The sequence below is a fragment of the Bos indicus x Bos taurus genome, chromosome 8 (assembly GCF_003369695.1).
Source record: "Bos indicus x Bos taurus breed Angus x Brahman F1 hybrid chromosome 8, Bos_hybrid_MaternalHap_v2.0, whole genome shotgun sequence".
NCBI classification, from domain to species: domain Eukaryota; kingdom Metazoa; phylum Chordata; class Mammalia; order Artiodactyla; family Bovidae; genus Bos; species Bos indicus x Bos taurus.
This window is the reverse complement of record NC_040083.1, coordinates 7305786-7427681: the sequence shown is the minus strand read 5'-3', so window position 1 is coordinate 7427681 and position 121896 is coordinate 7305786. Positions and strand designations below refer to the sequence as shown.

The 121896-nt window shown below is 47.0% G+C and overlaps 3 protein-coding genes across 10 annotated transcripts; 1 reads left to right on the top strand and 2 right to left on the bottom strand.

Moving 5' to 3' along the window:
• Window positions 1-242: 242 nt before the first annotated feature.
• On the top strand, window positions 243-26738 carry FDFT1 (farnesyl-diphosphate farnesyltransferase 1). 5 transcript variants are annotated; one of them, XM_027548973.1, is made up of 8 exons: window positions 243-554; window positions 12608-12705; window positions 13718-13901; window positions 17922-18050; window positions 18838-19029; window positions 21000-21176; window positions 22496-22648; window positions 25848-26738. In XM_027548973.1, the coding sequence occupies exons 1-8, from the start codon at window positions 456-458 to the stop codon at window positions 26067-26069; spliced, it is 1254 nt and encodes a 417-aa protein (XP_027404774.1). In that variant the 5' UTR covers window positions 243-455; the 3' UTR covers window positions 26070-26738. The 5 variants fall into 5 exon arrangements, with proteins under 5 accessions (XP_027404774.1, XP_027404776.1, XP_027404777.1 ...); XM_027548976.1 differs by lacking the exon at window positions 13718-13901 and having other exon boundaries at window positions 424-554; window positions 25848-26464; XM_027548972.1 differs by lacking the exon at window positions 243-554 and having other exon boundaries at window positions 12263-12705; window positions 25848-26464.
• A 3966-nt stretch (window positions 26739-30704) lies between these two features.
• Window positions 30705-51660, bottom strand: CTSB (cathepsin B). 4 transcript variants are annotated; one of them, XM_027548978.1, is made up of 10 exons: window positions 51526-51660; window positions 39144-39294; window positions 38404-38489; window positions 37402-37516; window positions 35486-35604; window positions 34615-34700; window positions 34176-34319; window positions 33658-33774; window positions 32418-32546; window positions 30705-31819 (listed from the first exon to the last, which is right to left on the bottom strand). In XM_027548978.1, exons 2-10 carry the CDS (start codon window positions 39267-39269, stop codon window positions 31734-31736), a joined length of 1008 nt encoding a protein of 335 aa, XP_027404779.1. In that variant the 5' UTR covers window positions 39270-39294; window positions 51526-51660; the 3' UTR covers window positions 30705-31733. The 4 variants fall into 4 exon arrangements, with proteins under 4 accessions (XP_027404779.1, XP_027404781.1, XP_027404780.1 ...); XM_027548980.1 differs by lacking the exon at window positions 51526-51660 and adding an exon at window positions 44232-44285; XM_027548979.1 differs by lacking the exon at window positions 51526-51660 and adding an exon at window positions 40414-40585.
• Window positions 51661-116888: 65228 nt separating this feature from the next.
• On the bottom strand, window positions 116889-117571 carry DEFB136 (defensin beta 136). Its single transcript, XM_027550837.1, has 2 exons — window positions 117517-117571; window positions 116889-117061 (listed from the first exon to the last, which is right to left on the bottom strand). Exons 1-2 carry the CDS (start codon window positions 117569-117571, stop codon window positions 116889-116891), a joined length of 228 nt encoding a protein of 75 aa, XP_027406638.1.
• Between the last annotated feature and the right edge of the window lie 4325 nt (window positions 117572-121896).

Below are 121896 nucleotides of genomic sequence, written 5' to 3'. Positions count from 1 at the left end.
CCCTGAGCTCCGCCTCGGGGTTTCGCAAAGCGAGGGTTCACTGCCCCAGATCCGCCCAAGGCAAACAGAGGAAAACAAAGGCCCGCCTCCATTACGAGCACCAATCCCGCTCTCCCGCCCGCCCCTTTTTCACCCTCCATTTAGCCTCTAGGATGTGGTCCTCACGCCAGACTCATGCCTCCGCCGATTGGCCAGCGTCTTCCTGGTGCGAGCGGCCCTAGCCAATCGACACCCGTCAGTCCACCCCGCGCGCTCACCGGGAGCGGCGCGAGAGCTGGAGGCCCGTTGAAGTTGGTGGGGAAATGGGCGTGGCGCCGCCGCGTTGGGTCCGCCTCCGCCCCGCCCCGCCGTCTAGCCGCACCTCCTCAGCCTAATCCTTCCTTGAGTACGGGAAGGGGCCAGGCTGAGGTTTCGACGAGGTGAGCTCAGGGATCCGGCTGTCCGCTGCCGCCAGCATGGAGTTCGTGAAGTGCTTGGGGCACCCTGAGGAGTTCTACAACCTTCTGCGCTTCCAGATGGGGGGCCGACGGAAGGTGATACCCAAAATGGACCAGGTGGGCTGAGCATCCCTGCATCCCCGCGGAATGGGGAGGCTGCGCGCGACCGCTGACTTCTGGGTCTGACCGGCAGGGCCCATAATCGAGCTCAGAGGTTGCGGCCAGCGAGTGCCAGACCCCTCGAGCTCCCTCCTTCCCTCCGGGGAACAGACCCCTATCACGTCAGGCGGCCCCACCTGCCAAGTTTGGTTCACCTTCCGTTACCCCAATATTTGGCCCGGCTGCCCTTGTGTCCCAGGCATTCCCCTAACCCCCAAGTTGTCTTGCTGCTTAAAATGTTTCTATTTGTTCAAGACATTGGTTTTCAAGTAGTTGGCTTCACATTTCGTTCTGTCCCTGAGATTGATTTTTTAATGTCTTGTAATACGTGGGTTACACAACCACATGGGTAGATTAAATGGGAGAGGTGTGAAAGAATTTTGTGAACATAATGAACTATGCAGATATCGTCAGGAATACCTTTTCTGGAATGAAACCTTACTCATTCTTACAGTTTTCAGTTACACCACCTCCATACGCTTCTCCCCACCTCTTTCCTGCAGTCTGAGCAGTCCCTTCGTCCTTTGTGCTCCCTGAGTTTTTTAGAACACTTATCTACTCTTGCAAGTTCTAATTATTTGTCTGTCTGTCGATTAGCTACACAGTTGGCTCTTTGAAGGCCAGACTTGGGTTTGTTTGTATTTCATCTGCCTCACTCCTGTACCCTTTGTTCAGTGAATTTGCAATGAATAAATATGGTATTTATTCCAACAAGAAACTCATTAAGTGATTTTTAAATGAATAGACACATTCAACTAAAGTAGTGGGGTTATATCAAAAGTTATAAATTCTTTTCCCCAATGGAAACATCACAAATACTGTCCTTTGTTTGAATATACTCTAAACACTATAATTTTCCATCAGAAAAATTTTCCCTTTGTGATGTAACTCAGAATCCTTCTCCTTCACAGTCTAGCTTCTGTGACTGCTACCTCTCTTGACCTCTCAGCAGACATTTATAAAACATATGTTCTGTTTTAGGCTTTATGCTGGGTTCAGAAGGGCAGGATAACATGTGTAGACAAATTAGACACCCAAAGAGCTCATTCTCTTGTCCGGTCGATAAAATGTTATAAAATTGTTCATAGAAATTAGGCAGGCACCATAATGAGATGCCTTTTCATGTTACCTCTGACCCTCCCTCAACCATTTTCTCTAGCACTGTTTAATCTTGTATCAGCCCCATAGTCTTGTATCCTGGTTATTTGTGGATGGGTTTTATGTTCCCAGAGTCCCTTTCAGAGTTAAGAGTCTGTTTGATTCCAGATTTTAAGCTGTTTGAAAACAGGAGCCTTGTTTGATGTATCTTGATGCAGTGCCCTCAAGAAACCTCTAGTTTTATAAACAAAAGAAACTTAAGTAACTATGGCAGAATATACATGCGGTAAGGAAATTTACTGAAGGAAAAAGTCACCTCTGCCTGGGATAGGGGATTAGTTTTTAAAGGGATGCCTAAAGGAAATATAGCCTTAAATTGCTCCTATGCCTTGGTTGATAGATATTTGTTTACTTAGGAGATTCTGGCTAAGAGTGCTTAGGTGGTCCTTTCCTGAAATTATTTGGAAATATTTATTTTATTGTATATTTGTGTGTTTTGAGGGGGTAGAAAAATTCTGTTCCCTATTATCAGATGCTGCCAGGGATCTGTGACCCAAAACAGAAAAATAGCCACTGCTTTTACAATCCAAGATGTACAGTTTCCTGGACACTTCCTGGGACAGGTGATTCACTACCTCTGGAGACTGGCCCCCTCCAGACAGTTCTGGTTTTTACGAAGTGTTTCTTAACAGTGAGTTGAAGTTTTACTCTTTGTTCACCCTTTGGAGTCAAGAGAGTCTAATCCTTGTTTTGTAATATGCCACTTGAAGTATTTTAAGACAAGTCTCATTCTCTTCAAGAACAATGATATACAAGCCAAATGTTCTGTGTTCTGCTTGTAGTTATTCATTATATGTTACTTTTTCCAGATCATTAACCAACCTGGTCTCTCTTACTTTAAAGTCTAGTATTCAAAACTGAACAATATTCCTTAGGTGTGATCTGGTTATTTCAGAACTTTAAATTCCTTTCTTATGGATACTGTATTTCTAATTAACATAACTCATAATTGCTTTAATTTTAAAAAATGCACTTTATTTATAAAATGTTTTATTTATTTTTTTAGGCTGTGCTTTGCAGCCTGTGGGATCTTCGTTCCCCAACCAGGGAGCAGACCCATGTCCCCTGCATTAGGAGCCTGAAGTCTTAACCACTGGACTTCCAGGGAAGTCCCTAAAATATTTTAAGTGAAGACAAAAATACTGAAAATACTGTAACAAACCGTTTTTGATTCCATCATGCTGACAGTCATTAAGGTGATGAGCAACAGAGTCACATTAAGCAGAGGGTGGTCCAGATTCAGCGGAAAGCTGAGCACACTTTGTGTGATGGACACAGACAGGAAACTGTGTACCCTCAGTTCATCCCTGATGGAGAACAGGTGTACAAAGGTTAACCTAGAGAACTTCCCTGGTGGTCCAGTGGCTAAGACTGTGCACTTCCAGTGCAGGGGGTGAGAGTTTGATCCCTGGTCGGGGAACTGGGACCCCAGGCACCCGTGCAGTTTGGCCAAAAAGAAAAAAGTTAACCTAGGAAATGCCAAGTCATCTTAAGTTCATTGAGGTTTCAGGAAATTTTAGCGAAGTAGAACCATTTTACAGCAAAAAGTTTTCAGAAAACACAGAATAAGTGCTTTGTAATGTGTAGGGCCTTGAAGAAATATTAGATTTAGATTAGTGGTGAGGATCATCCGTGTGTAAAGCCAGTATGAGCCAAGTCATTTGGTAGGACTGTGCACAGTGTGTGGGGCTGAGGATTCCAAGTTAGAAGTACATTGTAAAGGGACTTCCTTGGTGGTCCAATGGCTAAGACTCCTTGCTCCCAATGCAGGGTCCCAGGTTCCAACCCTGGACAAGGAGCTAGATCCCACATGCTGTAATTAAGGTCAAAGATCCCATGTACTGCAGCTAAGACCAGGCACAGCTAAGTAAATAAATAAACACTTTAAAAAATAAATAGATAAAGGGATTTTGAAAAAAAAGTACATTGTAAAGAAACTGTACTCCATATAAATTAACTTTAAAAAAAAGAAGTACAAAGTGCAGTGGTGCATGTGGGAATCCTGGAGCTGAGCTATATTCATGGTAGCAGGCAGTGGTCAAATGCACCCATGACATGATGAAAGCAGTATTTTGGGAACAGTAATTTGGCAGGTGAATGGATTAGGGATTATACTGTGAGTTAAACTAATCAAGTTAATAATAGACAGCATTTGAGTTCTTCTATGTGCTAGACTTGAAGTCTATTATCAGTTAGCTTTCACTGGGTTGCCACCCCAAAACTGTGTAGCCTAATTCTGGAGTCTGGTTGCACAACAGTATGACTGTACTTAACACTGCTGAAGTGCCTGCTTACAAATGGTCAAGATGGGCAATTTCATGTGTATTTCACCATGGCTTGCCTGATGGCTTAAGGGTAAAGACTCCACCTGCTGGTGTGGGAGACACAGGTTAGATCCCTGGGTCTAGACCATCCCCTGGAGAAGGAAATGGTTAACCCACTCCAGTGTTCTTGCCTGACAGATCCCATGGACAGAGGAGCCTGCTGGATGACAGTCCATGGAGTCACAAAAGAGTTAGACACGACTTAGTGACTAAACAACAATATATTTCACCATAATTAAAAAAACCAAACTCAGTGACTTAAAATAACACCTGTTATTTAGTTCACAGTTCTCTGGGAGAGCTGGGGGTTCTGGTCTGGGCCAGCTTGGGGTTGATTCCTACTGAGTTTGCTCAGTTGGCCAGTTGGCATGTGGCTGGACCATGTGTGATTTACAGGCTATAGGCTGGGGGCTCTCTACTCTTGACTGGAATTGTGCAAACCGTAGTGTGCACACACTCTTGAGCTTTATGCTTAACTCACAGTTCCTACTGTCTTATTGGCCAAAAAAAGGGGAGCCCACATGCAAAGAGGTGGAGAAAGACTCCATCTTCTGATGGAAAGAGCAACAAACTTTATGGCCATTTTGTAATTTACCACACTTAGTTGATCTTGACAACAACCCTAAAGACATAAGAGCTATTGGTACTACCATTTTACAGGTTATAAAACTGTGACATAAAGTGGTTGAAATATGAAGCTCTTAAATGGTGGTTCCAGGATGCTGACCCGGGCCTGTTTGAAGACCTTCCTGCTTCCACTCTGAAGGTCACCCTGGGATAAAGAGCACAGGCTTCTACTGGCCCCAGACAGCGGATCATATCCCAGCGCTGTCGTGTGTGCTCCAGACACATCACAGGCATGCAACAGTTGCTGGTTTCTTCCCTTTCCACTTCTTTCCAATTCTGCTGTATAGTCCCGCCCTCCCTTACTCCCTTCCTTCTTTCCTTCCTTCCTGTATTCATCTAACAGACATGGGACCACTGGTTGCATGCTTGATATTGTTCTAGGAGCTTGAGATTAAACGGTGAACAAAATAGGTGAAGACCTTGCTTTTACAAACCTTACATTCTTGTAGAAGAGACAGAATGAAGAAAAAAAAAAGATACACAGTATTTCATGTGGAGAGAAGCACTACAAAGAAAAAATGATAGCAGGACAAGGGAGCTGAATGTTGGAAGTCAGGGGACATCATTTATAAGGTGGTCATTTGGGTCCAGACACTTATCTTTGCATCTTTTACATTTTTTGAAAAGTGAGACCTGGACTATTCCCTCTTCTAGCTCTAAGGTTTGATGAGCACAGAGTACAATATTTTACCATGCTCAGTGACTCAGTTGTGTCCGACTCTTTGCGGCCCCATAAACTGTAGCCCACCAGGCTTCTCTGTTCATGGAATTTTCCAGGCAAGAATACTGGAGTGGGTTGCCATTTGCTTCTCCAGGGATAATTTTGTTAGTTTTAGGTTTTCTGAGCCAGTTTTAATCTGAGGCATTTTTTAAAATGGCTGAGTATACCTCTAATTAGAGAAAACAGTCGGACTGTAAAGAAGGCTGAGCGCCGAAGAATTGATGCTTTTGAACTGTGGTGTTGGAGAAGACTCTTGAGAGTCCCTTGGACTGCAAGGAGATCCAACAAGTCCATTCTAAAGGAGATCAGCCCTGGGATTTCTTTGGAAGGAATGATGCTAAAGCTGAAACTCCAGTACTTTGGCCACCTCATGCGCAGAGTTGACTCATTGGAAAAGACTCTGATGCTGGGAGGGATTGTGGGCAAGAGGAGAAGGGGACGACAGAGGATGAGATGGCTGGATGGCATCACTGACTCGATGGACATGAGTCTGAGTGAACTCCGGGAGTTGGTGATGGACAGGAAGGCCTGGCGTGCTGCGATTCATGGGGTCGCAAAGAGTCGGACACGACTGAGCGACTGATCTGATCTGAGGAACACCTATGGGACAACGAAAAACCAAACTGAGGTGGGCAGTCTCCAGAGGTAGTGAATTACCTGTCCTTGGAGGTGTTCCAGAAACTGTGTATCTTGGATTGTAAAGCAGTGGCTGTTTTTCTGTTGGGTCACAGATCCCTGGCTGCATCTGATAATAGGGAGCAGAATTTTTCTCCCCTCTCAAACACAAATATATAATAACGTGTGTGTGTGCGTAGTTACTCAGTCGTGCAACCCCATGGACGTTAGCCTGCCAGGCTCCTCTGTCCATGGGGATTCTCCAGGCAAGTATACTGGAGTGGGTTGCCATGCCCCCCTCCAGATCCCTTCCCAACCCAGGGATCTAACCCAGGTCTCCTGAATTGCAGGCAGATTCTTTACCGTCTGAGTCACCAGTTCAGTTCAGTTCGGTCACTCAATTGTGTCCGACTCCTTGCGACCCCATGAATCGCAGCACGCCAGGCCTCCCTGTCCATCACCAACTCCCGGAGTTCACTCAAACTCATGTCATCCAGCCATCTAATCCTCTGTCATCCCCTTTTCCTCCTGCCTCCAATCCCTCCCAGCATCAGAGTCTTTTCCAATGAGTCAACTCTTCACATGAGGTGGCCAAAGTACTGGAGTTTTGACTTTAGCATCATTCCTTCCAAAGAACACCCAGGGCTGATCTCCTTTAGAATGGATCACCTTGCAGTCCAAAGGACTCTCAAGAGTCTTCTCCAACACCACTGTTCAAAAGCATCAATTCTTCCGTGCTCAGCTTTCTTCACAGTCTAACTCTCACATCCATACATGACCACTGGAAAAACCGTAGCCTTGACTAGATGGACCTTTGTTGGCACAGTAATGTCTCTGCTTTTCAATATGCTATCTAGGTTGGTCATAACTTTTCTTCCAAGGAGTAAGCGTCTTTTAATTTCATGGCTGCAGTCACCATCTGCAGTGATTTTGGAGCCCCAAAAGATAAAGTCTGACACTGTTCCCATCTATTTCCCTGAAGTGATGGGACCAGATGCCATGATCTTTGTTTTCTGAATGTTGAGCTTTAAGCCAACTTTTTCACTCTCCACTTTCACTTTCATCAAGAGGCTTTTTAGTTCCTCTTCACTTTCTGCCATGAGGGTAGTGTCATCTGCATAGCTGAGGTTATTGATATTTCTCCCGGCAATCTTGATTCCAGCTTGTGCTTCTTCCAGCCCAGCGTTTCTCATGATGTACTCTGCATAGAAGTTAAATAAGCAGGGTGACAATATACAGCCTCGACGTACTCCTTTTCCTATTTGGAACCAGTCTGTTGTTCCATGTCCAGTTCTAACTGTTGCTTCCTGACCTGCATACAGGTTTCTCAAGAGGCAGGTCAGGTGGTCTGGTATTCCCGTCTCTTGAATTTTCCACAGTTTATTGTGATCCACACAGTCAAAGGCTTTGGCATAGTCAAGAAAGCAGAAATAGATGTTTTTCTGGAACTCTCTTGCTTTTTCAATGATCCACCGGATGTTGGCAATTTGATCTCTGGTTCCTCTGCCTTTTCTAAAACCAGCTTGAACATCTGGAAGTTCACGGTCCATGAATCAAGGCAAATTGGAAGTGGTCAAACAGGAGATGGCAAGAGTGAACGTCGACATTCTAGGAATCAGTGAACTAAAATGGGCTGGAATGGGTGAATTTAAATCAGATGACCATTATATCTACTACTGCAGGCAGGAATCCCTTAGAAGAAATGGAGTAGCCATCATGGTCAACAAAAGAGTCCGAAATGCGGAACTTGGATGCAATCTCAAAAATGACAGAATGATCTCTGTTCGTTTCCAAGGCAAACCATTCAGTATCACAGAAATCCAAGTCTATGCCCCAACCAGTAACGCTGAAGAAGCTGAAGTTGAACAGTTCTATGAAGACCTGCAAGACCCTTTAGAACTAACACCCAAAAAAGATGTCCTTTTCATTATAGGGGACTAGAATGCAAAAGTAGGGAGTCAAGAAAGACCTGGAGTAACAGGCAAATTTGGCATTGGAATACGGATTGAAGCAGGGCAAAGGCTAATAGAGTTTTGCCAAGAGAACGCACTGGTCATAGCAAACACCCTCTTCCAACAACACAAGAGAAGACTCTACACGTGGACATCACCAGATGGTCAACACCAAAATCCGATTGATTATATTCTTTGCAGCCAAAGATGGAGAAGCTCTGTACAGTCAGCAAAAACAAGACCAGGAGCTGACTGTGGCTCATATCATGAGCTCCTTATTGCCAAATTCAGACTTAAATCGAAGAAAGTAGGGAAACACTAGACCATTCAGGTATGACCTAAATCAAATCCCTTATGATTATACAGTGGAAGTGAGAAATAGATTTAAGGGACTAGATCTGATAGAGTGCCTGATGAACTATGGACTGAGGTTCGTGACGTTGTACAGGAGACAGGGATCAAGACCATCCCCATGGAAAAGAAATGCAAAAAAAAAAAGGGCAAAATGAGTCACCTGGGAGGCTCATTAATACTGGAGTGGGTAGCCTGTCCCTTCTCCAGCGGATCTTCCCGACCCAGGAATCGAACCAGGGTCTCCTGCATTGCAGGCAGATTCTTTACCAACTAAGCTATCAGGGAAGTCCATAAAATTAATAACAAAATATTTGCAAATGATTTCAGAAAAGGGCCACTTAAGACTTCTTCACTAAACATTATCTTAGTTTCTCTCTTAAGTAACAAAGACTCTAGAGAAAAAGATTTATACTTAGCAGACATGGAGGGTTGAGATTATTTCAATCATAGAAAGATTTCGCTGTAGGAGTGCAGGGTTCCCTAAACTTGATTTATCCTGAATTTTTAGAAGCATATCAATAAATCTGCAGGCATACTGCCAGCTGCAAGCTGTGTGACATCACTTAGCACAAAATGGAAAAAGTGTTTTCTAATCATGAAGCTCTGGTTTCCATCAAGTCTAAATCCTATTATTTGGACTAACATCTTCTCTGTTAAATCAAATCCTGACTCTTACTTGTGGTTGCTTAACTTTCAGCAACAGTTTCTTCATCCATAAAATAGAGATAGTGGCTTACAATCGCTCAGTCACAGGTTCCTAACTCCAAAATGGTCTAAAACAGGTTTTTAATAAGTCTGGCTCCAAGTCATTTGGCGGTATAATGTGCTTTGATTTAAAGTCATCCCACTTAGGGTAATTATTCACAGTTGAAAAAGTGTTGATAATCCCAGTTACAGGGAGCCACTCCACAAAGACAGGATATGTATGCGTTTTATTGCTGTCTTCTAAAACACTACAGATTCTGAGTTCTGCTACACATCTGGCCTTGAAGTCCTTGGGTGGATTGCAGATCTGTATGATACCTTCTTTAAAGGATTATGTAAGGATCAAGGCTATTGTTTGTATTGTGCTTGGCATACAGTTGCTGCCCAGTAAGTCGTAGTTACTACATTTGTTATTTCCTAACTTCAGTTCTCAAGTTTGTGGGGTTTTCCCTCCCTTCTGAGGAAACCTGTGTTGTATGAAGTCTGAACGGAAGGCTGTGGGGAAGGTTGGTCACTGTCTACTTGTGGAATTGCTTTTCAGCTGGAGCCCCAGTCCTGGGAGGACAATCCTGTACTTCTCACCACTGCACGCTCTTCCCCTCAATACCCTTCATCCCTCTTCTCTCACTGGAGAGTTCTTGGGAGCATGCTCATCTCAGCAAAGGAAAACAACAGGAGACTCAAGGGACAGGCTGCAGTAGCTTTAGCTTCCCACTCCCTCCCCAATCTCCCTTAGCTCCTGGGAAGCAAGCAGTGGAAATGTTTGTAATAGTGATGTTTTCTATAGTGTGTTTTTTAGTTGTATCTTCCCTGTATCTTCTTGGTAATTTGAGGAAATTGTTACAGATGTATTGAAACAAATAGGTGCCAAGAAAAAGACTGATGGCAGAAGGAGATAAGTGATTTAGTGACCTGGGTCTCTTTTAAGATTGTAGAGGGCATTTTTGGAAAGGAGGGGCATGTTCTTAAAGATTGTTACTCTTCAGAAGGAGTGCAATCTAGCTTTGACATCAGCCCCCAAACCCTTAGGTGTAGCTGAGGATGAAAACATTTGGCAGAGCAGGGAAAGGAATCAAGTTGTATGTGAAGAGCTGGCTCAGAGCTCAGAAAAGAGCTGTTCCTTTTATTTATTGTGAAGTCTTTCCACATTTTGAGAGAGGAGTTGATGAATTGCTCTTAAAATACTCTCTGAACTGATTAATTTATTCATTAGTCCTTCACTGAGTATTTTTATATGCCAGACTGTATGTCCAAAATGATATTACTAATATATGGTGCTTAGTAAATATTAATTTTTACTAATAATTTTAACTTGAATTTCACAATAAAATGAAATTCTTATGGTTAAAAAAAAGCTTTATTCTCTTGACAAAAGAATATGTATCTATGTAAATTTAGGAAATATACACAAATGAAAAGAACATGGTTCACCTGGACCCCAGCAAGGTCCCAAGTTTCACTGTTAACATTCCAAAGTGACTATGGGATTTACTTTTATACATATACATATATATGTATATATATATACACACACACATATTCTTTTAAACCATCCCCTTGTTAGATATTGCAAATTATTTCCTGTTTCTCTCTTAAAAAGAGAGTGCAGGGAGACTGGTTGGGGGGTGGTATATGGGAACTCAATTCTCTCTGAACCTAAAACTGCTCTAAAATATAAAGTCTCCATAAAAATAAATACAAAAGAGCAATTCTTTCTGATATGGTTGTGTATTAAAATACGGATTTTTTTTTAAGAAACAGTTTTTGTTTTCCTTAGGGAAGAGTAAATATAAAGTTCATAAGGATTGTTATGGTTCATTGATTTGAAAGGGAAAGATGATTAGAAATCTTTATAAAAGGAATAATTAGATTTCCAGAGGATAATAGAGGTGTGTGTGTGTGTGTGTGTGTGTGTGTGTGTGTGCTCAGTCATGTCCAACTCTTTGCGACCCCTTGAAATAGTACCCTGCCAGCCTCCTCTGTCCATGGAGTTTTCCAGTATACTGGAATATAATATATATTATATAATATATAATAATATACTATATTATATATTATATATAAATAATATATAATTATATATAATATACTGGAATATAACAGCATAATACTGGAGTGGGTTGTCATTTCCTCCTCCAGGGAATCTTCCCGACCCAGGAATTAAACCCGTTTCTTTTGTCTCCTGCATTAGCAGGCAAGAGTTTTTACCACTAAGCCACCTGGGAAACCCCTAATAGAGGTTTGCTGTTGCTGTTAAGTCGCTTCAGTCGTGTCCGACTCTGTGCGACCCCATAGACGGCAGCCCACCAGGCTCCCCCGTCCCTGGGATTCTCTAGGCAAGAACACTGGAGTGGGTTGCCATCTCCTTCACCAATGCATGAAAGTGCAAGTGAAGTCGCTTAGTCGTGTCTGACTCTTAGCGACCCCATGGACTGCAGCCTACCAGGCTCCTCCATCCATGGGATTTTCCAGGAGTGGGGTGCCATTGCCTTCTCCGCTAATAGAGGTTTAACAGGTGTTAAAATAAAACCAGAACAGGACAGTAGTTAAAGAGGTCAGAAAAGATTTTATTCAGAAAAGCGTTTGCAGTAAAGGAAGAGACTTCAGTATAGAACTGGGCTCAGTTCCACACAGTGTAGGGGCGGGTGGATGAAAAATTACTAAGAGGAAACCTATGGGGTAAAGAGCATTCTACTTGAACTACCTATCGATTTTTACTGGAGGCAGGCCGGGGCGCTAGGATAAGTGGGGGAAGAGGAACCTGGCCAGAAAGTGAGGGTGATCATATATGGGTTATGGGGGATTCTGGCTAAACCAATTTAACCGCGTTCTTGGTAGAGCTGAGCGATGCAAAGATAGCACAGAAGTACAAAGGTTGAGGATTCAGAGGACCCTGGCTAAAGTTTGGCCGAGGGGAGATTCCGTTGCAGGAGAAAGAGCAAACTTCTCAAAAGAGGACTGGGTTCCCTTAAGCAGCCTATGGGTTCTGGGGAGAAGGGGAACTCAGAGGCAGGCGCAGAATGGCAGAGTTTTGAGCCTGCGGCCGCGGGGCGGGACGGGGCTAGCACCTGGGCGGGGCTTACATCTGGGCGGGCGGCGGGCCGGGTTGTGGGGTGAGAGGGGCTGGCCGCGGGGTGGGCGGGGCCCGCAGGGGGCGGGCGGCGGGCGCCTGTTCTGTGCTCAGGAGCCCCAAGCCTATTGCGGGTGAGGGAGAGCCCGTCCCGCCCAGCGGTGGGCGCCTCCTCTCTCGGCTCGGGTCTATGGAGGAAAAACTGCGCTGGCCCTGCGATTCCCATGGCCGCAGTCGCCTGCAGCACCAAGGCCATGTCCCTCTTCAAGAGGACTTTGGTGCTGAGTCCCGGCGCGGCACCCAGGGGGGCGGGCACCCCCTCGCGCGGCTGCCCTTTGCCTCCCGCCGCCTGGCCGTCCAAGGACCGGCCGCGGGGAGAGGGCGTGTGCTGCCGGCTGCGGAGCCCCGCGGCAGCCGGCCGCTCGCCCCAGCCCCACTCCAGCACCTCCGCGTCTCCCACCGCCGTGTGTCTCCTCTGCCCGCAGGACTCGCTCAGCAGCAGCTTGAAAACATGCTACAAGTACCTGAATCAGACCAGTCGCAGTTTCGCAGCTGTTATCCAGGCGCTGGATGGGGAAATGCGGTGAGTGGCAGAGGCTGCAGTTTTTGACTTGGGGGAGGAAAGCTTTGCCAGAGGCCTGCAGAGTCATTCGAAGCTACTTTTTGACACAGTTCCTCGCGTTGCAGTCTCGGTGGTGCTTGTGGCTTTGCCAGAACGTGCCCCAGTGGGTGAAGGAAATGTTGGCGGTTGAAACGCGCCTGTGTTTACTTTGGGCCTTCCAGGCACCTGGCCATCTCATCGTGTCCCTGCCCAGTTCTTTGAGGGGGTGGTGGGGGGGGGGGTGTTTATTAACTTTTTTTAGTCCTGGCCGCTGGACCTGTCTCTGAGCGGTTCATGTATTTTCCTTGGCTTCCCTTAGGCTACCTTGCATTTCTAGTGTATTGGGTTAATTCTTCTGAAGTTGCCTCTGTGCAGATTATATACATGACTTAGACCAGTTGCCTGTAAGTATAGTATTTGGGCTTCCCAGGTGGCGCTAGTGATAAAGAATCCATCTGCCAAGAAACTCAGGTTCAGTCCCTGGGTGGGGAAGATCCCCTGGAGAAGGAAATGGCAACCCACTCCAGTATTCTTGCCTGGAAAATTCCATGCGCATAGCAGCCTGGAGTCCATGAGGCTGCAGAGAGTCAGACACTACTGAGCCAGCCAGCCATACATGATAGTATTTAGACTGAGATGTTATTATATCTTTTGACTTTATTTTATCTGCAAAATAATAGTTCTGTCTACCCATTTGGTCTTTCTACAGTTCTTCACTAGTTAAATGTAACTCATTCTGGGAGTAGTAGTGACATCCAGCTGGTAACATTTTTTTATTTTTTTAATAAATTACAGAACTCCATTGTTCCCATCTAAGAAAGGAAAGCTAAGAAGTTGCCTTAAGTAGGAAAAGCTTTGGGTATCCTTTCATTGGTCTGTAGAGTTAAGAGTGTAGGAGGGTTTTCGAAATGGCCTGGCAAAAATGAAATGTGATTTTGAAACAGTATCTTTGAGTGTTTGTTCACATGTATTAGTGGTTATTCCTTTCTTACAGCCATGCAGTATGCATATTTTATCTGGTTCTCCGAGCTTTGGACACACTGGAAGATGACATGACTATCAGTATAGAAAGAAAAGTGCCACTGCTACACAACTTCCACTCATACCTTTATGAGCCTGACTGGCGGTTCACGGAGAGCAAGGAAAAGGACCGACAAGTCCTGGAGGACTTCCCAACGGTAGTAGGACTAGTGGGGTGCAGTCGCGTGCATGATTGGTGGGGTGGCTGTCAGCCAGCTTGTGTGCCTGGTTGTCATTGTTTAGTTCCTAAGTTGCTTTTGCGACTCTGTGGACTGTAGCCCCCCAGGCTCCTCTGTCCATAGCATTCTCCAGGCAAGAATACTGGAGTGGATTGCCATTTCCTGCTCAGGGAATCTTCCCAAACCAGGGATCAAACTTGTGTCACCTGCATTGGCAGGTGTATTCTTTACTACTGAGCTGTGAGCCTGCAGGGAACTGCAAAACCAGCAGTCTCAGGACAGCATAGCATAACGTGGCGAAGGTGCATCAAGCCAGACTTTCTGGATTGGCGGCCCCACACTCGTGCTCACTAACTGGTGCTGCCTGTGATTCCATTCTTTGATCTATAAAATAGATTAAAAGTCCCTGTCTCCTAGTGTGGTTTCGAGGATGGAAAGAATTACCAATAGGTGGAGCTCTTGCTGCTGCTGCTAAGTCACTTCAGTCATGTCCGACTCTGTGCGACCCCATACATGGCAGCCCACCAGGCTCCCCCGTCCCTGGGATTCTCCAGGCAAGAACACTGGAATGGGTTGCCATTTCCTTCTCCAATGCATGAAAGGGAAAAGTGAAAGTGAAGTCGCTCAGTCATGTCCGACTCTTAGCGACCCCATGGACTGCAGCGCACCAGGCTCCTCCATCCATGGGATTTTCCAGGCAAGAGTACTGGAGTGGGGTGCCATTGCCTTTTCCGGGTGGAGCTCTTAGACAGATGTTATTTGCTGTTATGATTACCAGGATGTTGTTGGTAAGTCCAGCCTTTCTTCCTGTGGAAAGAGCTCTCAAATGCCAGTGTCCTGAAAGACGCTTTGTCCAGTTTGTGCACCCAAGAATGCAGCTGGCCACAGTCACCCCGCTGGCCTCTGGAGCACCCTAAGTCTGGTGGCAAACGGTGCAGCTCACAGTGGGTGGCAGTTGTGTAGTAGGGAGTGGGCTCTTTGCACCTGGACTGAGTGAGGACTGAAGCAGGATGACCTCTGTCATCCGCAGCTGTGTGAGCTTGGATGCGCTCATTAACTTCCTCATGCCTGAGTTTCTGCCTTTATAAAGTGAGAGCTGTGAGGCCTGAATGAGTTTATACATGTAAAGTACTTAGAGTAGTGTCTGGTACATACTGAGTGTTCTGTAAATATTAGGTATGTAGTCCATTCTGTTGGAGTAAAGTGGGTTCTAACTAAAATCTTGAGCTTTAGAAAATTTCACAGATTTCTTTTATGCATGTGCCTAGATCCTACTTTTCTAGGATTTTATCTTAGAAAAGTCATATCTTTATCATATCTTATCACATAAATAAGCGATTCTTCCATACCTTATAAATAAAGGTTTGATTTGGCCACATCTCAATGTTCCCTAGGGGCTTCCCAAGTGGCTCAGTGGTAGAGAATCCACCTACCAATGCAAGAGATGCAGGGTTTGATCCCTGGGTCCAGAAGATCCCCTGGAGAAAGAAATGGCAACCCACTTCAGTATTCTTGTTTGGGAAATCTTCCAGACAGAAGAGTCTGGTAGGCTACAGTCCATGGGGTCGCAAAGACTCAGACATGACTGAGTGACTGAGCATGAGCACCAGAGGCTTTCTAGAACAATCATTGTATGTGATGGGTTAAATTAGAGTACATCTTTTTCACCTGGTGCTAGTGGAGACTTGTAGTTTTAGAGATCTACCTCCAATCATAGCTTGAGGAATAACAAAGGGTTACTTTTAAATGATACTAGCAGTAATAGCATTCATTTATTGAGCTATGAGTTATGAAATGCATTTCATTATCGATTCATCATCTTCTTTATTTTGTATTAATGGAGTTTAACATGTAATGTCTATGATACACTGTTCCCCATGTTTTGTATAGATGAAGAAACTGAAGCACAGTTTTAGTTTTAAGCCCCTTGCCTGAAATTACCTGTGAAGTTAAGTGGCAGGACCAGGATTCAAATCCAGAAAGCCTGCCTCCAGAACCCTCCTACTCAATTCCTGGTACGCTTTACTGTCCCTTTAAAACATGGTTAAAAGGAAAATTACGTGATTTGAGATAGTAGCATTAAAACATATACATTACCATATATAAAATAGATGGCCAGTGAATTCCCACACAGGGAATTTGCTGTGTGATGCAGGGAACCCAAAGCCAGTGCTCTGTGACAACCTAGAGGGGTGGGATGGGGAGGGAGGGTCAAGAGGGAGGGGGCATAGGTTTACCTATGGCTGATTCATGTTGATGTATGGCAGAAACCATTACAATATTGTGAAGTAATTATCCTCCAATTAAAAGTAAAATAAAGTTTTAAAGAAAGTAAAAGTTTACATATAGGTGAAGCGTTTTGATCATAGCTCCCAAGGTTTATTATTAGGGAGGTTTCTGTCTACATGCCCCTGTCACCCTTGTTGGGAATCTGACCTTTCTGCATGATACCAGTGGACTCTCTTCCGTGTCTTCTCTTCTCATACTTAGCATCACTAGAGAGTGGCCCGGGGACCAAAAAGCGTACTGTAGGTGGGAAACAGAATTACTTGGAGGCACAAGAGAAAGCACCTCCTGGGTGACCTTGCTGAGCAGAGGTCCCTCCCTCAGATTTCTGGGGAAATGGAGAGCTCTTCACTGTCACTCTTTCCTAGACATTTGTTTTCGTGTTCTGTACAACGACGTAGTAAGTACCAAAAAGCTGAAATTGGTTCACATTCAGCAGTGAAGTGTTTACCTTGGAGGGTTTGTTTTCAAGCCTAAGCTGCCCCTCCCCCAGCTGGCTGGCCTTGCCCCTTTTATAAATAGAACTGACCCAGCCCCGTTAGCTGTTGAAAGACCAGGTCCTCTCGAGATTCAGGGATTCAGATGACCTTTGGTAGAGTCGCTGATTTGCTTCAGTCCACGTGGGAATTGCCTTTGGGCTTTGTCTTGGAACAGCTGTTCTGGAAAGAGCAGTTCTGAAGAGATGGGATTGATTTTACGGATTTTAGGGGTTTAACAGTCAATGTTTATCAGAATAATCCTTAATATCTTAGGCTTCTGAGTTCTTTCAGTGCCCTGCAACCAGCTGAGTTTCCCTCAGGTCCTTACATTTAGGTGTTTCCTGAGGGAGTTTTTCTAACCTTTCTGTAAATGTAGACCAAGTCTACATGAGACCAAGATCTCACCCTTCAGATCCTTAGCAAAGTCTGTTCACTACTTTTCGTATTTTGTGGATAGTATATTATTTGAAAAGTTTCATGGTATTTAATATTTTATTTTGACAACCTACAAACACTTCTTTGAACTTAAGTAAGATACTTATGCAGTAGCGATGAATTTTAAAAGCATCAATAATACTTTTTGACATTAAAGCTTGGGCTATGGGGAAAAAAAAAAAACATTGGATAGCCTGCCTCAGATTGAACTAAACTGAGTTGTTTAAGAAATTAGAAAGTATAGCCTTTATAATGGGTAAGACACTATAGCTTCATGTCATGAATTCAGAAACTGATGATGGAAAATGGTAGTCTGGTCTCCTCAGTGGAATATAAGCTCTTAGGGCAGGTCACCTGCCAGCTGTGCACCCCAGTACCCACAGGAGTGCTTGTTGCATAGGGAGCACCCAAGACTGCACAAATGAATCTTCATTATAATGAGGCTTGTCTGAAAAGGAAGTGTTCTTCCTAAAATTCTTACACTTAGGTTCAGTTTTATGTTGAAGCATCTCATTTCTCATTAATTGGGAAGGTGACCATATAATAAGACTTTACATCTTGAGTTTGGAGACTAGCATTTTTATACCCTTCTATTTTAACATGTGTGAAATTTGCTGAGCTTATTCTTCAGTATGTAGAAACATAGTATAACATAGATTTAGGCTTACTGCTGGATCATTTGGGGGTCTTCACTAACAAGTTCTGTTACAGCTCTGCTTTACGATCCGTAGGTACCATCTTGTTTCCCAGTTTTAACACATGTTTCATATTTTCTGTTTTTTTACGACCTCCATTTCAGATCTCCCTGGAGTTTCGAAATCTGGCTGAGAAATATCAGACAGTGATTGTTGACGTTTGCCAGAAGATGGGCTTTGGGATGGCGGAGTTTCTGGATAAGCGCGTGACGTCTGAACGGGAGTGGGACAAGGTTAGTGTCTCTGTGGAGCATTGTCGGTGTGGTGGCACCGATGAGCTGGCAACACCCACCGTGATGTTTAGGATGAAGAAGAAGTGGTGTTTTTACAACCCAGTGGTAATGTCTCCTCATAAACACTTAACAGTCTTATGTTACCACTGGGTTGTTTCTGAGGACTTAATACACAGAGCTTAAAACACATCCTCATTATGTTAAAAAAACAAAGTACTACCATGACGTTCTTTTACATAATGAAGATTTGGAGACACTGCAAGATCTTAAAATGTCTTCAAGATTAAACTCTACTTAGTATTCTAGTTTCTGTTAGAATATTCCTTATTCCCTCAGGGCCTTTACTCCCAGTTTCAGATATCAGAAAGTTTACTGTACTCGGTTGTTTTTCCAATAACCTTTTATTCTACAAGCAGTGCATGTGCGTTGTACATATATATGTACAATATATATCTTTATATATATATAATATAAATATAATATATATAGTGTATATATATATATATAGTAAAAAAAGAGAAGAAGAAGAAATATCACATGAGCTAGAGATCACAGATCTCTGATGAGCCAGAGATCATTTTTGTTAAGTCTTTCGTATTCATTCTTCTTGGAATGTTTTTTACTGCTTACCTGTACATGGTATATAATGTGTGTGTGTGTGTGTGTTTAAAGCAAAATGAGATCTTTTACACTTTCTTTGGAACCTGGTTTTTCGCAGCTAATGATTTCTAGTGTTTCCCTTTTAGTAAAAGTTTCATTATTAAGCACTCTAAACATTTTCTTACAGTACTGTCACTATGTTGCTGGGCTAGTGGGAATTGGCCTCTCCCGTCTCTTCTCTGCCTCGGAGTTAGAAGACCCCTTAATTGGCGAAGACACAGAGCGAGCCAACTCTATGGGCCTTTTCCTGCAGAAAACAAACATCATCCGTGATTATCTGGAAGACCAGCGAGAAGGGAGAGAGTTTTGGCCTCAAGAGGTAACAGCTTCAGGGGGTTTGGGCAGAATTTTGAACGCTCTCTGACAACAAACCATTGAATCCTGTTGGTTGCAAGTGACAGAAACACAAATCAAGGCCCCTTAGACAGCACAGGAGAACGTGCAGACTAGGTTAGGGTTTAGTTTGCTTCAGGGAGACTGGCTGCATCCGTCTAGGAGTTCAGGCTGTGTCCCCTTTTTCTTGGACAGGCTTTCTCCAGTGGTGGGTATAACGTCCCGTGACTCACTCAGAGGCTTGGTTCCTGTGTCATAGTTTTTGGATTTTTCCAGATTCTCACCAAAGGGGAAAAAAAAAAAGATGAGACACTCAAGCTTTACCCAAAACCCAGCTCATGGATAACATGTCTAAAAGCACAAGCGACAGAACATCCCCAGGAGCTCCAGACCACGAATGGGTGCAGGCAGCACACCAGCTCCACAGACGAGAGCTCAGAGTCTGCAGGACAAAGCCAGAGCAGCTACAGGGAGATCAGATCAAACAGGGGTTCCTTGTCAGACTGCGTGTGAGTCCACGAGGGCCGCGCTGAAGCCTAGAGCGGCTGGGGTGGACGGGCCCCCTTGAACTGGGCGTGGACACTGACCGGCCAGGGTTCTCTTCCTGGACTGGGCCACATTGAGGAGTGAAATAAAAACTGAGCAGCTGGACCTAAGAGAGACCTAAGTGACATCAGCCAGATACAACGCGTGGACTTTGTTTGTTTAAGGTCCTTATTGGAGGAAACTCAGTGGGAAAAAATCAGACAGTGGGACAGTATGGCTGCTAACTGGATAATCTGTATTAAACATTTACCTTTAGTTAACTTTTAGTTGTGATAAGATATATGTGCAAGAAAGGTTCCTGGTCTTTTAGAAATTCATAATATTAAATGATAACATATCAGTATAAAATGATAAATACAGTGATTATTGGGATTTTAAAATAATTTGGGGGCTGGGGCAGTAGAAGCCAAGCGTCAGTAACTGTTGAAGCTGGCGGATGGTTACATAGGTGCTCATTAACCTTTTTCTCCAGGTTCTGCAGGACAGTTGAGTACCATCAATCTGAGTGAGTTTAGGTGCATGTTAAGCATGGAGAACAAATTTGATTTTCCATTAAATCTCTTAGTCCTTTTAGGCCCAGTCATTTCTTTTGGGGAGTGTATAAAGTTCTGCTGCTGCTGCTGCTGCTAAGTCGCTTCAGTCGTGTCCGACTCTGTGCGACCCCATAGACGGCAGCCCACCAGACTCCCCCGTCCCTGGGATTCTCCAGGCAAGAACACTGGAATGGGTTGTATAAAGTTATAATAAGTGTTATTCTTTAGGAAGTTTAAGAATACCTAAGACTAAAAGTAAGTTATTTGCTAGCTTCAGAGAACCCTCTAAGTAATATCATTAAAGATCATCAAACCAATCCCGTTGTTCAAGTTGAGGCTGTTATTTCACTTTCAAGTTACTAAGATCAAGGAGGGTAACGTTCTTATAATAGACACTCAGCTCGTTTCCCCCGGATAACTTGTTCAGCCGTATTCTTATCAGAATTGGGAACATAAGGTTAATCATTAATTATTTTGAGGCCTGGACACCTTGCGAATGTTTAACGTTTATCTTACAATGCCGTTGTAGCTGATTTTGTTATAGCTGGTTATTTTTTCAGAAGTAGACAATTGCCTTGCGAAAATCAGGAGGCCTTTTCGGCCTGAGGTCATCAAAGTATTGCTCCATCTGTGCTGAACTAATTGTCCCAAAGGGACACTTTCCCAAACACTTAACTTACTCTTGGTTGTGGTTAGAGTGTAGTTATAATAGCCATTGCATGGTGGTTAAAACAGATTCAGTCTTGATGAAAGGTGAGGCAGCGGCAAGACACACTTTGTATATCATAGTTCTTATTTGCAAAGGTCCTTTCATGTGGCTCGCGCATTGCTCCCTTATGCATATGCTGACTTGTCTTTAATCTGCTTATCTGTCCAGACTTGGAGCAAGTACGTGAAGAAGCTGGGTGACTTTGCTAAGCCAGAGAACATTGACTTGGCTGTGCAGTGTCTGAATGAACTCATCACCAACACACTGCACCACATCCCCGACGTCATCACCTACCTGTCACGACTTAGAAACCAGAGTATTTTTAACTTCTGTGCTATTCCACAGGTACTGAGCGAGGAGCCTGAGGAGAGGGTGGGATGCTGGGGGTGGGGATGATGGAAGGCATTTACTATTTTGGTCTATTTAGGAATGGAGAGTTCCTTAAAAGATGACTCTAGTGTATTTTCTTTCTTTGCCCCACAACCACCACACTCAGCTCAGCCTTGAGGTTAATTAAGTCTGTGCTTTTCCAAAAAATTCTAGAACGTATTTTCCCATTAGCTACTCTAAACTAGTTACTTTGATTCCTATCCTCACTATTTAAATCGAGGGCTTCAACTCCAGATTTTATGAGTTCTGGGTGAAACACAGGTGAAGCTGTTATTAAAAAGTCATAATTAAGCACTTAACTTTTGCTGTCCTTTTCCTAGATCTTGGGATAACAGAACATGAAACCTGAGCCTCTGAAACCTAGGAACTTAATTTTTAAATCCCTTTACCAATTATTTCAGTTTTTAACTCGAAGTGAAGAAAGTTACAGGATTTAGCTGATTTGGTAACTTGGTTTGGTCTTATTCTAATGACCAGTCTTGCCCAGCTGATGGAACTAAAACCTCCGTGCTGGACTTATATATGCCATGTGCTTAGTTGTGTCCAACTCTTTGCGACCCTATGGACTGTAGCCCACCGCACTTCTCTGTCCATGGGATTTTCCAGGCAAGAATAACAGAATGGTTGTCATTCCCTTCTCCAGGGGACTTCCCAACCCAGGGATTGAACCTGGGTTTCCTGCATTACAGGTAGATTCTTTACCACTGTGCCACCTGGGAAACCATATGCTGGAATTAGGTTTCCATCTATCCTAGAAATAATTTACCTTTTAAGCATGGGAGACCATACCCTCTCACACCCTATTTTTGTCCCCCACAACCCCCTGTACTTTTTTTTTTTAAATGTATAATGATTATGTTCATTGTAGGAAAAATAGGGAGAAAAAACAAAATAGTGAAAGTTTTTCAGATACTATTTTGGAATATATGTTTTTCAGATATAATAACTCATTGCCTTAGCATGGAAAATGTTACATTGGATTGTGTGGGGTTTTTTTTCAAATAAAAAGGAACTTTTGTGACTAAATTATAGAATTATTCAGGACTGCAAAGGGCGCTTGATTCTGTGTGTTGCTGAGAAAGGGAGGCATGGGAGCTGGGGTCGTCTTGGCGTGCTTTCCTTATGGGTGTTTTCTCTTGGCTAGCTGTATCTTAGCCCTTTGGCGCTCTCTGCCCATGTTCTCTTCCCATCTCATGATGACTGGTTACAGTGCAGTTTCTCACATGTTTTTATGAAATGAGATGAACGTGTTTTCTGTCTCTCATTATCCATAGGTCATGGCCATTGCTACTTTGGCTGCCTGTTACAATAATCAGCAGGTGTTCAAGGGGGTGGTGAAGATTCGAAAAGGGCAAGCGGTCACCCTGATGATGGATGCCACCAACATGCCAGCTGTAAAAGCCATAATACACCAGTACATGGAAGAGGTGGGCTTTATTTAATAATGTTACTATTTAAACATTCTTTCATATTGGGATATTAGATGATCTCAACAACTCGCAGTGTTATGGCATAAAGACATGGGTTGGTGTCCTTTATTCCAGAAGAATATGCACAGGGAGCCGACTGTTGGGAGCTTCCTGGTGCCCTAGTCAGAGGGGATAAAGGAAGCCAGGTCTTACGATGGCGCTCCCAGGAGAATCATATTTTTGAGTTGGAAGGTGAAGTTAGAGGCCAACCAGGCTTCTCCTTTTATGGCTGATGCATGTGAAGCCAGGTCTGTGGCTGATGACATAGCATCTGAGGGCATCCAGGATCGCAGGCCACACTTCCTGACACCCTGTCCAGTACTTCATATTATGGCAAGGGCCTCAGTGGAGAATCCATCGTGGGGAATTTTGATAAAGGGAAACCAAGAGGCTGCAACTATTTCTAAATTTTGTAATGTTGATCTCATTTCCTTTGCCAAAATGCATCCCATAAAACAGAGCATGCCTGTTCTAGAACTTTTTCTTAGAGGTTGGGGCTCTCTACTTGCCAGGCCCTGAGCAATTACTTCTCAAGTGAGATGATTTAGCTTCCTCCTCTTCCGAGGACATTTAGTAGCGTCTGGAGACATTTTTGATTTTCACAGAGGGTGTGGGTGGCTACCGCCTTCCGCTGCATAGAAACCCGAGAGGCTTAGGTTTGTTCTTACTGAAGACTGAATTACTGCAGAAGCAGATGAAAACATAAGACCTCCCTCCCCACAGGTCACCACTGTCCCTAGTTTTCTGATCCTTCCAGTCCCTGGGTTATGTTTTGACAGGGATAAGATTTGTAAGAGCAGTTTTATCTAAAAATTCTATAATACAATGACTTCCTCTGATTTCCATTGCATATTGCACATTTTTCTTGTATTTCTTTCCTGTCTTCCATCTGCCAAGTTTTAGATCTCTGCATTTCTGTGTGAGGCACTCATAGAAGGTATACAGAGCAGGTTTTTTAAAAAACCCCAAATTCTTTTACTGACTAGATGAACATGTCCAGCTATTGACCAAAAAATAGCTATTGATGAGACTTGGGACATTGGGGTTCACTGTTCAGCCAGCACTTACTTGGGACTTTCTCTGTACCTGGCATAGCAGCCAAAAGGTGGGTACTATTAATATCAAGGAAATTTGAGGCCCTAACACCATGGCTGGGGCCATAATTTGGACCCAGGTTTGGCTGACTTCAGAGCCACTGTTCACCACAATTCTAAAGGCTTGAATTACCCTTTCTAAATAGTGACATTTTAGGTACTGTTCCCATTTTCTATAAATTAGAAACATGCTATGTAGTTTATAGTTCAGAGAATAGTTTTATAATTTTATTCTGATCATTGATTTTAGAAAACCATGTTTTTAAAATGTAGGCAGTTCCATTGCTGTATTAGAATTCATATTTTATTAGGTATTTTCCATCACTACTGGAATTAAAGCCTAGTTGGGATTCACAGTTTGACTTAGGGCAGAGCAGGGCAGGCCACACACAGCTGGCTGACCCCCTGATTTCATAAATGACTTTACATTAGGACACAGCCCCATCCATTTGTTTCTGTTATCGTCCATGGCTCCCAGGGCTCTTGAGCAGCAGGGCTGAGCAGCTATAACAGACAGGGCCCACAACGCTGAAAATACTTTTTTAGGCCCTTTAAGAAAAGTTTGCAGGGACGTCCCTGGTGGTCCAGTGGCTTAGACTCTGTGCTCCCCTTGCAGGGGGCCCAGATTTGATCCCTGGTCAGGGAACTAGATCCCACATGTTGACCTATTGACTTGCCACAACTAAGACCTGTTGCAATCAAATAAATAAATATAAAAAAGATAAATTATTTTATTTAAAATTACTCTAGTGAAACTTAAGGTATTTTAGAGGAAATATTAATAGCCATAAGTTTATTTGACTTAAACTGAAAATTTCCGAGTCTCAAGGAATGGAATGTGAAATGGTTTTAATGTCAGCCTTAAGGACATTTTGTTAATAAAGTTTCAAGTGAAGACTTTTAGTATGAAGTCCACAAGTTGTTGGGCATTTTGCTGGTGGCCAGAGGTTAGCTCGCATCCTGTCTCTCCCCAAGACGGAAAGACATTTACCCCTGGGCTCCCTGATTGCACATGTGCAGGGAATTCAAGGCTCTCACAAGTCTGAAGTGTGAAGGACGAGGTGGAGCGAAGCCCAGATCCCCTGAGCAGGGCAGCTGCTCCTCAGGGCCTCGTCCTCTGGAGCCGCCTCCACTGGAAGGCAGTCTGGGTACCTGGCAGCTGGTGAGAAGCTCCACCAGCTATTTTGGGACAAAAACAAATGCTCAGGCAAACAGCCAGAAACTTCTACTTCCTTCTCTGCTAAAGATGATTCTTGGCAAGGACCAACTTTTTCTAGCAGGTGGAGCTTCCTGTTTGGCTGTGGTCCGTGCTCCTCAAACCCTGTGGATCCTCTCGACTCAGGGCGTAGTCCTGTGCCCCGCATCTGTGTCTTCCACAAGCGGGTTAGCGTTTCTGTTCTTGAGGCAGAATGCGTCTATCGCAGGATGCCCAGGTGGCGCCTGTGAGCACGGTTTGAAGAGCAGGCAGGGGATTGGACGTCTGAACTCTTTGTGTCCCCACCACCATGCTTGTGCTCTTTCCCTCCTGCCCTCCTCCCTGGCTACTCCTCCCCAGCAAGGGTGATGGGTGAGAAGGGAGCCGAGGAGGCCCTTGGCCAGACCTGGGTGGTTTGGGGTGGGTGTTCTAGAAAAACTAAAGCTGATGCTTGGGCAGGAGGGGGTACTCAGGCTGAGGACAGAACATGGGAGCAGCATTCCCAGGCAGAGGGAATGGTGTGAATGAACAAGGAGGGGAACAGGAGCGGATCGCAATATCATTTCCTTCCACCACGTCACTCTGCTTCAGCCTCAACAAAGAATGTGGATGCCACTGGCTCTTTGAGGTGCTGGGATAGAGCCCACTGGGACGGCCCTGCTGCTCCGGGATGGGCTAGGGGATCACCCAGGCTAGGCTGATATCCTGCCTTAGTAGTGGGGTTGTTACTTTTGTATTCTATGAGCCTCAGTTTTCTCACTGATCAAATGGGCATAAAATGCCTAGCTGTTGCAGATTGTCGTAAGAAGTGAGCACAGATATTTATAAGGTTTTTAGGATTTACTGTGTTTTCCTCTTTCTTCAACAGATTTATCACAGAATTCCCAACTCTGACCCCTGTTCCACTAAAACACAGCAGATCATCTCCACCATCAGGACACAGAATCTCCCCAACTGTCAGCTGGTCTCGCGGAGCCACTACTCGCCCATCTACCTGTCGTTCGTCATGCTCCTGGCGGCCCTGAGCTGGCAGTACCTGAGCACCCTGTCCCAGGTCACAGAGGACTACGTTCAGACCGGGGAGCACTGACTGGCTCGGTCTGGAGACTGAACGCCCCTCCTCCCAAGCCCCTATCTGGGAAACAGACTGACCTTCTCTTCAGGGATGGATGTGGGCTCCTTCTCTTTTTTCCCCTCCTGTTTTAATCCCTCAAAGAGTACTGTGGGCCTGGACCTTTAGAAACTGTGACCTGTGGTGGAGAAAAAGATAGGATTAAAGGGAAAGGACAGCTCAGCCACCTGTACTCACCTGTGCGGGGTGACTGACGCCGAACGTTCACGGCTGCCATCAGGGAAGGGGCTGCATCCGGGGCTGCAGAGGAGATCATAGTGTGAATACAGGCTAGAGTTACAATTAAATGTATTTAATGCAAAACAACTTTTGAATACCTATCACAGTAGAAAGTGAAGTGAATTTTCTTTCCATTCGCTTCTTGTTTTTTTTCCATCATTTTGTCTCTTCCAGTGGACTTGAATGTAGCAGGTGTGAATATTTGTAGAGTTCTAGGAAATATTCCTAAGAATGCAGACTGCCTGCTGCACATGAAGCCTAGGAGGCAACTTCTGGTGAAGTTGGCATCATTTCCTTGTTTATAGGGAGTTTAGGTTTCAGGATTGCCGTTGGTCCCTTCGTAGCAGGTGAGTTTCCAGTCAAAGCTAACGTTTTTGAGATTTTTATAATAAAGAATTGAATTATTCAGCGTTTGTCAAGGGTAGTTCACTTGAAGCCTGGACAGGCGTGGCAGGTGTGGAACTCCAGGTATGGAGTTGGTGGTTGAGGGACGGTGGCAGGCTGCTGCCCCCAGAAAGCTGGAACCACCCGGCTGCCCAGCCCCACACTGTCCCTGCCAGAAAGGGAGCAAGGGCGTCCCTTCCCCAGGCCTGCTGTGCTTCTGGCCAGTTCTATTAGCTGTGTTCAGACATTTTATTGAATTCAGAGGTTATTTTCAGCTTTGGGCTTTTTTTGTTTCTCAAGAAAGGCAGATGTTTTTCTGGTGACTGGCTTGAACGCCGAGTGGCACTTAGCCCCATCCCGCAGCACAATGGTCTGTCTCCCTTTTCCCCGAGGCATTGCTGAAGTTTGGGCCATGCCCACCCAGTGACTCCTGAGTCTCAGCACAGAGCCCAAGAATCCCTGTTGGAGGGCATGATAGAACTTTCCAGAAGCCGGGCTCTTGGTATATACAGTGCACAGTCCTATTTAGCTTCTGCTCTTTATGTAGTGAGTCACCGAAAGAGGTTTGTTCCAGCAAAAACTGGGTTTGCACTGCCCCACTCATACCCACACTGATTCTGGTCGTGTGGCTGCTGCTGGCCGTCTGATAATAGACTGATGGTTAGTTTGATAATAGACTTGGGGTTCGTGGAGGCTTCAGGTCCTCAGTTCATTTGAGACCAAAACCAGCCACCACACTGACCCAAAGTTACTTGCCACTTGGGAGCACGGCTCTAAGCCAGACTCAACAATTTTCCAAATATTTATAATTTAAGCACCAAAACTTAGTCTCAATATTCCAAGGTAGGTTGTTAAGATTTGTATGTTGAAACCTATTAGTTCTGCTAAAGTTCACGTAGGACGCGGGACAAGCTGGTGGCAACAACCTTGGTCTGAGGATGCACTGGAAGATTCCTCACTCAGCCGTGGGCTGTGGGGCTTTCTGAACCTCTGGGTGGTGTGGGTCCCTCCCAGCTGTAAAGCTGTTGGGGATCTTGGCCCTGGTACACACTCCTAAGCTCTTTGGAAGAACATTTGCCTTCTAAATGTTTCTCTACTATTGATATAATTCAATACAGGATGTCCAGTTAAACTTGAATTCCAGATAAACTTTTTTCTAGTATAATTCTATCCCATATGTCACACAGGGCATATTTATGCTTTAAAAAGGAGTTCTGGGACTTCCCTAATGGTCCAGTGGTTAAGAATCTGCCTGCTAGTGTAGGGGACACGGGTTCAATCCCTGGTCTGGGAAGATCCCACATACTCAGAGCAACTAAGCCCATGCTCCACAACTACTGAAGCCCGCATGCCTAGAGCCCCTGCATTCAACAAAGAGTAGCCCTCCCTCACTGCAACTAGAGACGGCACATGCATAGCGTCTCCGGACACCCAGCATAGGCCAAAAAATAAATTTTTTAAAAAGGACTTCTGAATTCAAATTGGGCATCCTGTACTTTTAGTCTCTAAATCTGTCAGCCCTGCCCTCTACTCTGCACTTTAATTATATGTATGGCATCCTTGGTAGAGTCTACTTGGCTCCTACTTCCAGAGAGAAATTTTAAGTTGTCCTCACAGGAGTTTCTGACAAGCTGAATCTAGGGTTTTAATTCAAGAAGCTCACAGAGCCCAACCCCATTTGAGCAGCTTTCTGGAGTTGTAACTAAGACCTGCACCCACAAACACACCCACCCTTCCCTGGGAAACTGCTTTGAAGCCCCCATCTTCTATTTACTGGGCCCCTTCTCTGGGGCTGGGGGTGTAGCGGGAGGAGGAGTGGCTGGATGTTTGTTAATTAACAGGCATTCTTAGTTTGGGGAACAGAGCTCTCAGGCTGATTCTTAAACTTGAGTGAACTGCCTGAAGGTTCCGGGTTTTCTCATAGGTCTCATAGTTTTTTCCTAGTCATGTATGGATGTGAGAGTTGGACCATAAAGATGGCTGAGCACCAAAGAATTGATGCTTGTGAACTGTGGTGTTAGAGAAGACTCCAGATAGAGAGTCCCTTGGACTGCAAGGAGATCAATCAATTCTAAAGGAAATCAATCCTGAATATTCATTGGGAGGACTGATGCTGAAGCTGAAACTCCCAATACTGTGGCCACCTGATGTGAAGAACTGACTCACTGGAAAAGACCTTGATGCTGGGAAAGATTGAAGGCAAGAGAAGGGGATGACAGAGGATGAGATGGTTGGATGTCATTATCAACTCAGTAGACAAGAGTTTGAGCAAGATCCAGGAATTGATGATGGACAGGGAAGCCTGGTGTGCTGCAGTCCATGGGGTCACAAAGAGTTGGACATGACTGAGTCAACTGATGGTTTCTCAGGAGACCTGGGGAGGTGCCTCAAAACCTGCATTTTAACAGGTCCCTGACAGTCTTCTTTAACTGCGGACTCAGGTCTGGCCCCAAATTCTGCATTTCTTAGAACCTTGGAGATGGCAGTGCTGCTGGCCCATGGGCCAGTCCTGAGTAGCAGGGCTCTCAAGTGAAGCGTTCTGATGCATGCTCTGAGTGGGTTAGGCTGATCGACCTTTGCTCCCACTTCTAACAAAAATATGCCCTCCTCCACTTAAAGAACGAAAAGGCACTGTCACTTCCAACCGTCCTCTTGCTTGGAGGCACCCAAGAAAAAGTGAGCCGAGGTGACAAGGTGGTAATCAGTGTGGCAAATTTTTTACTGAAGTAGTGACATCAATCCCAATCCTAAATTCTGCTTTTTGTTTCATAGCAACGATTCCTTAGGCCAAGCACGAAGATGCCCTAAGGTCCGTTCTGGCCCACTTAGTGCATCTCTGCTAGCTTCCGGGTAAGGATGGAGGTGCCGGTGGGTACATAGCATGGATTGGAGAAAGTAGGAAATGAGATTATTCAACTCACATGTGGGAATGGGTAGAAAATGTTAGAACCGAGGTTATGCATGTTTCCCGGTTGAAATTGTACAAATAATGCAATGATATATCTACAGCTTTAAACCTCATTAAACATTCTGTAAGTACTGGGTTCCACCAGTTTTTCCTACAATGTTAACCAGAAGTGTAAGAGCTTGTATGAGGTAGTTCTGATCCTAACTTCTGAGGCACATCCAAAGGCCAACCTCCCCGCTTCTCAGAAGAGCACTGGTCCAGCCCCCAGTCGTGGAGGGGAAGTGATCTGTGGTATCAACAGGCCAGTGATGGTGGTGATGGCGGGAGAGGAGTGGATGTTGCCAATTCTAATGGCCTCCTGAGCCCTCAGGAACTGGTGTCCTTCGTGTATGTATGTTCCTGTGATTTTGCAAAGATTGAGGGCAGGAGGAGAAGGGGACGACAGAGGATGAGATGGTTGGATGGCATCACCGACTCAATGGACACGAGTTTGGGTGAACTCCAGGAGTTGGTGATGTACTGGGAGGCCTGGCGTGCTGTGGTTCATGGGGTCACAAAGAGTCGGAAACGACTAAACTGAAACTTCCTGCGTGTTATCTAGGACAATGCAAAAGAATACAAAGGAATATGTAATTTTCAAACATTTATTTGGCTGCACTGGATCTTAGTTGCAGCATGTGGGATCTAGTTACCTGACCAGGGATTGAATCGGGCCCCTGCATTGGGAATGCAGTCTCAGTCACTGGGCCACCAGGGAACTCTCAGAAATAAGTAATTCTTAACCAGCAATGTAAATCCAAGAGACCAGGAGCTCATAAAACCACACATGGACTCTGCTTCCACCCAGCTGCAACGCTGGAGGGCCCCAGGACGCTGGCCTTGGAAGAGGACCGGTTATACCACCGGTCCATGCCTGCAGGGCTCCTCAGGTCACTGCTGGTGTATGGCTGGTAAAAAGAGGTAAGAGTTCTTACCTTAATAAAACAGGGACAGAGCTGCTTAATCAACAGAAGACGGCTGATGAGAATGACAGGAAAATAGGAGATGAGGTACCATGCTTTGAAAGTACAGCAGCAGCAACGTAGTTAAAACTAGGTATTTATTTTGTTCCACTCAACTGAGACAAGACATCCCTGGTTAGAGGTTCGAGGGCACCCAGATTCATGGGAACATGATTCTTTCTGGGGGATAAGGAGAGACAGCAGCTAGAAGTCCACAGACAGTGACACACAATCTTGGAGATACCACCAGAACGCAGACTTCACACTGAAGGAGAGGCTTTTTATTGGCAGCCATTCCTTGTGTTAACAGGGTGAAGCAGTGATTGCAAAAGGTACAAGTTGGCTTCCTGCCAAACTAGTTTCACTGTGGATTAGAGGGCACCGAGGTCAGTCAAGTCACAACCGCCTTGTCTGAAGGAGACAATCCGTACAAGTAGTACAGCGCTTCCATCTCATTCACATGATTAGCCGAGGTGCACAAAAAGAAAACTTAGAAGGATCACAGCAAGGACAGGACTGGAGAGGGTGAGCCATGCTGTGACGCGCGACAGATGCAGGGGACCTGGGAGAACAACAGGGCTTTCTCCAAAGGGCTGCCCCACGGTCTCTTCTCAGATCTGTCCCACTCCAGATCCAGAAAGCGCCTGCTTGTGCAGGGATCTAACTAGGAACTCTGCTTTCCATTCTAGGAAATCTACAAACCCTTTAAGGTCTCGCTCCCTGGTGATGCAGAGGCGGGGATGGGGGCAGTACAGAAGTGGTCAGGGCAGAAGCAGGGGCCGCAGGCACTACACAGTTCGTCTACGGGGAAAGGTTCGCTCTGCTTCGGCAGTGGCTTGTGTGTCTACGTGTTCGTGCTGGGGCAGCAGTCTGTCCCTGGGCAGGCCTGGCTGTGTGTCTGGAAGACAGACTGGATGGCAGACACACAGCTTGGCCCAACCCAGTCTTCTTCAGACCCTGTCTAAAAACCCTTATATCTTATCATAATTCAAAAAATAAAAGACATCCCACTCCCCCCAGTCCCCCCACCTCATCCCCAGTCCAAGTGGCTGTATTTAGGGGAAAACTGGCCCTGGGCCAGCAGACAGGCCCCCAAGCAGATCAGATCTTCTAGTATTGATGAGTGCACGGCATTCCAGCCACAATTTCCGACTCGATTCCACAGTGGTCCTGTCCTCTGAGGATTTTGAAGAAGCCTGGAAAGCAGAAGTAAGATGCATTTAGTCTGCTTGGATTCTGATCTTTGCTAACATACCCAGCGTGCACGCTCAGTCGTGTTTGACTCTTTGTGATCCCATGGACTATAGCCCACCAGGCTCATCTGTGCATGAGATTTCCCAGGCAAGAATACTGGAGTGGGTTGCCATTCTCTTCTCCAAGGGATCTGCCCTACCCAGGGATCAAACCCACATCTCCTGTGTCTCCCGCATCAGCAGGCGAATTCTTTACCACTGAGCCACCTGGGAAGCCGCAGACCCACCCCTGAAAGACGGGGGAGTGGAAGTCACAAACCAGCCCCAAAGCTGTCACCAACCGGCATACAAGGTGCTCGGCGGGCTTCCGCTTACCCTCCCACCCAGCCCTGTATCAGACTTCTGGACGGTATGGGCCCCCGCCCCCTGTGGAACCAGGACGAGCACACCTGGCTTGAGGCCATGCCCCCATCCACACACCCTACTGGGATCAGAGGCTGCCCCTGTGGCAAGGGGAAACCCCAGGTCCCCAGCACAGCTGGTGGACACGATGCCCACTGTGCCCTGGCTTGGGCGCCTTCTCAGTGGGGACTGTGCTCACCATTGTCACCCCAATCAGTGTTCCAGGAGTTGCCGACCAGCCAGTAGGGGGTGCCGTTCTCCACTCCCCAGCCTAGGATGCGGATGGCGTGGCCTCCCATAATCTCTCCAGAGACGTGCTGGTACACCCCTGGGGGAGGACAAGACCCTTCAGACTCAGCCTGGGCACCGCTGGTCTCCCACAGCAGCCCACCCACTCAGCTGGCCAACCCCACACAGGACAGATAGAGCCAGAGGAAAGGACGGGCCCTGGTGTTCCATGGGAAGACTCCAGGGATTCCCATAACATCCGGGAATTACTTAAATATATTTTTGAAAGCCCAGCACACTTAAACATGGGGGATAAATATTAAGATGGAGTGCAATACAATGTGCTTGTTGGCTGCCTTTTAAATTAGAAACTCTGACACATTAAAATATCAACGATTATTTTTTTTACATACTAGGACTCCATGCAATGACTTGTCAAAGGCATTCTGTGGCTTAAGAGTTTTAAATTGCTAATCTGGGGCACAGCGTGCAGACTGGGTGCTATGGGAGAGGGCTGGGCTGGCAGCTGCAAGTCTGACTGATGGGAAGAGATACCGGCTAAGGTGCTCAGAGGACCACCAGGTTACTGATGAATGACTGTCCAATCGGAAATGTGTTCTCTTTTATAACACTAGTGGAAGTTAAGAACTGCCAGGTTTATAATTTTTTTCTCGCCAGGCAACTTGGTCTTTTTTTATTTTTTTTAAATGACTGGAGAGCTTTGAGTTTTTGAACAAGCAGAATACAAAATGAGACAGAAGTCCTCAGCACAGACCGTTTGTCTGGAACGGGGATTTCTAAGACAGCTCTTGGGTGGGGACCATCCTGCCCCCTTCCCACTTTGAGTCCCCACAGAAAGGTGTTCCCTGTTTCCTCACCCACTGGGGGCTGGGCACAAGGCTAAGACTTTGTCAAGACAAAGATGACAGAGGAGGTCACTCAGTGCAGACACGGGAAACCTGCGGACGTGCTGGGGAAGTGATAGAGCTGGAGAGATGGGGCCGGCGGCTCCAGAAGGAGCAGAAAGGAGGAGACGCTTGGGAGGAGCAGGAGTTGGCCACAGATAGGGCGGGTGGAGGGGCTGAGAGAGTGGCCAGCAGCGTGCGGCACTGCTGGAGGCCCAGCGCCCACCCAGGACATCCTGCCAGCCAGGAACCCATACCTGCCTCCCCAGGTGCTGTCGGTTGGGTCGGGGCGGGGGGGATACACACCAGACTTGTATAGCAGGAAGTCCGAGTACACAGAGAAGGCCCCCTCGACTGGGCCATTTTTGTAGATCTCTGCCATGATCTCCTTCTCGTTGTTGGCGACGCTGTAGGAACTGCATCCTGCGAAGAAACCAACCAAGTGGGGCAGGTGCCTCCGGCAGGGGGTCAACCACTCCCTGATTCATGGGGTTCCAGCAGGCAGGATCTTGGGGGGTGTGTGTGTGTGTGTGTGTGTGTGTGCGCACATGCATGCGCGGTAAGCATGAGGCCCTAGAAGCAGGGCAGGAGCAGAAGGCTCCTAGGCCAGATTACTGCCCCGTGACTGAGGGGTTTGGTCTCTTTCTTCCGAGACTGAGGGTCTAAGACTCCGTTCAGGGTGGAGACACGCAGAGAACACCGTGCGGCTCCCTCCCATCAAAGAGGCACTAACCGCATCGCTTCTCCTGACCTATGACTCCAATGCTCTGGCCTCCTCCTTCAGCTTCCCTGGGCCCCGGGCGGGGGTCGCCCACCCCACTTACCAAAATGCTTGTCTTCTTTGTAGGACGGACTGTAGCCGGGCTCACAGGTCTTGCTGCACTTGGGGGTGTCCCCCTCACCGGTGCACGGGGGCCGGGAGCCGTTCACATGGTGCTCACAGGGAGGGATGGAGTACGGTCTGCAACCTGGGGGCCGAGGAGAAAGGTGGTGTCAGCAGGAAGCCCCTCAGAGGCCAGACAGAAGAATCAGGGCGAGAGCTCATGAGAACGGAAGTCGCCCAGAGTCTGTGGCGCCAACACTGCCCTCTTCCAGTTGCTGACTCTGTGTACACAGGGCTGCCCTGTCTTCTACCTGAGTTTTCAGCCCAGAGTTCAATGTACCCTCAACCCTGATCTTCACTTTATAGGGGAAAATGAGACCACTATTACTCCTGCTTATAAAATCCATCTGGCTGGACGGGAGCTAAAGGCAGACACTCACCTACATGCGAGTTATAGAGGCCCCCGGACACTAAGCCTTTCTTTGTCCAGAAGTTCCAGGCTCCAGAGGGGAAGCCGCCGTTACAGCTGAGAAAAGAGCCACTCATTAAACAGTGTGAGAGTTGTCCTGGCTGCTCCCAGACCACCACTCACTGCACCCATCACCACCTTTAGCAGATCCCGAAAATCCCCTAATTCTCCTCCTGATAGTCACTTCCTGCTGGGAATCACCCAGGACTGCCCACCAAGTACTTTCATAATCAGAAGTACTTTCATAATCATGTGCTCACCAGGAGGCTGTGTCTTCTCTCTGGACAGGGGTTCTCAAAGGGCAGCACATGAGAATCCCTGGGGCTATGTTACAAATAGCAATTCCAGGGATTTCATTGCTGTGGGCTGAGACCTACGCACTCCCTTTTTACTTTCTTTTCAGGCCCCAGGTTTTTCTAATCTGCAGCCACATCTGAGAACCACTGTTGCACCAGAACTGGCAGAAAACGGAGCTGTGTTCCTAATGTAGCTTATCTGGGAATCCATCAAACCTCAGTTACAGAGGAGGAGACACGCCCCAAGCTGTTCCCTGAGGAACAGAAAAGGAGAAGAAGCACAATAAAACCCAGAAACTAAACCAGGAACATCTGTTTTCCCCCAACCGAGCCCCAGTCCAGCCCTGTGGGGGCCCAGCCTGGTTTCAGGAACCTCCTAAAAGCAGTATCTCCCAGGGTCGGCTTCCAGATGCCCTGGGGCCCCATCGTGTCTTGGTAGAGATATCTCCTGCCCGAGAGAGCGTCCTGCCTGTCCTCTACAGGGAGCCCTCCGGTCCACATCCACCCACAGGTCTCCTGGGGAAGCTCCCAAGGGCTTCGACTCACCCGTCCCCACACTCGCCACCACAGCAGGTCAGCATGTCCTCAGCGGACACCTCCACGTTGACACGCCCATTGCTGTGGATGCAGATCCGGTCAGAAATGGCTTCCACAGCCCCGAACGCCTGCAGGAACAAGCCCCCCGAGGTGAGCCCCACTCCGTGCTGTGGTCCCTCCAGCCTGCAGCGAGGAGACCACAGTTGACACCTCTGGCCTTCCTGGTGGCTTGTTTCCCTCAAGGCAGCTGGGGGTCCTGGGGCTCAAGCTGGGCTTTAAAGCAAGAGACCAGTTCACCCCAGACCTGTACCTGGGCATTTGGTCTATCTCTGAAACATGCAGTTTTTGGATTTTTAACATACAAGTATAGCTTGCACAAAGGACAAATACTGTTATGATGCCACTTATATGAGGTACCCAGACTAGTTAATATCATAAGCTCCCTACACAAAATAAAAAAGTCAGGGGTGGAGTGTATGACTATTGGCATAACTGATGCCATCTTGGGGCCCTACAGTTTCTCTGGTCCTTTTGCTGATATACCTTGATTGCATGATGCAGTGAATCACTTCTGTGTCATCAAAGACTTTAGCATTTAACAGATTTTGTTTCATAATCATTAGGACCATGTAGCCTCTATGTTCTGTTAGTCCCCAAACAATGAGGAAAACTTTCGCTGACATAATGCCTGGTTACCATTCATGAATCTTGACTTAAGAATGTACTTCCCATTTTCAAGATTCTAACTACCCATCCCCATACCCTAGGTTAGCTATAAAAATCCAGAGGCTCCTCAGTGGTGTGGAGTGCAGCTGCAAATGCTTCCAGACTCTTGTCCCCACTCATATCCCCCATCCTGATCCTACCCTGTGAGTCACCCTGTAATAAACTGATTCACTGATTTAAAAAAAAAAAAGAAAAAAAACAGAAAAATCATAGCACAGGGAACTTTACTAAGTGCTCTGTGGTGACCTAAATCAGAAGGAAATCCAAAACTCGGGGGATATGTGTAGCTGACTCACTTTGCTGTACAGTAAAAAACTAACACAACCTTGTAGAGCAATTATGTGTATGTGTCAGGTCGTGCCCCACTCCTTGCAACCCCATAGACTGCAGCCCTCCAGGCTCCTCTGTTCTGGGATTCTCCTGTCCCTGAGATTCTCCAGACAAGAATACTAGAGCGGGTAGCCAGTTCCTTCTCCAGCAGAGCTTCTTGACCCAGGGATTGAACCTGGGTCTCCCACACTGCAGGCAGATTATTGTCTGAGCCATCACTCCAACAAAAATTAAAAGAAAAAGAAAAGTCATGAGAGACAGAAAGTAGAAGGGTGGCCACTGGGGACTGGTGGAGGCGAGCAGGAGTTCCTGTTTTGTGGGGATGGAGTCTGTGGACGCTGGTGGTGATGGCGGCACAGCAACGGGAATGAACCCAACGCCACTGGCTGGCACGCTGCACGACTAGGATAGTTACATTTATATCACGTGTTTTACCCACACAAACTCAGTAAAGACAGCTCATTGACACAGATGCACTGCTACTTCATGAAGCAGTGTGTGCATGCTAAGTCGCTTCAGTCGCGTCCAACTCTGTGCGACCTTTGGACTGTAGCCAGGCAGAGCAGGGGTCAAAGCTAATGGTGTCTGCTGATGGCCCAGGACAGGGTGTTCAACAGAAATCAAAACTGCTTCACAACCCATATGTGGGGCATGCCTTGTACAGGACACTCTCCCTGTCAATTCTTCCACCTGGTCCTGCCATGATTCACGACCACCAGGGCTCTTTCTTTTACACTAGGGGAGACTGAGCCTCGAGAAGTTTATGTGACTTGCCTAGACTCAACCTGTCTAACCTTAGATCTCCTGGTTGATCCCACCCGTCCCCAGCCCCTCGCCCCAACCCTCCCTTGTGGCCAGCAGGGCCTCACCCAGCAGGAGCCACAGGATCCCTGGTCTCTGATCTCTTTGATGGTCGGGCAGTTTGGCCACTGTTCCCGGGCATCGAAGCTTTCAGGCAGAACCACATCCGCAGCAAATGCATCTCTGAAAAATGAAAGGTCTCCATCACAAGCTGTCACCTTACAGTCCGCGCCCCCAGCCCCTGTGGCCTGGGCTGTCACTTTGTAGGAAGAGGATGAAGATGTGTGGAGGGGGCCGTGTGCAAGGACATCCCCTTGGAATTTTATTAAATTTTTTTTTTTTTTTTTGCTGCGACATGGAGCATACAGGATGCTGGTTCCCCGACCAGGGATTGAAATCATGCCCTCAGCAGTGATAGCATGGAGTCCTAACCTCTGCACTGCCAGGGAACTTCCCACTTGGAGCTTGATAAAAACAAAACTGGGTTCTACTCCTCCAAATAACTTACCATTCTGTATACTTCTGCCTAAACTTATTTTGTGCATATTTTTGAAGAGTTTTAACCTCAGGGTCCAGATAACTACATCTCTTGCTTTTCCCATGCTACCCCGAATCGAACATCTGCCAGATGTTCATCATTTTTCAAACATCTTCATAACTGTGTATTGGTCCCATCACTTAACTATCCCAGCCTCACAGATTTTTCTAATGCTTCCTTCAAGGGAAGTATCTGCGTGAAAAACGCAGACTTTTCCAGAAAAATAAAACCTTAATGGCAGACCACATGGCTTTTTTCAGGTTTTCCTTATTCAAGACCATTCAGACCTGGGGCCTCTCCCTCTGCAGCTGGGACACCCGAGAAGCACAGGAGGAAATTCCGGCACTGGGAGCGGGACCCTGCGCCTCAGGCGGGGTCCCTGCAGCTAGGGGCAGGGGGCAGGGCAGGTGAGGCCTCTGGATGCCAGGGAAGCCTCCCTGTCTCCCCCTTGCCCCTGTGCCAAGCATAATCTCTGCCTACACGCCAGCAGTTCTGGTGCAGCCAGGTGCCTTACCCGGGAGCGGGTACGCACCTCTGGGGCAGCTTGGGCCCGCCCAGGATGGCGCCACACAGCTTCTTCACATAGCTCAGGTCCACGTTGTAGAAGTTGTGTCCAGCCTGGAAAAGAGCCCCACCCAGAGCAGTCACCCACCAACTTGGGGGGTTGGGGGTGTGGCATGTGCACACCACCCACACAGGGCCTGACAAGGCCAGGGGTCCCCTCAACCCCATAGCGCAAGGGTGCTGGAGCACTGCTACAGAATGATGTCTTTCCCCCTACAATTCATGTTGAAACCTAACCTCACTGTGATGCTGTGACACAGTGGGGGCCTTTAGAGATGATCAGGTTATGAGGGTGTAGCCCTCAAGACTGGGACTAGTGCCCTTTTATAAGGAGACCCCAGAGATCGAGCTTGCCCCTCAGGCCGGGGAAGGACACAGAAGTCACCACTTGCCACCTAGAAAAGGACCCCAACCAGGACCTGGCCACGCTAGCACCCTAGTCATGGTGGGGTCTCAGCACCAACCCAGCTGTGAACTCCACAGGGGCTGGTTTACTCCCCCATGCACCTGCACACACTCACACTCATACTCTCACGCACGTGGACGACACACGCACACACACACGAGGAAGGGGACAGGGCAGTGGGCACGGGCCTAAGCAAGTCAGGACCACGAGTCAGATCAACTGTCCAGGACACACCGGCCGGTGGGCACAGCCGCAGCCCCTCCCGCAGGAGTCAGCACGCACAGAAGGGGCCCCCAGCCCACCTTCCAAGTGGTGTTTTGCTTGTTAACAAAGTTGACCAGCTCATCGGACAGAGGCGGGAAATACAGGCTGCTCCGGGCACTGGTCAGCACCAGCAGGCAGCTGAGGGTGGCCAAGAGCCGCCACATTTTGGAAACTGGATCGGAGATTCACCTGGAGAGGAAAGGACACGAGACATCAGCACGTTTCTTCCTTCAGCTCAAGTGCTTGACACACACAAGCGTCACCTCAGGATGACCGTTCTGGGGGCCTCGTCCCATCCTCTCTCCGCCGTCTGCCCGCTCATGCTCCTTGGTCTCCCCTTCTGGAAACAGGGTGTCAGCAGAGTGCCTGCAGGGACCTTGGCACCTGTGGGCTCTCATGCCTTGTCTCAGAGTCCCAGCCCGTGCCCACAGCACACAGGACTGCACGATGGACTGAATGTTTGTGTCCCCTGCCCACAAATTCAGGTTGCAATCCTACCCCAGAAGGTGATGGTGTTAGGAGGTGGGGCCTTTGGGGGAATGATAAGGTCATGAGGGTGGAGCCCCTATGAGTGGGATTAGTGCCCTGATTATAAAAAAGACGCTACAGAGCTCCCTTGCCTCTTCTCCATGTGAGGACACAAGGGCAGTCTGACCAGGCGGGGTGTCCTCAGTGGACCACACTGGCCCCTGATCTTGGGACTCCCAGTCTCCAGAACTGACAGCAGTAAGTTTGTCTGGAAGCCACTGTCTGTGGCATTCTGCTGCAGCTACCTGAATGGCTAAGAGAGACCGTGTGGTTCAGGAACACAAGACAAGCCAGGGAAGGGCTGTGCCATACGCATAAGGCCCCACTGATGTGGGCAGGACACCGTGTCACTTAAGTCTCCAAAGCTGCTGCAGGGCCACGTAAGGGCTCACGGTCTGAAATGGTGCTGGTCACTGCATGGTTTGTGAACCAACTATCTCGTGAACTATGAGTTTGGGGCAAAGTTAGCCTGCTTTCTGTCAGAACCCACCCCAGGGCCCAGGTGACAAGCAGTGCCAACAAGTCCATCCCAAACAAACAGATAAAACCAAATGTTCACGCAAAGTCAAGTCCACTGTCCCTGGTGCTGTGGCCAACCTGCCCCTCCACGCACTACCGGAACAAAGTTTGGGCCTCTTCTCAAGTTTGAGCTCCCAAAGAGTAAACACCTTTCCCTGTGATCACGTCTCAACTGGAAGCCCAGTGAGAGACAAAAAATGAAACCGCAGATAAATCTCACGAGCCACGTTTTGAACACCAGACAAGCAAACACAAGTCCACCTGCAGCTCCGCAGGCCTTTCCCGAGAGCCGGGAACTAGAGCTGGTTTGGCCGGTGGCACAGGTCTTCTGGGACTTTCTGTGGTTTTTCCAGTCAGACGAGGACTGTGCTTCAGAGACGGGGCTTCCAAGAAGCTAAGTCATCCCATTACCACTACGGCCTTAGATCCTGGACTGGCCTGCAGGTCGAGAGACAGGCGAGTTCTAGAGTCACACTCTTAGGCAGGAGGCTCTGATGAGAGCAAGAAATATGACCCAGATGCCACAGCACCCCCGGGCCTGGGGAGATGCCCTCTCAGTGAGTGTGAGTGTGTGTGTGTGAGTGTGTGTGTGTGTGTGTGCACGCGCGCAAAGGAGCTGGTCACTGTGTCACCTCCTCAGGTCACAGATTGCTGAGTGGTACAGGAAGATGACGTGTGTGACAGCACTGAACACGCTGCCTCCCACACAGTGAATTCTATTTAAGCAAAAACAAATCTAAATTTATCTGTTGCTTAAGCAACAAGCCACTGGGAAGAATCCATGTGTGAGGCTGGCCAGGCAGTTCTGGAAAGCAGTGGTGACGGAGGCCTGAACCCCTGGGGTGGCAGAGGTATGATAAACCCCGGGGGATGCCAGCTCAGGAAGGGGTCCATCAACACAACAGGCCACTTGGAGGCATAGCCTATGTGTGGCAGAGGCTGGGGAGGAAACACACATCTCGGTGGATGGTGTTTGCACACCTGGTTGTGCATTTACAAAAAGGGAAAAAAATAAGACTGAATCTTTACCCTCAAGTTCTTACACACAAAAATGCTACATGGAACAAAGATCTTGCATAAAAACACAGAAGTTGTATGAGAAAATAAGCACACTTAAAAAAAGTAGTATTGGGACTACCCTGGTGGCTCAGGGATAAGGAATCCGCCTGCCAAGGCAGGAGACGCAGGTTCAATCCCTGATCTGGGGGGATCCCATATGCTGCAGAGCAACCAAGCCCATGTGCCACAACTATTGAGCCTTCGCTCTAGAGCCCGGGAACTGCAAATACGGAGCCCGTGTGCCACAACGAGAGCGCAGCCCCTGTTTGCCAAAGCAAGAGAAAGCCCGTGCGCAGCGAAGACGACCCAGCGGAACCAAAAAAAGATAATCCTTAAGATTAGTAAAACAAACAAACAATATTGGAGTGAGGAATGCCTCAGATTGACATAAAACAGAGCCCGTAAGGGGAAAATGTTTGATTACATGAAAGTAAAGCCTCCCTTCTAGAAAAAAACAACATACAAAGTGACAGACAAAAAACAGCCCTTACATATACTTAAGGCTTTGTTTCCCTATTAGGCAAAGGACCCAAAATCAGAACAGAAGCAGCATAATGGAAAACTAGGCAAAGGAGATACACAGTACGTGTACAGAAAAAGAGCTTCAGAAGGCCAGCAGATATTGAAAGATGCTCATCAAAGAGATATTTATCTTCCACCACACTGGCAGAAGCTGCAGTGGGACCATTTTCCACCGGGGTTAGAGGTGGGGAATCAGATGCTGCTGCTGCTGTTTACCCATCAGTAGGTACCGCCCAGCGTCTATCAGCTCTTCAATCCACAACCCTTTGACTCAGCAATCTGACCTTTAGAAATGTATCCCACAAGCCTCAAAACGCAAAGACACCGGTACATGGGTATTCACTAAACATTCTTGGTGTTCACAAAAGACCAGAAACAAAGCATCTATAACAGGAACTGTTAAGTTGTGGTAAATGGTTAAATAATGAAGTACAAAAGCAGCCATTAGGAAATGACCCTGTGGAAGTGAACCACATTGTACTGATAATAATATATGTGTGTGTGTGTGTGTGTGTATATATATATATATATGCACACACACACATACACTAAGTGAAAGAAAGCAAAGGAGCAGGTGAGTCATGGCAAGTGTGACCCCTTAACCCGAGCACGTTTATTCCTGTCACTACATGCAAAATGTCAAGAAAACATACTCACACATAACTGCTTACGTTCGCTATACGTGTGCATGCTCACTTGCGTTCAACTCTGAGACCCCATGGACTGTAGCCCGCCAGACTCCTCTGTCCATGGGACCCTTCAGGCGCGAATACTGGAGTCTGTTGCCATTTCCTCCTCCAGGGGATCTTCCCAACCCAAGGATCAAACCCACAGCTCCCACATCTCCAGCATTGGCAGGCAGATTCTTTACCACTGAGCCACCTAGGAAGCCCACGTTCACTATACAGCCTTCCCTCTTTTTTAAAAAAATTATTTTTTCTGGAGTGAACATGCTATACTCTAAGTTTTGCTCCTGTAGGAAGAATAATACTGTTAATAATCCTTCAGTTGGGCCACCCAACTGAAAGAACCCAACTGAAAGGACGTGTTCTGATGAGGCCGGAGATGCATTTCCAGTCAGAGGCCTTCTCTTGAGTGACTTTCTGCTCAAAATGCTTACCCTTCCCATGTTCAGTGACTCACAGGAAGGCTGCTGCTCACATGACCCCGAGTCAGGCAGTCTCCAAACTGTCAGGAGATATTTCACTGTACACGCATGTGCCAGGAGAGACAAAGGAGCTCTCCAGGGCTTCTTTTTAAAAGGCTTCTGAGCAGAGAAGAAGAGGGTTCCTATCGACACCCTGACTTACACTTGTCATCTTAACACTGCCCTGAGAAGATGTGTGTGCTCCCCGCATACAGACCCACCCCTGCAGCTGGAGGCCGGGCCGACAGGCCCATCAGAATCACAGCTGGAAGGGTCGCCAGCCTCGGCCCTCACCACAGCCTGTCCAGGTCACAGGAACACAGCTGGGTCCCCAGGAAACCAGAGGCCATGCTCGTGAATGCTCCCTCTGTGTCAAAGCGGAGTGTCCCCAGGACCCCTGTGGGCTTAGCCAGCTGCTCAGTGTGCAGAATGGGGGGCTTCCATGCAACCCGGATCACGTGTAAGATTTCTCTGGTTTCCTGGTGGCAGGGAACGCGGGCAGCTCCCAGCCTGAGCCCAGGATCCCACCCTGCTTTCCTGCTCTATGGGTCCTACTCCATGGCTCCTATCAACTGTTCTCCCAGCTCAACCCCGGCCTCAGCGAGAACCAGACCCGTAAACCTGGGGATTGCAGCAAAGCACGAACCACCGCCCCAACTCGCCCACTGGGGCTGCAGCATCACATAAGAGCATCTGGGTTGCAGTTCAAGGATGAGCTCCAGGCGTGTAGTCCGGAGACCTGGATTCCACTTACTTCCTAACTGTGCACCTGCCTTCACTTAGCCTCAGTCTCACCACCTGTAAAACGGGGCTAATGACCACTCGTGTCCCCCCACAGTGGAAGTCCAGAGTGAGAGGAGGGTGCCTGCCACAGTCAGAAGGCAACAAAGCCTCCTCCCTCTTCTCTTCTCTCGTTTCCCTATTCACAGCCCATGCCAGACAAGCCCAGTTCGCATAAACCCACCTACCTACCTCCACGTCTCAAAGACGTGGTTAAAACAGGTGTTAACTCTAGATGACCTCCCAATGGGCCTCCCTTTCTGGCGGTCCGGAAGCTACTGAGACCCCAGAGAATATGGAGTCAAGTTTCTCCTCCCAAGGGGCCAGACCGATGTCCAGGGCAGTGGCAACTGCATTCCAGGGGGTGCTGACCTCCACAGGGACTGTGAAGGGACAAGCTGTGCACAAACAGCCGGAGACCCGAGCTGCGCTGTTAGCCGGGGTCACGGCCTCAGCACCAAACACTGCCAGTTTTCACTTCCCCTCTTTCGGGCAAACATTTCCCTTTTCTCATTCTGTGGGGGTATTTTTCCCCCTTAAAAACCAGGGAGAAAGAATAGAAGGTCCTTACTGCGAGGGAAGAGGGCTCCCATACAGGATTACGACACCTGCAAGTCACAAGACCACGTCAGGGTGTGGACGGAGCAGTAGCAGCTGTGGGCAGATGTGAGTTCCAGCCCTCGGTCAGCTGACTTCCTGGGAAGACAGAACACGGGCTCCTCTACACCCTCTGGCCCTTTTCCAAGCTAAACTCTAGCATTTAAAAATAAGGGCTGCCTCATGTCTTTCCGCTCCAGACCCCTAGAGCACTTTTGTGTCCAGCCTCCCCCGAGAGCACAGCTGCTTGCTACACCTCCCTCCGCCAGCTATGGGCTCTGTGGACTGGGGCTCAGGAAGGAAGGGACTGAACATGGGAGTCCTGACATCCCAGGGACACGTAGCCAAGCCTGATTTTTTTTTATTTTTTAATTTAGTTTTATTTTTGTTGGTGTTGAAATGCATGAAGTCATTTATTCATGATTACAGCTGTGCAAACAGCTGGGCAAATAGCCGTCCCAGAGCTTACAGACCCACCCTCTGCCCTGGGTGCCTCCATGAGAATGGGGAGCTGGTGGAGCTGGAGGCGCACAAAAATGCCGACACAACACAGGCCTTTAGGACAAGAGCCCAAGCTCGATTTTTAAAAACAGCTTTCTTATATGGTTAAGAGCCCTCTGCAGACTGGATTCTAAATCCTAAGGAGGCAGGACATATATACCTGAAATTTCCAAATTGGCCATCTGCAATCCACTGGCTAATCCAGAAAAAGATGGATGCATGTCCAACCCGCCTTTCATCTGGTCCTGTGCTCTTCCTTATCCATTGCTGTTGTTTAGTCTCTAAGTCGTGTCTGACTCTTTGCAAACCCAAGGACTGTAGCCCGCCAGGCTTCTCTGTCCACAGGGTTTCCCAGGTAAGAATACTGGAGTGGGTTGCCATTTCCTTCCCTAAGGGATCTTGCCAACCCGGTGATCGAACCCCTGTCTCCTGCATTAGCAGGCAGATTCTTTACCACTGAGCCACCAGGGAAGCCCCCTATCCACTGCTGCCACTCAAATACTGTTGACAGTTGGCTTTCACAGTTGGCTCAAAAGAACTGAGTGCCTACATTCTGCCAATAGCTACAAACTGAGGCTGTTTCTTATGCAGCAGAGTGGCTCTACGTAGGGGTAAGGTAGAAGGTTTGGAGGGTTGTGAACATTCAGTGGGACCATGTTAGAACTTGTGTTTCTTTCTCTTCCACAAAGACTACTCTTGCCTCTCGCTGTCGCCATGAGCACTTGTGCCCTTGAAGCTGGGGCCATTTCAGGGCACCCACACAAAACCAGGCACCCCTTCGTATCCCCTGGATGCCAGCTGCTCGCCGACACCTCCATGCTGGAGCAGCGCACGGACCTTGACTTCAAATGGGCTCTGACTGAACTGAAGGACACCTGGGACCCCTCCTCTTTGAATCTGATGTGGTCTTTCTGTCTGATGTCTTGGTTCCAAACGGAAACGTGCTCAGCTGCTTTGAATTCAAAGTGGAGCTCGGTAACAACCCAGAAGGGTGAGATGAGGAGGGAGGTGGGAGGGAGGTTCAAGTCGGGGGGGACGTGGGTAAACCTATGCCTGATTCATGCTGATGTTTGGTAGAAACCAACACAATACTGTGAAGCAATCATCCTTCAATTAAAAATAAATACATTAAAAAAAAAAAAAGGCAAGCAGAAAGAGTTGCTGGTCTTCATCCTTGCAGCGCTAAAGAGACAGAAAGCCAGACATGAGCTGGTTATCTGGCCTCTAGACCCAGGCCCCCTGCAGCTGAATGCCCCCAAGCAAGTGCTGTGAAACCCAGAAAAGGCATCTACCACATCACTGCAGGCTCCACGGGATCCAGGAGCCGTGAGAGGGATCCCACCACCCTCACCCACTTAAGCTCTTCAGGACACTCATGGGGACTCTCCCTGCTCCCCATCTGCCAATCGTCTGCCCAGAATGAGTGACTAATTCCCACTGAGTTCTGCAGTGTGGCTTCCTCAAGCTGCTCTCCCCTGGTGCCTGGAAGCCGTATGGCTGCGGTGCCCACAAACGGAACATCACTTAACACACTATCGACCAAAGACGTATCATGGTCACAGGCATCAGTTTCTGCAAAAATTCCCAGTCGGTAATGTGCTAAGATCAGTCACAACAGCTCACACCCTACAAAGAGAAGAAAAACACTAGTCTAGGGCTAAAAAGGGCTTTCTAGGTGGCTCAGTGTTAAAGAATCCACCTGCCAATGCAGGAGACGCAGGTTCGATTCCTGGGTTAGGAAGACCCCCCTGGAGGAGGAAATGGCAACCTACTCCACTATTTTCGCCTGGGAATTTCTATGGACAGAGGAGTTGCAAAGAGTTTGGACACGACTGAGCCACTAACCAACAGGCATAAAGAAATGAACCCCCAGGAAGGTCCTTGGCAGTCAAAAAATGTTTTTTTGAAAAGCAAGACCATTTGGGCAAGGTTCTGGAAAGCTGTAGAAGCTTTTGCTTGCCAGCTTGCTCCCAGACTCAGATGCTGACTTACTGAGATGCTGAAGGGGTCACTTCGTCCCCACTCGGTCTCAGTCAATAAAACGGGCATGCTGCCTGGATTCTGAAGGACCTTGAGGCCACTCTATGAAAGCTTTCAGAAATCCTTGACGATTCAAATGAGATTAGTGTTCCAAGCCTTTCCAGCAAGCAGGAACACAGCAGCTCCCTAATTTAATTCGAGGCTAGATTACATCTCCCTGCTGGCTGGGCACTGGGGGCACAGAAACATAAGCAGATACAAAAGCAGGCAGCAGAAAGGCCTCACCTCTCTTATGTGGGCCTGGTTTCCTTCCCTGGGCCCCTGAGAAGACACATGCCCCTCATCAGGGGCTGCCTGGCTCGGAGCAGACAGCCCTACAGCCACGCAGGAACAGTTTCTCAGGGACTACGTGAGACAGTTTCTCATGGAACATATCTCCCTGTGCACAGGCTGGTTAACTCCTTCCTCCCCAAGGTAATCCCTTCTGTCCTCAAACGTACCTCAGTGGGCGGCGGGGAGAATCAAGATCTTCCTCAAATGATGGTTTGCGTGTGTGCCTGCGTGCTCAGTCGCTCAACTGTGCTCGACTCTTTGCGACCCCATGGACTGTAGCCCACCAGGCTCCTCTGTCCATGGGATTCTCCAGGCAAGAATACTGGAGTGGGTTGCCATTTCCTCCTCCAGGGGACCTTCCTGACCCAGGGAACAAACCAGTGTCTCCTGCACTGACGAGTGGATTCTTTACAACTGCACCACCAGGTGAGCTCAAATGATGGTTTATTTTGCTCTTAACCACCAGAACATAGCACCCCCTAAATATCTGCAGAGTTAAGTAGAGGCAGAAAGGGCGGGGGCTGAAGGCTCCCAGTGGATGTGTGACAAGGCCTCAACCCTAAGCCACGGGACTTGTTTGTTCCAATGAACAGATCTTGCCCAACTCCAGGTCAGCAGGTCATGGAGAAGCCCAGCCTCGCTGGGTCTCTTGACAGAATAGCTGGTCTCACTGTGCTCTGTACGGAGTCCTTTCACTACCTAGATATTTGTCCCATCCTCCTTCCCGTACCCTTGCTGGTAATTCTAGGTTATCCTGATGGCCACACTGAGTGACTTACTGGCCAGGTAAGAGACATGTAACCACAGTCAGACTGCAGGCACATCCCTCCTAGCACCCAGCATTCATAACATAGTAATGCTGGAAAAGGACCCCTGGTCCTGATTAAGGCTTTTGTTTCCCAGGGGAGGGGACCTGGAGCTTGAGAAAAGACCGAGAGCAAGCTCTGGGTGGTGTACCTGGATGGGGACAGAACTGCCAAGAAATGGAATTGTAGAGATTTCTGCATAATCATCTGGGTGACTCCCGCCCCCCGCCCCATCATGTCACAAACCTGCAGGTGCCTCAGTTTTCTCATTGTAAAGTGGAAGACTCAGACTGCCAATACCCTGAACCCACACACGTCCTCAACGTTAAAAAAACCAGAGAATATTATCTACTTGAAGACAAGTCCAGATGCCTAGGTTAGGATCAAAAGAAACCTTCTTAAGTTTCAGCTGTTGGCAAACATACTAAAACCCACAAATTACCACTGATCAACAACAAAAATAGAAAAACCTCATCAACAATTTCCTAGGGCAAAGAATTAAACTGGAATTCCCAACCATGCAAATTAAAACAAGGACAGCTTTTCAAACACATCAGATGGGCAGAGATTAAAATGTGGTAATACCTAGTGTTGGTAAATATGAGGAACAAGAACCCTCAAGGCCCTGAGAATATGTTGGTGAAACTTCAGTGGACAGCACTGACATCTAGAAAATGGACGGTGCACACACCTTAGGACCGAGCACCTTCCCGACTTCTGCTTCTCCCCCAGAAAAACCCTTGCAACTGACTGAGAGACAGGATACTGTAGCCTTGTGAGGACAGAGAAAAAGCAAAACCCACCTAACTGTTCCTCAGGAGAGAAATACACTGTGCATTTAAAATGAATGAACTGGGTCTGTATGTATCAATGTAAATCAATTTCACAGACACCAGTGGAAAAGGATACATGTGGTATAATTAAAGTCACGTGCATTTCAATAACATTATTCATAAACTGATACAGATACAAGGATTAAAAGAACAATAATGGGATTAAAAAAAATCATGCAGGAAAATTAGAAAGAGAAGAGCAGGGACATCCCTGGCAGTCTAGTGATTAAGACTTCACCTTTCAATGCAAGGAGGTAGGGATTTGAGATTCTTGGTTGGTTGGGGAGCTAAGATCCCACATACCTAAGTGGCCCAAAAGCCAAAGCATAAAACAGAAGCAGTGTTGTAACAAACTCAATACTTTAAAAATGGTCCACATCAAAAAAAAAAAAAAGAGAGAGAGAGAGACAGACAGAGAGGAGAGAAAGCAGACAGGAGTTACAATGCCCCTTAGGAACTAGACACAGATTTGCAGAAAAGAAGCTGAAAGTTGCTGCCTGCAGAGGGGGGCTGTGACCAGGAGGAAAGGCCCTGACCCCACCACCCACCCTCCTCCCCACCCAGACACACAAGGCTGAGACAAGGAAGCTGTGGGTAGGGTAGAAAGCAGGTGGGGATGAGGCTTGGGCTTTAAAAAGGGACTGAAGCCTAAATATTTAATGGTGTTTGATCCCTAGATCCCCCTCCTACCCAAACTAGGGTAGAAGGTGAACATATCAGCCATGGAGGGACTGAGGAGTCATTTCTCAAGCACCTGGCTTAAGCAGCTCTTCTAAGTGTTAAGCAAGAAAGCTGAGGACCCAGGGCACTGAGTGTAAACCAAGAAAAATGAAGACCCAGGACCAGAGTGACAACTGCCTCCTAATACCCAGTGAGTCCAACATACACCTGCATGTTGCTCAAGTAGATCCATCAACCTACTGGATCCATCAACCCCGACCACCCTGCACACGAGACTGAACTGTATCAAGGTGCCCGATCTCAATGCTCCCTGACCTACAAAAAATTATCATTTCATACAGTTCAACCTCTCATATTTCCAGTACTTTCCTTCTGCCAAACTGTCAAAAACAAACAGCAGATACTGCGGGTTCTCATCCCGAAACATTTCAGTCCTTCTCTCCCAAGCACACAATCACAACTCATCACCACATTTAAGAAAACCACCCAACCGACTTTCCAAGGTTCACCTGAAAGCACTCTTCCTTCACTCCCCAGTGCAGCTGCCAGGTAACAAAAGACATCTTAAGCCCTAAAACGCATGCAACCTCCTACTCCCAACTCCCAGGGCCAGCAGCTGGGGAAACAGCCAGTCCATAAAGAGGGCCTCGGCTCAGCTGCTGAGTCAGCAACACACGGGCAGGTGCCTCCTGCAGACAAAGGGCTTCCACCCTCACTACCTGACCAGTTCAGAAAAAGGGCTGTCCTGACCCAGCGGCAGCGGAGGTAATTGGAATCAGGGCTCTTGTCTGGTCCAAGTTGCCTCCCCCTGGGCCTGTGAAGCCCCCAGATAAGAGATCTGCACCTTTTCACTTGGCAGCACCCCAGCTCTAGGACAGATGCCCCTAAGAGATCTGAGTGAATCCAGGGCACCTTCTTTGGGAAAGCCACACAGGGTGGGGCAGCCCAAACTCTTTCTCCACAAAGCTTAAGAGTCACCATTACCAGTGCCAACAGGAAACAATCTTCCATGAAGTTAACAACGTTATGAGAGAAGAAAAGGAAAGTAGCCTTTAACCGGTCCTGACACACGGCTAAGGCTCTTTGTCTTATCACCCTGCATCTAAAGATTTAACTAGATGGATGTACCTTGGCAGATATGCCCCTAGTGAAGGCGCCTGAAGGGCAGTTTTTCCAAGGTTACCAAAGGTGCTAGGTCTCCCTTTGAACCCCATGCCCCTCCAACTGGGTATGAGTCTCAGAGGGATATGGGGCCTATCCTTCTCCCTGTGCCTGCCTATTGGCTTCCTCGCAAATCCAATTCACATCTACCAGAACGGCCTGGCTGACTTCCAAATTCAGTCACCCCACAATGCTCCCTCTCCCAGACCTCCAGAGTCATCAGCTGAGGGGCAGGCGATGCCCCAGGGACTCTGCCCTGCCTTTCCGCTCCCACAGCACCCTGGGCCCAAGCCTGACTCCCTTTCTTAGCAGTACAGGGTTGGGGCCGGCATTCCACTCTTCTCACACTCCCAGGGAAGGGGCTGGCACCCTGGGCCCTAAAGTCCCCTGTCCTCCCCTCTGCTTAGCTTCTCCTCCCTCCATCTGTGGATTTAACTCTTCCTGTGGGTCCCACCCCGCTCCACCCAGTTCCAGGTTCCTGTTTCCCAGTTTCTGTCTTCTGGGGTCCCTGGAATTGTATGACTGTGTGCAGAAAGTTGCCCAGGAAAATCATTTACAAAAAGAAAACAACTAAGACAGATGTTGATAGTATTTCCTATCAACTCAGTGATCTTCTAAGAAAACTGAGGACCAGAAGCTCACAAGGGGCTGGAAGCCAGGCTGAGGTCCAAAGTCAGCGGGGATCCAAGCCAAGCTCTTCCTCCCAGACTCCTCCCTTGGGTCCGCCTGCAAACTCCCCGCCTCCGGCTCTGGAGACGGCGGACCGTGGAGTAGGGTGATCCGACCCGGGGTCCGACCAGCGCCCGATATGGGGGCAAGCCTCCCGGACTGGCAGTGCAGTCCGGCCGCCCGCGCGCAGAGCTTGCTTTTCTCATCACAACCACGTGGGAGAGGGCGCGATGCCGCTCGGTTCGCCCGGCTGCGACTCCCCAAGGGTCCCGGCTTCCGCATCCCCTAGCCCGCCCGCACTCACCGCGCTCCGCCGCCGCCGCCGCCGCCGCCGCCGCCGAGGGCCTGGGCCTGCAGCCTGAGTGCCTGAGCAGCCGCCGTAGCTTCCCGCAGCCGCCCCCGCGCTAAGTACAGCGCCGGGCCCCGCCCCGTGTCCAGCTGACTGGTCACGTGACCGCACACTCCCCGCCCCTACTGGAGCCTCACATGACCTTCCGCGCCCAGCTTCGCTGGGGTTCTCCTTTGACCCGGCACACCTCCAGGCACCGGCTCATCGCAGGGCCCGGGAGCAGGGTTTCTGAGTTCCTCCTGCCTAACCTCGGCGCACTGGGACCCTTGCAGAGAAGAAGGGGGCTGCAGGCGGCCCTCGGGGCCTCACCCCGCCTGGCGAAATTCCCCGGGGCGGCCCTGGACGGGACGCAGTGTATCAAAGCCTCGATCCCTACTTGTGGAAAGAGGATAGTTTTTCCTTATTTCATTGATCTAGAAACCACTGCCAGAGATGGGGGCATCGAACCAGCAGACTTCCCAGAAGAGCCTTAAAAGGCTGTTAGCTTTAATAGAATGTCGCTATCAGATATGTGAGAATTTTTTTTTTTTTTTAAGTAGTCCTCTGTCCATGGAATTCTCCAGGCAAGAGTACTGGAGTGGGTAGCTGGTTCCCTCCTCCAGGGGATCTTTCCAACCCAGGGATCGAACCCAGGTGTCTCACATTACAAGTGGATTCTTATTTACCGCCTGAGCCACCAGGGAAGCCCAAGAATACTGGAGTGGGTAGCATATCCCTTCTCCAGGGTATCTTACTCGGGAATCCAGCCGGGGTCTCCTGCATTGCAGACGGATTCTTTACCAGCTGAGCTTCCAGGGAAGCCTGAGTTATTACCACGGAGTACTAATTTCAAGAGCTGCATAAGAATTTCTATAAAGGCGTGACAGGCAAAAATCCATTTCGAAAAAGGGGTGCCAGGTGGCCTGTCCTGAAGAGGACGTACATAGCAAGCACAATGTTATATCTGGAGTTTACTTCAGGGTGGGAGTGCCTGCAGAAGCTGATGGAGATGTTTGGGGGTAGGGGTTAAGTCCCATCCTGCTCCGTGAATCCACGGATGTTTCTAATGCGGATGACAACCTTGCAAGGTTGGTATCATCTCAGTTTTGTTCAAGGGACTTGGGGAAAGTCTGACATTTTATCCTGGTGCTCCTTTAGTAAGAGAGCTATAGGTCTGACGAAATCCAAGAGGCCTTGACTGGCTGCTGCGTCTTGCAGATGCCTGGCCATAAGCTGTGACACAGTCCTTGTGCCTTCCAGGGCCCTTCAGATAGCTTTGTGGACACATGTGCTCGCACCTGTTTAGTTCCAGTTAAGGATAAGAGGGGAAGGAAAAAAGACTCGTGTATGGATGTGAGAGTTGGACTGTAAAGAAAGCTGACCACGGAAGAATTGATGCTTTTGAACTGTGGTGTTGGAGAAGACTCTTGGGAGTCCCTTAGACTGCAAGGAGATCAGTCCTGGGTGTTCACTGGAAGGACTGAAGTTGAAGCTGAAACTCTAATACTTTGGCCACCTGATGCAAAGAACTGACTCATTTGAAAAGACCCTGATGCTGGGAAAGATTGAGGGCAGTTGGAGAAGGGGATGACGGAGGATGAGGTGGTTGGATGGCATCACCGACTCAATGGACATGAGTTTGGGTAGGCTACGTGAATTGGTGATGGACAGGGAGGCCTGGCATGCTACAGTTCATGGGGTCGCAAAGAGTCGGACACGACTGAGCGACTGAACTGAACTGAACCCATGGCTGGTACACCCGCAAGTGCGTGGAGTTTCCAAGGAACTTAACGACAACAGTGGGGATGAAGAAGCTCCAGCCTCGGGCTCCAGACTGCAAGTCAGTGTTTTGCCAAGTCACATTCGTATGACATCAGTCCTCCTTGAATTCCATAGAAGTGCTCATAAGAGGAGGCATGAATAGGGAGGACACACACATGATGGTGATGCATCTCTCTCTCATTAAGAGGTAGAAATTCCTTTTGAAATAGAACAAAAGAAAAATAAACAAGTACTGCAAGAGTAGAATTGAACCCTTCCTGGGAGAGCCAAGAGTGCTTCATAGAGAAATACACCTCAGAATTTATTTTACTTTTCTCTTTGATCTCACTGGCTGTTAAACTCCATGAGGACAAGGAGTTAGTGTGTTGTTCCCTCACCATCCTGAGCACATAGCAGCATCAGTTCAGTCAGTTCAGTCACTCAGTCGTGTCCAACTCTTTGCAACCCCATGAACTGCAGCACGCCAGGCCTCCCTGTCCATCACCAACTCCCGGAGTTCACTCAGACCCACGTCCATCGAGTCAGTGATGCCATCCAGCCATCTCATCCTCTGTCGTCCCCTTTTCCTCCTGCCCCCTTCTCCTCTTGCCCCCAATCCCTCCCAGCATCAGAGTCTTTTCCAATGAGTCAACTCTTCACATGAGGTGGCCAAAGTACTGGAGTTCAGCTTTAGCATCATTCCTTCCAAAGAAATCCCAGGGCTGATCTCCTTCAGAATGGACTGGTTGGATCTCCTTGCAGTCCAAGGGACTCTCAAGAGTCTTCTCCAACACCACAGTTCAAAAGCATCAATTCTTCAGTGCTCAGCCTTCTTCACAGTCCAACTCTCACATTCATACATGACCACTGGAAAAACCATAGCTATATCATCCTCAAAGCAACCTTATGAAGCTGCTCCCATTAATACTCTCATTTCTCAGATGAGAACACTAAGGCTTAGTGAAGTGTCTTGTCCACAGTTCTCCACTAGTGCATAGCCCACTGGAGATTCAAATACAGTTCTGTCTGAAGTCAGAGATCCTGGACATTACTTTGCTTCTCTGATGAAAGACAATTTCACCCTCTAGAAACCTTTCTAATCTCTGTACTGGCTGGTACTTCATGGTGAGAACACCAAGGAAGTAAAAATGCTTTTAATCACTTCAAGAATTGAGAATTTTACTCAAGGCATAAAATAACATGAATTTCTGAAAACCAAGGGGGTCACAGAAATTATTACAAGCTTCTTTCTTTACTGCTCTTTAAGTTCATCAAACAGGTCGGGGCAGCTACCAAGAGCACGAGGGTGCGACGGCGCAGGAGCAGCCGAGAGGAGCTATCCCACATCTGAGGTCAGGGGCAGCGGCTGAGAGGAGCAACCCCACGTCCAAGGAGCGGCGGCTGCGCAGGCGCAGGAGGGCCAAGAGGAGCTACTCCACATTCGAGGTCAGGAGGGGTGACCTCATCCAAGGTAAGGAGCAGTGGTGGCACTTTGCTGGAGCAGCCGTGAAGAGATACCCCACGTCCAAGGTAAGAGAAACCCAAGTAAGACCGTAGGTGTTGCAAGAGGGCATCGGAGGGCAGACACACTGAAATCATAATCACAGAAAACTAGCCAATCTGATCACACGGACCACAGCCTTGTCTAACTTAATGAAACTAAGCCATGCCTTGTGGGGCCACCCACAATGGGCAGGTCATGGTGGAGAGGTCTGACAGAACGTGGTCCACTGGAGAAGGGAATGGCAAACCACTTCAGTATTCTTGCCTTGAGAACCCCATGAACAGTATGAAAAGGCAAAATGAAAGGATACTGAAAGAGGAACTCCCCAGGTTGGTAGGCGCCCAATATGCTACTGGAGATCAGTGGAGAAATAACTCCAGAAAGGATGGAGCCAAAGCAAAAACAACATCCAGTTGTGGATGTGACTGGTGATAGAAGCAAGATCTGATGCTATGAAGAGCAGTATTGCATAGGAACCTGGAATGTTAGGTCCATGAATCAAGGCAAATTGGAAGTGGTCAAACAGAAGACGGCAAGAGTGAACATCAACGTTCTAGGAATCAGTGAACTAAAATGGACTGGAATGGGTGAATTTAACTCAGATGACCATTATATCTACTGCAGGCAGGAATCCCTTAGAAGAAATGGAGTGGCCATCATGGTCAACAAAAGAGTCTGAAATGCAGTACTTGGATGCAATCTCAAAAACGACAGAACGATCTCTATTCGTTTTCAAGGCAAACCATTCAGTATCACAGTAATCCAAGTCTGTGCCCCAACCAGTAACGCTGAAGAAGCTGAAGTTGAACAGTTCTATGAAGACCTACAAGACCTTTTAGAACTAACACCCAAAAAAGATGTCCTTTTCATTACAGGGGACTGGAATGCAAAAGTAGGAAGTCAAGAAAGACCTAGAGTAACAGGCAAATTTGGCATTGGAATACGGATTGAAGCAGGGCAAAGGCTAATAGAGTTTGGCCAAGAGAATGCACTGGTCATAGCAAACACCCTCTTCCAACAACACAAGAGAAGACTCTACACATGGACATCACCAGATGGTCAACACTGAAATCAGATTGATTATATTCTTTGCAGCCAAAGATGGAGAAGCTCTATACAGTCAGCGAAAACAAGACCGGGAGCTGACCGTAGCTCAGATCATGAACTCCTTATTGCCAAATTCAGACTTAAATCGAAAAAAGTAGGGAAAACCACTAGACCATTCACGTATGACCTAAATCAAATCCCTTATGTTTATACAGTGGAAGTGAGAAATAGATTTAAGGGACTATATCTGAGAGATAGAGTGCCTGATGAACTATGGACTGAGGTTCATGACATTGTACAGGAGACAGGGATCAAGACCATCCCCATGGAAAAGAAATGCAGAAAAGCAAAATGGCTGTCTGGGGAGGCCTTACAATTAGCTGTGAAAAGAAGAGAAGCAAAAAGCAAAGGAGAAAAGGAAAGATATAAGCATCTGAATGCAGGGTTCCAAAGAACAGCAAGAAGAGATAAGAAAGCCTTCCTCAGCGATCAATGCAAAGAAATAGAGGAAAACAACAGAATGGGAAAGACTTGAGATCTCTTCAAGAATATTAGAGATACCAAAGGAACATTTCATGCAAAGATGGGCTTGATAAAGGACAGAAATCATATGGACCTAACAGAAACAGAAGATATTAAGAAGAGGTGGCAAGAATACACAGAAGAACTGTACAAAAAAGATCTTCACGACCAAGATAATCATGATGGTGTGATCGCTGACCTGGAGCCAGACATCCTGGAATGTGAAGTCAAGTGGGCCTTAGAAAGCATCACTACGAACAAAGCTAGTGGAGGTGATGGAATTCCAGTTCAGCTATTTCAGATCCTGAAAGATGATGCTGTGAAAGTGCTGCACTCAATTTGCCAGCAAATCTGGAAAACTCAGCGGTGGCCACAGGCCTGGAAAAGGTCAGTTTTCATTCCAATCCCAAAGAAAGGCAATGCCAAAGAATGCTCAAACTACTGCACAATTGTACTCATCTCACACGCTAGTAAAGTAATGCTCAAATTCTCCAGGCCAGGCTTCAGCAAAACGTGAACTGTGAACTTCCAGATATTCAAGCTGGTTTTAGAAAAGGCAGAGGAACCAGAGATCAAATTGCCAACATCCACTGGATCATCGAAAAAGCAAGAGAGTTCCAGAAAAACATCTATTTCTGCTTTCTTGACTATGCCAAAGCTTTTGACTGTGTGGATCACAGTAAACTGTGGAAAATTCTGAAAGAGATGGGAATACCAGACCACCTGATCTGCCTCTTGAGAAAGCTATATGCAGGTCAGGAAGCAACAGTTAGAACTTGGACATGGAACAACAGACTGGTTCCAAATAGGAAAAGGAGTACGTCGAGGCTGTATATTGTCATCCTGCTTATTTAACTGATATGCAGAGTACATCATGAGAAACGCTGGGCTGGAAGAAGCACAAGCTGGAATCAAGATTGCCGGGAGAAATATCAATAACCTCAGATATGCAGATGACACCACCCTTATGGCAGAAAGTGAAGAGGAACTAAAAAGCCTCTTAATGAAAGTGAAAGTGGAGAGTGAAAAAGTTGGCTTATAGCTCAACATTCAGAAAACGAAGATCATGGCATCTGGTCCCATCACTTCATGGCAAATAGATGGGGAAACAGTGGAAACAGTGTCAGATTTTATTTTTTTGGGCTCCAAAATCACTGTAGTCATGAAATTAAAAGGCGCTTACTCCTTGGAAGGAGGGGTATGACCAACCTAGATAGCATATTGAAAAGCAAAGACATTACTTTGCCAACAAAGGTCTGTCTAGTCAAGGCTATGGTTTTTCCAGTGGTCATGTATGGATGTGAGAGTTGGACTGTGAAGAAAGCTGAGTGCCGAAGAATTGATGCTTTTGAACTGTGGTGTTGGAGAAGACTCTTGAGAGTCCCTTGGACTGCAAGGAGATCCAACTAGTCCATTCTAAAGGAGATCAGTCCTGGGTGTTCTTTGGAAGGAATAATGCTGAAGCTGAAACTCCAGTACTTTGGCCACCTCATGCGAAGAGTTGACTCATTGGAAAAGACGCTGATGCTGGGAAGGATTGGGGGCAGGAGGAGAAGGGGACAACTGAGGATGAGATGGTTGGATGGCATCACCGACTGGATGGACGTGAGTCTGAGTGAACTCTGGAAGTTGGTGATGGACAAGGAGGCCTCTCGTGATGCAATTCATGGGGTCGCAAAGAGTCAGACACGACTGAGCAACTGAACTGAACTGAACTTAGTAGCTGACTGGAGAAGGGAATGGCAACCCAGTCTTGCCTGAAGAATTCTTGCCTGGAGAATTCCATGGACAGAGGAGCCTGGCGGGCTATTGTCCATTAGATGGCAGAGTCAGACACGACTATGCAACTAGCTTTCACTTTTTTCAGGTTGGAAGGAGAACGAAAAATGAATGATCAATCATCTCTTTTTAAAAAATTAAGTTTTCGTTGAAGTTGTTACAATATTGCTTTTAAAATATATATTATATATATTTATATATAATATATATATTATATATATATATATATATACACTTTTTTTTGGCTTTTTGTCTTCGAGGCATGTGGGACCTTAACTCCCCAACCAGGGATTGAATCCACACTCCTGCTTTGGAAGTTGAAGACTTAACCACTGGACCACCAGAGAAATCCCTGGATCACTCATTACGTAATACACACCCTTTAAAGAAAATTCTCAACAGCCTTGTGATACAGAAGAGTTTCCTCCATGAAGAAGGATCTCAGAGAAGTCCTGATACAGCCCATGTTACTCTGGCTTATTAAGGGCTGAGCAGCAGTTTTAAAAGGAGAACAGTACAGTGTGACCCTGAAGCCCTGGTCCCTCCTTCCTCAGGCAATTGGAGGCACCATTACTCACTTCTGTGGTGGGGTTTTAGGAAGGAAGAGTGCCTTTTTTCTGCTTAAGGCATTTTGTCCTCAGGAGATTACAGTTAAAATGCAAATAGGCCGCCTGGAGAAGTAGCCCAAGCCACAGGGAATTCCTGTGAGTCTGCTGCAGCTCTGAAGTTTTGCAGAACAGCTCTTCTACTTCAGGCTGTCTCCCTCCTGAGACTGCTTGGAAGGTTCTTTCGAATTTTCTCAGATCCAGGAGCTTGGGCATTTGTCTCAGAGGCGGCCTTGTTGAGAAAGTATCTTGGCATGAGGGTTTCCCATCTGGGTGGGAGCACTCTCAGTATGGCAGCTCTGAGCCTGTGATCATGTAGCCCCTGCATCAGTGTTTTTGGCTGGGAGGAGACAGAGTTTGGCGCCTGCCACGTGGAACTGAGTCCAAGCTCATACTGCTTGCACAACAAGCCAATAATTCAGTAAGTCGAGAGATGAGTCGTGGGGGCAAGAAAGAGGAATTTTATTCAGAAAGCCTGCAGGCCCAGAAGATGGTGGATTAGAGTCCCAAATCAGGTTTCTTTTATACTAAAAGGGGAGATGGTAAAGCCTTGGTTCTGGAGGGCTTCCCGAGGGGATGTGTTAAATGTGTTAATTTCTTCCTGCAGCGGTTCACTGGTGGATCTGGTCAAGGTGTGTCCTAGGACCTAAACAAAGTTATTTTTAGCTTAATGCTCATTACCTGGGAGATGGGGTTCCAGAGAAGTACTATTATAATTTAAGCTTATAAGCAACATCCCTTTAGAGATTAACTTGTAATAGAATACAAAGCTTCTTCCTTATCGTTTTACTTAAGTGACTCAAACCCTCTGTTCTTCAGGTTCCTCTTTGGCTAGTACGATGGTTGTGTTTACTGCATACAAATCTGAGAGCTAGGTGAGTGTGGCTCCATTCATTCCCTTAGGATTTATATCCCCAACCCCATGCAATCCCTCAAATAAATCTGGGTGCTCCCAATGGGCAGATTCAGCTCCAAGTGGGTCAAAAAGCCCATTTGAGGGATATTATTTAAGCCAAGCAGAACTATAATTGGAATTTGTGTTGCAACCACCACCCTTAGCCCCAGAGGTCCCTTTCCTGGGAGGTTGACAGCACAGATAAGTTTTTCCTTTAGGGCTTTTGTGAGCCTGAAAGCTTAATCTCCTGAAACCTCTAGCAAGCGGAAGGAAGGGTTTGAAGGAGGATTCTTTTCCGCACTTAGGCCCTGTCTCCAATTCATCCAAACCTGCAGTGCAGAAGCGGTGGGTTCTACCAGGAACCAGAATCTTTTGAGCTTCCCAGAGGGCCCTGACTGACGGGAAGAGTTGATGATAGTCTCCTGCACAGAGATCTTGTTACACCAAAACTAGGTTCACCTCCTGATGGATGTCGAGCCGATAGACACAACCATGCCAAAGATCAGGAGGAGGATGTATTATTACTTGAGTCAAAGGTGAACACAAGGGATCTTTCCCAAAGTGGTGTCTCCCAGAGCAGCAAAATTGGTACATGCATATTAATGAAGGGGCTTGAGCAGAGGTGAATTAGTGTAGAATCAGAGTAAAGGTTGACAGAGTCCAAATCTTAGCAGATTGAAGTCAGGAGGAGGGTCAGCATTACCATTCCACTCCTACCTGGTAGAGGCCTTAAACTCAAAGATTTATTATTGTGTATTGTTTATTATCAATACATTATATCATTATGTATAATTATTGATTGTAATTAATACATTGTATTATTATGTATCCTTTGAGGAAGAACTATGACTGTGCTTTATCATTGCACTATTGTTGACTGCCATTTCTCTGTTCCTGGATTCCTTTTTTTCCCTTAGAAATAATTAATTACTGAGACCTGTTCAAAAGCAAGCATTGTGGCCAGGCTTAGATCACAAAATGACTTAGGCCAAAATGGGTTCTTTTATGTCAGGAAGGCCATTCCTGTTTCTCTTTTTCCAGGAGCTCCTAACCTATCTGCTTGCTGCTGCTGCTGCTGCTAAGTCGCTTCAGTTGTGTCCGACTCTGTGCAACCCCATAGACGGCAGCCCACCAGGCTCCCCCGTCCCTGGGATTCTCCAGGCAAGAACACTGGAGTGGGTTGCCATTTCCCTTCTCCAGTGCATGAAAGTGAAAAGTGAATGTGAAGTCGCTCAGTCGTGTCCGACTCTTCGCGACCCCACGGACTGCAGCCTACCAGGCTCCTCCGTCCATGGGATTTTCCAGGCAAGAGTACTGGAGTAGGGTGCCATTGCCTTCTCCAAACCTATCTACTTACAACCTGCCTTCTCAACACTTGGAGAATATACACTTCACATTTGTACATTTCATCATTGTAGATATTAATACATTTTATTTATATGTGTGTGTTTAGTTGCTAAGTGTTGTCTGACTCCTTGCAACCCCATGGACTGTAGCCTGCCAGGTTCCTCTGTCCATAGGATTTTCCAGGAGAGAATATTGGAGTGGGTTGCCATTTTATCCTCCAGGGTATCTTCCCAACTCAGGGATTGAACCCTCATCTCTGGCATCTGGCATCTCCTGCATTGGCAGATGCATTGTTTACCACTGAGCCACCAGTGAAGCCCAATACCATAGATAGGGAGGCTTAAATAAAAGGACTTTTATTTCTCCCTGTTCTGGAGGCTGGAAGTCTAAACTCAAGGTACCTGTAGGGCTGGCATCTGGTGAAGCGCTCTCCTTGGGTTGCAAATAGTGAAGTGAAAGTCGCTCAGTCGTGTCCAACTCTTTGCAACCCCATGGACTGTCCATGGAATTCTCCAGGCCAGAATACTGGAGTGGGTTGCTTTTCCCTTCTCCAGGGGATCTTCCCAACCCCGGGATCGAACCCAGGTCTCCCTCATTGCAGGCAGATTCTTTACCAGCTGAGCCACAAGGGAAGCCCAAGAACACTGGAGTGGGTAGCCTATCCCTTCTCCAGGGGACCTTCCTGACCCAGGAATCAAACCAGGGTCTCCTGCACTGCAGGCAGATTCTTTACCACCTGAGCTATCAGGGTTGCAAATGGCCCTTCTTTCTGTGTCCTATTATGGTCTCTCCTCCACACAGGTAGGTAGAGAGAGAGGGAAAGCAAGCTGTCTGGCTTCTCTTCTTTAAAAAATTTTAAAAAATTTGTTTATTTTATATTTGGCTGCACTTGTCTTCATTGCTTTGTGTGGGCTTTCTCCAGTTGTTGGAGAAGGAAATGGCACCCCACTCCAGTACTCTTGCCTGAAAATTCCATGGACTGAGGAGCCTGGTAGGCTGCAGTCCATGGGGTCGCAAAGAGTCGGGCACGACTGAGCGACTAACACTCTCCAGTTGTGGCGAGGGGGGGCTACTCTTCATTGCAGTTCTCGGGCTTCTCATTGCTGTGGCTTCTCTTGCTGCGGGTCACAGGCTCTAGGTACACAATCTTCAGTTGCAACTCACAGGCTCTAGAGCTCGGGCTCACTAGTTGTGGTGTACGGGCTTAGTTGCTCCATGGCTTGTGGAATCTTCCTGGACCAGGGATTGAACCCTGCACTGGCAGGTGGATTCTTATCCGCTGCACCAGCAGGGAAGCCCCCTGGTTTTTTTTTTTTTTTATGATAAAGGCATCATCATGACCTCATCTAAACCTGACTACTTCCCAAGGATCCCATCTCCAAATACCATCCCACTGGGGGTTAGAGCTTCAACTTGTGAAATCTGGGGTGACTCGATTCAGTCCATGGCAGGAGTTAATACATGGAAGACACTGAGCAGCCAGCACCAGAAACGTGATCAAATCCAAAAGTGCTGACAACACACGTGAGTGTGTTTGTACTCATATAGCTCCTTAGGTTTACAGCGCACCCTCACCCTCAAAACTTCTCCACTTGGGGCCTCTTAGCAGCCCTGTGAGGTAGGCTTTTTCCAGATGAGAAAGCCAACGAGAGGCTGGGCGATTTGCTAAAGTCACGTGCACTTAAGCAGTTAAGCCTCCTGACTCAGCCCACGCGTTTCCTGTCTCTTTTTCTGAGGTCACTGGCACCACCTTTAGCACACTGTGCCCCCTGGATTCACTCCAAGGCTGCCAAGAAGCTCACAGAGAGGTCTAAGTTAGAACTGCCGAGTCTGCTTGGGGTCCCATACTTGGGGGTCTCCTGGACTGCGTCAGATTGTTTCTGTCCTCGGTACTAAGCTTCCTCTAGAGATAAATCAGTTGACTTCATTGTCTGTGAAAAAGCAACGCCATGCCGTCAGCAGTCAATACGGAACATATAGTCAGTGAAGTCATCAGGAAGAGTGACTGCAGGGAAGTACCCAAGTTCAGGGTTCTCCGTCATGTGGGGGTCAAATGGGAGAAAAGTTTTATTTCCATACGCCAGCAGAAATCATTTCTGAGATTGTTTTTGCTAAGAGGAAGTAAAGAGAAAACTGTTCCCATATAAATGCAGAGTCATTTCCCTGGCTGGTGTTAGAGGCCAGTAAGATCATCATGGAGGATGGTCTAATTTTTCTATGAATACGGAAGGCTTGCTTGCTGTAGATGCCCAACAAGTACTTTTCAAAAATCAACTAATCTTCCAAGAAGATCTTTTTAAAAAAAAATTTTTGTTTATTTGGCTGTACCAGGTCTTAGTTTTGGCATGCAGGATCTTCAGTTATGACATGTGGGATCTAGTTCCCTGACCAGGAGTCAAACTCGAGCTCTCTGCATTGGGAGCATGGCATCTTAGCCACTAGACAACCAGGGAAGTCCCCAAGAAGATCTCTTAATTTCTTAAGAGAAATTTCTTAATTTCTTTCTTTCTCTTAATTTCTTAATCTCTTAATTAATTTCTCATGAATTATTCTTTTGCTTGAGAATGTCTTCAGATATTAGAAATCCATGGTGAGAAAGAGTCCTTTGTTTCCTCCAGATGTTGACCTGTGTGAGCTCTCCAACCTGTTTATCTTGGGTTCTGTGTAGGTGAGAAAACCTCCTCTAATTGGCACATGTGTGTGTGACTGGATGAATAAAGTATCTTTTGATTGTTAATCATCTAATTTGTGTGTGTGTGAAGGGAAGTAGTGGGTCAGTCATCAGGGAGGATTTTGCAAATTTTGTGAATTTGCAACAAGAGCTGAGAAGGGCGTGAACATTTGTTGGGGGCGGGATATACAGCCCGAATCCCAGCTCAGTTTTCTGCCTTCCATTCAGCCAGGAGTAAATCTTCCTTGATGACTCAGTGGGTAAAGAATGCACTTGCGATGCAAGAGACACAGGAGATGGGATTCCATCCCTGGATCAGGAAGATCCCTTGGAGAAGGAATCTGTAAGGGGAGTGCAGAGAAAAAGAGAGAGAGCTGCACAGTCAGAGAAGAAGGGGGAAATTTATTAGAGGGAAAAGAGAGGGTGACTGGCTCTTAAGGAGAACCAGCGTCCTCCCTTTCTGACAGAGTCCTTCTTATACCCCACCAATGAAAAATTCTCTGAAGGGAAGGTCACGTAGCCGGAGGTCTGGAATCTGGTGGAATCGCAGCTTTGAGAAGATAGGCACCAGTGAGGTAACAGGATGCCATTTGGGCAATTTGGTCAGTCTCAAGGATCACTGTGATTTATTCTTTATTATTTGAGAGGTCGACATAACGAGCCGTCTTATCAGTGAGACCCCATGTGGACCCTATCGTTCCAGCCTTCTTGATTTAGGATAAGGGCCGAAGGTCAATCTTCTGTAACTGCTTCCTGCGGAACAGGGGTATCATGGGGGGTGAGATAAGAAAAGGCTGGAATGTGGGTCAAGGGGATTTGTGTGGGGTCGAAGTTTTTGATAATCTGAGTGACTTAGAAGTAACTTGTGGATAGTTCAGTTGGTGAATGCTTGTAAGTGATCCTGAAGAAATTTTGAAAAAAGACGCATTAAACGTGGGCTGACAGAATAAGGGTGAGTAGAAGGAGAGGGCCTAGAAAAGGCAGGAAAAGGGCATCCAATTCCAATTGCTTGACCAGTTTTCCCATGAATTACTGAGGTGTTGGGCTATTCTCGAGGCCCCGTTTGTCAGATTTCTTGCTGCTTCCTCTAGAACGCCTGATTTATTGGCGTAGAAACAGCAGGCTTCCTCCAAAACTAGGCCTAGGCTTCCTTTTTCTGCTGTGAGGAGGTCTAATCCTCTTCCGTTTTGGAGGACCACGGCTGCCAGGGTTTAGCTGGTTTAGGATAGTGATAAGGCTGTTAGCTATTTCTTCTAGGCTGTCACTGAGGTCTTTAGAAAGGCTTTTATAGTAATTTAAAGAGGTTGTGAATCCTGTGGTCCCTCCCCAATCCCAGCAGCTCTTCCTAAACTGATTAATGGAGGAATGAATTGAATTGCCCGTCTGGGTCAGTTATGCGTTAGTGGATAGGAAGGGTCTGATTGTTAGGAGCCAGATATACCAGGGTGTATGTTCCTGTCCGGTTAGTGGGAAGACATAAATAAGTGGTGGTTCCACATAAGAAAAATATTCCAGGAGTGAGAAGTCAACAGCTGAAATCGATAGCAAATAGGAGTCTTTCTGGGAACTTGTTAGTAGTCTCTGAAACTGACAGAGAAGTTGCCAGTGTAGCCCCTACAAGAGGAGTATTTACACGATATGCAGAAGGGAGTCTCCCTGAGAAAATAAAAGAATGTCCTGCAGTTCCTGAGACATGATAGACAGACAGATCGACCTGAAGGGAAGGAGAGATGTGAAGTGTGACTACAGAGGTGTGGCGGTGTAGTTCCTATTTGGGGGTAAGAATTGTTTATCGAGTGTTGTCTGGAAAAACAGAAAGAAACCTGTAGTTAACATCAGAGGGGGTGGGTGTGAAGGAGCAGTAACCAGGCTAGATCAGAGGGTGGGCTTGGGATAGTAATAGAGGCTTTGAATTTTGAGAGAAGGTCTCCCCCAAGAATAGAAGTGGGGCCTTTTGGGAGTATGAGAAAAGAATGGGAAAACGGAGTATCTTGAATTGTGCAAGGTAGAGGTTCAGTTATTTGTGGCATAGATATTAAACCGTCAACCCCCATAACAGAGACCTGGGAGACCTTGGTTTTTCTGGAGTAGGCAGGCATAGCAGAGCAAGTGGCCCCTGTGTGAATGAGAAAGGAGGTTGGCTTACCTGCGACTGTAAGAGTTACCCGGGCTCCGAAGAGGTGATGAGAGTCGGGGCCTGGGGCCCGGGGCACCTTCAGTCTTCAGCGGCGAGTCCGAGGAGGCTGGGCACAGCTGGGTCGGAGGACTCCATGGGCCTTCTCTAGCTTTGCCTGTTCTTCCCAGTTATTGAAAATCTTAAAGGCTAAATTTAAAAGGTCTCGTTGAGGGGGTTGAGGTCTTTCTTCTGCCTTTTTTAGTTTCTTGCCCATATCTGGGGACGACTGGGAGATAAAATGGGTGTTAAGAACAATGATGCCCTCTGCTGAAGTGGGGTCTAATTTTGTATATTTTTGTAGGGCTTCCATTAACCTGGCTAGAAATTGAGCCAGGTTTTTGTCTAGTCTTTGAGTTATTTCCCAGAGCTTATCAAAGTTGATGGCTTTATGCCCTGCCTTTTGAAGGCACACACAGGCAAGCAACCATTTGGTTACGGGCTGCTTGTCCGGGTCTCCCTGCCTGATAACCCCAGTTGGGGTCATCTCGGGGGACGGCTGTGGCCCCTACGGGCTTCGTGTCATCTGTCCTGTGTATCTCATCAGCATATGCCTGAGAGGCTTGCCATACTCGTTCCTTCTCTTCTGGGGGAAGAGTGGAGGAAAGGATGATGTAAATATCATGCCAGGTTAAGTTGTAAGACTGGGTAAGATACTTGAATTCTTTTAGATAATTATCAGGGTCTGAGGAGAAGGAGCCAAGACGCTTTTCAATCTGAGACAGATCTGTGAGGGAGAATGGGACATGAACTGAACAATGCCTTCTGCCCCAGCTACTTCCCACAAAGGGAGGAGTTGGACAGGGGAAGGAGCAGGGTCCTGCTGTGAAGTTTCCTGTTTTAAATTTGTTCAGGACCCATGGCAAGGGGATCTAGGGAGGTCGGGGTAAAGCCTTGGAACCCTCAGGGTAGATGATGGGGCTGAGGTCTCAGAGCTTATTTCAGACACAGGCTGGGGAAGGGGTTTGGGAGCTGTGGTAGAGGCCTGCGCTTCAGAAGGAGGGGGTGGGGGGTGCTCCATAAGGTGGAGGTTGTGGAACTGAATCTGGAGCAGCTGCAAGGGAATTGGGAGCAATAGGGCGTGGGCTGTGGTTGGGAGGGTCGAAGGAAGAAGAGAAGTCTCAACAGGGATCAGGAGACATTGTATTAGGAGGATGTGGTCCAGAGTGGACTAAGAGTATTTGAGAAGTAGAACAGAATTCACAGAGAATGAACAGCAAAGAAAGCCTGGACATAAGGGATTTCTAACCACTTGCCACTGTGGCGGCAGAAGTTATTGAGGTCCTATAGTGTATTATAATCAAGAGTTCTGTTTTCTGGCCATTGGAACCTGTTATCAAATCTGTATGGTGGCCAGACAGTGTTAGAATAGTAAATAAGTCTTTTTGATCTTATCTCCCCTTGGAAGCCTGAAGCTTTCAGGTTTCGGAGAAGGCATCCTAGAGGAGTTGATTTTGAGGGCTGGGACTGAGAATTTCCCTTTGCGGCCGAATATGGAGGTTAGACATGGGCAAGAGAAAGCGAGGAGAAAGGTCTGAGAGAAAAGGCGTCCCCGTTCTCAGGACTTTCGCAGAGTAATAATAGTCTGCTTTGAAATGGGTGTCCCCTATTTCAAAGTCAGATGGGGCACAAGGCCGAGGGGCCGAGGGTCGTGGGGATCCTCCCACATACTGCTAGGACTCGGAAAGCGAGAGAGAGGATCCAAGAAAATGGGATTTCACTCACCCTTGTAACTGATGGATGAAAAATGGGCTGGTGTGTGGATGTCAGTCCAGCAAGGCAGGTGGAGAGTCCCATCCCGAGCTTGTCTCAGTTTCTCGGCGAGGTCCCGGGAGGGGACCACCAGAGCTGGGCTCGGGAGAGGAGCCCACCCGGTCGCAGTGGCTCTTCCCTCCCGGGTTTCGGCACCAGAATGTAAGGCGAGTGCAGAGAAAAAGAGAGTGGGCTGCGCAGTCAGACAAGAAAAGGGACATTTATTGGAGGGAAAAAAGAGGATGACTGGCTCTTAAGGAGAACCAGCGTCCTCCCTTTCGGACAGAGTCCTTCTTATACCCCACCAATGAAAAATTCTCTGAAGGGATGGTCACGTAGCCGGAGGTCTGGAATCTGGTGGTCTCGCAGCTTTGAGAAGATAGGCGCCAGTGAGATAACAGGATGCCATTTGGGCAGTTTGGTCAGTCTCAAGGATCACTGTGATTTATTCTTTGTTTGCAAGGTAAACATAACGAGCTGTCTTATCAGTGAGACCCCACGTGGACCCTGTCAGAAACAACAACCCACTCCAGTATTCTTGCCTGGGAAATCCCATGAACAGAAAAGCCTCGAGAGCTGCACTTCATGGGGTTGCAAAAGACTTGGACACGACCGAGCAGCTAAGCACGCATAAGCCCAGCCAGGAGTGGCTTTCAGACCAGGAGCAGGAGACTCATGGAAGACTGGCTGGGGTAATGGGCTCCTGAACCCATAGAACCATGGTGTCTCCTGCCAACAGAGGGAGCAGTGCCTGTGGGAGGCAGGTTCTGGCGGCCATCAGTCTGCTGATAGCACTGGGCCAGGTGTCGGTCAGGAAGTCGAGGGCAGGAGGACGGGTTGAGCTTAAGCCTGGAGCCCGCTGTCGCTGTGAACCAGCACATCAGCTCAACACCGGGGACAGGGACTTTCCTGGAGGTCCAGTGGTTAAGAACTCCCCTTCCAATGCGGGGGACGAAGGTTTGATCCCTGGTTGGGGAACTAAGATCTCATATGCCATGGGGCAACTAAGCCTGCATAGCACAACTAGAGAAGCCTGAGCTCTGCAACAAAGACCCAGCACAGCCAAAATTAAAAAAAAAAAAAAGCCAGGGTCGAAGAAGAACCAGGGTCCTTGGGTCTGAGACAAGCGTGAGTTAATCAAGGCAAACATATCTGTGCTCTGTTAACTTGTCCCTTTTATACTTGGTCATTTTTTTTGCACTTTAGGTTTTCAGTCGGGGCTTCCTTTCCCTTTAGATGTAGGTAAAATGGATGGAAACCTTCCACTGTGACGATCTTTGGATGTTGAAGGTGTTCCTAGATGTTACGAATCCCCAGGTAAAGGAGGGTGCTGGGGGAAAGGGTTGTGCTTGCTTTATGAAGACATAAAGCTCCGCCATTGTTTGATTTCTTGACTGCTGTTATTTTTATTTATTTATTTGGTCATGCCATATGGCATGTGGGATCTCAGTTCCCTGACCAGGGATTGAACCTGCACCCCCTGCAGTAGAAGAAGAGTCTTAACCACCGGACCACCAGGGAAGTCCTGCCACCCTTGTTGATTTTTGAAACTCCCAGTGAACCTGGTGAGTTTAGTAAACCCACCTGCAGATTTAGGAATAGACAGTGAGGATGGCAGGAGAAGTCACAAGGTGGAGAAGGGCTCTGCTTTGCGGAAACTCACCCAGAACATAGCGTTTCTTCTTCCAGAAGTTGTTCTTTGCCGACCCCACCATGCTGGATTTCATGTCGACCCCGATCCCTCCCTCCTCCTCTGCATCTGTCTCTCCTACCCTTTCAGTGGCAGGACAGCAGCCTCCCCCCTGCTCTGATGTCGGGGTCCTTGCTGACATTCATTTACCCCACAAGGTCTCACATGCCCCAGCCTGACCTAACTCACGATCCTTCCTGTATTGGTTGTAATTCTGGGTTCAGTTGTGTTCTCTTTTTAATCTCATTTCTCCAGAGAGGTTTCATTTGGAAATTCCAACCTTGCTCAGCTGATATAAGGGAGTCACAGCAGGACCGCTGTGGGATCATCCTGGCCTCCCAGTTCTGGGTGTGCCTGGCGAGAGGTGGGGTGCACCCCAGGGGAGCCCTGCAGCTGCTGGGAGGTGGAGATGGCTCCTTGGCCCTTGGCACAGTGGAGGTGCTGGTGAGGCAGAAGCCCTCCCAGCTGAGGAAGCATGTTCTAGACACTCCTACCAAGGTTGTCCTGAAGGTTTCTTTAGTTCTTTTTAAATTTATTTTTTATTATTTTTTTGGCAGTGCCATGTGGTTTGCAAGCTCCTGGTTTTAGGGCTTTGGACCTGAGCTGAATTACGCCACGGGCTTTCCTAGTTCTCTAGCTTGCAGACATCAGACTGTGAGACTTCCTGACCTCTGTAACCACGGGAGCCAGTTCCTAGAATAAATCTCCCCACCTCTCTCCCTCTCTGTCTGTTCATAGGTACACCTCTTGGTTTATTCTCCAGAGAACCCCAGTGATTATGTGAGCTGTACACTCACTCTAGGCTAGAGATGAAATCTAGCAAATGGAATCCAAAATGCTGGTCTTTTAATGATCTTCAGAGATGACGTGGCTGAACCCATTAGTGGGGAGTAGAGGAGGGTGAGGAGAAATAACATGGACGTGAGCTCATCTGGACTAGAGCTGAGTGGAGCCTGAGTTTCCGAAGCCCCACAGACCTGACCCCGGTGCCTGTGACTCCCGTCCCTCCAGGACCCACACGACTGACATCACCATTTGGTCAGGCGCCAACAAAGGTGATGTGGGCATCGCCTGCGGGGGTCATCGTCACGCTGCTGTTTCCAGGGCCAGAGCTAGCAAATGCCAAGGCGATGATGTGCTGATGGCTGCTTCCCTAAGCCCTTGGCTTCAGGTTGGAGCACGGGGCCAAGAGAAACAGTTTGCTAGGAGCCAGGGAGATGGCTGGGCAGGAATGAGCTATCTGTAAACCGCCTTTGTTCTCTTCTCTGCTGGTCCCCCTCTTTTAATTGATTAATTAATTAAAAAATTTACTTGGCTGTGCTGGGTCTTAGTTGGGGCATGCAGGATCTTTAGTTGTGGCATGTGAACTCTTAGTTTGGCATAGGAGATCTAGTTCCCTGATCAGGTCTTGAACCCAGGCCCCCTGCATTGGAACCACAGAGACTTAGCCACTGGACCATGAGGGAAGTCTCTGGGTGCCCATTGTAAATCGGTGGGTAGTGGGGTTGGCCTCCCTGGAGTCTCTGGCTCTTGCAGTGGTCCCTGCACGGAAGGTACTTCAGTGGTTTCCGGGGGAGGGGTCTTCCCAGGGGTCCCAGGAGCAGCACCGTGAGGTGCACAGGCGAGCCTCCCTGTGTTGCTTGACCTTCCTCGGTGTGAGGCAAGGCAAGCAGAGGAAAGACAGGCTTAGGCTTTGGGAGCTGGAATTTGCCTCTGGCCTTTCGTAGGTGTGTGAAGTCACTGGGCTTTGATAAGCTTTGGTTTTAACTTCTGTGTCATCTGAGAAATGGGGATGGTATTTGCCAGAGGTCTGAAGTCAAGGCATCAGCAGGGTTCATTTCCCGATACTGCTCTCCTTGGCTTAGAGGTGGCTGCATCTGTCCCTGCCTCAACATGGTTTCTCTTCTGTGCTTGAGCACCACTGGGGTCTCTCTGTGTTCAAATTCCACTTTCTTTACACAGGTCAGATTGGATGAGGGCTCACCCTGTAGGCCTGACTTCATTTTAACTTCTTTAAAGAAGTTAACTTTAAAGGCTCTGTCTCCAAACACAGTCAGAGGTCATGGGGCTTAGGGTTTTGACATATGAATGTTGGTGCGGGGGCAGGAATTCAGTCCACAGGGCTTCCCTGGTAGCTCAGCTGGTAAAGAACCCCCCGGCCAGTGCAGGAAACACAAAGTTTGATCTCTGGGTTGGGAAGATCCTCGGGAGAAAGAAATGGCAGTATACTGCTCCAGTATTCCTGCCTGGAAAATTCCATGGATAGAGAAGCCTGGCAGGCTATAGCTCATGAGGTCACAAAGAGATCTTTCTGCCATAAGGGTGGTATCATCTGCATATCTGAGGTTATTGATATTTATCTTGGCAATCTTGATTCCAGCTTGAGCTTCATCCAGCCCAGCATTTCACATGATGTACTCTGCATGTAAGTTAAACAAGCAAGGTGACAATATACAGCCTTGACATACTCCTTTCCCAATTTGGAACCAGTCTGTTGTTCCATGTTCAGTTTTAACTGTTGCTTCTTGACCTGCATACAGATTTCACAGGAGGCAAGTCAGGTGGTCTGGTATTCCCATTTCTTTTTGGCATAGTCAATAAAGCAGAAATGGATGTTTTTCTGGAACTCTCTTGCTTTCTCGATGATCCAGTAGATGTTGGCAATTTGATCTCTGGTTCCTCTTCCTTTTCTAAAACCAGCTTGAACATCTGGAAGTTCACGGTTCACATACTGTTGAAGCCTGGCTTGGAGAATTTTGAGCATTACTTTTGCTAGCGCATGAGATGAGTGCAATTGTGAGGTAGTTTGAGCATTTTTTGGCGTTGCCTTTCTTTGGGATTGGAATGAAAATTGACGTTTTCCAGTCCTGTGGCCACTGCAGAGTTTTCCAAATTTGCTGGAAAATTGAGTGCAGCACTTTCACAGCATCATCTTTTAGGATTTGAAATAGCTCAACTGGAATTCCATCACCTCTACTAGCTTTGTTTGTAGTCATGCTTCCTAAGGCCTACTTGACGTCGCATTCCAGGATGTCTGACTCTAGGTGAGTGATCACACCATCATGGTTATCTGAGTCCTGAAAATCTTTTTTGTATAGTTCTTCTGTGTATTCTTGCCACCTCTTCTTAATATCTTCTGCTTCTGTTAGGTCCGTACCATTTCTGTCCTTTATTGTGCCCATCTTTGCATGAAATATTCCCTTGGTGTCTCCAATTTTCTTGATTTCCTTTAGGATGGACTGGAAACAGTGAAAAGCCTGCTCAGCATTGCTTTACCAACAGTCTATCCTCATGGACTTCCCTTGGGCTAGTCTTACTGAGAAATTGTCTGCTGGTTCTGAATCTGTGGAAGATGCATTGCTCCCAAATCAAAAACATGCTATGATTACAACCCACCTATTGTGCCTTTTGTGATGGGATTTTTTTGCTGCATAAATGAAGAAAGGGTGTTAGTGGATATTTATATATCAATATTAGGGGAGCCTTTTTGGTGAGAAGTGTTCTTTCAGTAGAAATATTATTATTATTAAAAAAAATTTTTTTTTTGACCACACCTATTGGCATGTGCGGGCTTCCCAGATGGTGCTAGTGGTAAAAGAACCCACCTACCAATGCAGGAGACATAAGAGATGCTGGTTTAATCCCTGGGTTAGGAAGATCTCCTGGAGGAGGGCACAGCAATCCACTCCAGTATTCTTGCCTGGAGAATCCCATGGACAGAAGAGCGTGGCGGCCGATGGGCCATAGGATCACAAAGAGTCAGACACGACTGAAGTGAGCAGGCATTCATGCTCATGTTGGCACGCAGCATCTTAGCTCCCCGACCAGGGATCAAACCCTCATCGCCTGCTTTGGAAGCTCAGAGTGTTAACCACTGGACCTCCAGGGAAGTCTTGCATTATTATTTATTTTTATAGTGCTTGAAAGAGTCTAAGTAATCTTAAAATTGAAAGGCACGTAGACATGATGGAGGGCCTTATAAGGCTGGGCACTGTTCTGGGTGTTGAGGATACCAATGTGAAATGAAAATGTCTCCTGCCATATCAATAAACAAGAAATGTCAACAGCCATCGGTGGTTTCTGGCCTCCAAATGTGAATGAGGCCTCCCCAAATTGCCATCTAGCAGCTGCCGCCACCCCCCAAGGTGACCGTAGAGGAACTGGGGGAATGCAAGAAGCAGCCTTCTGCCACTCCTTAAGGTGAACAAGGAAACTGGATGGGCCCCGGATAGCTGAGGTGCATATGAAAGCAATGAATTCAGTGAGCCTGGAGGCTTGCATCTTCCCACACAGAGAATGTTAAATTCCTTGGTGTGGTACCTGATCTTTGACATTCAGACTGCCTGCTCCCTCTGCTGTGTGCTTGTGTACAGCCTGGCTGCCCCTCCTCCGTTCTAGGAGCAGTCTCTCAGAACTGACTGTGCTGAGGTCTTCCTGGGCTGCAGTCCTCATTATGCTCCACATAAAGCTTAACTTACAGCTCTTAAGTTGTGCATACTTTTTAGTTGACACAGAGAAGGTCTTGACAGGCTCTTTGCTCTCCAGGATGTCAACCTTCTCCACTGTCCTGAACACCCACTGCCGAAGGTGAGTAGCACTTTGTAACGGGAACCCTGGCTCGTGGTCACTGGCCGCGGTCCGGGAGAGTGAGGCTTCCTGGACGCTGGCTACTGCACCAGGCACCCTGACGTCTGAATGCAGAGTGAGCTCTCTGCCCTACCTCTCGCACCCTACAGGTTCAAATATCACCGTCTGTACACATGAGGCTGCCTCATCCCTTGATTTGGGCCGGAGGCCTGCATTCCACCAGCTCCTGCTCTTGGGATTCCGTTCCCAGACCTGACCTCCCCCTGCCTGGTTGGGCTTCCTCCTGTTTGCCACTCTCTTCCTGAAAGCGTGGCCTCTGGAGAGGACCCAACGGAGAGCAGTGCAGTGCCTGGGGTGGCGGTGGGGAACATTCCTCTCCAAAGAGACCCAAGTGCCATTTCCTCCAGAAGCAGTGGGTCATGGCTGGTTTTTCTAAAGACAAGAGTCTTTTTTCTCAGGTTTCTAATGTTCAGACTCTACATGAAGCCACTCGACTTCTCCCTGTGCTGTATTAAGGTTGGGATCAGGGGTAGGGCAACAGAATGGAATCATGCCTCTCATCCCTTTTGTTGTTATGAATGATAATATTCATTTATTTATAGTAATGTTGGCCAGCTATGGAAAGTCTGGTGTACCAAAGTGTGCCTTAAATATTTTATGGGATTCTAAAAGCCTGATCTGTGGTTTGAGCTGCAAAGAGGATGACAGGAATGCCTTTATCTTTCCAGAAAGAGCCCCGGGTCGCTGTGAGACCCCGGCCAGTGCCCTTTGCCTAACTGCAGTCACTTCACTGAAGCAGATTCTTATCGTTGCATTCCCAGCGAAATCCTCAAAGACAGATTTTAAAATGTATGTTATCCATATACAACAAGTAAATACAAATGTTAATAAAAAGGAATTCGCTGGTGGTCCAGTGCTTAGGACTCCACTCTTTCACTGCTGAGGGCCCAGATTTAATCCCCAGATGGGAAATAAGATGCCTTATGCCTTTTTGCCAAAACAAAACCAAACCAAACCACTATAACATTTGTCCCACGCACTTCATTGCACAATATCATTTAGTCTTTACTTCAACCCTGTAAGATCTTTTAACAGATGGGGAGACTGAAGTAGGGCAGTGAGGCGATCTGCCCAGGGACCCACAGCCGGTCAACGCTTAAGCTGGGACGTGCACTCAGCTCATTTGGCTGCAATTCAGCAAATCAGTCAGGAGCAGTGACCAAAGCCACTCAGGGCAGAGATCCTCCTAGAGCCAGGTGCTGGGAGAATGAAGTCAGCAGAAAGCAGAGGAGCCCCAGAGCCCAGCCAACGAGGGCTGGAATTTTACTGAGGGGCTGGACGAGCTGCACTGCAACACACACACAAGTGCATATGCGTACACACACACCACAAACACACATGTCACACACAGCGCACACACTCCACACACAACCGCACCCCCCCCCCGCATACACACACACCACACACACACACATACCATACACACACACACACAACCACACACTCCACACACAACACACACACAACCACCCCCCCCGCACATACACACACACCAGACACACACCACACACAACCACATACCACACACACACACCACACACATATACACACATCACACACCACACACACACCAGACACACCACACATACCACATACACATGCCACACACACCAAAAACACCCCCCCTCCCCTCCCCCCCCCCCCCGCCCCCCCCGCCACACACATGCCTTGTGGAACAGAAGAGGAGAGAGACAGAACTAGTACTGTGATTGGGAGAATCTGGGAAGGCTTTACCCAAAGAGACCTCAGTGAGATTTTGCAGATTTTGGCAATAGGAGGAGGAGCGTGGGGTGGGTGGGGGAGCAGAGGCCCTGGATCCCTCTGGGAAGGGCGGAAGGAGGCTTCCCTTGGCCCTGGGGGAGGGGGCTGAGCAGGGGAAGGACTGGGTAACCAGCAGACCCGGTGGGGCTTCTGTTGCGAGGCTTCCGGAAGGCTCTAGCCTGGCCAGCCAGCTGTGCCTTTGGAGTTTGGAGTTTGTCTTTGCAGTGCCCTCTGCTTCCCAAGCCCTCCAGCTCTTCATCTCCACTTAAGCTGAGGCTAAGAATAAATGCATCTCTTCCCTGAAGCATTTATTGACCTGTGGCAGGAGAGACCTTGCCCTCTCTCCCCTCAGTGCTGGAGCTGATGCCTTGTGGTCACTCATGATAAGTGTCCTGGGAGCCCCTCAAGGGAGGGATAGGGCCCTGCTCACCTCTGTCCCTTTTCAGACCCTGTTTCTGGCCCTGCCCATGGTGGTCATCCCAGCCATTCCTCTGAATTAGTCCATAGACTTGCCCTGGGGGCCCTTGGCCACTCCCCAGGGCCCCAGGAGGCTTCAGCACTCACCGTGCACTCAGCTTCTCTTCTCTGGGGGGCAGATGGCACTAAACTGTGACCCTTGTCAAGTCCTGACCCCCCACTCCCAGGGTCTGTGTTCTTCTTTCCCAGAAAATGTGCCAGGCAGAGAAGGGGAAAGCCACACCTCCTGCGGCAGGACCTCTTGGGGAAGCCTCTCTGAGTCTGCAAAGGATGCTGGCAGTTGATTGTTTGAGCTGGACAGTTCACACCCAGGACACCTGCCCTCCATGATTATAAATGCAGTGCATCTCAGTGGGCCCCTTCCTGTCCCGGGGGCAGGACAGAGGGGGGTCCAGGCTACTCTCTGGTGGCTGCCCCAGAGCTTGACCACAGGGCCCGGGCACCCGTCAAACCCCACCCTGTGGCCCAGCGAGGGCCTGGAGGTCAGGAAATGAAGGGAACACGAAACCACTTGGTCTCTGTCTCTTAGTGTCCAGAAACTTGTTTCTCACTGTGACAGCAGGCGTGGATAGCAGGTCTCTCCTCCTGAGACCAGCTCCGAGACCCCAGTCCAGCCACCGCTCTGGCAAGTGCAAGCTGCACCTTGCTCATCTTGGATGTCAGAGACTGCCTGACGTTTGCTTTGCTCCCTCCCCTCTGAGGGTCACGCGCTTTGGTGTAGACTAAAGCTGAAAGGAGGTAAAAATCTTTGTTTCCTGCTTTGCCATCACAAGGGATCCCAAGCCCTCCTTGTTCCTCTTCTTTCTTCCCATACAGCTGAATGGGCTCCTTTGTCAGCCTGAGTGCGCTTCCCCAGTCCCATGTGGGGCCATCGTCTGCCCGCCGCCTCTGCATCTTTCCTGTGCCTCCGGAATGCACTAGCAGTTGTGCAGTTTGCTGACAGCACAACCCCAGGGGGCACCATTCACAGAAGTGAGGAGGTGAATGGCACACAGGTCCACAGTAGCCTCATGGGCCCCCTTCTGCATTTCATATCCTGTCTTTGCCATGTTGGAGTCCATGAGAGACTTCCTCGAGTTGGTGGCTCTGAGGTTCTTTTCCCATTTGGGGGAAGAACCATTAGAGAACCATTTCTCTATTTTAAGAAAAAAAAACAGCTCAGGGATTATGAACAGTGGTGATTAATACTTGGCCTCTGTGTTGGAGAGAAACTAAGAGGGTGGTGAGGAATAGGGAGAAATAGAGCATGTAAGTCACAGAAAGGGATAACTTCTACTCAGTTCTGGAAGGTCCTTGGCATAAAACTGAGTAATTCTCACCTTCCTCACAGAGAAAGAAAACTGTTGTCAGAGGTTCTACCTCAGGTGACGGGGACACTCTTTCCGGCAGGAGACTGCAGCTTTAGAGGCTGTCTGGCCAGGCAGCACCGGCAGGAACTGCAGAATTTTCCTCTTAAGATGGTACCACCCTTCTTGCCTTGGTTCCATAATTTATTTTCTTTTAAAATCTACTATATTGAAGTATAAGCTTCTCAGGTTGCTCGGACAATAAAGACTGCCTGCCAGTGCAGGAGACATAGGTTTGATCCCTGGGTCAGGAAGATCCTCTGGAGAAGGGAATGGCAACTCACTCTAGTATTCTTGCCTGGAGAATCCCAGGGACAGAGGAAACTGGTGGGCTACTGTCCATGGGATCCTAAAGAGTAAGACACGACTGAAGCAACTTTGCTTGCACGCACGTGTTCCTTTCCAGATTCATACGTTGAAGCCCCAGTATCTCAGAGTGTGACTATATTTGGAGATAAGGTCTTCAAAGAGGTTACTGAGCTTTTTTTTTTTTAATTAATTTGCCTCTCCTGGGTCTTAGCTGCTGCATGTGGGATCTAGTTCCCTGACCAGGGATTGAACCCGGGCCCCCTGCATTGGGAGCACAGAGTCTTAGCCACTGGACCACCTGGGAAGTCCCAGGACATGGATTTTTATTTTAAGTGAGCTGGAAGCCATCTGGAGGATGACATGATCCTTCGTCGGTTTTAAAAGGATCCTTGTGGCTGCTTGAATTGTAGAGGGCTTTAGGGTGGGCCTTCATCCAGTCTGATAAGGGTCCTTATAAAAGAAGAACTGTAGAGACCGTGTGGAAGGGACAGAGGACGAGAGACCACAGGAGGATGTGGTGGGAAGGTGACTGCGATAACGTGATTTATAGAAAAATATGTTTGGTCATTCAGATGACCAAAATATAGATCGCATGTATATCATGTCTCACTCTTTGCACCCCATGGACTGTAGCCCGCCAGGCTCCTCTGTCCATGGAATTTTCCAGGCAAGAATACTGGAATGGGGCACCATTTCCTAGTCCAGGGGATCTTCCTAACCCAGGGATCAAATCTGTGTCTCTAGCATCTCCTGCACTGGCCGGCGGATTCTTCACCACTGTGCCACCTAGGATGCCCCTCGTGTGTATTTGGTCTCTGCCCACAGTTCCTGGCTAAACGCTCCCCAAAGCCTTGGAATTTCCTAAGTGAGAGTGATAAATGTTAATGTGGTAACTTTTGGATCCCACCTAAGGATGGGGGCTGGTTGCCTTGGAGACCAACCAAGTGACTGGAGGGTTGGAAGTTTTCAGTCCCACCACGGACCTCTGGGCTGGAGGTAGGATCAATTGCTGTCAGCCAATGATTCGGTCAGCCATGCCTATATAATGAAACATCCCCCAAACCCAAAGGGGTGGAGTTTGGAAAGCTTCCAGGTTTGTGATCAGGTGGAGATTCAGGGAGAGCAGTATGCCTGGGGAGGGCACATCATTTGCTCTGTGGGTCTCTTCCACCTGACTGTTACTTGAGTCACATCCTTTTGTAGTAAACCAATCATCTAGTAAGTAAAATGTTTCTCTGAATTCTGAGAGCTGCCCTAGCAAATCGACAGCATCTGGAGTGGCGAGGAGGGACAGTTTTGTAGGACCAAACCCTTACCCTGTGGGCTTTGGTGCACTCTCTGGGTAGACAGTGTCAGAACAGAGTTGAATTGTAAGACACCTTGGTGGTGTCTGAGGGTTATCTGTTGGTGTGGGAGAATACCCAGCCCCTCATTAGAATTAGGTTCAGGAACCTAATTTAGTAACCATCTGTAAGCCAAGGAGAGAGGTCACAAAAGACCAAGGCTTCTGACACCTTGATCTCAGACTTCTGGGCTCCAAAATTGTGAGAAAATTAATTTCTATTGTCTAAAATTAATTTCTGTTGTCCAAGTCACCCAATGTGTGGGGATGCCCATGGCAAGAAATGAGGGTGGCTTCCAGCCAAAAGCTAGCTAGGAACTAAGGCCCTCAGTCTAGCAGCCCCACAGGAACTGAATCCTGCTGAAAATCACATGACTGACTTTGGAAGTGGACCCTCCCTGAACGGAGCCTTCCGATAAGACCTTTACCTTGGCTGAGTACAGCCTTGTGAGAGACCCTGAGCAGAGGATAGCAAAGTTGTGTCCAGATTCCTGGCCTACAGAAGCTGTGTGATGATAGATGTGTTTCAAGGTGCTGTGTGCTAATGTTACTCAGCAGTAGATAATGAGTTCAGTTCTGAAAAAAGCTCTTTGAGGTGGAGCCTGGAGTGAATCCTAGGCCCAGTCAGCAGTGGCCTGAGGCAGACTCCTTGACTGTACCTGAAAACTTGAGGCTCCTGGGATGAATCACATCCTCACCAGCTCTCAAACTCCCCACTAATGAGCTAAGAAGTTTGGACAGATGTCCAAGGTCTCTTTTGGTGCCAACTTTCTACAACACGATTAAGAGCTCACAGCCAGCACACCTGGGTTGGTTGGCTTATGGCAGCCCATTGAGGCTTCATTTAAAAACCAGTGTTTGGGGCGCTTCCCAGGTGGCTCAGTGGTAAAGAATCCACTTGCCAATGCAGGAGACATGGGTTAGATCCCTGGTCTGGGAAGATCCCCCGTGCCAAGGAGCAACTAAACCCATGCATCACAATGGCTGAGTCTGTGCTCTAGAGCTGGGGAATCCAGACTGTTGAGCCCGAACTGCAACTACTGAACCCTGAGTGCCCTGGAGACTGTGCTCTGCAAGAAGAGAAGTCACAGTGATGAGAAGCCTGCTCATTGCAACCAGGGAAAAGCCCGAATAGCAATGAAGACACAGCACAGCCAAAAATAAATAAATTAAAAAAAAATTTTTTTTTTAAAGCAGTGTTCGGCTTCAGAATTTTGCAGACGGCAGCCAGAGTGTCAAATACGTCTCTCCAAATTCATGTCCATCTAGAACCTCAGATATTCATTGGAAAGCTTGATGCTGAAGCTCCAACACTTTAACCATCTGATGTGAAGAGCTGACTCATTGGAAAAGATCTGCTGCTGGGAAAGACTGAAAGCAAAAGGAGAAGGGCACAGCAGAGGATGAGATGGTTAGAGAGCATCACTGACTCAACCCACAAGAATCTGAGCAAACTCCAGGAGATAGTGAAGGACAGGGGAGCCTGGTAGGCTGCAGTCTGTGGGGACGCAAAGAGTTGGACACAACTGAACAACGAACAAATATTATATAGAAGGCATTGAGATTCTTGGATTTCCATGAAGTATAAATATGTCACAATGCAGCCATGAAGAATGATGACTTTGAAGATTTTAGATAATGCTATAAACAGGTTTCCAAATTAAGAACAGAAAGCTGAAGTATGAAGAGCGTGACTATGACAGTAAAACAGAGACCCACTGCGGAGGGAAAGCTGAAATACGAATAAATGGTAGGACTGCAGCGGGTCTTCTCCCTTTTAATTTCTCAGAATTCTTTGATATGTTTATATTCACTTCTGTGGAAAATATTATAGGAGGTTGCATAAAAGGAATTCAGATTTTAAGAGAGACTGTGAAACATACTAGTGAAATGAATGTGTGACACCACCACCCACCTCAGCAACAACACTGTTAGCGTGAACGCCGTCACCCCTATGCTTTTCTCCCTGTCTCTCTCCTACCTCCCAGAGCGAACAAACACTCAAGATTGAACTGACATTGGGACTTCCCTGGCGGTCCAGTGGTTAAGACTTCACCTTCCAATGCAGTGGGTACATGTTCTGTCCCTGGTCAGGGAGCCAAGATCCCACGTGCCTCGTGGCCAAAAACCCAAAACGTCAAACAAGAAGCAATATTGTAACAAATTCAATAAAGACTGTAAAAATGGCCCACATCAAAGGAACTCTTTAAAGAATTGAACATATATCACTATTTGGCCTTTAAAAAAACAGTACTGTGAATTACAAATCTATAAATGGTGATTATTTGGTTCTACTTATTATGAGGTTTATTAGAAAGGTTGTACATACTAGTTTTGTGACACGCTTTTTTGATTCAGTATTACCCAGCTAACATTCATCGATACTCATTTCTCTAGCTGTCCTTCATTCAGTCTCTGATGGATGTTGGGCTTAGCTGCTCAGTCGTGTCCGACTCTTTGTGACCCCATGGACTGTAGCCCACCAAGCTCCTCTGTCCATGGGGATTCTCCAGGCAAGAATCTTGGAGTGTGTTGCCTTGCCTTCCTCCAGGGGATCTTCCCAACCCAGGGATCAAACCCAGGTCTCCCACAATGCAGGCAGATTCTTTACCAACTGACCCATCAGGGAATCCCTTTGTTGATGATAGCCTTGCTTTTAAAATATATTCATTCAGGGCTTTGTCCAGGCTTTTTGGAATACAGGAATGGGGCGGGGGTGAGGGGGTGGGCAGGAAATTCAGATTTTTAGACAAAATTTTCAGAGAGTTGAATTTTTTAAAATAAGACTTGTGGTATGATTTGACCAAATCATGGTTACTTTCTTTCCTCTTCCCCTCTCTGGTTTTTGCATTTCCCTGTCTGCTGCTGGAATGTGATTTAAGAGGGTTGCTTGTTTACCATCCCTGGGCCCCCCTGGCCATTTCAGCAGGACCCGAGGGCAGGATGGAGGTAGAGGGCAGAGTCCCTGGATGACTCCGGGCAGGCAACAGAACTCACAGGCTAGCGAAACTCCACTGTTTTCTTCAGAAGTGGTTAGGAAGGATTTTTTTTTTGCATTTTTGCTTCCTCTCTGCATCTTTGGCCCACAAAATGACCTCAGCATGTCCTGACTGTGGAGTCACATGCTTTTCTCTACTTTGAAGTTTGAGCCTTTTAAAGTCCCTAGCTTTGGCAATAGGTAGGGTGGGGGTGATGTCAGCAGTGGGGACAAGGCTGTCAGCTGCTCGCCATCTGTTCACGTGAGTGCAATGAGTCCTAGGAAGCCCCAATTTGACCCTCCCTACAGGAAGCCACGGTGCACATCGTCCTGAGACAGGCCCTGACCCGCTAAGGACAGCACCCTCGTGACGTGTTAGTCGACAAAGCCTCTGCAAATACACTCCCATCTGACTTCCGAAGCAACCCTGGGGGAAGACACATCAAGTGCATTTAATGGAGAGGATGGTCCATTGCTAAGTGGGACAACAGGGTGGGGAAAATGTGGTTCGAGAAGATGCTGGCATTTTTTAAAGTCTCTTCCCCGGGTCTCACCCTGCACTGGAGCTTTGTACATGCTTCACCCTTCAGATAAACTAGATCGCCATCCTGAGTGAAGCAAGTCAGACAGAGAAAGGCTAATGTTGTATGGCATCCCTTATATGTGAATCTAAAAAGAAATGATACAAATGAACTTATTTACAAAACAGACTCACGGACTTAAAGAAGGAAATGATAGCTGGCAGAGAGGGGGACGTATCGAGAAAGGGATAGTTAGGGAGTTTGGGATCAAGGTGTATACACTGCTGTATTTAAAATGATAAACAGCAAGGTCCTACTGTAAAGCATGGGGAACTCTGCTCAGTGTTATGTGGCAGCCTGGATGGGAGGGAATTTGTGGGAGAATGGATACATATATGTGTATGGCTGTGTCGCTCAGCTGTGCATCTGGAACTATCACATTGTTAATCAACTATACTCCAATTTAAAATTAAAAAGTTAGATAAAATAGGAATTCTACTTCTGTATGGGCTTCCCGGGTGGCACAGTTGTAAAGAACCTGCCTGCCAGCGCAGGAGACATAAGAGACATAGGTTCGATACATGGGTCGGGAAGATGCCTAGAGGAGGGCATGGCAGCCCACTCCAGTGTTCTTGCCTGGAGAATCCCATGGACAGAGGAGCCTGGTGGGCCACAGTCCATGGGGTGGCACAGAGCCAGACACGACTAAAGAGACTTAGCATGACGCACACACAGTGGTGGCTCCTGGACCATTGGTTGCCCTGTCTTAGACCGTGATACGAGACCAGGTCCTTCTGTCCTGGGAACTAACACAGGACTTTCTAACTGATTCATGTAAGGAAGGTGAGAGGGTCCAAAGCTTCCTGAACCCCAGTGTCTGGGAACTGCGGCCAGATGGTAACTGGAGGGGTGGAAGAGTGGGTGTTTCGGCATGATGGCTGAAGCAGCTAGGGCAGCTAGCTCGGCCAGAAGTTGGAGCAACATAGTCTCACCCTTGTTCCTCTCTCTTCCTATGTAATGGATTTTCCCTCAAGTTTCTTTTACCATAAGGTGACAACTGTCAGACTTTTCCCCACCCTGATTTAATAGCACTGAAGCTTTCACATGGAGGATTGCATCATTCTTCATCCTTCTTCACAGAATAGCTATAGAGCCATTCAAAGACCACCGTAAAATGATCAATAGCAACTGATTATCTCTGACCATTGAAAGGATGCCTTTTTGCCTTGGCATCAACCAACTGGGCTGAATTCTGTGATGGGCTTTTGGTGATTTTAGGAACCACATGGTAGCGTTCTCTTCTCCCCGGGAAATGTTCCACTTTAGGATAGGAGCAGACAGGTTTTTTTGTTTGTTTGTTTGTTTTGTTCCTTTCCTCCATTTGACATCAGTCTGTAAATGGAAAAATGGTTCTGAAACAGAATGAAATGAGGGACTTCCCTGGTGGTCGAGCGGTTACGACTTAGCCTTCCAATGTAGGGGGTGTGGGTTCTATCCCTGTTCGAGGAGGTAAGATCCCACATGCCTGCAGCCAAAAAACCAAAATATAAAACACAGGCAGTGTTGTAACAAATTCAATAAAGACTTTAAAAAGTGGTCCACAGGAAAAAAATCTTTAATTAAAAAAATGAAATGAGAAACCCTTTTGGTCTTGGGGTTTTATCTATCCCAAGAACCATCCACTCAGCCCCTATGCAATGTGAGTCCTTGGCCCGGTCAATGACACAGGAGATGCAAAAGATGTAATTAACACAGAAGGGATGACAGTGCACAGTGCGCTGGGTCCCAGGATAACCCTGCCTAAACCCCTTGCGGAGATCCTAACAGGTACTGTGGCCACACATTGTTAGAATAAAATATCTTCGTCTCCATCATGGGTTCATAGCTGTAATCAGACCACTTAGCCAAAATGTACCCTAGAGGACATTCTTTAGGGATAGTTAAAATATTCCTCAATTTTTAAAGACACAGACAACACGCATGAATGCCATCATCCAAAGAAACAAATGAACTGGTTCACAAATCAAGTAAAAGGCCAGTAACTCATTCCTCTCCAACAGGACACCCCACTCAAATACAAAGCAAATTGGCCTATTCTGGAGAAAAAGCCGCACACAGAGAGGAAATAAAGTTTCTTAGTGTACACTGGAGTGACTTTACTGAGCCTGTTGGCTGGCTCCCAGATGTCAATTCCTTGCTCTGATTGCCAAGCTGCAGCCAGTGCTGCTTCAGGGAATTCTGAAGGGAAGATTCTGAGGACAAGTGGTCCCAGCAGCTGCTCAGGCCTTGCTGGACAGTTCCCCAGTCTGGGGGCCTCTGGCCACGAGCAGCAAGGCTCCTGGGTGGTTTCAGAAGGTGGGCGACTTGTGCCCTAAGGAGCCATCTTCCGAAAGGTAGAGTTCAGACTTCCTCTGTACTCAAATGGGAAGGGGTAAAGCCCTGGTTCCAGCCAGCCTTCAGAGCGGATGGGTTAATTTCTTCCTTCCTGCAGGCATCTGTGGGTATGTCTAATCAGGGTGCTTCCTGTGAGCTAAACAAAGTATTTTAGCTTAACACTCACTATCTGGGAGGCAGCGTTTCAGAGATGGTCCATTATGTATCATTTAAGCTTATAGGCAGCATTCTTTCAGTGATTAACTTGTAACAGAAAAGCAAGATTCTTCCTTATTACTGGTATGCAGCCACCTTCATGAAGGATCTTAACTGGATCTCCTGCGTAACTTGCCGCAGCTTCCACACCAGCACACGCCGCTTCACTTTGCTTTTCTACCTTAGGCAGATGACTTCTTTCCTTAAACCTTATGAACCAACTTCTGCTAGCTTCACTTTTCTTCGGCAGCTTTCTCACCTCTCAGTCATGTCTCTTTGTGACCCCATGCACTGCAGAACTTCAGGCTTCACTATCTCCCAGAGTTTGCTCAAACTCATGTCTACTGAGTCACTGATGCCATCCAACCATCTTATCCTCTGTTGACCCCTTCTCCTCCTGCCCTCAGTCTTTCCCAGCATCAGGGTCTCTTCCAATGAGTCAGTTATTTCCATCAGGTGGCCAGAGTATTGGAGCTTCAGCTTCAGCATCAGTCCTTCCAGCGAATACCTCCATTCCCCCAGAAGTTTCCTTATGCCCCCTTGTAATTGATCTTTGCTTTCACACTTGTCCCCAAGTTAACCACTGATGTGCTGTTACTGAGAATTAGTTTCCATTTTTAAGCGCCAGCTTTTATGTCTGGCTGCTTTCATTCAACATAATGATTTTGAAAATTACCTGTGTTATTATGTGTATTGATACTTTGCTCTTTTTTAAAAGTTTAACAACTTCTTTTATCGAGCTATAACTGGCACACAGTAAACTGCATGTTTTTAAAGTATACACTCTGATACATTTTTACCCGTGAATATGCACCATGAAAACTGTTACATTAATCAAAATAATGAAAACATGCGTCACTCCAGGATTCTCGCCCAGCCCCAAGCCGCCTTTTCAGCCGCTGCTTGTCCTTGGCGCCCTCCATTAATGCCGACGGCGCCACCCAGTGGCCCACCTGGGAACAGTAGCCACTACCTGGAGAAAGGGAGGGATGTTCTGGGTGTGGAGAGGCGGGGGGCGTCCCGCTTGGGTCCGGATCGGTTGGATCAGGTGACAAACCACGCCAGGCCGGCCGGGGCCTCCCCACATGGAGGTCTAAGGGCGACACACAAGCCAGCTAGAGCCACCTCTGCTGCTTCTGCTGTCTTGACTCTAATTTTTTAAAATGGGGTAAGAAAAACTAACCCAACATTGTAAATCAACTATATTTCAATTTTAAAAAACGAAAATGAAAAATATGGCAAGAAAGACTTTATTCAAAACTATTGCAGGGCTTCCCTGGTGGCTCAGTGGTAAAGAATCCGCCTGTCAATGCAGGAAACAGAAGTTTGATCCCTGTTCTCGGAAGACCCCACACACTGCAGAACAGCTGAGCCCATGCTCTACGAAAAGAGAAGCCGGCGCCCAGCACATTACACCTGGAGAGTTGCCCCTGCTGGCTTCGACTCCAGGATTCAACAAAAGCCTGTGCAGCAATAAAGACCCAGCACGGTCAAAAATAAATAAAATTTTATATATATATAAAAGACTATTGCAAAAGGGGGCCATGACCGTGGCCGCAGGAGAGAGATCATGCTCAATTCCTACTACAACAAGGGGATTTCTACCCAAGGGGCAGGGCGGGGCGGGTCATGAATGGAAAATGACTAAGAGGAGACATCAAGGTTAGGGGGGATTCTTGCTAAACTGATGTAACAGGATTCTTGCAAAATACAGACAAGTCCTTAGACAGCAAGGGTGGGGCGTGAGGAACCTGATCAGACACCCATGGTGATAAGATATCAGGGTGCTCAGTTATCAGAAATGGGGGGATTCTTGCTCAACTGGGTCAGGCAGCCTGAGGACAGGATGGGGGCCAAGCTGGAGACCCAGTTGAGAGGAGGGCTCTGAGGATCCTGACTGTAAAGTTTGGTCAAGGAGAGAGTCTCGGTCACAGAACACAGCCATTGAATTTGCATGTATTGAAGTCAATAGCATATATATAATTAAGCCCCTGCATCTTTTAAACAGTCCTCTAAAAGAACAAAACCCATAATTTCCTCTCTATAGTCTGTAAACTTGAAAATAGGAGTTTGGCAAGCCCTCTGTAGAACAGAGGAGCTTTTTGTGAAGACAAGGAACCCCCACTCTGGCTTCTATTCTGGTATCTCATACTCCCCAAATCCATTATTTATTCAACAAACATTTATTGAGCACTTACTATGTGACAGATACCATTGGAAATACAGAAAATATAACTGTCGAAACAGATCCTTGCCTTCTTTGGGGTTCACACGTTATCGGAGGGAACCAAATAATAAGCCAAATAGTAAAATATATATTATATCTAGGGGCTTCCCTAGTGGCTAAGTGGTAAAGAATCTGCCTGCAAACCCAGGAGATGCGGGTTTGATACCTGGGTCAGGAAGATCCCCTGGAGGAAGAAATGGCAACCCAACCCAGTATTCTTGCCTGGGAAATTCCATGGACAGGGGAGCCTGACAGGCTACAGTCCATGGACTCTCAAAGAGTTCGACACAACTGACTGACTGAGTGTGCACTATATCATACCACAGGGGGAAAAAAAAGCAGGGAAGGTGCAGTCGCATCCCTAGAATGAGCAAGAGGGACCCCTGCCCTCAGGTCCACATTTTAGAGGCCAGCCCTGCCTCCAGAGGAGTTGGCCAGGCCAAGGGGATGCACCCCTAGGAGACGGAACCCCACTTTCAGACCACACTCTGGTTATCAAGAACCTCAAAAGTTCCTGCCCAAATTGCGCAGTGTCGACGTCCAGGACTTGTAGGGATTTCCCTGAAGTCTGACCTTAGCAGGTAGAATGGAACACAGATGTGTGTACCCCTAAGTCTGCAGTGTGATCAGAGGCCACTTGCTGGATACTCATGTGAGTGTGTGAAGATCTTGAGCGGCTCGGTGAAAATGGGCGTGGGAGGAGAAAAAAGGTGCTATATTTTGGGGACCACCATTCTATTCTAGCTTCCCTGGTGACTCAGTTGGTAAAGAATCTGCCTGCAATGCAGGAGACCCCAGTTCTATCTCTGGGTTCCATCTCTTTTCCCTGGAGAAGGGAATGGCTACACACTCCAGTATTTTTTTTTTTAATTTATTTTTTGGAGGCTAATTACTTTACAATATCGTATTAGTTTTGCCATACATTCACATAAATCAGCCATGGGTGTACACATGTTCCCCTTCCTGAACCCCCCTCCCCCCTCCTACCCCATCCCATCCCTCTGGGTCATCCCAGTGCACCAGCCCTGAGCACCCTGTCTCATGCTTCGAACCTGGACTGGTGATCCATTTATTATATGATATTATACATGTTTCAATGCCATTCTCCCAAATCATCCCACCCTCGCCTTCTCCCACAGAGTCCATAAGACTGTTCTATACATCTGTGTCACTTTTGCTGTCTTGCATACAGGGTTATCATTACCATTTTCCAAATTCCATATATATGCGTTAGTGTACTGTATTGGTGTTTTTCTTTCTGGCTTACTTAATTCTGTATAATAGGCTCCAGTTCCATCCACCTCATTAGAACTGATTCAAATGTATTCTTTTTAATGGCTGAGTAATACTCCATTGTGTATATGTACCACAGCTTTCTTATCCATTCATCTGCTGATGGACATCTAGGTTGCTTCCATGTCCTGGCTATTATAAACAGTGCTGCGATGAACATTGGGGTACACGTGTCTCTTTCCCTTCTGGTTTCCTCGGTGTGTATGCCCAGCAGTGGGATTGCTGGATCATAAGGCAGTTCTATTTTCAGTTTTTTAAGGGATCTCCACACTGTTCTCCATAGTGGCTGTACTAGTTTGCATTCCCACCAACAGTGTAAGAGGGTTCCCTTTTCTCTACACCCTCTCCAGCATTTATTGCTTGTAGACTTTTGGATCGCAGCCATTCTGACTGGTGTGAAATGGTACCTCATTGTGGTTTTGATTTGCATTTCTCTGATAATGAGTGATGTTGAGCATCTTTTCATGTGTTTGTTAGCCATCTGTATGTCTTCTTTGGAGAAATGTCTGTTTAGTTCTTTGGCCCATTTTTTGATTGGGTCGTTTATTTTTCTGGAATTGAGCTGCATGAGCTGCTTGTATATTTTTGAGATTAGTTGTTTGCCAGTTGCTTCATTTGCTATTATTTTCTCCCATTCTGAAGGTTGTCTTTTCACCTTGCTTATAGTTTCCTTTGTTGTGCAAAAGCTTTTAATTTTAATTAGGTCCCATTTGTTTATTATCACTCCAGTATTCTTGCCTGGAGAATCCCCTTGACAGAGGAGCCTGGTGGACTACAGTCCACAGGGTCACAAAGAGTCAGACATGACTGAGTAATTAACACTTTCACTTTTAGGCTCTACAGATGTTAGGGGCAGGCCCAGGAGGAGAAATGACAGGATCTTTAGGTGTGTGTGTGGGGGTGGGGGGCGGTGCACCACTGCAATTTTAGATCGGAAGGCATCACGGAGAAGGTGACATTTTACTGAAGAGCCAAGGAAGATAAGGGAAGGAATGATGAGGGGTGGAGAGCATTCCAGACAGAGGAAAAAGCAAGCGCAGAGGCCCTGTGGTAGGTGTGTGCCTGGTATGTTTGGAAAAAGTCACTTCAGTCCACGGGGACCTGCCACGTTTGCGTCTGTGCAAAATGTAACAGGCATAAATGTCATTTTTTTTTTTAATTTGCCATGGTGCATGGCGTGTGGGATCTTAGTTCCCTGGCCAGGGATCACAGCCACACCCTCTGCAGTGGGAGCACAGAGTCTGGACCACCAGGGATGACCCATAAGAGTCACACTGAGTAAGTGAAGGGCCAGGTCTGCCTTCCCTGCCCTGCCCCCGAGTTCCTGGGCCAGCTCTGCTGTCCCTGTCGATGACCAGCAACAGCTACTCTTCAGGCCAGGATTTCTCCAAACCTGCTGTTTTTAAGGTTTTTTTTTTTTTCTCCCAGTTCCCTCAAGACTCTCTCCTTATCACCCCACCTTCCTGTTTTCCTCTCCCACCCATGCCCTTGATCTCCCAAAGGTCTCCCCACACGTCTGCCTATCCTTGGGGACGACCCGGGTGTCGGATGTGGCTGCAGACACAGGGCTGAGAGACAGGTGGCCGGGGCCGGGGAAGGCTGGGGCTGAGGAAGGAAAGACTCAGGGGTCGCTTGACCTGGCCTCAGTTGCGGGTATTTACACAGATAAGTTATTATTGTTGGTTAGTTGCTCAATCATATCCGACTCTTGTGACCCCATGGACTGTAGCCCGCCAGGCTCCTCTGTCCTGGGATTTTCCAGACAAGAATACTGGAGTGGGTTGCCATGCCCTCCTTCAGGGGATCTCCCCACCCAGGAATCGGACCTGTGTCCCTTACGTCTCCTGCATTGGCAGGTGGGTTCTTTCCCACTGTTCCTCAGCTCCTCCTTGCTAACCCAGGCAGCAGGCACGACCCTCCTGGGACTACATGGAGAGTGCTAGTCAAATGCAAGTCCCGTCCCAGTTTTCTTTCTTTTAATGTACTTATTCATTTGGCTGTGCCGGGTGTTAGTTGGGGCATGACTGAGACACAAGAATAAATAGAGGGACTTCCCTGGGGGCTCAGTGGTGCTGACTCTGCACTCCCAATGCAGGGGACCCAGGTTCGATCCCTCTCCAGGAAACTAGACCCCGTATGTCGCAATTGAGTTCTCAGGCTGCAACTAAAGATCCAATGCAGCCAAATAATTTTTTTTTTTTTTAAAAAGAACAGAGATCCAAGCAAGTGAGCGAATAGGTGAGTAAATGTGAGTGAATATACACTGTATCTGGAGAAGGCAATGGCACCCCACTCCAGTACTCTTGCCTGGAAAATCCCATGGATGGAGGAGCCTGGAAGGCTGCAGTCCATGGGGTCGCTAAGAGTCAGACACGACTGAGCGACTTCACTTTCACTTTCATGCATTGGAGAAGGAACTGGCAACCCACTCCAGTGTTCTTGCCTGGAGAATCCCAGGGACGGGGGAGCCTGGTGGGCTGCCGTCTGTGGGGTCTCGCAGAGTCGGACACTACTGAAGTGACGTAGCAGCAGCAGCAGCAGACACTGTATAAAACAACATCCATAATTATTGGTCTTTGAAAGAAGAACTGGAAAAACTGACACGCACAGCAATAGCAAACCAGCTGGGGGGTAAGTGGAACTGCAGTGTTATAGGCTGTGATACTCTCTGGGAGTGGGATAGACAAATTGTTCAACTTCAGACTCTGATAAGAATTTAATTCTGCATGCTGTGCTCTCCAAGGTAGTCGTGATAAAAACAGGGCTTATAACTTCCAAGGTGGTAGAGGGATAAAAGAAAAGGAATGATAAAATTAATCAAGATCAAGCGATGCCAAGAAGAGAGAGAAAAACAAACATAGAGGAACCGAGACAAAAGGGAATCACAAGCGAGGTGATAGCTGTAAACGTGGATATGTTAGTAATCGCATTAGACGTACATGCACCGAATGTTGCTTTTTAACAAAGGTTTAAGACTGTGTAAACTGACTCTGTGTGAACCAGAGAGAGGAAATTAACCTGCCCAAGTTCCCAGCAAGTTGGGGAGCTGGAGGGTGGGCTGTGTTCTTCCAGCCTTCCCCAGTCCAATCAAACCCAGTCCCTCTCTACTGAGCAGCCCACGGTGTGCTGGGTGGCGTCAGATTCTGGAACATGCAGATGAGTAAAAAAACGAGGTTTCTACCCTTACAGTATTTTCCTCAATGAGGAGCAACTATGTTTTAGGACAAATTCTTGGATGCATTCTTTTTCCAGGGGTTTGTGGTCACAGCAAGACTTCACAGGGGTGGGGACAGTTTTTTTAATTTATTTTTATTTTTAAAAATTTATTTATTTTTAACTGAAGAATAATTACAATACCGTGTTGGTTTCTGCCATACATCAACATGGATCGGTCATGGGGTGGGGACAGGTTTGAGGCTGTATCTGAGAAAGGCCCAGCTTGTGAACCTGAATGCTCCTCCAAGTGGGACCACGTGAGCACAGAGGGGAGAGCAAGGGGAGGGGGGCACTTTTCTCAATGGAAATTCATCAGTGCGTTCCTGTCTGCCCCAGTTATCAGCGTTGCTATTTCAGTGAGTAGCCATGGAGCCTCCACCAGGCTCTGGCCAGACGCTGGGGGCGGGGGTGCAGGGCCATGATACGGCAGGGTCCTCTCTGTCGTCAGAAAACATGAGCTCATGCCAGGGTTTCTGCAGGTCACTGAGATAGCACGGACTCTCTGGAGACAGGCGTGACCCTCAGGTCGGCTCCTAGTCATTGAACTAAGTGGGCCCAGATAAGGGCCAGATAATGGTAGCCAAACTCCCACGGCCTGGACAGGCTTCCCCCAGGGCCCCCGGGGCCAGAGAGGGGGCAGGTCTGGGAGGGGCCAGCCAGATGGAGCCTGAGACCTGGGCAATGCCACCAGGGCCCAGGCCTCTTAGGGCTTAGAGCCCTATCCTTGGTCCATGACCCTGTCTCTAGGCCAAATCGTTGTTAGGAAAAACGGATGTCTGCTGGGAAGACCACTGGCCACAGTAACTCCTGGAAAGATGTCAAACTGGCAGCACTCTCTTCCCTGGACTTTTTCTTGTTTCATCACCATTCGCTGTGTCTGTTGGCAGGTTTTAGTGTGTGGGGAAGTAGACGCGTGCTCTCAGGGCTCTGCTGTGGATGGGGTGGAGGGTGGGGAGGACACGGGGTTAATCTGCGCGGTGGTTTCAGGGAAAGCCAAGATCTGACTATGGTCCAAACAGTTTCTCAGCCTCTACTGTTGATCAGTCACTCAGTCGTGTCCAACTCTTTGCGACCCCATGGACTGCAGCATGTCACTTCCCTGTCCTTCACCATCTCCCAGAGCTTGCTCAAACTCATGTCCATCGAGTCAGTGATGCCATTCAACCATCTCATCCTCTGTCATCCCCTTCTCCTGCCTTCAATCTTTCCCAACATCAGGGTCTTTTCCAATGAGTCAACTCTTCACATCAGATGGCCAAAGTATTGGAGCTTCGGCCTCAGCATCAGTCCTTCCAGTGAACAGCCAGGACTGATCTCCTTTAGGACTGACTAGTTTGATCAGCCTCTGTCCCCTGACCCTAAATCGGCAACCTGAGGAAGCTTCATCTTAACTAAGCCGCCCTGGAGCTTAAGCCACAGTCGCTTCAATGATAAATGACACCTGCGTAGCCCAGACCTGTGAGTCTCTGGGGGCTGCGCTACAGCACCTGGGGAGTGTGGGAGGTGGATTTAGAGCCGGGAGGACCCCGGAGCTCGGTCTCCTCCGGGGATGGCAAACATCAGGCTGCGTGGGTTCCCCTCTGTCCTTGTGGATTTAGGGAAGCTTTCCTTCCTCTGCCCAGAGCAGCCTCCAGGGAGCTTCCATCAAACGACCAGAGTGCCTCTATGAGATGTGATTATCTTGGGGGAAGGCTTGGGTTGGAGTGAGGGGACCGGACACCCAGGACCGGGATCGAAACCTGCCTGCCCAGGTTGACGCAGCTGAACGCATCCTCTGTACCCTGGGGCTCACAGGTCTTTCCTCTAGGGAAAGAACTCAACTAAATCATCGGAAGCATCACTGTTGCCGTTCTGGTATCTTGCCTGTAGACAGCCTCCAACTGCAAACTTGCAGTTAAAACTTGAATTAAAACTTGCACACACGGAAATCCCAAGCTGGTCAAGGAGAAAGGGGAAACCGGATCTGCACGAGTGGAGTTCTAGCGACATCTAGCGGCCTATGTAGGCACTGCAGGCGCGCCGGACAACGAATCATCCTCTGATTCGAACACATTTTACTGTGTAAAAAATTTAAACGCATGCAATTCACATGTTGTTTACGAAAAGTACATGCAGAAAAGTATAAAATATACTCGCAGATGACAAACAAAGATTCAAGATAGAAGTTACCTATGGGGAGGGTAGAGATGTAGAACGTCTTTTTTTTTTTCCTTTAAAGAAATCTGAAGCCAATATGACAAGGTACATCTATTAAATCCTGGAGGTGGTAATATTGGAGCATTTTTCTGCACTTATCTCTTTGTTTAAGAGTTTATAATAGTAATGATTATTATATTTATATATTTTATTATATAAACATAGTACATATTTAAAATACATACTACAAAATAAACTATAAAATATAGTGCAATAAATATATAATATATATTATATATAATTATATATATTATATATAGTATAATATGTATATATAATATATATTTATTGTACTGTATTATATGGTATAAGTTATATATTCATTATGTAAGTTACATATATGTAAACACAATACAAAAAAAGAATGTAAAATTTGGGGTCCAGGTTTTGGGCCCTGATGGCAGCAGTACAGCTTAAGTGGCAAGGTGTTAATATTGGCTGGTTGCTATTGTTATGTTTAACAGGTTTACTGGAGTTGATGCAAATAACTGAATAGCAACCAAAGAGTCATGCACAGGCTAAAAAGAAACAATACTCTTCAGTAGAAGTGACAAGATGAAGATGATACATGCATTTGCTATTAATAGTTTGACACTGGACAGACTCATTTCTTTTGTTGAAAAATGGTCCCTTCCCCATAGGAAGAAGGGATTAACACAAAGTGTTAATCTAATGTAGGAGGCTAAAGGTGGGTAGTTGGATTAAATCCATAGTCAATATTCTCTCCAGAAGAATGTTACAGCCTAGATATGATCACAGACCACAGCTTCTCATGGTTGGGACTATAACTCAAAAGCTGCCTAACAAAGTCATCAGGACTGCAGCAGAGGTCACCATAGTTTGATAATTTGGCTTCACCTCCATAATTTTTTACACAGTCAGGTACTTCTTGTAGTTTAATTACATAGCACAATTTTATTTAAATAAACTCACTTTTGACTACCAGAAATTTGAATGTGATTGATTTGGGTTGTGTGCTGGGATTTTAAAAATGTCCCCAGTTGATTCTCAAGGTTGAAAACCACTTCTCCAAAGCAAGAAAGGGAAAGCCTGAGTTTCTGGGGTTGAAGAGGGAATTGAAAGCCAGAGTGTTGGTGTGAAAGCTGATGTCGTGGGTCCTGGAGTCTGACTGGGTGGATTCTGACCAGGAAGTGGATCTGATTGGCTAGAGGCTTGTCCCTCACAGGGACAGGCTTGTGAAAAGGGGAAGCTGCACCTGAGACCCCTGTTCAGGGAACGTGGGAACTAGAAACCCACTACCCACTGGTGAGGGAGACTTTGTGTGTCTGGGGCCTTAGGTGGGAAAACATCTCCCAGGATAACCCTACCCCCAGCTGAGAAATTCACTTAAAAATCAGTCCCAAACAACTCAAATGTCCATCACGGATGAGTGGATAAACAAAATGAGGCATATACATACAGTGGAATATTAGCCAGCCTTAAAAAGAAATGAAATTCTCTGTATTTAAAAAATGGAGATATAATAACATATAACATTTTATTAATCTTAGTGTGATATCTAAAAATTCCTAAATCCCTAAAAATTCCTTTACAGGGAATGAAATTCTGACACGTGATACAACGTGGATAAACCTTGAAGACAGTACTTTGAGTGAAGCAAGCCAGACACAAAGAGACAGATATTGTGTCATCCCGCTAACACGAGGTGCCGAGTGGTCAAGTTCAGAGAAACAGAGTCACACTCACAGAATGGTGTCTACCTGGGGCCGGGGGAAGCGGGGAGTAGGGAGTCAGTGTTTAATGGGGACAGAGCTTCAGTTTGGGATCATGAAAAAGTTCTGGGGATGGATGGCGGTGATGGTTGCATAACAAAGTGAATGTACTTACTGCCACTATACTGTACACTCAAAAATGGTTAAATGATAAATTTTATGTATATTTTACCACAATGATAAAATTGGTCCCAAGTTTATGGCATCCCTGGAGGGTTTGGCAGAATCAAATAAAATACTGCCTGGAGAAAACAATCCTCTTCCTAGAGTGTATTGGTTCCCCCAGTAGCGTGAGGAGACGGGGTGGGCTAGGGTGAATTCTCACTGAAAATAGTTTCATAGTAATAAATTACAAAACGCAGGAAAACGGCCTCCCATGATAGAGAATAACACAGAGAAAGAACAGTGCACACACACCCACAGTGGAGTCATAAATGCACACACACACACAGTCATAAAAAATGAAATCTTGCCATTTGTAACAACACGGATGAATCCAGAAGGTTGGACGCTCAGTGAAATAAATCAGGCAGAGAAAAGCAAATACCACATTATCTCACATCCATATAGAATCGAGAAAACAAAAAGCAACAGAATGAAAAGACACAGAAAGTAGACACGTGGTTGCCAGTAGAGAGGGTGGTGGGGTGTGTGTGACATAGGAGTAGGAAAAGAAGAGATACAAATCTCACATGACATAATAAATCAGTTGTGGGGATGCTAACATCCAGCATAAGGAATATGGGCAATAATACTGTAATAACTTCGTATGAGGATAGAGGGTTACCAGACTCATGGTGATCATTTAAGGATGTATGTAAATATCAAAACCAACATTTTACTGTGTATCAACTATATATCAGTTTTTAAAATGATAACAGTGCCTATTTCTTCCTCCTTTCACCAAAACTGGTTGTCTTCATCTTTCTTTGAAAAATGTTATTTGGCCTCCTTGGGTCTTAGTTGCAGCACGTGGGAGTTTCCTTGTGTCATGCATGGTTTTTCACTGAGGCCCATTGACTCTTGGTCTGCAGGCTTCAGAGCACGTGGGCTCAATAGTTGAGGCCTCCTTGCTCAGAGGCATGTGGGATCTTAGTTCCCGGACCAGGAATCGAGCCTGGGTCCCCTGAACTGCAAGGCAGATTCTTAATCACTGTCCCACCAGCGAAACCCCTGTTTCCATCTTTTTAATATCTTCTCCAGTGCTGTTTCTCACCAATCTCCCCCTTATCTCCCTTTGTGCCATCAACTTCTCTTCCAACACACCACACACAGACACTCTTCAGGGGCTCACGCTCTGTACTCAAGTCATAAAATCACACGGACATAATCCATATGGTCAGAAGTCATGGAGTGAACCTCATGCAAGCAGGCTTCCACGGAGTTTGTAAAATTGCGTGCGTGCACACACACACGCGCACACACACACACACACATGTCTTCACACACAAACACTGTCTTCTTTCCAGCTAAGATAAGACAGTGGTGGGAAAAGTGCCGCCAAATTATCTCATTTCCCCTGTGTGGGCGTCCCAGATAAGTGGCCTCCCAGATCTGGACAATAATACCCCAACTGACAGCTTCGCCGCCCTCCGCCTCCCCCACCTCCCCAGAAGTCACCATGGTCACGGCTGTGCCGGGGCGGGGTCAGGCCAGCAGCTCTGAGCCGATGGACTGGAGACAGTGAGGAGGACCCAGGAGGAGGGGCCAGGGCCATGACTGGCGCGTGGCCGCAGATGTGCAGGTGCCGGCCTCACCTGGGAATGGGGGCAGCCACTCAGAGTAATGAGCGTAACCACTGGGGGCCCAGGTCATCACTGTGGCCTGGAAGTGACGATGCAAAGTGGCCAAGCTTGAGGGGGCGTGTCTAACAGGTGTGTAAGCTTCCCTCTGCTCTGTCTACCATCCCCAGGTACTCTGGGCAGGACAGTCTTGACAGCACAACTCCCTCTGGCCTGTGTGAGGTGTTGCCCCACTGTAGTTTCCATTTGCTTTTTCTCTAATAATGAATCACTGCAGATGGCGGCTGCAGCCATGAAATTAAAAGAAGCTTGCTCCTTGGGGGGAAAAAAAAAAAAAAAACTATGACCAACCTAGACAGCATATTAAAAAGCAGAGACATTACTTTGCCAATAAAGGTCCGTCTAGTCAAAGATACGGTTTTTCCAGGAGTCGTGTATGGATGTGAGAGTTGGACTATGAGGAAAGCTGAGCACCAAAGAATTGATGCTTTTGGAGAAGACTCTTGAGAGTCCCTTGGACTACAAGGAGATCCAACCACTCCATCCTAAAGGAAATCAGTCCTGAATATTCATTGGAAGGACTGATGCTGAAGCTGAAACTCCAATACTTTGGCCACCTGATGCGAAGAACTGACTCATTGGAAAAAACTGTGATGCTGGGAAAGATTGAAGGCAGGAGGAGAAGGGGACGACAGAGGATGAGATGGATGGACATGAGTTTGAGTAGGCTCTGGGAGTTGGTGATGGACAGGGAAGCCTGGCGTCTGCAGTCCATGGGGTCGCAAAGAGTCGGACACGACTGAGCGACTGAACTGAATAATGAGCGCTGTGAGCATCTTTTCATGTATTTATTGGCCATCTGTATGTCTTCTTTGGAGAAATGTCTGCTTAGGTTTTCTGTCCATTTTTTAAATTGGGTTGTTTGTTTTTCTGGTATTGAGCTGTGTGAGCTGATTAATATTTTGGCGATTAATCCTTTGTCAGCTGTGGACACAGCGGGGGAAGGAGAGGCTGGGATGAATTGAGAAAGTAGCATTGCCATACATACACTACCACGTGTAACACAGAAAGCTAGTGGGAAGTTGTCCGGCACATGGAGCTCAGCTCCACGCACTGTGATGACCTAGAGAAGAGGGGGAGGGGGAGAGGAGGGCGTCTCAAGAGGGAAGGGATTTATGTATACATAGAGCTGATTCACACTCTCGTATGGCAGAAACCAACACCGCATTGTAAAGCGATTTTCCTCCAATTAAAAAATTAAAAAAAAAAAGACTCCCTCCACCATCAATGTTCAACGTTCCTCCCTTTCCCACAACTTTTGGCCTTTATTCCGTGGCTTCTACCACAGGTGAGTGCCAGGGACTCTGCTCATCCTAAAGGATATGAAACACAGTAAGGACCCACTGCAGCCCTCAGGGACCTCATGGCCTGGAGATGATCCCGCTGGTACTACAGCCATATTATCATCCTCGACCGCGTTTCCCCGTCCCAAGCCCCTTGCTGCTGTTTGATGTTCACGGTCTTGATGCCACTGAGCTAGCAGCTCGTGATACTCATTTTGAGTCCTTACTTCTGTTAAGTAAAGGCATAGACACAGGCACACAGGGGACCAGCTGTGATGGGCCTGAGGCCAGAGGAATACACTCACCCAATATTCCCCTGTCCGGGGCTGGGGATGAGAGGCTGGAAGCCTGGAGACCTTGTCAGGCTCTGCAGAGTGTGAGGCTGTCCTCTGGTCTTCCCACCTGGGAGGAAGAGGCGGAGCTCTTTAATCTGCTACAGAAAAGGAGAAACTGAAGGCTACGAAGGTTAAATGACCCCCCACAGGCTACACAGCTGGGAAAGAAAGAACCCCGTCTCTGGACTTGAAGAAGATGGGCCCAACCATGGGTTGTGTCCAAAGGGGCTTAGCAAGCCAGCTCCACACAGCAGTGCCCCCTCAGTGAGTGGAGGAGGTGGGGGCATTTCTGTGGTTTCCTCTCACCTCCCTGCCACCCAGGCCCCTGTGGGCATCCTTAGGGAGGGGAAGACAGAGCAAGTCACATTTATGTCCTACACAACCCCCAACATGAGCCTCCAGGTGTGATGGTTAAAAATGGGAAATGAAATATTGATGGTGGACTTACTGGGTGATCAGTCTGGAAGGTGGGTTTATGGGGGGCGGTGAATGTACTATGGTGGCTCAGATGGTAAAGAATCTGCCTGCAATGCAGGAGACTCGGGTTCGATTTCTGGGTCGGGAAGATCCCCCGGAGAAGAGAAAGGCTACCCACTCCAGTATTCTTGCCTGGAGAATTCAGCCTAATATTTTCCAGCACTAGGTGATGAAGCTACTGGCTGTTGCCTTAGAAGCAGTCTGAGCCTTTTGTTCTCCAATCAGATTGAGACCTCACAAACCTCAGACATTTTCACTTGCCTATTTACTGAATGTTGATATCCTGACCACAGTCACAGCCACGGGCCCTGAGCTCTGATGTGAGGGCCACAGTTTGAGCTAGTCCAACCAGAGCCTGTCTGGACCAGGAAAAGCCACACGCTTGGGTCCAAGGAGGAATTTTGTAAAGAATCTAGGGCTAATTATCAGACAGTGGGAAAACCAAATGCAAAAAAAAAAAAAAGAAAAAGAGCCAGGAACAGGAGTGAAGCTTTAGTGTGGAGCTGGGGTTCAGAGTTTGGTCAAGAAGAGGTTTGCGATGAGAAAGGAAGGTCGGGGAGAAGAGACAGAATGTTCTGAGAGCATGTTTTGTTTTTTAAAGATTTTTTGATGTGGAAATAAATAATCTGGGGGGTGGGGATCCAGGACCAGGAATGGACTTTTATTTCAAGGGATAAGGGCGATTCCCTCTGCTCTCCTGCCTGGCTAAGTGGTGGTGCTGGTCGCAGCTGCGCCTGTCCCCAAGTGCAGCTCAGAGGAGGTGGAGGCTGGGCTGGGAGACGTGGCCACGTGCTCTCACGGCCAGGGCGGCTCTGATTTGAAGGCTGTGGCTGACAGTCCACAGAGCCCCAGGCTGCGCCAAAGTAACCATGGCTCAGGCTGTCCGCTGCCTCCTGGCCCCCTCCCTGCTCCAGTCCCAGGGAGGCCAGAGCTGATAGGAGCTGGGTCCTGCCATGAAGTCATCTGTTATGGTGCCAGGGAAGGGAAGGGCTGGGGGCAGCAGGCAGAGGGGCCACAGGGCCCCCGCGCTGTCTGCCTTCCCCACACTGGCGCCGTAGGTTGGAAAGCTTGAGTCTTATCTAGGGAGTGCCCACCGGGGGGTTGGGGGGAGGCGGCGGTGGGTAGGAGTGGGGGCCCTTGGAGGGCAGGGGCTGGTGGGGAGGGCCTGTGCATTGTCAGCAAATCTGGAAGAGAAAATGAGAGTTCGGTGGAAATGTCAGGGATAGGAGCATTTGTAGGTCTCTGCAAAGTTTGTTGAGCTGATACTGGGCATGAGTCAGTCATGATTGGAGGCACGCAGTCCTTTGACCATGTGCCATTCTACAGCAAAAGGAAAGAACCTAAAGAATATTCCAAACTGCCAAGGTGGGGAGGGGTGGGGGTGGACCAGTCCAGCTTTCCAAGGTGGGGAGGGGCATGCTGGAGGGATTGTGCTGAAAGGTACCTCCGTCTGCCCAAAGGAAACAACAGAGAACATGGTAGGGCAAAGAAACAGGGATGACAGAGGTGTGTGTGGGCCCACGCAGGGCAAGGGCACCCATGGGCATAGGACCCGACCACCCAAGCATCAAAAAGTGAAGGCCAGGCAAAGGATCATCTAAGCCCAGGGCCCTGGGCACAGGGAAGGATGAGTCTCTTCGGGACAGAGAGGCTGGAGATCAGCTCTGGATGGGAGGTGAACAAGAGTGGGCTGAGCCTCGGAAAGTGGAAGCAAAGGGCCTCAGAAGAAGACTCACTGTGTCAGCCACTGTTCCTGATTAGCAGAAAATGAGGGAAACGGAGTCCAGTGCTGGGTGGGTCAATTGGGCTGGACCGAAGGCCCATCTCTGGGTTCTTGGCAGGACAGAGGAAAATGCGGTGCTCTTCCTCAGGTGTGGGATATGACTTGAATGTACTCAGTTAAGGAGTCAGAAATAGAGGGAAGTTGAAAGACAGCAAAAAACAGGCTGGAACCCAGAGCCTCATCCCCTGTGCTGTGGTCTGAATTCTGTGTCCCCCAAATTCACCTGCTGACACCCCAACCCCCAGAGGAGATGGTGTTGGAATGAGCAGCCTTTGGGAGGTAGTCATGAGGGTGGAGCCCCCTGGGGGTTAGTGCCCTTAAAAAAGAGACCCCGGAGAGCTCCTCAGCCCCTCTGCCGTGTGAGGACACAGCTGGGACTTCCCTGGTGGCCCAGTGGCTAAGGCTCAGTGCTCCCAATGCAGGTGTCCAGAGCTCAATCCCTGGTCAGGGAAGGAGATCCCACATGCCTCAACTATTTAATAAGACCTGGTGCAGCCAAATACATACATAAAATAAATAAAACTAAATGTTAAAAAAAGAAGGCACCAGACGTAAGTTAGAAGGTGAGTTCTCAGACACCCAGTCTGCAGGCGGCAAGGCACTTTGATCTTGAACTTCTAGTCTCTAGAACTATGAGCAGTGAACTGCTATTTGTAAGCCATCTGGTCTGTGGTTTCTTGTTAGAGCAGCCTGCATGGGCTAAGACATCAAGTTGATGGCCTTGGGCCTGGACTTGGGCCAGCATAGCCTTGTCAGGACACTGGGCAGGCTGGGGTTCCAGAATCCTGTTATGCGCCCCCTGTGGGCTGCCCAGATCCAGAGCTGGCTGCTCTGTGTTAGCACACAGAGCGCAGCAGGAGAGGGACCCCATCCCTGATACCTACCTGAGCTGGGGGCACTGGAAAGGGCAGGGTTGCGGGCACCCCAGTGCCAGGTGTCCTGCTAAGATGTGGCTGGTAAATGGTGGGAGGGCAAGGCTTTAGGTGGCTGGGTGGTACTAAAAGGCGAGACTCTGAAGCCGTCTTTATCTTTTTCAGCTGCTTTTGACTAGTTGCAGCTGATACGCTCTTTAAGTAACACCCAGCCAGCGGATGGTGACTGTTCTCAAGTTAAAGTTTCATTATTTTTAATCACACCTTCAAAAATCAGAGCATCACTCTTTTGAAATATTTCCTACAGATTCAAAACTCATTCTCACTGTTATAAACTAGTTGAACAATATATTTGTTAGTAAAAGAAAAGGAAGAAGTATACTGAAATATAAAAATGGATATGAAAAATATTCAGAGAACTTCAAAGGTCTTATTAAAATTGGAAACATTATATAAGAAAACACGTATGTGCCTTGGAACAGGTCTCTTCTCACGTCTTGTCAAGCAGAATCTGGGTACAGACCTGATCTGTCCCATTGATACTTATTATCAGTGAATAGATTCCACGTCTATTGACTCATACCATGACATGGTGCCAAGCACATGAGCTTATTTATGGCCTCTTGAGTGATTGTTATTTTCCCTTTACAGATGCGAGTAACTGAAGTTGAGAGTTTTTCTTAACACCACTTTTTGGGCAGCCACATCCAAGACTGTAACACTTCAATGCTGTTCTCATCACAGACCCTCCATGACGTTTGCTCTGCCTTCCCTTTTCTCTCCAAATTAGTTTATTTCCTTTTATATATGTTTTCAGTTCAGTTCAGTCGCTCAGTTGTGTCTGACTCTTTGCAACCCCATGAGCTGCAGCATGCCAGGCCTCCCTGTCCAACACCAGCTCCCGGAGCCCACCTGAACTCATGTCCATTGAGTCGGTGATGCCATCCAACCATCTCATCCTCTGTCGTCCCTTTCTCCTCTTGCCCTCAATTTTCCCCAGCATCAGGGTCTTTTCCAATGAGTCAGCTCTTCGCATCAGGTGGCCAAAGTATTGGAGTTTCAGCTTCAACATCAGACCTTCCAATGAACACCCAGGACTGATCTCCTTTAGGATGGACTGGTTGGATCTCCTCGCAATCCAAGGGACTGCATGTTTTATATAAGTTTTAATATATGTTATATATATTTAATATATGTTACATATATGTTTATATGTTGTACGTTATATATGTTTATATATACATATATGTTTTAATATACAATTAAAAAAACAAACTTCATCTCCAATTGAAACATCTTATCAATTTATATTTGCTAATGATTTCCGTGTCTTAAACATTCAGCAATTGATTTCCTTCAGAAAACTGGAATAAATACTTCCTCTTTCTGTTCCCCGCCAAATCCCCAGAACCAAACAATGTACTATTTAATTTCTCTGGTTCCTGTTGTGTGATGTGAGGTTTATATCCAAGTTCACACGCATCCAGTTTTCTGTCCTACTCTTCCAAAAGTTGTTGAAAGTTGTCTCCTACAAGTGGAAAAGTGGCGAGAGAGGTGGTCTGGGCGCTGCAAAGACCCCCAAGATGAGAGAAGCGCAGACATCCTCGCTGTCCACCCGAGTGAGAAAAGCAGGCAGGCTGCGCCCTCTGGTGGTGAGAACGGGCTCTAGCTGCTCGCCGGGAGCGTGGGGCTTGCCTTACTGCCGGGCGGTCACTCTCACTTCTCACCCGCGCAGAACAAAGGCCCTTAGGGGCTTTTAAGCTATTCGAGTCCCTTTTGGACCATCATCGGATTGCATTTAATTTCGATCTAATGTCTTTTGAGTCCTACACAAGTTGGCACATATCCAATTTCCCGAACAGGCGAGGTTAAAAAGATTTTAAACATTTAAAGGGTGGTTTGATCCGTCATTCTGAGTAGCTCCCTCCCTAAATACACGTGGTGTGGAGCACGGAGCACGGAGCACAGAGCTGCCTCTCAGAAGACCTGAGGCCTTTTCTGGGTTCTGGTCTCACTAATGCCTGTGGTCTTGCGCAAGTTGCTGCCCCTCTCTGGCCCTCTGTTTTCTCACTTGTGGTGATGATATCTAAGGGCCTTTCCAGACCCAGACGTGGGGGATGTTTTCAGGTGAGCGGGCTGCCTCAATGGCCCGTGCTTGGGTCAGGCCCAGCAGTGCAGGAGTGACCCCTTTGTTACACCTTGGTCTCACTTTGCTCCCTCCCCCAACCCATGATTAAGACTCTAATTGTTGTGGTCCTTGGGTTCAGTTTTCATGTAGGGGCCTGACTCCCACTCGCTGTGTAGCTGGGACCACGGCTTTAACCTGTCTGTGACCTTATTTCTGTAAACTGTCTTATTCTGTAAACAGAGTCCGTAAAAAGTGGACAATATTGCGGAAAAATCACAGCCCAGAGGAAGCTCTGCTTTTATTAATCGACTTTGCTTTTGATCGTCGCGCTGATCATGAAGACCTCAAAGGAAAGGAAGCAGCTGGTTATTAAGCAGGGCATTGGGGAAGATGCTGGGCAGTGATCAGGGCGTGCGCAGAGTGGGCTCGGAGTCTTGGTAAGGCTGCTGAAGGAGGAAAGCAGGTAGAGCCTGCCACCTGATGGCAGGAAAGAGTATTGCTTCCTAAGGGATGCTCCGTGTGCTGCTCCTCCCAAAACAAACAGGGATAAAAATAGAAGAGCTGGCTGGCCACGCATCTGGTACAGAGAGTAGGAGGAACTGTTCCGTAAAGGAAAATGGTTTTTGTCTTGGTATGGCTTGGTTTCCTTTAATCTTCTGATCTAAACCTGGTCTATATGACAGGTCAAGATTATTCATTTATGTAATCATAAGGAGACGTGTTAAGCGAGTTACGTACGTCTTCCAGGACCTAGTCCAGGGTAACAACTCAGCTGTTCATTGTTTTAAAAATGAAAAGATTAACAGCATTTTGTGGCACTCATTTCCCCCCCACCTTCCCTTTCATCTTCCCCTGTGTACATGTTACAATATGTTAGCGAATAGGAGACTCCCATTCCTGTTAGGAAATAGGAATTTTAGGAAACCCAGGCTCTTGTCTGGGCTCCTCTGTCTTTAACTTAGTGATGGGCTCATGACTCAGCTGTGGCATGAGGACTGTGGAGCTCAGTTTTAAAGCAGACAAAGATCAATTCATTACCATAAATGTATTTGTCAACTCAAATGTATTAGAAGTCCTACAAATCAGTAAAGAAATGACAAACAGCCCAATAAGATTGGGCAAAGGTTTGAACAGGTGTTTCATAACTGAGGGTCTCCAGAAGGCCAATACGCCGGTGAAAAGATGTTCAATATTATTTTTATTAGAGGAATGCAAGTTAAAATAGCAAGACAGCAGACAAACACCAGAATGGTGAGAATGTGAAAGACACTGCTAATGTTTGTAAAGATAGGTGGCAACTTGGACTCTCACACACTGCTGTTGGGAGTTAAACTGGTACACCCAGTTTGGAAACTGTCAGTATTCACTAAGAAATCGGTATACAAATACATCGTGGTTTGTACACAGTAATAAAAAAGAACGAACTACCACAACAGGCAACATAATGGATGAACTTTATAAACACAGCATTGAATGAAAGAAGTCAAACACATAAGACTGTGTGCAGTCTGAGCCCCTTTCCACAAAATTCAGTCATAAGCAAAACTAACTGATGGTAATAGACTTTAGATTAGTGGTTCCCTCTGGTGTGGTTATTGATGTAGAAGGGGCAAGAGAGAATCGTCTGGGGGTGGTGGAAATATCCTATATCTTGATCAGGGTGTGGTTACACAGATTGTGTAGTACAAACGCACACTTATGTATATATGTACATACACACATGTATAGATTGATGTGCCCCTACACTTTCCTTCAAAGCAATTACCATTTGTGTGATTTTTTTTATAACTGAGTAGATAATTTCACCAAAATGTATTTTATTAATACAAGGCTATCATAATTTTCCACTTCACTTTTATGAGAATTGGTGAAGTCATATAAGCTCCATTAAAATGTATAGGGGAAAAAAGAAAAAAAATTGTTTAGAGGAATAGGTTTTTATAAAGACAATTTTACTGTGATTTTTCCTACAGACTCTAATGATTAATGCAGCATTTAAAAATGATAACCCAATAAACATTGGTACAACCCACTCCAGTATTCTTGCCTGAAAAATCCCATGGACAGGGGAGCCTGGTGGGCTACAGTCCAAGGGGATTGCAAAGAGTCAGACATGACTGAGTGAATGAGCACAAAAAACATTTAGAAAGATATGGAACGTGTGACCATTTTTATGATCATTGATTTGTTTGCTTTTCTAATTCATTTACTTTTGGTTTATCACTTCTCAGTTCAGTTCAGTTCAGTCGCTCAGTCGTGTCTGACTCTTTGTGACCCCATGAATCGCAGCACGCCAGGCCTCCCTGTCCATCACCAACTCCCGGAGTTCACTCAGACTCACGTCCATCGAGTCAGTGATGCCATCCAGCCATCTCATCTTCTGTCATCCCCTTCTCCTCCTGCCCCCAATCCCTCCCAGCATCAGAATCTTTTCCAGTGAGTCAACTCTTCGCATGAGGTGGCCAAAGTACTGGAGTTTCAGCTTTAGCATCATTCCTTCCAAAGAAATCCCAGGGCTGATCTCCTTCAGAATGGACTGGTTGGATCTCCTTGCAGTCCAAGGGACTCTCAAGAGTCTTCTCCAACACAACAGTTCGAATGCATCAATTCTTTGGCGCTCAGCTTTCTTCACAGTTGAACTCTCACATCCATACACGACCACAGGAAAAACCATAGCCTTGACTAGACGGACCTTTGTTGGCAAAGTAATATCTCTGCTTTTGAATATGCTATCTAGGTTGGTCATAACTTTCCTTCCAAGGAGTAAGCATCTTTTAATTTCATGGCTGCAGTCACCATCTGTAGTGATTTTGGAGCCCCCAAAAATAAAGTCTGACACTGTTTCCACTGTTTCCCCATCTATTTCCCATGAAGTGAGGGGACCAGATGCCATGATCTTAGATGAATAAATGAGTACAAAAAACAAATGAAGACAGGAATGAGTTTTTTGTATTGTGAATGCTTTGTTTTTGCCTTGGAAGGAATAAACATAGCTCAGAACTGCATAGAATGGTCAGAAATAGTGTTTATAAGGAAGGCTTTTTTGAATCAGTATAGGTATGATTTATTAAGCATCTAATATATATGAGGCCTTGCAAATATCTCACTTAAGCTTCATAACAATCACTTGAAACAAGTATTATTATTTTCTCTTTTTGTTTGAGATTAAAAATTTTTTAATCCCAAATGGACATTTTCAGGACACATGAAGCATTTGTTTATGCTTTAGTATTACAGTATCTAGTTTTTCTTTGCTGAATCGCTCTGACTCCATTGCACCTTAATATTGACTTTTTTAAGAGGAGAAGCTGAGGTTTGGACTTTAGTAAGTGGTCCAAGGTCACAATGATGGATAAAGAAGTCTGGGGTGACTTGGGGGACCCCACTTCTTCTTGCTGTCGTCCTCCACCTTCTCATCCATGTGCTCCTGACATAGCCCTGGGGTCAACGTCCCAGAAGCCTTGCTCACACAGCCGGTAGTGGGAGCAGGGGTCCCCAGGGCAGTGCTGGGGCTCTGTCTCCATGTCCCCCACAGGCTAGTGCAGTGCCTGGCACGCAGTGGGTAGGCAGCTGATATCCAAGGAACAAAGGAAACAATAGTGGTGATACTGATGGATACCAAGCATGGTTCCATTTGTGTACTTATTCATCTGTCACGAACATGTGTAGATTGTCAGCCCTTGGGGGCACACACCCTGGTCCAAGCTCTATGGCCTCGGCACTTCCTGTGGCCTCCACAGCTAGCCAAGTGGCTGAAACATCCCCTGGAGCAGAGGCTGGCAAACCCAGCCCTGTGAGCCAAATCCTGCCCACTGCCTGATTTTTTTAAAGTTTTTTTTTAACATGGAAAAATAATTTAAAAAAAATTTCTTTTTTAAATCTCAATTGAATTTGTTACAATATTGCCTCTGTTTTATGGCTTGGTTTTTTTTGACTGAGAGACATGTGGGTTCTGAGCTTCCTGACCAGAGGGAGCTTCTGGGCTCCTGGGCCAGGGCTTTGCTTGCGAACCACATGGTTTCCCAGGAGGAAGTGGTGAGGATGGGGTGTGGCTGTGCCTGGGGTGGGGGGACATACCAGCTGGGGGAGCTTCTTCCCAGGAGCTGGACCTCAGTGCCGTCCTCTCCAGAAGTGGCTACCTTTAGGAATAGGTCATTGTGTTAATGCACCTAGATTGTAGGGGCTTCTGGGAGCTGCTGCCCTGGTGGTTTGCCCCATGACAGTGAGGAGACAACTTGACAAAATCAGGGGGCAGCGGGCCAGCTCCAATAGTACCACCAGCAGCAACGAGTACTAGTCTGGAAAAAAAAAATACAACTTGTTTGTACTGAGTACTTGGGCTTCGTGGGTTGCGCAGGGGTAAAGAGTCCACATGCCAAGCAGGACATACGGGTTCAGTCCTTGGGTTAGGAAGATCTCCTGGAGAAGGAAATGGCCATCCACTCCAGTATTCTTGCCTGGGAAATCCTATGGACGGAGGAGCCTGGCGGGCTACAGTCCATGGAGTCCATAGAGTTGGATGAGACTGAGCGACGAAACACACATAACACAATGAAGGCTTACCACTGTGTGTCAGGCTCCGTGTTAATCACTGTTTACCTTACTCAAGTTCCCAACCATCCTGTGGAGACTAACTTCCCTGATTATTCCCTTCTCTTCTTTTCCCCGCTTTTCTCCTTCTCCCCTCCCCCTCCCCTTTATCCTCTTCCCCTCCTCCTCCTTCTCCCTTTGGCACTCCCTTCCCAGGGAACAGAACATGGAGGCTAACAGAGGTTAAATGACAAGGTCACCAAGCTAAGACATGGTTCTGGAAGGATCTGAACTTAAATCCAAATTGTCTGATACTGAGGCCCATTCTGAATGAGTACACAGCTCTGCTCCCATTAATGAGTCCTGATGGCATCAGGGCCCCTGATCCGAGCCAGGCGGCCGGCAGCCCAGGGAACATCGTGAGTCCTCATGCTTCAGTGGGTCCCGCTGCTCCTCAGCCGCTCTGTCATCAGACTCTTATCAGGTCCTGCCCCGGGTGTCTGCAGGCCCTGACTGAAGGTGGGCGGAAGCAGCCCTCGTGTGGTTGTTCACCGCCGGCAGGAGCAGAGCCAGCATGACTAGCATCCTCCAGAAGAGCAGCTCCGGGGCCAGACCTGGCCTTAGGTGACCCCAGGCCGGCAGAACCCAGGATTTACTAGTCATTACCTTCTTGTATCCTCCCAGGTTCTACTTAGGAGAGAGAGACAAAGACAGGCAGAGACAGAGTGGAGCATCTGGGACCATCTCCACGACTGCTGTGGGATGGGGAGCCAGGACTGGATGCTTTGGTCTCCCCGAGTGGGTGGCTGCCACCTCTAAGGTACACCCGTGGAGCCCCTGGTGATTCCATAATGGCCTTTGTGCCTGACAGTTTACTCATGTTACATGCAGTTTTCAGCAAGAATGACTCTGAACGTTCCAGTCCTATCTAAGCTGTAGGGGAGGAAAGCAAAGACAGGGTCACGTCTTCTTTGATGTCTTCTTTTTCCAAGTGAGAGCTGTTCCTCCCCTCAGGCTGGTGGAATAATGGCCTTAGGAACCACAAGAAAAGGGTAGGGATTTTTAGTCCTTTGGGGGTGGGGATGGGGTCCTGTGAACCCTTTTGAAATTTGGTGAAAGAATGTTTGCCTTTTTCCCCTTCACCTAGTTGTCTGTCTTATTTTCTGCTTTTATGTTAATTTCACTGCATTTATAGGCATTTGTGAGCATCAAAACTCTTCTCTCTTTCTTTTGGTTAGTGAGTGGACTTAAGAGAGCACCTGGGAAACTCTCTAGACAGAATGCAATGGGCAAGCTAAAATACAATACCCTGTGCACCAGGGATGACTTCTGGCTTTTTTTTTTTTTTCTGAAATGTTGAGGATCAGAGGCAGGAAAGAGTCTGAGCAGATATGTTTCCTTCAGGCCTGTCCTTGGAGAAGGGAAAGTCTGAAACTCAGCTGCTGGGTTTTATTTTCCTAAGCGGATGATGACAAGAGTCTTTATTTATTTATTTATTTTTTAATTCTTGGGGTATAGCTGATTAACAGTACTGTGATAGTTTCAGGTGGATAGCAGAGTGACTCAGCTATACATATACAGGTACCCATTCTCCTCCAAACTCCCCTTCCATCCAGGCTGCCACATGGCATTGAGCAGAGTTCCATGTGCTATACAATAAGACCTTGTTGGTCATTCATTTTAAATATGGCAGTGTGTACATGTCCATCCCAAACTCTCTTGAGTATCCCTTTCCCCCGTCTTCCCTTCCCCCAACCCCCACCAACTCTCCCCCTACCCTGCACCCCAACCTGGCTCCAACCCCAAGTTCCTTCTCTAAGTCTGTGAGCCTCTTTCTGTTTTCTAAGTAAGTTCATTTGTATCATTTTGAGAGTGTTAATAGCCTCCATAGGGAGGCCAGAGGTCCCCAAGCAGGCAGGAGGAAATAAAACTGCAAGGGCAGACATTTTTATTTCTTTTTTCTCTTATAATGCTGTGTTGTCACGGTGACCCCTGGTTCCACCTGAATTTAACTTTATCTCAAACCTTGAGCTACTGCTGCTGCTGCTGCTAAGTCGAGTCAGTCATGTCTGACTCTGTGCGACCCCATAGACGGAAGCCCACCAGGCTCCTTTGTCCCTGAGATTCTCCAGGCAAGAACACTGGAGTGGGTTGCCATTTCCTTCCCCAATGCATGAAAGTGAAAAGTGAAAGTGAAGTCGCTTAGTCATGTCCGACTCTTAGCGACCCCATGGACTGAAGCCTACCAGGCTCCTCCGTCCATGGGATTTCCCAAGCAAGAGTACTGGAGTGGGGTGCCATTGCCTTGAGCTAACCAGTGCGTTTTTCTCATGGAAATGTCTTCCTTAAGCTATGCTAATGAACTATGTATTTGCCTTTCTTCAAGATTCATGTCAATTGTTTTATGGCCTGGGATGACTCACCTTGTGCCAATGCTATCTCAAAATGCCTGTTGTGGGTGAGGAGCCTGGTGCAACTCTTTTAGTTTTGAGGTGTTTCCTTCCTCTAATTAGCAGCTTGCTGATAGGTACATAACTCTTTGCTAAAAACTAGCAAGGGGGCACTCTTTCTTTCCCCGTCTGATGTCTATGTCAGAAGCTTTCTCTATCTCTTTTAAACTTTAATAAAACTTTATTACACAAAAAGCTCTGAGCGATCAAGACTCATCACTGGCTCTGGATCAAATTTTTTCTTCTCTGGAGGCCAAGAATCACGGCATTGTCCTTGGCTTGTAGCAGCAACCTTTCAATTTCTTTTTAGATTCCACATGTAAAAGTTGTCATACAATATTTTTCCTTCTCTATCCGACTGAGTTCACTCAGTATGATAGTCTCTAGATCCATCCATGTTGCTGTAAATGCGTTATTTCATCTTTTTAATGCCTGAGTAATATTCCATTGTATATAGGTACCACATCTTCTTTACCCATTCCTCTGGATGACAGGGGTCTTGATGAAGATCTGTGATATCTGCCCCTGGTCAGAGGTGCTGGAGGGGAGGTGAGGAAGGGCTGCTGGGCCAGCACCCCCCGTGAGCTAGAAGTTTTGTGTGGGTATGGATGGGTCATTGCTTCTACTGCAATGGTGAGAGCAGCAATGTTTGGCATATGAAATCTTAAGGCCACACTGGTCTTGAATCATGAAAGTTACTGAGTAGCCTCAAAAATACAACTTAACAGCCAGAGACATTATAGCCTGAAGTCATGGGAAGTTTTGAGGGACTTGCTATTGGATCTAGTTGGATCCTTGATTCCTCATTGGACTATAATCTCCAATCAACACATCCAGCTAGAAATTACTAGAGAAATGCAAATCAAAACTATATGAGGTATTGCCTCACATCAATCAGAATAGTCATCATCAAAAAGTCTATGAATAATAAACACTGGAGATGGTAAGGGAAAAAAAGAACCTGTCTACAGTGTTAGTGGGAATGTAAATTGGTGCAGCCTCTATGGAGAATGGCAAGGTTGTTCCTTAAAAAACTAAAAACAGAGCTACCATATGATCCAGCAGCCCCACTTCTTGGCATATATCCAGGAAGGATGAAAACTTTCATTCAAAAAGATACATGCATTACCCAACGTTCATTGCAGCTGTATTTACAATAGCCAAGACAAGGAAGCAAGTAAGTGTCTATCAACAGATGAATAGATAAAGGAGATGTGAGATATATATTTATATATATATGTAAAATTGTATATTACGTAGCCATAAAAAAGAATGAAATAATTCCATTAGCAATAACACTGATGGACCTGGAGATTATCGTAGTAAGTGAAGTAAGTCAGAGAAAGACAATTATCATATGATGTCACTTATGTGTGGAATCCAAAAAAAATGATACAAAGGAGCTTATTTACAAAACAGAAACAGATTCACAGACACAGAAAACAAACTTATGGTTGCCAGTGGGGAAGGGGACAGAGGGATAAATTAGGAGTTTGGGATCAACAAACACACACTGCTGCTGCTGCTAAGTCGCTTCAGTCGTGTCCGACTCTGTGGGACCCCATAGACGGCAGCCCACCAGGCTCCCCCGTCCCTGGGATTCTCCAGGCAAGAACACTGGAGTGGGTTGCCATTTCCTTCTCCAATGCAGGAAAGTGAACAGTGAAAGTGAAGTCGCTCAGTCGTGTCCGACTCTTAGCGACCCCATGGACTGTAGCCCACCAGGCTCCTCCATCCATGGGATTTTCCAGGCAAGAGTACACACTACTACTATATATAAAATAGATAAAAAACAAGGGCATAGCACAGGGAACTATATTCAATATTTTATAATAATCTACAATGGAAAAGAATATTAAAATTTGTATATATATATAATGGACTTCCCAGGTGGTGCAGTGGTAAAGAACCTGCCTACCAATACAGGAGACACAATACATGGGTTCAGTCCTTGGGTTGGGAAGATCCCATGGAGAAGGACGTGGCAACCCACTCCAGTATTCTTGCCTGGGAAATCCCGTAGACAGAAAAGCCTGGTAGGGTACAGTCCATGGGGTCTCAAAGAGTTTAACATGATTTAGTGACTGAGCACACACCTATACACACACACACACACACACACACACACACGCATAACTGAATAATGTTGCTGTACACCTGAAACTAACACAACACTGTCAATCAACTATACTTCAATGAAAACATACATTCAGTTATATTCCTTTGCTTCATAATTGAGAAGTGGCATTTCATGCAAAGATGGGCACAATAAAGGACAGAAATGGTATGGACTTAACAGAAGCAGAAGATATTAAGAAGAGGTGGCAGGAATACACAGGAAAACTGTACAAAAAAGATCTTCACGACCCAGATAATCACAACAGTGTGATCAGTCACCTAGAGCCAGACATCCTGGAATGTGAAGTCAAGTTGGCCTTAGAAAGCATCACTATGAACAAAGCTAGTGGAGGTGATGGAATTCCAGTTGAGCTATTTCAAATCCTGGAAGATGATGCTGTGAAAGTGTTGCACTCAATATGCCAGCAAATTTGGAAAACACAGCAGTGGCCACAGAACTGGAAAAGGTCAGTTTTCATTCCAATCCCAAAGAAGGCAATGCCAAAGAATGCTCAAACTACCGCACAATTGCACTCATCTCACACGCTAGTAAAGTAATGCTCAAAATTCTCCAAGCCAGGCTCCAACAGTACGTGAACTGTGAACTTCCAGATGCTGAAGCTGGTTTTAGAAAAGGCAGAGGAACCAGAGATCAAATTGCCAACATCTGCTGGATCATCGAGAAAGCAAGAGAGTTCCAGAAAAACATCTATTTCTGCTTTATTGACTATTCCAAAGCCTTTGACTGTGTGGATCACAACAAACTGTGGAAAATTCTTCAAGAGATGGGAATACCAGACCACCTGACCTGCCTCTTGAGAAACCTATATGCAGGTCAGGAAGCAACAGTTAGAACTGAACATGGAACAACAGACTGATTCCAAATAGGAAAAGGAGTACATCAAGGCTGTATATTGTCACCCTGCTTATTTAACTTCTATGCAGAGTACATCATGAGAAACGCTGGGCTGGAAGAAGCACGAGCTGGAATCAAGATTGCTGGGAAAAATATCAATAACCTCAGATATGCAGATGATAACACCTTTATGGCAGAAAGCAAAGAAGAACTAAAAATCCTCTTGATGTAAGTGAAAGAGGAGAGTGAAAAAGTTGGCTTAAAACTCAACATTCAGAAAACTAAGATCATGGCATCTGGTCCCATCACTTCATGGAAAATAGATGGGGAAACAATGGAAACAGTGTCAGACTTTATTTTCTTGGACTCAAAAATCACTGCAGATGGTGACTGCAGCCATGAAATTAAAAGGGGCTTGCTCCTTGGAAGAAAACTTATGACCAACCTAGACAGTATATTAAAAAGCAGAGACATTACTTTGCCAGCAAAGGTCCGTCTAGTCAAGGCTATGGTTTTTCCAATAGTCGTGTATGGATATGAGAGTTGGACTATAAAGAAAGCTGAGTGCCGAAGAATTGATGCTCTTGAACTGTGGTGTTGGAGAAGACTCTTGAGTCCCTTGGACTGCAAAGAGATCCAACCAGTCCATCCTAAAGGAAATCAGTCCTCAATATTTATTGGAAGGACTGATGCTGAAGCTGAAACTCCACTACTTTGGCCATCTGATATGAAGAACTAATTCACTGGAAATGACCTTGATGATGGGAAAGACTGAAGGCAGGAGGAGAAGGGGATGACCAAGGATGAGATGGTTGGATGGCATCACCAATACAATGGACATGAGTTTGAGTAAGCTCCAGGAGTTGGTGATAGACAGGGAAGCCTGGCGTGCTGCAGTCCATGGGGTTGCAAAGAGTTGGACATGACTGAGTGACTTAACTGACTGAAACCACTTAAAAATGGGACTGGCATGTGGTCAGTTATTGTTATTAGGCTTGTGTGTGTATGTTCAGTTGCTCCTCTGTCCATGCAAGTTTTCCAGGCAAGAATACTAGAGTGGGTTGCTATTTCTTACTACAGGAGATCTTCTTGACCCAGGGATAGAACCTGGGTTTTTGCAATTGGCAGGCAGATTTTTCACCACTGTGCCACCTGGGAAGCCCATTATTAGGTTCAATGGATGTCTTATACTTGGGCCTGTTCAGTTCAGTTCAGTCTCTCAGTCATGTCAGACTCTTTGTGACCCCATGAATTGCAGCACGCCAGGCCTCCCTGTCCATCACCAACTCCTGGAGTTCACTGAAACTCATGTCCATCGAGTCGGTGATGCCATCCAGCCATCTCATCCTGTCGTCCCCTTCTCCTCCTTCTCTTAATCCCTCCCAGCATCAGGGTCTTTTTCAATGAGTCAACTCTTCGCATGAGGTGGCCAAAGTATTGGAGTTTCAGCTTCAGCATCAGTCCTTCCAATGAACACCCAGGACTGATCTCCTTTAGGATGGACTGGTTGGATCTCCTTGCAGTCCAAGGGACTCAAGAGTCTTCTCCAACACCACAGTTCAAGAGCATCAATTCTTCGGCGCTCAGCCTTCTTCACAGTCCAACTCTCACATCCATACGTGACCACTGGAAAAGCCATAGCCTTGACTAAATGGACCTTTGTTGGCAAAGTAATATCTCTGCTTTTCAATATGCTATCTAGGTTGGTCATAACTTTCCTTCCAAGGAGTAAGCGTCTTTTAATTTCATGGCTGCAGTCACCATCTGCAGTGATTTTGGAGCCAAGAAAAATAAAGTCTGACACTGTTTCCACTGTTTCCCCATCTATTTCCCATGAAGTGATGGGACCAGATGCCATGATCTTAGTTTTCTGAATGTTGAGTTTTAAGCCAACTTTTTCATTCTCCTCTTTCACTTTTATCAAGAGGCTTTTTAGTTCCTCTTCACTTTCTGCCTTAAGGGTGGTGTCATCTGCATTTCTGAGGGTATTGGTATTTCTCCCGACAATCTTGATTCCAGCTTGTGCTTCTTCCAGCCCAGAGTTTCTCATGATGTACTTGGGCCTGTAGTCATGTATTAATCAACTGATTTTGAATTGGATGTGGGAATTACTTATTGGAGATTGGAGGGCAGAAAAGAGAGTAGGAATGCATATTGCCACAATGCCCCTTTAAGAAAGCACGTATGAAATTTTGCCAGTAAATTGGTTATAATCCGGCCCCCTTTTGTTACCCAGAGCCCAGTTAACCATCCTTACACACAAATTAGAGGTCTCATCCTTTTAGCCATTTGTGTATCCTTTTAATTGGACACATGAGGTAAGGGTCATGGTAAGTTGACTTGAGGGGGTTTATTAATCTTCAGTTCTATGCAGCAAGACAGTACATTGTGACAGTAGGCGACCCATTTCCATCCCAGTTTACAGCCGAAGTAACAGTCGCCGCCAAGTTGAGTGCAAGTACGGACTGTCGCTCCATTATTACTAAACACACTGTTCCCTGAAGGAGAAAAACACACACACACAAAAGAAAAAGTGGTCTTCAAAAGCCTGGGGGAAATCTTAGGGCTGTCCCCTCTTTCCTGGTGAATGGCTTCTCAGTTTGGGATTTTCCTTCTACACTCCATCCTCTCACCTGCTATTACATTTTGGCGAGGGTCACTGACTCCAGCACTAATCAGAGGAAGCCGAGGGAAACAGGATTGTAAATAGCTGGACAGTGATCTATGCATGTAGTGATAAGGGCTCCCCTCTTTTAAGCTGTGGCAGACTTTCAGGAGGTAGCAACAGATGATCAGGGCAGGGGCTGAATAACACTCAACTAGCTCTTGCCTCTAGCACCTCCGTTGACTTATACAGTGGTCCCCCTGCTGGGCTTACACCAATGGCTCTTTTCAAGTGCCTCAATCCTCGGAAGGCCCTCAATTTTCATGACCCACACCCATCATTACTTACCTGAAGGCAATGAGATCACCAGGAGGAAGAGTAACCCAGAGAGACGGAGTCTCATAGTTGATGAGGACACAGAGCTACAGCTTCCTGGGGGTGGCTATCTGGGAGGCTCCTTTATAGCGCTGGGCAAAGCTGGGTGGGGCTGGACACTGGCCTCATTCTATCTGGAGGGATACCCAGGGGAGACAGGCTTTTTCAGGATTACAGGAAAAGGAATCCCTGGCCCATTCTGTGTGGCTTCCTCTTCTACAAATCATGGGAGAGGAAAGGACTCAGTCAAGGTAGAAGAAAGGGAGACAGTAGGTATCATCATGCTCAGCACTGGGCACTATTCCTGTGTCACTTCAAATGGACACTGATGGGAAAATGGCAGGGAAATGTCTGCTTGTTCCTCCCATTCTTTGCAGTCCCACTGAAAACACAGGAGCCCAGAGAGGTGATGTGATAAAACAGGCTTAACTGAAGGCCAGAAAGGATGTCAGCAAGAATTTACAGTGTTCCAAGAAGCAAAGGATCGCAGGGTGTCAACTGTTGGCCTGACCAAGAGTTAGGCAGGTGTTCAGACATAGTGAAGAAGGGAAAGCTTATGTGCCTATTGGAGGCTTGCGCTGTAGGGAACCTCACCCCCCAGAACAGTTCACTGAGCGACTTTGTTTTCTAAATGACTGATGTAGAAAGTCAGCTGGACTTTGGGAACCAGTTCTGGGGAAGGTTCTGTTTTTGCAGTGGGTGAGTTAGAATTCTCTCCTGGCCCCTGAGAGCAGGAAGACCTGGTTCAGGGTTGGCTGCCCTCTGTTAGGAGTAGAGCAGAACAACGCTTCCCTGGAGCTAGAGGGACATGGTTCCCGGGAAGGGTCATTAGGTCTGCCTCCCTGGAGGGATGGTGGGAAAGAAGAAGGCATGAACTTAGGCTTTATTCTTGCCCCTGAGCCAGGCTTGTACCTGAATGATCCAAGACTGTAGGGTTCTGAGTCTGTAAAGTGGCAGCAGAGCATAGTTTTATTGGTTACACTCTGTTTTGCTGTCACAGGCCCCCTTGGATGAATTATTTAGCATCTGTGAGTTTCAGCTTCCTCTTTTCTTTCTTTTTTCTTTTTCTCTTTCTTTCTTTCCCTCTTTTATTTTTAGGATAAAAAAATTGAGGTAGAGTTGCTGTACAATATTATGAAAGTTACAGGCATACAATGTAGCAATTCCCAAATTTTAAAGGTTCATTTCTAGTTATTATAAAATATTGACTAGATTTGCTGTGTTGTACAACATAGTCTTGTATCTGATTTTATACCTGTTTGTACCTTTTAATTCTCTACCCCTGGATATGCAGATAACACCAACCTTATGGCAGGAAGTGAAGAGGAACTAAAAAGCCTCTTGATGAAAGTGAAAGTGGAGAGTGAAAAAGTTGGCTTAAAGCTCAACATTCAGAAAACTAAGATTATGGCATCCGGTCCCATCACTTCATGGAAAATAGATGGGGAAACAGTGGAAACAGTGTCAGACTTTATTTTTCTGGGCTCCAAAATCACTACAGATGGTGACTGCAGCCATGAAATTAAAAGACGCTTACTCCTTGGAAGGAAAGTTATGACCAACCTAGATAGCATATTGAAAAGCAGAGACATTACTTTGCCAACAAAGATCCGTCTAGTCAAGGCTATGGTTTTTCCAGTGGTCATGTATGGATGTGAGAGTTGGACTGTGAAGAAGGCTGAGCGCTGAAGAATTGATGCATTTGAACTGCTGTGTTGGAGAAGACTCCTGAGAGTCCCTTGGACTGCAAGGAGATCCAACCAGTCCATTCTGAAGGAGATCAGCCCTGGGATTTCTTTGGAAGGACTGATGCTGAAGCTGAAACTCCAGTACTTTGGCCACCTCATGCGAAGAGTTGACTCGTTGGAAAAGACTCTGATGCTGGGAAGGATTGGGGGCAAGAGGAGAAGGGGACGACAGAGGATGAGATGGCTGGATGGCATCACTGACTCGATGAATGTGAGTCTGAGTGAACTCTGGGAGTTGGTGATGGACAGGGAGGCCTGGCATGCTGGGATTCATGGGGTCGCAAAGAGTCGGACATGACGGAGCGACTGACCTGATCTGATATTGCCCCTCTGCTCTTCCCTCTCCCCACTGGTAACCACTGTATATATTCTATCTGTGAATCTGCTTTATTTTGTTATATTCACTAGTTTGTTGTATCTTTTTATAAAGATGCCACATATAAATGATATCATACTATATTTGTCTTTCTCTGTCTTATTTCAGTTATTACAATACCCTCCAAGTCCATGTTGTTGTAAATAGCAAAATTTTATTCTTTTTTATGGCTGAATAGTATTTCATTGCATGTGTATACATTTATACTTACATATAGCATAACTTTCTTAATCAATTTTTTTTGTTGATGGGGCTTTGCTGGTGGCTCAGCAGTAAAGAATTTGCCTGCAATGCAGGAGATACAGGAGACACAGGTTCAATCTCTGCATTGGGAAGATCCCCTGGAGTAGGAAATGGCAACTCACTCCAGTATTCTTGCCTGGAAAAAGTCCATGGACAGAGGAGCCTGGTGGGCTACAGTCCAGGTGGGTTGCAAAGAGTCAGACATGACTGAGCACACAGGCATGTTCTATTGATGGACACTTAGGTTGCTTCTATAGTGCTGCTATGAACACTGGGGTGAATATATCTTTTTGAATCAGTGTTTTTTTTTTTGTTTCAGATAATCTTCCTTTTCTCTAAAAGTGCGCTGTAAGAGGTTTTATTTGAGGATGAAATGAGATAAAGCTTACAAATTGCATTGTGCTCTTTCCTTCTCTTCCTTATTCTTTATTAAATTCTGCCACTATAGCTGTGTTTCTTTCTCTTCTGTGGACCCTCTCCAAGAGACTTCTTAGTGAATGCAAGACATCACTGGGAAAGTTTCATTCTGGTTTACAACAGTGGGTATGGTTGAGGACATGGCTGGAATGGGGATGGGAGAGAGATGATGGCGAGTGGACTAGAAGCACCACGGTTAGTGCTAGTTCAGGGCTGAGGATTCCCTTGCAAGATCCCAGGAAAGGCTCCCAGGAGACCCTTCAGTGGGCATGTGATTCCGGCCCATAGAGCCCAGGCCATATGCTAACCATCTGCTATCATAGACACAGTGAGACCATAGCATAGACATAGACAAAGCATAGACACCTCATTCTTTCAGAGATGGAGGAAACAAGGCTCAGATTTGTGAACGGACTTGCACAAAGGAAGGAAGCAAGCCGTGGGCTGTGTTGACATCAGATATTCAGCTGTCTTGATACTCAGTTCAGAACTCTGTCCTTCATATATTTTAAATTGTTCCATTGTACTTTAGGGAAGATGGGAAGTATGAACCTAACATTTTCTAAATACTTCTGAGTCCCTCCTACACACAGTTCTGGAAAAAAAACAGATCTAACATGTGTCTGGGAATCAGTATATGTTCAGGACAGACCCTTTCCTTTCCATCCACAGATGTCCTAATAAATCACCATTCCAGCCTTTGGGAAGGAGTTTCTCCTAAGTGAGTTAAGTGTTCCCACCTTCTGCTTGAAGTCTTGTTGAACAAAGCTGCCAGGGAAACAGAAACGGCTTCATTCTCTTTTATTTAGTATTGCTGTGTTGGTGCTTTCTTCCTTTATCTTAGTTTTCTAGAAATCTCATGCTCGTCTTACTATTGTCTTTACTTTTGAGAAAAAAATGTTCACTGCACATCCTGCTGCTGCTGCTGCTAAGTCGCTTCAGCTGTGTCCGACTCTGTGTGACCCCAGAGACGGTAGCCCACCAGGCTCCCCCGTCCCTGGGCTTCTCCAGGCAAGAACACTGGAGTGGGTTGCCATTTCCTTCTCCAATGCAGGAAAGTGAAAAGTGAAAGGGAAGTCGTTCAGTCGTGTCCGACTCCTAGTGAGCGCATGGACTGCAGCTGACCAGGCTCCTCCGTCCATGGGATTTTCCAGGCAAGAGTACTGGAGTGGGGTGCCATCACTGCACATCCTACAGAACCTTGATGAATTACCCTGTCAAATTGAATTATGCTTCCTTTTCAGCTGTCTCATTTTACTAGTCAGACAGTTCCTGAATGCAATGACTTCACTGTTTATTTTTCTGCATGGGCAAATTTATTTTCTCCCATGGTTTTTATTTTAAAATTTTATTATTATTACATTATCACAACTACATTAAAAATTGTTAGGCTATTAAAATTATACTTTTCTTTTCCATTATTGTTTATTACAGGATATTGTATATAGCTCCCCTTTCTATACAGTAGGACCTTGTTTATTATCCATCCTATAGGTAATAGTTTGCATTTGCTAATCCCAAACTCCCAATGCATCTCTTCCCTCCCTCTTGGCAATCACAGTCTGTTCT

Coding starts and splice junctions, on each gene's coding strand:
- DEFB136 (XM_027550837.1), bottom strand. CDS start 117,571: ATGAGACTCCGTCTCTCTGGGTTACTCTTCCTCCTGGTGATCTCATTG. Junction 117,062..117,516: donor GGTGATCTCATTGCCTTCAG/GTAAGTAATGAT, acceptor TTTCTCCTTCAG/GGAACAGTGTGTTTAGTAAT.
- FDFT1 (XM_027548972.1), top strand. CDS start 12,347: ATGGCCGCAGTCGCCTGCAGCACCAAGGCCATGTCCCTCTTCAAGAGG. Junction 13,902..17,921: donor TCCTGGAGGACTTCCCAACG/GTAGTAGGACTA, acceptor CCTCCATTTCAG/ATCTCCCTGGAGTTTCGAAA. Junction 22,649..25,847: donor TACACCAGTACATGGAAGAG/GTGGGCTTTATT, acceptor TTTCTTCAACAG/ATTTATCACAGAATTCCCAA.
- CTSB (XM_027548978.1), bottom strand. CDS start 39,269: ATGTGGCGGCTCTTGGCCACCCTCAGCTGCCTGCTGGTGCTGACCAGT. Junction 37,517..38,403: donor GGGCCCAAGCTGCCCCAGAG/GTGCGTACCCGC, acceptor TTCATTTTTCAG/AGATGCATTTGCTGCGGATG. Junction 31,820..32,417: donor CACTGATTGGGGTGACAATG/GTGAGCACAGTC, acceptor TCTGCTTTCCAG/GCTTCTTCAAAATCCTCAGA.